General features: G+C 38.5%; 2 protein-coding genes, 2 non-coding genes and 2 pseudogenes across 7 annotated transcripts; 3 read left to right on the top strand and 3 right to left on the bottom strand.

Annotated features, from left to right (window-relative positions):
- Positions 1-27,729: 27,729 nt before the first annotated feature.
- Positions 27,730-60,987, bottom strand: DDIAS (DNA damage induced apoptosis suppressor). 2 transcript variants are annotated; one of them, XM_064365586.1, is made up of 6 exons: positions 60,902-60,987; positions 47,038-47,161; positions 45,597-45,725; positions 34,141-34,302; positions 33,119-33,236; positions 27,730-30,962 (listed from the first exon to the last, which is right to left on the bottom strand). In XM_064365586.1, exons 3-6 carry the CDS (start codon positions 45,707-45,709, stop codon positions 28,353-28,355), a joined length of 3,003 nt encoding a protein of 1,000 aa, XP_064221656.1. In that variant the 5' UTR covers positions 45,710-45,725; positions 47,038-47,161; positions 60,902-60,987; the 3' UTR covers positions 27,730-28,352. The 2 variants fall into 2 exon arrangements, with proteins under 2 accessions (XP_064221656.1, XP_012324992.2); XM_012469569.2 differs by having other exon boundaries at positions 60,764-60,909.
- Positions 60,988-62,265: 1,278 nt separating this feature from the next.
- On the top strand, positions 62,266-138,750 carry PRCP (prolylcarboxypeptidase). Of its 3 annotated transcripts, XM_021671830.2 has the most exons (10): positions 94,379-94,450; positions 95,200-95,363; positions 102,523-102,663; positions 109,303-109,404; positions 112,127-112,308; positions 112,577-112,734; positions 113,421-113,590; positions 123,024-123,188; positions 123,881-124,068; positions 137,995-138,750. In XM_021671830.2, exons 2-10 carry the CDS (start codon positions 95,337-95,339, stop codon positions 138,209-138,211), a joined length of 1,350 nt encoding a protein of 449 aa, XP_021527505.2. In that variant the 5' UTR covers positions 94,379-94,450; positions 95,200-95,336; the 3' UTR covers positions 138,212-138,750. The 3 variants fall into 3 exon arrangements, with proteins under 3 accessions (XP_012324993.3, XP_021527505.2, XP_012324994.3); XM_012469570.3 differs by lacking the exons at positions 94,379-94,450; positions 95,200-95,363 and adding an exon at positions 62,266-62,459; XM_012469571.3 differs by lacking the exon at positions 94,379-94,450 and having other exon boundaries at positions 94,509-95,363.
- On the top strand, positions 68,047-68,153 carry LOC135270255 (U6 spliceosomal RNA). Its single transcript, XR_010338423.1, has one exon. It is a non-coding gene; the product is annotated as a U6 spliceosomal RNA (small nuclear RNA).
- LOC135270139 (cytochrome c1, heme protein, mitochondrial-like) lies at positions 87,193-94,618 on the top strand (annotated as a pseudogene).
- Positions 118,285-118,385, bottom strand: LOC135270345 (small nucleolar RNA U13). Its single transcript, XR_010338501.1, has one exon. It is a non-coding gene; the product is annotated as a small nucleolar RNA U13 (small nucleolar RNA).
- On the bottom strand, positions 124,723-126,637 carry LOC105729026 (eukaryotic translation initiation factor 2 subunit 2-like; annotated as a pseudogene).
- Positions 138,751-142,625: the final 3,875 nt, after the last annotated feature.

The raw sequence follows: 142,625 nt of genomic DNA, 5'->3' as shown, positions 1-142,625 counted from the left end.
TCACAAACAGACCAACATGAAGTTTTGCAGTTCCCAAGAGAGACGGGCTGGTGAGTCACTGAGGTAAAGCAGTCCACAAGATCTATTTTAGAAAAGTCTCAATGACATTTCCTTAATTTCTTTGATTTTCTTGAAAATACATGAGTTTATCTCATCGATAGGCTGAGAAAAAAAATTTTTTTTTAAAAAGAATACATGAGTTTAAAAGAACTGCTTTATGTAGAAAGCAATAAAAACAAGTATTTTTGACTTGAAAATCAGAGGTAACTATAAGCAATTTTTGCTAATAAAGACTATGGCCCAAATTATTCCACCTGCTAAATAACTTTCACACTTGCTAGGCTGATAGATGGCTTTTCATTGGTCTTTTTTTTTTTTTTCTTTTTTTAAGTCATGGTCTTAAATCAGTATGCTGAGAAATCTGTTTGTGTTTGGGTGAGACTTCTTTGACTCCTTTGGACAAGAGGTCAGAGCACAAGAGCTAGTCACCACTTTGACTTCTTGAGGTATGAGCCAAAATTTTACTTTCCTATTGTTTTAAAGCAGAATTTTTGAAGATGCTGTGTTCTAGTTCCTGATGGAATCTTTGGTGGGTGGTGACTTTGACAGTTCAGAGTGATGTGGGGAGTTAAATAGAAGGGAAAACACTGGTTTAGGTGTGAGGAGACCTAGTATGCCACAAATTAGCTGCGACTTTAGGCAAAGCACAATATTTTGAGCATCAATTTTTTTCATCTATGAGATAGACCTATCAGGATTGTTGTGAAAATTAGATTAGATAAATTGAAAGTACAATGCTTGGTAAATAGTAAGCACTCAAATATTAGTTCTTTTTCTCCTTAATTAAGAGAAGACATTGAATGGTCTGATGCCAAGTGAGATCCTGAAGAGACAAAACAAAGAAACTTTCCTGGCTTCAAAGAAAAGAACTCCATTTCTGAAAGGATGCCTTAAAAGGAAGTCATTAATTTGATCCATCCTTTTGCCTTTGGGCATTACTGTCACCCTCCATTTCTTTACATACTTCAGGAAAGGTGGTCTCTCTCTCTCCCAAAAGGCAATTCCAGGGTTGTAAACTCATTATCAGGAAACTTAATCTTAGAACTGAAATACCTCACAGTGCAATTTAAACCTCTTTCTTCTTGATCCCATTTCTTCATGGGAAGAAAACTGGGTTGATCCCTATCTTCTTTTCAAGGAGCCACATTTGCCATTTATCATTGCTCTTTTGCCTATTAAAAAAAAAAAAGTCAAAAAAGCTCATTAAAATGATAATATTTATTTAATGTATGTCAGGATAGGTATTTATTACTCTTAGCTGCTTCTTGGTATCAGATGTAGATCACAGTCTTACTGTTAACTCTTCAGTTATATATATACTTTCTTTAGTTATATAATTGATAACAAAATGTGCTTCTGAAGAATTATTCTGGTTGTATGGCTCTTGTTTCCTCCCCTTCGTTAAAAATGGAGTCATGAATCTCAGTTTTGTGATCTGCTTTTAATTTCATATATGACATTTTTTGATGTCCATAATTACTAACTAAAGGGTTTCTTCCCCTTTCTACATGTGCACTAAGTTCTAAAACAAAAATTGGAATACAAAATGCCTAATAAAGCAAAAATTCATGTACAGAAAAGCAAAAGATAATCTAGTTTGTTAAGATAAATTTGTCACTAACTGGTTGACTAACGCACAGTTTTTGTTTAAAGTTACATAGTTAAGCCTGGATTAAATAACAATAGTAAAACTTGACAAGTCTTTGGAAAAACAGCTGCTAAACATAGTGCTTTCTGGAATGTAATCATTAGCAACAAATACTCTCTTATCCTATACAATTGCCGAATGCTAGTGGAACTTTCTTGTAGGCTATTTGACAATGAATGTTAATTGAATTATTTTTTAAAAATGTAAAATCCTTTGGTTCAATTCATTCAGAGGACAGTAAAAATTAAAAAAAAAAAAAAAAAGTAAAATCCTCTTATCCCTTTAAAGCCTGTTTACGCCTTCATGTCCCTGTTGTAGAAAATTTCAAATGCTGGCTTCTAATTTCTACTCACTGAAGTGTCTTCCAGACACACCAGATGGTTGGAGCTCCTTTGATAGTATATAAGGGAGCTATATAAATGTATTTGAACTAACTCATGAGCAAAATTTCTGTTTTCAGAAAAAAATAAAAAAGAAACTGCTCAAAATTTTGATAATACAGGAGTAAAAAGAGTTTTTTGATAATCTGAAGGGAAAAAGTGTGCCCCATATATCTTGTACACACTTTTAATGCATGAATTTTAGTATAGAGATGAAATAAAATGCAAAATATATAATTCTGAAGATCTTAGCAGCTAGTTAAAATATTTAGAAAAGCTGCTTTATGAAGACTTAGAGAATCCTTGATCTCCCCACCTTTCCTATCACTCCATTAAAACATGGATCTTTAATATTAATAAACACATAGTTTTAACTAATAAACAGGTTAATTACTGAGTTTTATGAACTCGATTCTTCATATTTGCCTATTGGTTTTAAGCATAGGATATCAGTATTATTTGTATACAGCAGCATATAAAATTTAACCAACTTCAATATAAGAATAGTACTTGATTTTAAATGTTAATATGCAAATATTAACAGTATACTACATCATATTTTATGTGTTCATATACTGATTCTTTTACTTAACAAAAAGCCTGTTAGAAATATAACCCACTGATGACCTGAGTCCAATTAGCTGAAAACATTCTATAGAAAGATGACTGTATGAAAAATTCAATCAACATTAAAAAAGGGAAGTGTGAACAGAAACTTGAACAAAATATTCTTAAATGAAGTTGCATCTCTTTTTAAAATTAAGATATAATTTGTGCGCCATACAGTTCACCCTATTAAAGTGTAAACTTCAATGTTTTTAATCATATTCACTAAGTTGTGCAACATCACCACTGCCTAACTTCAGAACATTTTCATCACCTCCAGAAGAAACCCCATACCATTCGCAATCACTCTTTCTCCTCCTTCCCCCAGCATCTTGCAACCACTAATCTACTTTCTGTCTCTATAAATTTGCCTATCCTGGACATTTCATATAGTCAAACAATATTGTGGCCTTTTTGTGTCTGGCTTCTCTAAATAAGTATAATGTTTTCAAGGCTCATCCATGTTGTAGCATAAATCAGTACACTGTTTTCATGGTTAAATAATATTTCATTATATGTATATGCCATATTTTATTTGTCCATTTATCATTTGCTGGACATTTGGGTTGTTTCCACCTTTTTATTATAATAATGCTGCTATGAACATTTATGTAAAAGATTTTTGTATGGGTTGTTTTCACATCTCTCTTAAAAACAATTAGTCTAACAAATCAAATCATTTATGTTTGTTTATTTAAGTAGAATCTCTTGCAATTCTATTTGGAGAGTGCAACTTATGATCTTGGTTTAATTGATCAATTAGGAGACCCCTGAATAAAGACTAACTCCCCAATATATCCATAAGAATTTTTCTATGAGCCTATCATTTAGACATGATAATCAATTTCATGAAGACTGTTTTAGTCTTGCAGAAATTGAGTTGTCATCACACGGAGGATTTCTTGTCCTCTGCATTGTTTTAAAGGACAACTACAAATCATGCTGGAGAAGAGTACTTATTAAATCTTTCAGGATTCAATGAAGTAGCATTTTAAATATGGAAGTTATTTTATATATTGTCTGTCTTTTAAAGTTTGGACTTTGCTTCTTGAAAAAAAGTTTGTCAGATTGCCAATCCACATGACTGTCCATTCATTGTAGCTTATGTTTTTATTATTAAGGAATAATTCATACTGAAAGTAAAAGAAAAAGAATGTATTTTGTGTGCAAAGGATGAATGTATTAAAAACTTTTTATTTGTAACAATTTTTTTAAAAAAGCTAAATGGAAATTGCTTTCCCATGTACTTGTATATAAATAAACATTTCCTCTTGCCCACATTCAGAGAATTATATGCCATCAAAGTATGTAAAAAGCAAACTTTAAGTGTACTAATGGCTTTCAGCATGGTGCAAAGTGTGCCCTGGATCTGGGGGATCTGGAGACCTGAATTTAAATGTTGATTTTCTAATTGGCTAACTTTGGACAAGTCATTTAACATTTTGCACTATGGTTTTTTCTTTTATAAAACAAGGAGCTACTTTAGATCATCTTTAAGGCCTCCTCTGATGATAAACACTAAAAGAGACTACTCTGCTATATTCAGGATGTGAAAATTATATGCTAATTATATCTATTGGTGAGTAAGATCCTTTATCCTATCATATATATTGGAAGGAGTATTACACTGAAAACTAGGAATCACAAATTCTAGTGCCAGTTCTGACATTGAGAAGCGATAAATTCTAGTCCCAGTCAGAATGATGTTGGATTAATCACTTCAAACTTTATTTTTCCCAACTACAAAATATGGACACTAGATTAGATAGCTTCAAGGTCCCTTCCAGCTAAAACACATTATATGATATCACTTGAGATTTTTTACATAATTATTAATGAGATTTCTCATCACTAGTAGGACATTCATTCCTTCACCCATTCATTTATTCACCATTTATTGAACATACAGCATAGGGTGGGCACAGGAATCTTTTAGATGCCCCCATCTCCACTGCAGAAGTCATAGATTTGCATGTTTTCTTGAAATTCATTTCCACCCCAATCCTGGCCTCTCACCCTCTGTCTTGAGCATGCATTTCAGAGCTGAATGTCCTGGATTAAGAGTATAGTAGGTCATGGAACATGATAGAGCTAACATGATGACAAAGGGGTCAAACCTTTGACCTTGGGCTCTCTGCATAGTGTTCTTTAGTTAATTGAACATGGGCAATCTGTAACACTTTCTGCCATTATTAGTTAATATTTATAAAGTATTGGGCTTTGAAAATCATTTGCTATAATTTTATGTTATTGTCCTATGGCAGCTTATGAGGCTCTTAATTTTGCTGTTTTAGCACCTGCACTAAAAGGATGTGTTTGCAGAAATTTCTATTCTAAATATGCACGTTATGGTTTTTTTTTGTTTTTTTTTTTTTAGTTTAAACCACATGGAATTTGTGTTCTTATAAGTCAAAAACCTCCAGATAGTGGCAATTTTATATCATTCTCATATGATCTTGTAAGTCATAGCAGCAAAGACTGGCAGGCAAATGCCACTAGCTGTAGAAAAATCTTAAAACTCTTAAGTTTTTTCTTTCTGTTTTGTTTTTGCCACTAAGGGAATTTGGACAAGTTAGTTCACCTTGTACATTGGTTTTTCCACTAGTTAAATGAAACAAATTGCAAACTTGCATAGAATTTTAAAATGCTCATTCATATAAAAATCATTACAGATCACTGAAGAAAAGCATAAATACAGTTTATTCCTAAAATATCAAAATGTTTAGATCATTGTGCTTCTCACGCAGACAGTGTAATGCTATAGATACACAATTCTTTGGCAAATTGGAAATCAGTATTTTGAAAAACATTGAGGATCACTATTATTATTATTATTTTAGGACGAAGTCTTGCACTGTTGCCTAGGCTGGAGTGCAGAGGTGCGATCTCGGCTCACTGCAACCTCTGCCTCCTGGGTTCAAGCAACTCTCCTGCCTCAGCCTCCCGAGTAGCTGGGACTACAGGTGTGTGCTACCTAACATGCCCAGCTAATTTTTTGTATTTTTAGTAGAGTTGGGGTTTCACTATGTTGGCCAGACTGGTGTCGAACTCCTGACCTTGAAGATCACTATTATTAATTGACTCAATTATTCCATGCCTGCTAACTGGCAGACTATCACTGATATATAGTATCTATATGCCTCAAAACGTATTTGCAACTAAGAGGTGCAAACTGGAGCTATAGTTAAACCACAATCACAAGGGTGTACTTTCGACCAGGTGTTCACATCTGGATATTTCAAGACCTATACTACATTTCAGGAACTGAAATATCTTATTTCCATTGCTGGCAAGAAACCACATGTTAATAATATAAGACTTCTTATCTGTATTTTAACGCCTGGAATTTATTCAGGCCATAAAATGGTTGCATTTTCACATTTAGATCAAAATAAGCTTGGAGAAACAGTCTGACTTTGATCTTGGAGATGAACCCACAAGAATTAACAACTGTATGAGGCCTAACACTCTACAAAGTTTACTGATGCTCATATTTATACTTAATCTTTATTGTAATTCTGTGAAGTACTTTCAACTCCTGAAGTACAATGTATACAGATTTTGAGGAAAGGCAAAGATTAAGACACGGCTTTGAACATGGGAATATTCTGGGCAAAGGGGATGAAGAGTACAAAGACTTTAGGCCTAAGTACCTATAATCCTCTGACAAGTTATTTAACCTGTTTTCACCTTGGTTTCCTCATTTCTTAAATTAGAATCTCAATGCTTGTCTTCATTTGTTTGTCAGTTACCTGTTACATGCCGGGTGGTGTTTTAGTCACTGGAACTATAGCCGTGAATAAAATAGTAAAAGGCACTTTTTTGGAATTTACATCATAGCATGGGAGGGGTAGAAAATAAAGAAACGTATAGTACATCAAGTGGTGCTAATTACTATGAAGAAAATAAGGGCAGGCATGGTGGCTCACACCTGTAATCCCAGCACTTTTGGAGGCCAAGGTGGGCAGATTGCTTGAGTCCAGGAGTTTGACACCAGCCTGGTCAACATGGTGAAATTCCTTCTCTACAAAATACAAAAAATTAGTTGGCATGCTAGTGCACACCTGTAGTCCCAGCTACTCAGGAGGCTGAGGTGAAATGATCTCTTGAGCAGGAGGTCAAGGCTGCAGTGTCATTGTGCCATGGGCACCCCAGCTTGAATGAGGGTGAGAAAGAAAAAATAAACGAGGGAAAGGTCATGATGGCGGAATGTTGCTAATTTATGTAGGGTGGTCAAGGGAAGACTTCATTGATAATGTGTCATTTGAAAATAGACCTGAGTCGGGTGTTGTGGCATATGCCTGTAATCCTAGCTACTTGGGAGGCTGAGGAAGGAGAATTGCTTGAACCCGGGAGGCAGAGGTTGAATTGAGCTGAGATCACACCATTGCATCCAACCTGGGTGACAGAGTGATAATCCATCATCGCCAAAAAAAAAAAAAAAAAGAAAAGAAAATAGACCTGAAAGAAGGGAGGGAGGGAAGAGGATACAACTCTTAGTGAAATGTGCTCTAGGCAGAGGGAACAGAATGTGCAAAGGCATTAGGGCAAAAGAATTCCTGGTGCTCCAGGAGCATCAGGGATTCCGGTACTGGTGAAACAAAATCAATGAGTGAGGGGCTAGGATAGATGACGTTTGAGGGGGATACTGGCATAGATCACAGCACCTTGGAGGCCATTGCAAGGACTTTGGTTTTCACTTAGAGTAAAATGGCAGCCCTTGGAGGGTTCTGAGTAGAGGAGCTATCTCAATTTGTATTTTAGTATGGTCGCTCTGCTGCCCTGTGAGGATAGATTATAAAGGGGCAAAGGCAGAAGAAATGAAACCATCTAGGGAGACTACTGCTACAATGCAGGTGAGAAAAGGTGACTTTACCATAGGAGTAAGTGTGGAGATTGTGGGAAGTGCTCATGATTCTGGCTATATCTTATTTAACTTTGTATTATTTCATAGAAAATGTCAACAAAGATAAAAGCAGAATAATGTAATGATACTTTATGTACACATAATATCAACTCATGGTCAATAATTGCAATAATTATCAATTCATGGTCATTTTTATTTTATCTATATTCCCCCCATTTTCTCCACTCTGTATTATTTTGAAGCAAGGCCCATACATCATACAATTTGTTTCTTAATTTTTAAATTTCAACTTAATCATTTTTTTAAAGTGATGGGGGTCTTGCGTTGTTGCCCAGCTGGTCTTGAACTCCAGACCTCAAGCAATCCTCCCAACTTGGCCTCCCAAAGTGCTGGGATTACAAATGTGAGCTTCTGCACCTGCCCCATCATACAACTTCATCCAGAAATATTCGGTCTGTATCATTAAAAGACAAGAGTTTTAAAAACAACCAGCCGGGCGCAGTGGCTCATGCCTGTAATCCCAGCACTTTGGGAGGCCGAGGCGGGTGGATCACGAGGTCAAGAGATCGAGACCATCCTGGTCAACATGGTGAAACCCCGTCTCTACTAAAAATACAAAAAATTAGCTGGGCATGGTGGCGCGTGCCTGTAATCCCAGCTACTCAAGAGACTGAGGCAGGAGAATTGCCTGAACCCAGGAGGCGGAGGTTGCAGTGAGCCGAGATCACGCCATTGCATTCCAGTCTGGGTAACAAGAGCGAAACTCTGTCTCAAAAAAAAAAAAACAACAAAAAAAAACCATAATATATTGTATCTGAAAAGTTTTAAATAAATCTTTGATATCTTCAAACATGGATTCTGTATTTTATTTATTTATTTAATTTTCTTTTGAGACAGAGTCTCGCTCTGTGGCCAGGCTTGAATGCAGTGGCATGATCTTGGCTCACTGCAACCTCTGCCTCCCAGGTTCAAGTGATTCTCCTGCCTCAGCCTCCCAAGTAGCTAGGACTACAGGCATGTGCCACTATGCCCAGCTAATTTTTATATTTTTAGTAGAGACAGGTTTTCATGATGTTGACCAGGATGATTTCCATCTCTTGACCTCGTGATCTGCCCGCCTCGGCCTCCCAAAGTGCCGAGATTATAGGAGTGAGCCACTGCACCTGGTGGATCCTGTATTTTTTTAAATGATAGAACCTATAGGTCTATTTATTTTTTTTTTTAGAGACAGGATGTCTCTCTGTTGCCCAGAGTGGAGTGCAGTGGCACGATCACAGCTCACTACTGCCCTGAACTCCTAGGCTCAAGCAATCCTGCTACCTCAGCTTCCCAAAGTGCTGGGATTACAACACGAGCCACTATGCTAGGCCTGGTTGTTGGTTTTTTTTCCTAAGATAATGCTAATAATTTGGACACTGACAGCTGTTTTACTAATCAGTGGGTCATTAAGAGCAGAATTATTTCCCTTTAGAAAACTGTTTGAGGCAAAAACAAAAACCCATCCATGTGGTGGATGGGCACAGTGGCAAATGCCTATAATTTCAGCATTTTGAAAGGCCAAGGCAGGCAGATTGCTTGAGCCCAGGAGTTTGCCTGGGTAGCATGTTAGAACCTTATTTCTACAAAAAATATAAAACAAACAAACAAAAAATAGCCTGGCATGGTGGTGTGCACCTGTTGTCCCAGCTACTCAAGAGGCTGTGGTGGGAGGATCACTTGAGCCCAGGAAGTTGAGGCTGCAGTGAACTGTGATTGCACTACTGCACTCCAGCCTGGGTAACACAGTGAGAGACTGTCTCAACAACAACAAGACAACAATAAAAAAGAAATAACACACATAGTGAGGGCTGGGCATAGTGGCTCACACCTATAATCCCAGCACTTTGGGAGGCCGAGGTGGGAGGGTCACTTGAGACCAAGAGTTCAAGACCAGACAGGGTTACATAGTGAAGCCCCATCTCTACCAAAAGACCCCACAACTTTTTAATTAACTAAGTGTGGCAGCATGTGCCTGTACTCCCAGCTACTTGGGAGGCTGAGGTAGGAGGATCACTTGAAGTTTGCCCAGAAGTTTGTGCCTGTAGTGAGCTACAATTGTGCTATTGTACTTCAGTTCGGGCAACAGAGCAAGGCCCTATCACAAAAACAAAATGTGGTGGAATACCGACATATGTGGCATATTGGTTAGGATTATTTGGCTATATGTAATTTTTGAAAGCTGCTAAAACAAAATCAGGTTTTGTTTGTTTGTTTGCTTGTTTTTTGTTGTCATGTGAAAGTCTAGAGGTTGATGGCCTGGGACTAGTATTGTGGTTTCATGATATTGTCCATGCAACATTTCCATTTTTATCTCTCTGGTCAGGACTTGGCCTGCAAGGTAGCATGGAAAACATATTCTTTCAATAGGGAATAATGCTACTCTAAATAAAATAGGTGTTTTGTTACAGAGAAGGAAGCAGAGAATGGATATTTGGGTAGGTAGTTAGCAATTTTTGCCTTAACATTTGTGGGAAGAACATGGTTTTATAGACAAAAGACTGAATTCTAATTCTACCATATACTGATTGTGACCTTGAACAAGTCATTTTGCCTCTGTGCCTCAGTTTTTTCTTCTCTAAGAATTGAGCTAAAACCACTGACCACACAGTGTTTCGAAGACTAACTGAAAGAATACAGGGCATTCCCAGGTGTTTGCAGTGGAAGTGGGAAAACTGTAGGGTATGGTCCAGCTGTGTCACATGGAGACAAGCCAGACCAGGGAACAGTTCTGAAGTAAATCTTACTTAAACTTCAGCTATGCATCCAAATTGATATTTAAAATGAGAGAATTTCTGCCCAGTCACTGGGTATCAATATTTGTACATGCAAAGTCATCTTTAGGGGTGGGCAAGATAGCCGACTAGACACAGCTAAGTGGAACAGCTCCCACAGAGGGACTGAGATGACTGGCATGCTCTTAACAGATCTTCAGAGGGAAGGCACCAAGAGTGAACAGAGGGAAGACACAGAAGATGGACTGAAGGAGGAGAAAACTGGGAACCCTGCATGGGGCTACTGTGCACTGGAACTTGTTCCTGGCCCACAATGGGTCCAGGGGAATGGGTGAGTTGAATCTGCAAGGACCAACCTATTCTCACCACAGGCCTCTGGAACCCTGGCAGGAGGAGACGCCTCAACCACCACGGAAACTTGAGTTGGCAGAAAGAGCTGCTTAGAGAAGTGGTAGGGGCAGTAAGCCAGCTGATGTGGAGCCCAGAGAGTTTAGTCCCAGAGTGTCTGTAGCAGAGCACAGCCAGGGACACCCTTTCCCCTAGGCTAAACTTATTCTCACAGGAGACTTTAGCCCTAGGGAAAATGTTGAACCTGATCTCTGCCAGGTGATCTCGCCTATCAGCTGTGGCTGGTCTGACCTGAGCACCCCTTGGACTGTTGGCCTTTCCTGAGGCCTCAGCCCTGGCCATACCTGCTTATAGCGCACTCTCAGGTGCCCTGGGGGCCCGCACCATAGCTTCTACACTGACAGACTGTGCCTGATCAGTGGAGAGCTCCAACAGGGCAGCCCCTATGGCCATACACCATCTGGCATGAAAATTCAGGTAGGTCACATTCAAATTCAGGAAATGCAGAGAACCCTAGTAAGATACATCACAAGAAGAGCATCCCCAAGATACATAATCATCAGATTCTTCAGGGTCAAAATAAAAGAAAATAATGTTAAAGGCAGATAGAGGGAAAGGCAGGGTCACCTATAAAGGGAAGCCCGTCAGACTAACAGCAGAAAACTCAGCAGAAACCCTAAAAACCAGAAGAGATTAGGGGCCAATATTTAACAATCTTAAAAGAAATTCTAATCCAGAATTTCCTATCTGGCCAAACTAAGCTTCATAAGCAAAGGAGAAAGAAGACCCTTTTCAGTCAAGCAAATGCTGAGGGAATTTGTTACTACTAGACTTGCCTTGCAAGAGCTCTTGAAGGAGGCACTAGTTATGGAAAGGAAAGAACCTTACCAGCCACTACAAAACAAAAATGAAATACACAGACCAGTGACCCTATAAAGCAACCTCATAAACAAGTCTGCAAAATAACCAGCTAGTATCATGATGACAAGATCAGATTCACATATATCAGTACTAACTTTGAATGTAAATGGGCTAAATGCCCCAATTAAAAGGCACAGAGTTTCAAGCTGGATAATGAACCAAGACCCATTGCTGTGCTGTCTTCGAGAGACGCATCTCACATGCAATGACACACATAGGCTCAAAATATAGGGATGGAGAAAAATCTACTAAGCAAATGAAAAATAGAAAAAAGCAGGGGTTGCAATCCTAGTTTATGGCAAAATAGACTTTAAACCAACAAAGATCAAAAAAGACAAAAAGGACATTACATAATGGTAAATGGTTCAATTCAACAAGAAAGTGCAACTATCCTAAATATATATGTATCCAACACAGGAGTACCTAGATTCATAAAGCTAGTTCTTAGAGACCTTCAAAGAGATTTAGATTTCCACGCAATAATAGTGGGAGCTTTAACACCCCACTGACAATATTAGACAGATCAATGAGACAGAAAATTAACAAAGATATTCAGGACCAGAACTCAGTTCTGGATCAAATGAACCTCGTAGACAACTATAGAACTCTCCATCCAAAAGACAACAGAATATACATTCTTCTCATCACCACATGACACATACTCTAAAATCAATAACATAATTGGAAATAAAACACTGATGTGATCCTCATCAAATGCAAAAGAATTGAAATCATAACAAACAATCTCTCAGACCATAGCACAATCAAATTAGAAACCAAGACTAAGAAATTTACTCAAAACCATCCAATTACATGGAAATTGAATAACCGCTCCTAAAATGACTTTTGGGTAAATAATAAAATGAAGGCAGAAATCAAGAAGTTATTCAAAATTAATGAGAACAAAGATACAACATACCAAAATCTCTGGGACTCAGCTAAGGCAGTGCTAAAAAGGAAATTTATAGCATTAAATGCCCATGTCAAAAACTGAGAAAGATCTCAAGTTAACAACCTAACATTACAACTAAAAGAATTAGAGAAACAAGAGCAAACAAATCCCAAAGCTAGCAAAAGAAAAGAAATAACCAAAATCAGAGCTGAATTGAAGGAGATTGAAACATGAAAAACCATTCAAAAGATCAATGAATCCAGTAGTTGTTTTTTTTGAAAAAAATAATAAAACAGAGCACTAGCTAGACTAATAAAGAAGAAAAGAGAGAAGATACAACTAAACACAATCGGAAATGACAAGGGGGATGTTACCATTGACTCCACAGAAATACAAATAATCATCAGATAATATTGTGAACACCTCTATGCACATAAACTAGAAAATCTAGAAGAAATGTAGAAGAAACTCCTGGGCATATACACCTTACCAAGACTGAACCAGGAAGCAATTAAATTCCTGAACAGATCAATAATGAGCTCTGAAATTGAGTCAGTAATAAATAGCCTACCAACCAAAAAAAGCCCAGGACCAGATGGAGTCACAGCTGAAATCTACCAGATGTACAAAGAAGAGCTGGTACCATTCCCGCTGAAACTACTCCAAAAAATTAAGGAGAAGGGACTCCTCTTTAACTCATTATATGAGGCCAGCATCATCCAGATACTAAAACCTGGCAGAGACACAACAACAAAAAAGAAAGCTTCAGGCCAATATCTTTGATGAACATTGATGCAAAATCCTCAACAAAATACTAGCAAATTGAATCCAGCAGCACATCAAAAACCTTATCCAGCACCATCAAGTTGGCTTTATCCCTTGATGGAAGTTTGGGTTAACATACACAAATTAGTAAATATGATTCATCACATAAACAGACCTAAAGACAAAAGCCGCATGACTACCTCAATAAACTAGGTATTCAAGGAAAATTCCTCAAAATAATAAGAGCCACCTATGAAAAACCCACAGCCAATATCATACTGAATGGCAAAACCTAGAAGCATTCTCCTTGAAAACCGGCCCAAGGCAAGGATGCCCTCTCTCATCACTCTTATTCAACATAGTATTGTAAGTTCTGGCCAGGGCAATCAGGCAAGAGACAGAAACAAAGAGCATCCAAACAGGAAGAGAGGAAGTCAAACTATCCTTGTTTGCAGATGACATGATCCTAATCTAGAAAACCCCACAGTCTCAGCCCAAAAGCTCCATAACTTCAACAAAGTCTCAGGATACAAAATGAATGTGTAAAAATCACTTAAATTCCTATATACCAAAAACAGTCAAGCCAAGAGCCAAATCAGGAATGCAATCTCATTCACAACTGCCACAAAAATAAAATAAAATAAAAACCTAGGAATACAGCTAACCAGGGAGGTGAAAGATCTCTACAAGGAGAGCTACAAAACACTGCTCAAAGAAATCAGAGATGGCACAAACAAATGGAAAAACATTCCATGCTCATGGATAGGAAGAATCAATATTGTTAAAATGGCCATACTACTTGAAGCAATTTATAGACTCAGTGCTATTCCTATTAAACTATCACTGATATTCTTCACAGAATTAGAAAAAAATTATTTTAAAATTCATATAGAATTTTAAAAATAGTCCAAATTGCCAAGGCAATACTAAGCAAAAAGAACAAAGCTGGAGACATCATGATATTAACACCTGACTTCAAACTAAACTACAGGGCTACAGTAACCAAAACAGCATGGTACTGGTACAAAAACAGACAGATAAACCAATGAAACAGAATAGAGAACCCAGAAGGCTGCCCACCTACAACTATCTGATCTTTGACAAAGCTGACAAAAACAAGCACTGGGGAAAGGGTTCCCTATTCAATAAGCGGTGCTGGATAAATGGCCAGGCATATGCAGATGATTGAAACTGGACCCCCTCCTTACACCATGTACAAAAACTAATTCAAGATGGATTAAAGAATTAAATGTAAAACCCAAAACTATAAAAACCCTGGAAGACAGTCTAAGCAATAGCATTTTGAACATAGGAATGGGCAAAGATCTCATGGTGAAGATACCAAAAGCAATTGCAACAAAAGCAAAACCTGACAAATGGGATCTAATTAAACTAAAGAGCTTCTGCACAGCAAACAAAACTATCAATAGAGTGAGCAGACAACCTACCGAATGACAGAAAATTTTTGCAAACTATCCAACAAAGGCCTAATTTCTAGGATCTATGAGGAACGTAAACAAATTTACAGGAAAAAGACAACTCCATGAAAAAGTAGGCAAAGGACATGAACAGACACGTTTCAAAAGTAGACATACATGCAGCCAATGATCATATGAAAAAAGCTCAACATCACTGATCATTAGAGAAATGCAAATCAAGACCACAATGAGATACCATCTCACATCAGTCAGAATGGTGATTAAAAAGTCAAAAAACTAATGCTGGTGAGGGTGCAGAGAAAAAGGAACACTTATACACTGTTGGTGGGAGTGTAAATTAGTTGAATGATTGTGGAAGACAGTGTGGCAAGTTCTCAAAGACCTAAAGACAGAATTATTATTCAACTCAGCAATCCCATTACTAGGTATATACCCAAAGGAATATAAATCATTCTATTATAAAGACACATGCCTATATTCACTGCAACACTATTTACAATACCAAAGACATGGAATCAACCTAAATGCCCATCAATGATGGATGAATTTAGGTTGACATGGAATCAACCTAAATGCCCATCAATGCCCACAATGATGCCCATCAATGATGGATGAAAAAAAAATGTGATACATATATACCATGGAATACTATGCAGCCATAAAAAAGAATGAGCTCAACTAGCTGGGCATGGTGGTATGCACCTGTAGTCTCAGCTACTTGGGACGCTGAGGCAGGAGGATGGTTTGAGCCCAGGAGATAGAGGTTGCAGTGAGCAGAGATTGCACCATTACACTCCAGTCTGGGTGACAGAGCCAGATCCTGTCTCAAAAAAAAAAAAAAAAAAGTGAGACTGTGTCATGTCCTTTGCAGGAACATGGATAGAGCTAGAGGCCAATATCCTTAACAAACTAACACAGGAACAGAAAACCAAATATGGCATGTTCCCACTTATAAGTGGGAGCTAAATGGTAAGAACACATGGACACACAGAGGGAAATAACACACACTGGGGCCTATGGAGGGTGGAAGGTAGGAGGATCAGAAAAAATAACTAATGGGTACTAGGCTTAATATCTGGGTGATAAAATAATCTGTACAACAAACCCCCATGACACAAGCTTACCTATGTAAAGAATCTGCCCATATGTCCCTCAACTTAAAAGTTAAATAAATAAAAAAAGAAAAAATACAGTTAAAATGCCATAGTGTCTGGTACATAATAGGCATACAGTAAATGGTGAGTAATATTATGTGTATAAAATAAAAGATTAATTATCTAGCAGGCCATTGAAAGATGGTGTCTAGTTAATTAGGCTGAATGGCACTCAGTTACAGGTTTAATATCAGAGTCGCCATATTCACTTTCTTGTGTTATATAAGAAAGAAATACTCCAAGATAGAGTTATATTGTCAACGGCATTTATTGACTTCACTTAACTTAATCATGTCCATTCAGCTTGTTCAAATTAATAGCTGTTCAAATGCTTTCGATCAATCTGCCTTCATCTGTTACCAGCCAAACTGAAAGCCTTGAGACAAGCAATCTCTTTAAGGCTGCTGAAATACAGCTATTTTGCCAAACATACAATACCCTAAGCTTAGATCTTAAAAAGGGTGATAAATGCTTCTCCAGCAACTGCTGGTTTTGCGGCCTCTGTTTCGACATCTTGCATAATATTTTTTTCATGATTCTTTTGGTTGGTTGATTTTGCAATTATTGAAGTCATAGCCTATAGCAAGTATATACAACACTTGGATCCAATTCCAGGTGCTGTTGAATCTATTAACCCAGCTCTGAGCCCTTGCAGTTACTTTCACAAAATGAAAGGCTGCTGGTCAGACCTGGGTTTTATCATTTTTCATTCAAAGCAGGCAAGGGGTGGACAAACACTTGACTTTTGGCACAGCTGGTGCCTCTAGTTAGCAGAAAATGCTGCAAGACTGTGAAGGAGCTGTATGGAAGGGCCAAGTGGTCATGCACTTCTGCTTGGCACATTAAGGGAACTACAGGAAATAGACTGGATCCTACTAGAGGAAAGGTGTGAGTTTTTACAGGTGAATTTATGTTTCTCCCTTGGAGGCAATTTTCTCTAATCACAACACAAATTACTTTAGGCTGAAAAGTAAGTGATGGATCAGAGAAAACCACTGCAGAATACCTAACCTATGTTTGACCTTAAGTTATTCAAGTACTTGCAGACATTGAACAGGAAGGAAGGTGATTCACAGAGAAATGCCTAGTTTGAGAGATGGGGGTTCATGTAGCATTCTCTTTTAGCTTCATGAGTGGCAGTGCAGGATACTGGAAAAGTTAGAGCTCTGGTTCTGCCACTTATTAGTGACATGGCCTTAGCCTTGAGGAAGTTACTTGATCTCTGTAAACTCAGTTTACAGACTTTACAAAGATATTTTCCTCAATCCTCATAGGTTACTTATAAGGAATAAATGAGCAAGTATGTAAAACATCTAAGAGATGGCTCAGAGGGAGAGGCTCCACGTGTAGTGTCTTTTGCTTCCCTCCGTATAAAGCACGTATTCCATTTTTTTAAAAAAGTGATCTTTAAACATCTTTAACATGAACTAAAACATGAATACAGAAAAAATATATTCTGTAATGAACTATTATAAAGTAAACACCCTTGTATTTGTGTCAGGAAATAGAATTTTGCCAGTCACCACTTAATCTCTTCTTTCCACCTCAAAGTAACTGCTATTTTGACTTTCACAGTCATCAAGGAAGTGATGCACCCAAATGTGTATCTCAAGGCACTTAAGTTTAATTTTGCCCATTAAAAACAAAAACAACTATTATACATTTTTAAATCATTTTAGTATAAAGGTTCTTCCTTTATCCATTTCTTTCCCTTACAATCATCCGTGGAAGAACGTGAACTGTTTGACTCACAGTTTCTCACAGTCTGGTTTTTCCTGATTTTATATTTATTGTGGAGGTCTGCATGTTCTGCCAGTTGTATATTTTTCATATTGACAGCTGGATGCCTAAGATATATAATTTTATATATAAAATAAAAAATACAAGAAAATATTTAAAACAAAAAATTACTGGATAGGTAGAAAAGTAAATTGGACACACCTGAAGAGATGAAAAGAAATCATATAGAAGCATAAACAGATACAAAGATGAAAAATATCAAGAAAATGTTAAAGAGACATGGAAGATACAGTGAAAACGTATAACATTTACTTGAAATTCTAGAATTGGAGAAAAAAGAAAATGGGTAGATGCAATATTTTAAAAGATTACAGCTAAGAATTTTTCAGAATTGATGAAAGGAGCTAATCTACAAATTCAGTAAACAATGAATTTCAAGAGGGATGAATAAAAAGAAATCCGCATCTCAACACATCATTAGTAGAACTAAGGAACACTGAAGACAAAGAGAATAAACACATTCAGAAAGAAAAAAATTCAGTTTACTTTCAAAAGCAAAAGGCAGTTAGATAGAAAGCTGGCTTCCTAACAGCAATGAGAGCCAGAGGATAGAGGACTGGCATTGTGGTTGGAAAAAAAAGTAACTCCCAACCTAGATTTCTACATTTAGCTAAAGTATCTTTTAAGATTGAATGCCAAATAAAAACATTTTCATACAAATGAACAAGCAAGCAAGCAAGCAAGCAAAGAAACAAAAACTGAGTTTGTCATTAAGAGAACTTAACAAAAGAAATTCTAAAAGATCTATTTCAGGTCAAAGAAAAATTATATAAGGTCTGAGATGAAAGATACATCAAAATATGGAAAATAGTAAATATGTGGGTAAATCTTAAAAAAAGAAAGAAAAAGGAAAATGGCAGAAATTAGTATTCATTGGAGTCAAAAAATGTAGAATTACATGACAAACATAATTCAAGAGAAGAGTAAATGGAATAAAATAATTTAAGGTCTTTGGGAAAAGACTGTAAATACTGATTAGCTTTATACTTTGATTAGCCAAGTTTGCATGTTGTAATTCCTAAAGTAAAAACAAAAGAAACAGCATTTAACTTTCAAACCTAGGAGAAAAAATAACAAATAATAAAAGTAACGGAAAAAGAAAAGAAAGGAGAAGAAACATTAAATAAGCAGGACAAATTGAAAATATGAAATAAGATAATAAACATAAACACAAATATATCTTAATTGTTGCATTGTTAGTGAACCAAATGTTCCAGTTAGAGGACAAAGATTGTCAGACTGGACAATAAAACAAAGCCCAACTATAGGTTTACAAAATGAACATCAAAGACATAAGGATACAGAAGGATTGAGAAAAGAGTGGTGGGATCTCTCACAAACACTAACTAAAATAAAGCTAATGTAGTATAGTCATAATAATTAGATTTTAGGACAAAAAGCATTCGTAGTGATATAAAGGAACTTCTATGATGAAATCAGGAAGACACAAGATTGAATTTGTGTCTAATAACATAACCTCAAAATAAATTAAAATTGACAGGACTAAAAGGAGAAATAAACACATTTACAGTCATAGAGTTTATTTGGGGTGTGTGTGTGTGTGTGTGTGTGTGTGTGTGTGTATGTGTGTTTGCAGAATAATTGTTGCCCAGAGACGGAGATTTTAACATCTCTTTCAGTAATTGATAGAACAAGGGGAAAAATCAGTACAGATATAGATGATTTGAACAATATAATTCATAAATCTAATATATACACATCAAATACTTTGACCATAATGTAATTTAGGTAGAAAGCATTCCCAAAGACCTAACTAGAAAAAAAATCCTTTCTGTTTAGAAATTAAGAAACGTATTTTTAAATAATTCATGCATCAAAAAAACCACATGGAAATTATACAACATTTTGAACTGAATTAAAATAAACAAATTAACATACAAGTTTGGTCTCAGAAAAAAATTTAGATAGAAGATGGACTTTGGATTAAACAACGTATTATTCCTGGGCACAGGACAAGAACTCAGGACCCACCAAATGGCGGGGATGAAAGAGCTATAATACAAACAGGGCTGATACATGCCTCTTGCTCACCGTATTGAAGGCAACAAAAAGGAAAGAAGAGCTGTGGCCCTTTGGGGAGCCAAGACTTAGTAGCTCCTCCAGCCAGGGCTGTGACACCCTCTTTGGGCCTCTGTGGTTCCTGGCATCTCCAAGCTTCTGGGCATCACCACATTCCCCAATGTCAGCTGTGGAAGTAGCCTGTGGGATGCTTGGTCTAGCTGCAGCCTTACAGGGAGCTGATGCACATGCTGGTGTGGAGCTGCCCATCCTGCTGCAGCCAACATACCTGGCTGTGCACAGTGGCTGGACCTCATGCTCGCTCACTCATTCACACACCCCTTGCTGCTCCTCTCATCCTTGACAGGCATGGGATTCAAACTGGCAGTGTGAGCTGAGTGCAGGAGGTCAAGCTGAGTGGGCCCAGTGGGCCTGAGAAAAACTCTGGCAAAGGTGCCACTGGCTAGAGGTTTCTGGCTGGCAAAGCAACACCCCAAGGATCCCATAAGAGTACCATGTTGATTTGGTTACTATAGCTTTGCAGTAAATTTTGAAGGAAGTAAGATGAGCTGAAAGGTTTTTTGTTGTTGTTGTTGTTCAGGATTGCTTTGGCTGTTTGGAGTTTTCCATGGTTCCATATAATCTTTAGGAGTTACTCTTCAATTTCTCCAAAGAATGTCATTGCTATTTTGACAGGGATTGCATTGAATCTATAAATTGCATTGTGTAGTATTGTCAGTTTAACAACATTAATTCTTCCAATCCATGAGCATGGAGTATCTTTCCTTTTTTTACAGTCTCTTCAGTTTTTTTCATCAATGTTTTATTTTTCCTTGCATGGATTATTAGCTTGTTTAAATTGATTCCTAGTTATTTTCTAGACTTTGTAGCTATTGTAAAAGGAATTGCTTTCTTGATTTCTTTTTCATATTGTTTGGCATATATATATATATATATATATATCTCGGCATATATAAATCCTATTGATTTTTGCATGATAATTTTGGATCCTGCAACTTTACTGAATGTTGACCAGTTCTAACAGTTTTTTAAAAAAAGTCTTTAGGTTTTCTTTCTTTCTCTTGCCTTAGTGTTGTGGTCAGGACTTCTATTACTATATTGAGTGGAAATGGGTATCCTTTTCTTGTCACAGACTTTAGAGGAAAGGATTTCTTTAATTTTCCCCCAAGTAGTACAATGTTAGTAGCGGGTTTGTCATATATGGCCTTTATTTTGAGGTATGTTCCTTTTACACTCAGTTTGATGAGGATTTTTATCATAAAGGACATGAATTTTATCAAATGCTTTTTGGCATCTGCTGAAATACTCATATGGTTTTTGTTCTTGATTTTATTAATGTGATGTGTGGCGTTTATTGATTTGTATATATTGAGCCATCTTTCAATCCCTGTGATAAATTCTACTTGATTGGTGAATGATCTTTTAAATGTGTTCTTAAACTAGGTTTGCTAGTATTTCATTGAGGATTTTTGCATCTATGTTCATCAGTGATATTGGCCTGGAGTTTTAACTCTGTGTCCTTATCTGGTTTGGTATCAGGGTAACACTGGCCTTGTAGAATAAGTTTGGAAGTATTCCCTCTTCTTCAATTTTTTTAAGAGTTTGAGTAGAATTTGTGTTTGTTCTTTTAAAAATGCTTGGTAGACAAACAAACAAACAAACAAATAAAAAAACACACACACACAAAATAAAAAATAAAAATACTTGGTAGAATTCAGCAATGAAGCTCTTGGTTCTGGGCTTTTGATGGTAGACTTTTTATTACAGCTTTGATACCATTACTTTTTATTGTTTTATTGAGGTTTTCTATTTTTTCATGGTTCAATCTTGGTAGGTTGTATATGTCCAGGAATTTACCCATTTCTTCTTGGTTTTCCAGTTTGTTGGTGTGTAGTTGTTCGTAGTAGTCTGATTCTCTGTATTTCTGTGCTCTCCGTTGTCTTCTGTTTCTAATATTATTTGTCTGGGTCTTCTTTCTCTCTCTTTTTTGTTGTTAGTGATATGGTTTTGATCTGTGTCTCCATCAAATCTCATGCTGAATTGTAATCTCCAGTATTGGAGGCAGGGCCTGGTGGGAGATGATTGGATCATGGGGGTGCATCCTTCATGAATGGTTTAGCACTATCTGCTTGGTGCTGTTCTCATGATGGTGAGTTATCATGAGATCTGGTTGTTTAAAAGTGTGCAGCACCTCTGCCCACTACTCTTGTGCCTGCTCCCACCAAGTTTGCCTTCTGCCATAAGTAAAAGCTCCCTGAAGCCTCCCTGGAAGCAGATGCTGCCATGCTTCCTGTACAGCCTGAGAACTGTGAGCCAATTAAACCTCTTTTCTTACAAATTGCCCAGTCTCAGGTATTTCTTTAAGCTGTGTAAGAATGGATTAATATAATTAGTCTAGCTAAAGGTTTGTTGGTTTTGTTTCTTTTCAAAAAACCATTTTGTTTCATTGATCTTTTGGGTTTTCTTTTTTTTTTCTTTCATGACTACTTTTGTGCCATCTTTTGGGTTTTCTTTAAATCTCTATTTCATTTGTTTCTGCTCTGATTTTTATTATTTCTTTCCTTCTACTTATTTTGGGTTTGTTATTGCTTTACCCGTTCCTTGAGGTACATCATTAGGTCATTTATTTGAAATCTTTCTACTTTTTGTCATACAAGTGTTTATTGCTATAAACTTCTTAGTATTGCTTTTGCTATATATCATAGATTTTCATATATTGTATACTCATTTTCATTTGTTTCAAAACATTTTAAAGTTTCTTCCTCTTTTTTTTTTTTTTGAGACGAAGTCTCACTCTATTGCCCAGGCTGGAGGGCAACAGTGCGATCTCAGCTCACTGCAACCTCTGCCTCCTGGGTTCAAGCAATTCTCCTGCCTCAGCCTCCTGAGTAGCTGGGATTACAGGTGTGCACCACCATACCCGGCTAATTTTTCTATTTTTAGTAGAGACAGGGTTTCACCCTGTTGGCCAGGCTGGTCTTGAACTCCTGACCTCGTGATCTATTGCGCCCAGACTGAAGTTTCTTTCTTAATTTCTTTATTGACCCGTTGGTTGTTCAGGAGAATGTTGTTTAATTTGCATGGAAATTAATTTTGTAAAGTTTCTGAGGTTCCTTTTGATATTGATTTCTTGTTTTATTCCATTGTGGTCAGAAAAGATACTTAATGTGATTCTTACTTTTTTTTTGAATTTGTTCAAGCTTGTTTTGTGACTTAAGATATGGTCTATTCTTGAGAATGTTTTATGTGATGTTCAAAAGTATGTGTATTCTGTAGCACCTGGGTGAAATGTTCAGTATGTGTCAGATAGGCCTTATTAGGTGTTTTCTGTCTGTGTAATTTGTTCATTCCTGAGGAAAGTCTTCTATTATTTTTAGAGACAGAGTCTCACTCTGTTGCCCAGGCTGGAGTGCAGTGGTGTGATCATAATTCATTGTTAACTGTGAACTCCTGGACTCAAGTGATCTTCCCACCTCAGCCTCCCAAGCAGCTGGGACTACAGATGTATACCACCATGCCCAGCTAACTTTTACATTTTTTGTGGTGATGGGGTCTTGTTATGTTGACCAGGCTGGTCATGAACTCCTGACTTCAGGTGATCCTTCTACTTCAGCCTCACAAAGCACTAGATTGTAGGAATAAGCTACTGTGCCCAGCTCTCCACTACTGCATTTCAGTTTATCTTTCCTTTAGCTCTATTAATGTTTGCTTTATATGCTTGAAAGCTCTGGTGTTGGGTGCATAAATATTTTTAAAGGTTATATCCTCTTGCTGAATTGACCTATTCATCACTATACAGTGACTTTTTTTGGGTCTCTTTTCATGTTCCTTGATTTGTATTCTATTTTATCTGATGCAAGTCTAGCTACTTTTGTTCTTTTTTTGGCGTTCAATTGCATAGAATATCTTTTTCCACCCATTCACTTTTAATCTATGTATGTCTTCATAGGTGAAGTGGGTTTCCTGTAGTTAGGCCTTGTTTCTCTATTCATTTAGACACTCTATAAGAGGCACCATCATTGGGCTGGGCATGTCAGCTCACACCTGTAATCCTGGCATGTTGGGAGGCTGAGGTGGGAGGATTACTTGAGCCTAGGAGTTCGAGAACCGTCTAGGCAACATAGAGAAACCCTGTCTCAACAAAATATTTTTAAAAATTGGCCAGGATGGTGGCTCATGCCTGTAATCTCAGCACTTTGGGAGGCCAAGGTGGGCAGATCACTTGAGCTCAGGAGTTCAAGACCAGACTGGCCAACACGGCAAGATTCTGTCTCTACAAATAATAATGATAAAAATTTAGCTGGGCATGGTGGTGCATGGTTGTAGTGCCAGCTACTCTGGAGGCTGAGGTGGGAGGATTGCTTGAGCCCGGGAAGTGGAGGTTGCAGTAAGCCAGGATTTTGCCACTGCACTCCAAGATCTGCCTAAAAAAATAAAAGAGGCACTATCTTTTTAGAATAGGCAAATAAAGAGGCACAAAAGGACAATATGGAGAGAAGATCATAAAGTACCTCTGAGACCTGGGTGAGTGGATATCCTGTCACAGCCCCTATGCTTCAGGGAGACTGAGGCTTTGGAATGTCTTCCTCAAGGTTCCTCCTAAATTCTCTTCTAGTGTCTGGTACTAAGCAAAAGGTCCACCCTGAGCCTGGACCTGGTCCTATGTGGGAGCTAGTTGCCAGAAGCGCCTCCCTTGAAATTTTCTAAGTCTCACTTTTGTGCCTGGGATAGTGCCATTTATCCCATTTGAGGCATTCTCCAACCTTCTATATCATGTTTGGTGTGTACCAAATGTTCTCAGGAACTTGGGACTTACACCTATGAAATCAACCTGGGTCTTGAGAATGGGGTCATTCCCATTGGCTGAGGCAATAGTTCTTTCATATGACAGTACAAGACTGGGCTGCCAGAATGGTGCTGACATATTTTTTAGGTGACTCTCACAAGTTCAGGGTTGTGGCTACCAAAGGTCACCACTGTTCCTTGGGATTGAGTTGTGTGTGTAGGCCTGTGCATTGGCCTTCCCAGGTCTGTGAGGGTAGTGGCAGCTGCTATTTACCCTGTCTGTCTCCTACCACTGACACCAGGAAGGTTACCCTTCCCCCTTCTGCTGGCCATGCCTATCTCCTTTGAGGCCTTTTAAGACTGTTGGTCCACAATGCCAGTGGGCACTTCCAATCAATATCCTCTCATTTCCAATTGATAGTGACACTGTATTTCCAGATTAGGCGTTAAGCCATGCTGATGGAGGAACAGACACTCTTTGCACAAACGAAACCACTCTTCTTGCTCTAACCACAGGCCTCTTGCCTATGCTTCCAGAGTGCAGCCAACATTGAAAGAGATCACAGTCTAGGAATGTAGGAATTGCAGACTAGAATGTTCAAGAGACTGCATGGTTGGAAAGCATGTTAATGTTTAGTCCAAGTGGTAAATGTGATCAGAAAATTGATTATTATTAATTTTCCTGCACACTCTGGGTGTGACTTGGTTTTTTGGTAATCACTAGCGAAGTACAGTAACAACCTTTGAGAGATCACTGGAAACGAGTATTCACAGTAGCACAACGGATGCCACATCATAAGGGAGGAACTAGCATTAAACAAATGACATTTTGGAACTGCTGAGGCAAGATCTATATAGTTCAACACAGTTTCTGAAGTCATGACATTGTAAATACTAACAGCATTGTTACTCTTTTATCACAGAGGGAGATATGAAATTAGCCAGGAATAGCATATCTGACAAAAAGAACACAGAAACTACTTCCTAGTCCCAAACACTAGGAAACAGTTTAGAAAGAAGAATCTTTGTATGCACTGATTGGACAATAAATATGCACCAGTTTTTTGGAGACAGGGTCACCCAGGCTGGAGGGCAGTGGCGCAATCTCAGCTCACCAGAACCTGCACCTCTTGGGTTCAAGCCATCCTCCTACCTCAGCCTCCCAAGTAGCTGAGACTACAGGCATGTGCCACCATACCTGGCAAATTTTTTGTAGAGATAAGGTCTTGCCATGTTGCCCAGGCTGGTCTTGAATTCTTGGACTCAAGCAATCTTCCTGCTTCGGCCTCCCAAAGTGCTGGGATTACAGGCATAAGCAACGGGGCTTGGTTTATTGTTCTTCTCACTGGAAAAACAAATTGAGTCTGTAGTGATAGAAGGAAAAGCAAACTCATTTACCACCACTGACTCTTTACTCTTAAAAAAGGATTTAAAAAAACTGGATCCCATCTCGTCTTTAGGCCTAATTTTCAGGAAATTTGGGGACTGGGCTAGGGTAGAGGAACAACGTACTGTTAGTATAAGGAAAGAAACACACAAGTCAAGAATTGGGGCATTCTACAAAACAGTGGTTTGGTTTTTTTTTCATAAATCTAATATTATGTGAAATAAGAGGTGAGGTTGTAGAAAAACAGATGGATGAACCTTGATGAAATTCTGGTTAAATAACTTCAATAATTATACTTTGGGGACAAATAGAAAAATTTGATTATGGGCTGAATATTTGATGATATTAGGGAATTACTGTTATTTTTCCTTGGTGTGATGATGATACTGTGGCTATGTAGAAAAAAGCCTTTAAAAAAATTTACACTGAAGAATTTAGGGGTGAAATGTCCTGTCTGTGGCTGACCTTTAAATGGTTTAGCAAAGCCAAACTGTATCTGTATACACACACACAAACCAAACACACACATAATGCAAAAGGCAAGATGTTAAAAATTATTGAATCTAGATGGTACATAAAGATACCGTATCACTGTGGTAGTCTTTCAACTTTTTTCATTTTTTTTTTGAGACAGAGTCTTGCTCTGTCACCCAGGCTAGAGTGCAGTGGCACAATCTTGACTCACTGGAACCTCTGCCTCCTGGGTTCAAGCAATTCTTGTGCCTCGGCCTCCCAAGTTTCTGGGATTACAGGCATGCGCCACCATGCCTAGCTAATTTTTGTATTTTTAGTAGAGACAAGGTTTCACTGTCTTGGCCAGGCTGGTCTCAAACTCCTGACCTCAAGTGATCTGCCCGCCTTGGCCTCTCAAATTGTTGGGATTACAGGTGTGAGCCACCGCGTCCAGCCTCTTTCAACTTTTCTGTTTGCAAATTTTCAAAATAAAAAATGTGGGGAGGGAGAGATACAGTAGAGCAAGAAGGTAAAAACATAGGGGGAATATTTGGTACAAGACCTCAAAGATAGGTGTATTAGATCAATAGTCTAAATGGAAAGATTAGCACTTAGACGGTGAGTACCATTTTCTATGACTAGAGGAAAGCAGCTATGGGTGAGTACAGATACAGACATGTGGGTAGGTACGGTAGTGGGAAGTTGAGAAAATATCAGGTGATCTCAATATTCTCCATGAAGTAGGAGGCAGGGAGAGTGGCAGTTGGTTTGTGGCATGAAGAGTGTTGTTTTGGAATGGTTGTTGTAGGGAATGGCAAAGAAAGCTGACCAGGGATATGTGAAAGATTTCACAGGGTACAGTAGAGCTGTTGCTAAGACTTGAGTGTCTGAAAATTGCTTCTCATTTTTGTTCCTATTAGCACCCCAAGCTTATCTCCTATCATAGAACTTAACCAGATTCTAATTACCTCATTATTCCAACTGATTATGAGTTTGAGGGAAGGGGCTTTTTATCTTGTTTCCAGCACTAAGCACGGTGCTTGGCATGTAGAGTAGACATTCAATGTATAGGTATTAAATAAAATAGTAACAGTTTCACATATAACTTCTAAATAGTAAATTTTTTTTAACCTTTCTTCTTACCCTCAGCTCTCTAATGGGTTAACTGCTTTTCTTCCATGCTCCCATAGCAACGTAAACGTTTGTCATGCCCATTACAAACCCATATCATTGCATTTTCTCCACTGTATTGAAATTATCTTTTTATATATCTGTCTTATCCAGCAGATTAAACTATTTTGAGAGCAGTGATCTTGTAGCTTTCTATCCCAAACTCAGCACACTCATTGGCCTATAATATAGCAGGCATTTTCTGGTCTGAGCTGAACTAAGAAAGACTAAGTTTTGGTTTGCAATGGCTTTATTTCTGGATGTAGATGTGATTTTAACAAATATTAATACTTACAAAAAACAATCTTAACAATATTATTATTATTATTATTTTTTGAGACGGAGTTTCACTCTTGTTACCCAGGCTGGAGTGCAATGGCGCGATCTCGGCTCACCGCAACCTCCGCCTCCTGGGTTCAGGCAATTCTCCTGCCTCAGCCTCCTGAGTAGCTGGGATTACAGGCACGCGCCACCATGCCCAGCTAATTTTTTTGTATTAGTAGAGACGGGGTTTCACAATGTTGACCAGGATGGTCTCGATCTCTTGACCTTGTGATCCACCCGCCTCGGCCTCCCAAAGTGCTGGGATTACAGGCTTGAGCCACCGCGCCCGGCCCAACAATATTATTAAAGTACAATAAACAGTATAAAATAAAGCACTCAATTACATAATCATAGTATACTAAATAAAACCCTGGGGAAAATAATAGCATTATATTTTAAAAGGCACAGTAGCACTCAGCACAGTCCCCTTTTCAATTTGCTTCTCTTCAAGTGTTCAAAATGTAAAGAATGCTTTCCATACCACCAAAGGCAAACATTTCCAAAAAGATCTAAAAGTTCAGGAATTGGGTTCAGGTGACTTTTTATGAAAACAATTCAGGCGACCAAGCACTTTTAGTTTCACACACTGAAGGGCCTTTTTCTGAAAATGGAAGGCAACATTTGACTTCTGAACAAGGATCAAGTCCAAGAATAGGGTGCAGCTGAGGTGTTTCTAAGACTTGAACATCTGGACATTTAGAAATCCAGCTTGAACTTTTACAGTTATATTTAGGAGTATTCTCTTTCATAACTATTGCTGCAAGCACATTCTTTAATTTCTTCTTAATTAAACCTCTTTTGGTTCCCTGTCTAATATGTTTCAGTTTCTTTCTTGCTAAGTCTTGTTGATCAGGGAAATGGGCAGCAAGGGATTTCCTTAGACCTATGAATTGGAATCCAAGCATATCTGAAGGAAATATTTTTTGTGTGGTAGGAGGGACCCATTCGTCACTATCAGTTTCATGGCACTTAGCTAAAGGATGGTGGTTGAAAACTTCTGTTTGTGATATACCAGATATAACAGGGCTTCTGATTTTCTGGCTAGGTGTTTTTATATATTTTGGACAGCTTGGGCTGGCTTGCTGTTTGTCATTTTCAGGGAAAATCCTTATTTTTTCATAGTTAGCATCAAGATCTGAATAAAATACAGGTATTTTTTTGAAAGCTCTGTTTATCCCATGAATTCTGGTTTGGTGGAAGCCTGAAATTGGAGTTGACTGTGAACACGGAACAAAGTCTTGACTATTTTCAAAGTTATATTCTGAATCTGATTGAAAATGAGGTGTTGGAGAGCTTGTTCTTGAATGCCTAGAGTCAGATGGGTTTTGCAAGGAAAACTTCTGTGAAGGCTGGATGAAGTCTTCAGAAAGTGACCTCAGTGAAAAATCAGACTCTGAAGGATGTCTTTCTGGCAAAGACATTCCCCACTGTAACAAACTATCCTGTGACTTTTTGGTAATCTCTGTTGCAATGTCCATTTCTTTAGCAATATCATCAAAGAGGTCAGCAGAGGCATCATAGCTACCTTCACGGCCAATAGAATTGCTCTGTGTTAAGTTGTTAGTGATATGTCCACACGGCATGTCTTTCAACGTATTTGTATTTCTATTTGTATTACTACAAAGAGTTTCTGAAGGATATGTAAGTTTCCTGCAAATTGTAAAACTGTCATCTTGGTTCTTTGGCCACCTATAATGTTGCTTATTTTCTAATTTGCAAAGATCAGACGCATCATTATACTTCCCACAACACAGAGTTGTCAACTTTTCATTCATTTCTGAAAGTAACTTTTCTCCACATCCATTCAAATATTTGTTATTTAGACTAGAATTGTCACTCTCCAAAGTAATGGGCCTAAATAGAATTTCATCACTGTGTGGTGAGATTCTTATAGTCTTCTTAAGAGTAACTGTTGTTTCTAAATCTTTTGAAGATGAAAACTGAACTGACAGTTTTGGTAGAAAATATTCTGACATATCTCTTCCATTATGATTTACAGAGACAGCTTCTACTTTGCTATCTGGTTGTGACTCCTTTTCAACACTGGGACTTAGATTTACTTTACAGTTGAAAAAGAAGTTATCTTTGCCAGAGTTTGCTTTGACTATTGCTTGTGATGATCTTAAAACTATAGGTGGTGTATGCAGGGCTCCAGTAGTTCTCTGGGGAGTCACCGATAACGTGCTGTGGTCTGCATGAAATTTATCGATGTCATTATCTACATGATGGTTCCTACTACTGACATCTGTCTGGGTTATAGAAATCTCACTTTCAAGAACTGCCAGAAACTTGTTCAGGCTTTCAGAGAATGGTAGATCATCCCATATTTCAGAGTCACAATCCTCGGAACTGCTGGCTGTCTCTTCAAGTCTGAGTAATGAAGGTGAATAACATGCAGATCTCTTTTGAAGGTTAGTGGGGGTATCTATACCGTGATGCTGGAAATATGGTGGCTCATGCTGGGACCTATTTTTAATTTCCACTGTACTGTGGGAGGAATTTGCATTACTTGACTCAAGAGGCTCTTGCATTTTCAAAGAGTCATTAACTCCAGTTTCATGATGACTGCTGTGAACTGTACTCAGCTCCTTAGCTTGTAAGCCAAGTTCTTTACCCAACTTTTCTGCTGTACTCTTTTTATCCATATATGAAACAAGGCTCCATGAATTCTGAATGGGATCATGGCAGCTATTGGAACCAGTGGCCCCTGCAATGGAGATGGATTTTCTGTTCTGATGAAGGGTACCAAAGGCCTTATCTTGTTCTGAAGCTGAAAAATCATCATCTGTTAGTTGTGAAACAATGGAACTGAATTCAAGTGATGGCGGCCAGAATTTTGAAAAAGTATCCTTGCTGCAGGACTTGAAAAAATAAGAAGTGCTGTCAGGAGTATATATGCTGCTGAGATCACTACTTGAGTGATCTAAAGCAAGTAAGTTACTATTAGGTGCCTGAGAGTCACAATGAAGTTTCCTGAAATTAAAAGTCTGCAAAAGTTGATGGAAGTAGTCAAAGACAGTAAAGCCTGCAACACCTGGGTCTGGTAGAACAATCTGGCAAGCGACTAGTGCTTTGGCTTTTCTTTTGTAGACAGAGCATTGCTGTAAGTACTTATTGGCTTCTGAACCTTGTCCAGATTGGTTTTCAAAATTCTGTAAAGAAGTAAAGAAATTTAAATAAGAATAAAATTTTCTTCCTTTTACTTAAATATGAAACAAAGATTTAGCGAGGTGCAGTGGCTCATGCCTGTAATCCCAGCACTTTGAGAGGCTGAGGCAGGCAGATCACTTGAGCCTCAGCAAACTGCACAACATGGTGAAACCCCATCTCTACAAAAAAACCCACAAAAATTAGCTGGGCATGGTGGCCTGCACCTGTAGTCTCAGCTACTCAGGGGGTTGAGGTGGGAGGATCACCAGAGCCTAGGGAGGTCAAGGCTACAGTGAGCCATGATCTTGCCACTGCACTCTAGCCATGGTGACAGAGTGAGATGCTGTCTCAAAACTAAACTAAAATAAAATTAACAGATTTAAAAGGTTAAAACAGATACAACTATTACTCCCATCCTTCAATTCCAATTTCAATTCTGTTAGTGTTATAGGCAAAGTACCATATTTAAGAGACTATAAACCTTAAAGAGCTTTAAACTGATTTGAAGAAATTCTAGTTCCAGCATTTACTAGTAGTGTTGAGACACTGGACAATTTATTTAACCTCTCTGAGTCTTAGTTTTCTCATTTATAAAATAAAAATAAAAATAAAAATGCAGGATTACTGTTTAGCAATAAAATGGAAAACTGCACAATGCTTAGAAAATAGTAGTGGCTCAATAAATGGCAACTTACAATATTTCTCATTAGTTAAGAAAGAGAGGAGGGGAGGGGAAAAAGGGGGAGGGCAAAAGAAGAGAGGAGAGAAAAGAACTGCTTACGATTTTAACAAAGTAAAGCTCTGTAGCTGTTGATTCTACCTTCCCTTTGGATTTTTTTTACTCTTCTACTATAGAGTGCTTTATTTCCTCTTTTAAAACCCTGATTCCAGTGTGGAAAAAATGTCTCTGTGTTCCCTTTAGCAAAGATGAGACAGAAAACTATTACTCCTTCTGTCAGGCCTCCATGTGCAAGCCCGGACCCAGAAAGTCTAAAGTCCTGCCTGCCTTGGCAGATCACCACCCCCCTACCCTGTGTTCGCCATTATCCCTGATCACCCACAGAGGAGCTTCCCCCGACATAAGCTTCCCCTCACCCCACCCTGCCATCTTAACTACTCTTATCCCACCAGCCATTGTAACTGAACTTATGTTAATGTATACTCTTTGCCCCTACTCCCACCACTGAAATTTATCTTACTCTGTAACTTCCCACTGCCCACCCCAAACCTATAAAACCAACTCCTATCCCACTGCCCTTCGCTAACGCCCTTTTCGGCCTTAGCCCACCTGCACCCAGGTGAATAAACAGCCATGTTGCTCACACAAAGCCTGTTTGGGGGTCTCTTCATTCAAAGCGCGTGTTTTTAACACTTCAAAGTCAATACATTCTTTTAACTTCTTCTACAGTCATTTTTATAATTAAAGAGCATCCTTCTTTTTTTTTTTTGAGACGGAGTTTCGCTCTTGTTACCCAGGCTGGAGTGCAATGGCACGATCTCGGCTCACCGCAACCTCCGCCTCCTGGGTTCAGGCAATTCTCCTGCCTCAGCCTCCTGAGTAGCTGGGATTACAGGCACGCGCCACCGTGCCCAGTTAATTTTTGTATTTTTAGTAGAGACGGGGTTTCACCATGTTGACCAGGATGGTCTCTACCTCTTGACCTTGTGATCCACCCGCCTCGGCCTCCCAAAGTGCTGGGATTACAGGCGTGAGCCACCGCGCCCGGCCCAAGAGCATCCTTCTTAATATAGTTTTAAGATACTTTGCCTTCAGTGTTCCATTATTCTCTTTTTATAGATGACAGAATTAAAAAGTTAGAGAACTGATGCAAGTTTTACTACAGAATTTGAATAAAATCTGGAGGGCAAAATAAATACTAAATACCAAAAATCAAATATCTAACATTTCTAAATATATAATAAATTTATATTTTTTAAGCTCTGAAAGCATTTGAAGTAGGCTTCCCTGACTTTTGAAAGAGGAAGTTGCTACCCATGGTGTTTTAACAGACCACCTATAGGCTATTTTTACATAGTTTAAAGTGTTTCTACAGGCCTTCACATTTATATAACTCCTAACAGCTATTTATAAAATTCACATAATTCATTACAATGGAAATATTAACAAATTATTAAAAAGAAAGCTAGTCTCAATTACCGTCACTCCAAAAATAAAGCTTTGTCCAACAAAGCAAGTTTCAACTGCTTTAGTTAATAGATCCTGAGTTGTATCATTGTCCAGTGTTTCTGGAATTTTATTAGGATCCTGAATGTACCTTGATTGAAAAAAAAAATGTGAATAAACTTTGAAATTTAATCATGCTATAAAGTCAGACACACAATTAGTTTGAAAATGCAGCATGAACCTTTTATAGAGAAAAAAAGTCACTTTAAGAGCTATGCAGTTTGTTCTCTCTAGTTTCTCATAGCACAGAAAACTCAACAAAACCAATTAATCAAGAGTGAGTAAAGTAGGTATCTGCCTAACCATCAGATCTGGCAATGATTACAGGGAAAAATAAAAGTGGCAGAGGGAATAGTGATGGGCTCTCTAGCCCTTTATTTCAAAGCAGGAAAAAGTCTTCCCTTTTCTCTGATAATCCTGGTTGTAGTCCTTTTATTGTCACAACCACAAAAAAGTGGACATAGATTTCTTGCAAGTGATTAGGGGAGCAGGGCAGAAGACTGAGGGGGAAGAAAAGCTTTAATTGCTTATTCTTATATTCTCAGGACAATGTCTTAAAGGTCAAACTATGCAAATAAAGTTATAATACAGATAAAAAAATAACAAGATTTCAATTTCTGATATGCAAATATTCCCTCAAATAGCTTCTTCTGCCTCAGGGGAACCTAACCATTTGAATGCCAACCTCAATTTGGATAATTCTTCAATTTGAAATGATGTTACTTTCTTACCCTCTATTTCTCTAACTTGGATTAGAGATTTATAATTTAATATTCAAATTACAGATTAGTTACCCTAAATAAAAGGAGACTGTTTTAACGTAATCACAATATGTATTCAGGAAACAAACATCTTTCTTATTTGCTAGTCTTTTTAAAAGACTGATCATCTGAGGTTGAATGATCATCTTTTTTAAAAAAAGTATATTGCCTTATCAACTTGTATCTTCAAATTCTAAGGGCAGCTAGGAAAAAGAATGTTTTAAGTATTCTTACCTGTGCAAACCAGTGGCAGTAAGACCAAAAAATGTATCTAAGCAACTTCCAAATACAGTAATAACATACAATTTGTTTGATTCTGCAACTTTTAAGGAAAGTTTGTATCTGTAATTGGCATTTCCAGATTCACCAGCAGAGCCACATTTTGGACAATAAGACCTAAAAAAGTGGTGGAAAAAAGTGTGGAGATAATCATTAAGTGTTTTTTTCATATGATGAAAAATCCAGAACAGTAAAAATGTAAAATAACATTTTCTGTACAAATGCTCCCATAGGACTCACATTCTTCTTAAACTCTTTCAGATCAATTTCCTTTAAATTTCTCTATTCAGAATAGTTAGCTTTACTGATTTAAATTAAATAGTTCCAAGTTGACAGAAATACATACTAAATTGATAGAAAATGAAAAGAAAACTGTGCATGAAGGAGAGGATGAAAAGTAAATAATTTCAAAATATTTAATACATATTTATACGCAAAGCACTTAATTGCATTTTTCTCACAATAATGAAAATTAATTTATTGGAATATGTTGATAACTTATCAGATTGTAAAATTAGATATGAAAGCCATGCAATTTAACTTGTTTTTAAGACAATCTGTAATGATAGCCAAAGGCTTTCCAGTGAAAAAGTATACATCCACATGACAGTGTAACTCTATTGTCATGTACTCATTGTCTGACAGTTACTAAATTCTTGAGTTCTTCATCTATAAAGTCCAGAGCTGAAGGAGGATTAAAATAGACAAAATAAATAAAGGGTGTAGTGCAAATATTGTGAAATTAGTGTTAGTCTGCTTCTCCCTCATAACTATATGAAGCATTGTGATGATTATTGTCACTTATACTGTTTCCTTCTTTTCTAGTTTGCAATGTATTGTAACTCTGATTTCCATCTTTCATGTTCTTAATTCCCCCCCAAGTTATGTTAACTTTATTTAATAGACAGAATAGTATCAAAATTTTTTTGAAATAGAACAAGAACCTAAAAACATCTTATGGTAATGGCTAATACTAGAACTTTGCTTTTTCTTCAGGTTGCTAAAGATTTTAAAAAAGAGTGGCAAAATGCAAACAGAAAGCAATGTGAAAGATGGTTGGATAAATCTGATTGTTGCCAGATAGCCACTAGGGGGAGTCCAAAATCTGTAGCTCTCAAAAGTGACTCACCTTTATTACATCTGTGTTATCATTTTTCTGCCATACTGAGGATGAATCTGTACCAACTCATTCATAGAATCCTACACAAATCTGCTGGAGTTTGTGCTGTAGGTTAGCCATATAATAAATTAAAGGTAACTGACTTACTAGGGTATAAAACCCCATTAGTACCAAATTGTAGTGAAATGAACTGTTTAAAATATTTATTGGAAGTTCTTTAAAGGCTATGCAATAACAATGCATACAGGTTTAATGTAAAATTCCTAGCAAAACTTAGACTAATTAATATGCATTAGCATTAAATTTAAAAATGTTTTCAACATACATTATTTCATTTTTATAGGTAAAATTTACACATAGGGAAATTTGAATTTTTATCTGAGAAGACAAAGTTGGTAAATTTATGACCCAAACCCAAGGCTGTGAACTCCTATCATGAAGTTCTGATATTATGATATGATATTATGATATGATAACTATGAGACCAAATGGTTAAAATAAAGAACTGCTTGCAAAGACAGTATCAATAATAGCCTCAAAAAACTATGTCTATTAGTGTTAATACATTTACATATTAAACTATATACACTTTTACAAAGTACATTTGTATAATGAAGATATTTATTTATATAGCTTCCTCTAACCCTTTTAGGAATGATGGTGGACTGAAATAAATGTTAGTATGGTGTAATACAGATTAAAGCTTCTTAAACATTAATGCGTATACAAATCACCCGGAGATCTTGTCAAAATGAAGATTCTGATTCAGGAAAGCTGGGATGAGGCCCAAGATCCTGCATTTTTAATACACTCCTAGGTGATGCTGATGCAGATGTACCTTAGGCCATACTTTGAGGAACAAGGGTATAGACAACACATTCACATCACCATCCCCTGATTTAACTTCTAGAGGCACCCCTATTTCTAAAATGTAATTTGTTACAGAATAACAGTTTTCAAACTTTTTGGTTTTGCACTCCTTTATACTCTTAAAAAAATTATTGAGAATACCAAAGAGCTTCTGTTTATGTGAATAATATCTATATATTTTTCAATTTAAAAATATTTACTTGGGCCGGGTGTGGTGGCTCACACTTGTAATCCCAGCACTTTGGAAGGGTGTGGCAGGCAGATCGCTCAAGCTCAGAAGTTCGAGACCAGCCTGGGAAACATGGCAAAACTGCATCTCTACAAAAAATACAAAAATTAACCAGCACAGTGGCACGTGCCTACAGTCCTAGTTACTTGGGAGACTGAGGTGGGAGGAATGCTTGAGCCCAGGAGGCAGAGGTTATGGTGAGCTACGATAGTGCCACTGAACTCCAGTCTGGGTGACAGAGCTGGACCATGTCTCAAAAAAAAAAAAAAAAAGTCCTCGCCAAATATTGTATATATTCAAGGTATACAACATGATCACTTGAAATACATATTCACTGTGTAATGATTACCATGGTCAAATTATTTAACACATCATCCGTTACCACTCATGCTGTACTTTAGATCCACAGAATTTACTTGTTCATCTTATATTTGTCTATATATATATTTTTGGTTTGTTTTGAGACAGGGTCTCACCTCACTCTGCTGCCCAGGCTGGAGTGCAGTGGTGTTATCATAGCTTACTGTAACCTCAAAGTCCTGGGCTCAAGAGATCCTCCTCCCTCAGCCTTCTGAGCAGCTGGGACCACAGGCACGTGCCACCATGTTGGCTAATTTTCAATTTTTTTTGTATAAATGGGGGGTCTCATTATGTTGCCCAGACTAGTCTTGAACTCCAAGGCTTAAGTGATTCTCTTGTCTCAGCCTCCCAAAGTGTTGAGATTACAGGCGTGAGTCACCACACCTGGCCTCTATCTCTATTTCTCATGAAACGAGAAATTAAACGAAAGTGAGAAATTAAAACTGAGAAATCTAAAAAATATTTATTAATTAATTAAAAAAACAGACCCATTACATGGTTAACATAAAAACATATTTTTATGAAAAATAATTGTTTTTCAAATTTTAAAAATTAGTAAGAAGAGACCAACATTGTTTTACATTTTGCAAATCTCTTTAGCGTCTGATTTCATAAAAAGACAGCTGGATTCTCGTATCTGCTTCTCTGTTCAATCTGTTGTGATATTACATGTCATGTAGCCTCTGGGAAACTCCATTATGCACTCATGAGAGGCTCAGAGTGAAAAGGCAAACAATGCCTTAGAATTATGAAAACAGATTTGAGCTCAAGGAGCCTCTGAAAGTATCTATCTGAAATAATAGCTGTAATTTGCTATCTTTTTTGTTTGATACCAGTTAAAATACCAAGTTTCATTTGTTTATTTTAAAATTTTTATTTATTTGTTTTTTTGAGATAGGGTCTTGCTTTGTTGCCCAGGCTGGAGTACGATGGTATGATCTCAGCTCACTGCAGCCTTGACCTCTTGGGCCCAAGCGATCCTCCCACCTCAGCCTCCTGAGCAGCTGGGACTACAGGCATATGCCATGCTGCCTGGCTAATTTTGTTTATTTTTGGTAGAGGATAGGTCTCACTATGTTTTCCAGGCTGGTCTCAAACTTTTGACTCAAGCATTCCTCCTATCTTGGCCTCCCAAAGTGCTGGGATTATAGGTGTGAGCTACTGAGCCCAGCCTAATTTTTTATTTTTGTAGAAATGGGGTCTCACTACATTGCCCAGGCTGGTCTCAAACTCCTGGACTCGAGCAATCCTCCCATCTTGGCCTCCTAAAGTGCTGAGATTACAGGCGTGAGCTGCCATGTCCAGCCTTATTTGTTTATTTTTCTAGAGTACTTATATATAGCCCAGATGTGGAAGAATTAGTGAGATAAGTAATCCTTAATGTTTTCTTGGTCTTAAAAACATTTAAAAATCTGATGAAAGAAATGGAGTCATTTTCTTTCCCCAGAAAACATATATGAACACAATATTCTACATATTTTGGGGACTGGAGGATTCATACATACCTGTAATGTAACCACAGATTCCAGTTTAAGGATATTCTGACTATATGATTATATAACATCCCTTTCCAAGTTTATAGACCCAGATTAAATATACACAAAGTAATCAGACATATTTTAAAAAACATATCTCTTAACACTTCCATATATCACTTTTCTCACAAAAGAAGAAAACTGATCTATTTGTGTGAAATTAAATTTGACTTGCTTAAGTACATGATATAAGCTTTTTGGGTAGTTGGGAATAGGGGAGTGGATAGGGAGTCTCTGATTGATGAGTCCTATTTTAACTAGGAAAAGAAAGTTATCAGAGATGGATTTCTAGGCTAAAAGGGATTATGGGTCCCATTAGTCACCAAGAAGGGCAATTTCTATCTGTTTGGGCTGGATGGATAGCTTGTCTGTGTAACTAAATCCTTTCTCTTGTTTATAATTTTTGGGAGTGTACAGATATATACTATTGTGTGTGTATGTGTAGTTATTGCTTCATATGAAGGATCAAACTAACTCTGCACACATATATTTTTATAGATGTATATCTATGTCTGTATATTTATATAATGAAATCCGCTTTCAAATGAAATTTAACCTGGAACACTAATATAAGGATGAGAACAGAGATCTTGTTGAAACTAATGTGGGGGCCCTGGAGTTCTACCTACTACTCAGTACTATGCATTATTATTACTCTAATCCCATCTCCCTCCAGAAGCACTTCCATGGAGCCCCAAGGCTCTGCAGAATACCTATGGATTGAAAACGACCACTGATCTTATCTTGGAGGTTAAGAAAATAAAAAAGTTAATTCCATAAAGCACAAAATACTTATTATAATTATAGTCACTAAGGATTTCAGGTTCAAAGAAAATATTTAGGGAGTGGCTTCTTTGTTCTTCAGCATCTCTAAGATCTTTTGCAAAGGTAAAGAGCATGGAACTCCTCTGTCATAAACTTGCTGTGCTATAGCAATGGGGAAATGAACATGAGCAATTTCTGTTTCCTATGTTGGCTTACAACTGATTCCAAGTATGAAAAAGGGAAAGCAAAAACAACACAAGAAAAGATAAGCACCAGGATTTAGATCATCATGGCGGATGGGAGGCAGAACTAGATTGCAGCCCCGACTCAAATGGACAGAGCAGCATGTGGAGGCTCATGTCATGGATATTAGCTCCAGAACAACTGCAAGAACAAGCCAGGAATCCCAAGAAGACCCACAGACCCTTTTAAGGAAGTGGACTGCTCCTGTAGGACCGAGGAGACACCCCAAATACCATGCTGATATCCATGGCTGAGAGACCCATAGACGGTTCACATCACAGGATTCTGTGCAGACAACCCCCCAGCACTAGCCCTGAGCCAGCTAGAGTTGCTGGATGGCTAAACCCAGAAAAGAGATAACAATCACTGCAGCTCGGCTCACAGGAAGCCACATCCATAGGAAAAGGGGGAGAGTATTACATCAAGGCAATGTCCCATGGGACAAAAGAATCTGAACAACAGCCTTCAGCCCTAGACCTTGCCTCTGACAGAGCCTACCCAAATGAGAAGGAACCAGAAAATCAACTCTGGTAATACGACAAAACAAGGCTCTTTAACATCTCCAAAAAAAATCACACTAGCTCACCGCAATCGATCCAAACCAGTAAGAAATCCCTGATATTACCTGAAAAGAATTCAGAAGGCTAGTTATTAAACTAAGTAGAGAGTTACCAAAGAAAGGCAAAGCCCAATGCAAGGAAATCCAAAAAATGATACAAGAAGCGAAGGGAGAAGTATTCAAGGAAATAGCATCAAGAAAAACAATCACTTCAGGAAACATTGGACACACTTATAGAAATGCAAAATGCTCTGGAAAGTCTCAGCAATATAATTGAACAAGTAGAAGAAAGAAATTCAGACCTCGAAGACAAGATCTTGGAATTAACCCAATCCAGCAAACACAAAAAAGAAAGAATAAGAAAATAAAATGAACAAAGCCTCCAAGAAGTCTGAGATTATGTTAAATGGCCAAACCTAAGAATAATCGATGTTTCTGAGGAACAAGATAAATCTAAAAGTTTGTAAAACATATTTGGGGGAATAACTGAGGAAAACTTCCTTGGCCTTGCTAGAGACCTAGACATCCAAATACAGGAACACAAAAAACATTCGGGAAATTCATCACAAAAAGATCATCACGTAGCAACATTGTCATCAGGTTATCTAAAGTTAAGATGAAGGAAAGAATCTTAGGAGTTGTGAGACAAAAGCACTAGGTAACCTATAAAGGAAAACCTATGAGATTAACAGCAAGATTGCTCAGCAGAAACCCTACAAGGTAGAAGGGATTAGGGCCCTATCAGCCTCCTCAAAAAAACAATTATCAGCCAAGAAATTTGTATCCAGTGAAACTAAGCATCATGTAAGAGGAAAGATAGTTTTTTTCAGACAGACAAATGCTGAGAGAATTTGCCACTACCAAGCCACCACTATAATAACTGCTAGGCCAGGTACAGTGGCTCACGCCTGTAATTCTAGCACTTTGGGAGGCTGAGGCAGGTGGATCACCTGAGGTCAGGAGTTCGAGATCAGTCTGGCCAACATGGTGAAACCCCATCTCTACTAAAAATACAAAAATTAGCTGGATGTGATGGCAGACACCTGTAATCCCAGCTACTCAGGAGGCTGAGGCAGGAGAATCGCTTGAACCCAGGGGTGGAGGTTGCAGTGAGCCGACATTGCACCACTTCACCCCAGCCTGGGCGAAAAAGAGAAACTCCATAAAAAAACAAACAAACAAAAACATTAAAAGGAGTTCTAAATCTTGAAACAAATCCTGAAAACACATCAAAAATAGAATCTCTTTAAGGCATAAATCACACAAGACCTATAAAACAAAAATACAATTTAAAAAGCAAAAACAAAACAAAAAAATCCAAGGTACACAGGCAACAAATAGCACCATGAATGCAATGGTACCTCAAATCTCAATACTAACATTGAATGTAAATGGCACAGATGCTCCACTTAAAAGATACAGAACAGCAGAATGGGTAAGAACTCACCAACCAACTATCTGGTGCCTTTCAGGGGACTCACCTAACACATAAGGATTCACATAATCTTCAAGTAAAGTAAAGGAGTGGGAAAAGGCATTTCACGCAAATGGATACCAAAAGCAAGCAGGGGTAGCTATTCTAATATCAGACAAAACAAACTTTAAAGCAACAGCAGTTAAAGGAGACAAAGGACATTATATAATGATAAAAGGCCTTGTGCAACAGGAAAATATCACAATCCTAAACATATATGCACCTAACACTGGGGCTCCCAAATTTATAAAACAATTACTAATAGACCTAAGAAATGAGATAGACAGCAACATAATAATAGTGGGGGACTTCAATACTACACTGACAGCACTAGACAGGTCATCACGACAGAAAGTCAACAAAGAAAAAATGGATTTAAACTATGCCTTGGAACAAATGAACTTAACATATATACCAGAAATTTCATCCAACGACTGCAGATACACATTCTAGTCAACAGTGCATGGAACTTTCTCCAAGACAGACCATATGGAAGGCCATAAAACGAGCCTCAATAAATTTAAGAAAACTGAAATTATATCAAGCATTTTCTCAGACCACAGCGAAATAAAACTGGAAGTCAACTCCAAAAGGAGCCTTCAAAAACATGCATATACATGGAAATTAAATAACGTGCTCCTGAATGATCATTGGGTCAAAAATGAAATCAAGATGGAAATTAGAAAATTCTTCGAACTGAACGACAATAATGACACAACCTATCAGAACCTCTGGGATACAGCAAGGGTAGTGCTAAGAGGAAAATTCACAGCCCTAAATACCTACATCAAAAAGACTGAAGGAGCACAAACTGACATTCTAAGGTCACACCTCAAGGAACTAGTGGAACAAGAACAAACCAAACCCAAATCCAGCAGAAGAAAGGAAATAACCAAGATCAAAGCAGCACTAAATGGAATTGAAACAAACAAACAAACAATAAAAAAATGCAAAAGATAAATGAAAACAAAAACCTGGCTCTTTGAAAAGATAAAATTGATACACCATTAGCAAGATTAATCAAGAAAAGAAGAGAGAAAATCCAAAAACCTCATAAAGAAACAAAATGGAAGATATTACAACTGACACCACTGAGATACAAAAGATCATTCAAGGTCACTATGAACACTTTTACACAAACTAGAAAACCTAGAAGAGATGGATTAATTCCTGGAAAAATACAATCCTCCTAGCTTAAATCAGGAAGAACTGAATACCCTGAACAGATCAATAACAAGCAGCAAGATTGAAATGGCAATTAAAAAATTACCACCAAGAGCAAAAAAGTCCAGGACTATATGGATTCACAGCAGAATTCCACCAGACATTCAAAGAAGAATTGGTACCAATCCTTTCGACACTATTACACAAGATAATGAAAGAGAGAACCCTCTCTAATTCATTCCATGAAGCCAGCATCACTTTAATACCAAAATCAGGAAACGACATAACCAAAAAAGACAACTACAGCCTGATATCCCTAATAAACACAGATGCTAAAATCCTTAACAAAATACTGCCTAACTTAATCCAACAACATATCAAAAAGATAATCTACTATGATTAAGTCGGTTTCATACCAGGGATGCAGGGACAGTTTAACATACACAAGTCAATAACCATGATATACCACATAAACAGAATTTTAAAAACAAAAATCACATAATCATCTCAGTAGATGCAGAAAAAGCATTTGACAAAATCCAGCATCCCTTTATGATTAAAACTCTCAGCAAAATTGGCATACAAGGGACAAACCTCAATGTAATAACAGCCATCTATGATAAGCCCACAGCCAACATAACACTGAGTGGGGAAAAGTTGAAAGCAGTCCCTCTGAGAACTGGAACAAGATAAGGATGCCCACTCTCACCACTCCTCTTCAACATAGTACTGGAAGTCCTAGCCAATGCCATCAGACAAGGGAAAGAAAGAAAGGGCATCTAAATTGATAAAGAGGAAGTCAAACTGTCACTGTTAGCTGATGATATGATTGTTTACCTCGAAAATCCTAAACACATTCCCTCAGTAGTATATGCAGAAAACAGGTTATATTCTCACAGACTATGTTTCCACAGGCAAGGACTATGTGCCATGGGTTTTATATTCTGAAAACGTCCAGTCACAAGTCCTTTCCCAGGGCATTTTAAGCTCTAAGAAAGAGAGGGGAAGGTATCATTCTGAATACACATTCCACTGCTAATTTGGAAGTAATATGGTGATTATGAAGGTAAACAGAATTCCGATTGTTTAGGCTTGAATATGTTTCTGCTCCTAACTAGCTGGCTGTGTGATGATTTGTGGTAAGCTTCAGTTGTCTCCTTTAAAGGTTGGCATTAACAATAGCATTCACTTCATAGGACTGTTGTATTAAAAGACAGAATGTCCAAAAAGCTCCTAGCACAGTGCCTACTGTACAGTAAACACTCACTAATGTTATCTGTTGATAATACCAGTCTAAATAAGTAACAATGGCATTATTGTTCAACCTAAATTTTTGTTGCAGATTATCTTTAAAATAAATGACTGAAGAGTTTAAAAAAGATTTTATATTTATATATTATTGATGATGTATCAGACAATGTTCTAGGCATGTTATGTATATTAATTCATTTAATCCTTACAAGAACCCTATGAAGCAGATATCACTTTCTGAGCCATTTTGAGGCTCAGATAATTAAAATGACTTGCCTGAGGCCACACAGCTATAATAGGCAGGGTTGTGATTTGAACCAGGCAATCTTTTCCAGAGAATTATGCTTTTAATCATGATAATATACTGTAATAAGGTAAAGTATACTTATAATAGACTATAATAATAATAGCTACCATTTTGGAAATCCTAATATATGTTATATATTAGAATATTTTGGTGCATTATGTTTAACTTTACAATAATCCCATATTGTGGGTACCATTATCCCATTTTACAAATGAGTAATTAGACTCACAGAAGTTAAATATCTTGCCCTAAGTCACATAATGAGTGCCAGAGCCTACATGCAAGTCTGTTGTGTTCTCTGAAGCTTGAAATTGTTCCATTACAGTAAGTCCTCACTTAATGTCAGTGATAGGTTCTTGGATACTGTGACTTAAAGCAAAACTACTTATAGCAGGTTCTCAAATAATGTTATTATAACGTTGATGAGAAAAAAATTAGTTTAATTATACATCATTCTGCTTAAAGTTGGGGTGTCTAAGAATCCGACAACATTAATTAAGGACAGTATACCACACTGCTTCTAAGTATAGATCCTGATGAAAGGCAAGTAGCTCATCAGTTTTAGTTGTTTGAAATGACAGGCAGGAAAGTGAAAACGGGTGAGCCTAAGGCAATCTAAACACTATAATACCATCACTTATTCATTCATTTAACGAACATTTGTTGAATATTTTCTATGAACCAAGCCCTAGGAGGGATGCCAAGGATTTAATGATGAATAACACAAACAGGGTCTTTCTCTTAGAGCTTATAAATGAGTACTTGAAAGAGTGACTTAATAAAGGAACAGTGTAATAACTACTTCAAGGATTACTTAGAGTCTAGATGTGAGTTAGAACTGCCAATCCCTTTCTGCCTCCCCATTCAATGCTAACTAGACAAAAAAACTAGTTAGGAATATTGCTGGCACACTACTATTTCCTAAATACTTCTAGCTACTTATTAGGTATTCTTATCTTCTCTTCCATGCAGAGAGACAGTGTTCTGGAGAAACTTCAAATCTAACCTCTCACTTCTACTCTATAAAGATCAGAGGAAGATTTTAGGCTCTCAGATATAGTTGACTTGTATCTGAGCATGATAATAAAGAATTGTATGTCAAATACCTTTCTAGTTGCTAAAGGATAGATATTACTATAACATAGTCCCTGGTCTCAAGGAGTTTATTTATTTATACTAAAAACTATTCTGTGGATCATGCAAAAATAAACAAACAATAAACAAAAGCCTCCTATATTATTCCCAGGGATATCCCAGAAATGGATGATGTTTTGTACCAATATTGGGACTTACTCTCTGATAAGTTATTTTTCTTCCTTGAGCCAGGTATTTATCAAAGGACTTGACAGTAACTTAAAACTTTTCTCTAATAATAGAGGATTAGCAGTGAAATCTGTTCTGGGATTTACAGAAGAACCAACCCATGAGAGAATCTGATGTCCTGGTTTGGTAAATTTGGTCGTTGCCCTTGAGCCACAGGAAATCTACAGTGTGCACTTATTTTTCCTCTCTCACTTACAGACTTTATTTTTACCTTTTGGAGACTACAATTATCCTAGACAAGCACTTGTGACATGATGGATATATAAAACTCGAGTTCTGGAGAGCAAGTACTGAGGCAAGAAGAAATTTTCTTCTTCTATTCATGTGTTCACACTGTGGCCTGCAAAACAAAATAGCCATTGAGATGACTGGCAAATCGTTCATTGTAGTGCATATTCATTTCTTAGAAAAACCACTTAACCTCCATGGCTAAGCTAACAGATGTCATTTGTTTCACTTTCAAAGTAAAGGTGGTGCTAATGTATTAGATAATTTTTTTCTGCTTAAAATATTAATAGGAAGAAAATCAGATTTAAAACAGAGTGGCTTAAGCAAATTCTTATATCCTGTTTCTTAATAAATGCTCCACTCCAGAAATTCAGGAAAGATGTCATTTAACTTGTTTCACACCTTTACAAAAAGATACAAAACTTGTGCCTACCATCAATATGAAGGAAATTACAGGTTGAACATCTTCAATCAAGTCCAAAACTCAGAATCTGAAATATTTTGAGTGCTGCCATGATGGCACAAAGCAAAATTCCACACATAAGTACTTAACGCAAACTTTGTTTCATGCACTAAATTATTAAAAGTATTGTGGCCAGGTACGGGGGCTCATGCCTGTAATCCCAGCACTGTGGGAGGCTGAAGTGGGCAGATCACCTGAGGTCAGGAGTTCGAGACCAGCCTGGCCAACATGGTGAAACCCCCATGTCTACCAAAAATACAAAAATTAGCCAGGCACGGTGGTAAGCACCTGTAATACCAGCTACTTGGGAGGCTGAGGCAGGAGAATTGCTTGAAACTGGGAGGCAGAGGTTGCAGTGAGCCAAGATTGCACCACAGCACTCCAGCCTCGGGAACAAGAACAAAACTGTCTCAAAAAAAAAAAAAAAAAAAGAGTATTGTATAAAATTACCTTCAGGTTATGTATATAAGATGTACATGAAATAGACAAAATTTATGTTTAGACTTGGGTCCCATTCCTAAGATATCTCATTAATTATATGCAAATATTCCAAAATCCAAAATTCACAACACTTCTGGACCCAGAAATTTCAGATAAGGTATATTCAATCGGTACATGAACTTACATGAAACCTTTAAAGAACTAAATTGGTGGAAATGGTTTTTTTTTAGCTGAAATATTGCTTTATTAGATTTCAATGTGCTCATTTTATAAATCTTGAGAAAAAACAGAAAAAGCAAAATGTTACATGTCAAAGGATAACTCAGAGTGTTTTAATATTCTTGTATAAAACACATCAAGAAGGCCAGGTGTGGTGCTCATGTCTGTAATCTCAGCACTCTGGGAGACTGAGGTGGGAGGATCACTTCAGCCCAGGAGTCCGAGACGAGCCTGGGAAACATAGGGAGACACTGTCTCTACAAAAAATATAAGAGAATTAGCTGAGTGTGGTGGCACATACCTGTAGTACCAGCTACTCTGGAGGCTAAGGCAGGAAGATCACTTGATCCCAGGGGGATCAAGGCCACAGTGAGCTATGATTCATCATGGCACTCTAGCCTGTGTAACAGAGCAAGATTCTATCTCTAAAAAACAAACAGACAAAAAAAAATCAGAGAAGTAAAATAATAAAATACAGACATATCTCCTTTTATTATACTTCACTTTATTATGCTTCACAAATATTGCATTTTTTTACAAATGGAAGGTTTATGGCAATCCTGTGCCAAGCGAACCCATTTTTCCAACAGCATGTGCTCACTTTCCATCTGTCACATTTTGGTAATTCTCACAATATTTCAAAAGTTTTCATTTTTATTATATCTGACGGTGACTTATGATCAGTGATCTTTGATGTTACTATTGTAATTGTTTTGGGGTGCCACAGACTGCACCTGTATAAGACGAATGTAATCTATAAATATATGTTCTGACTGCCCCACCATCTCTCACCCTCTTGTTGGGTCTCCCTATTCTGAGATGGAACAATATTGAAATTAGGCCAGTTATTAACCCTCCGATGACTAAGTGTTCAGGTAAAAGGAAGAGTCACATGTCTTTCGTTTTAAAACAAAATAAAAGTTAAGGTTAGTGAGGAAAGCATGTTGAAAGCTGAGATAGGCCAAAAATTAGGTTTCTTGTGCCAAACAGCAAAGTTGTGAATGCAAAGAAAATGTTATTGAAGGAAATTAAAAGTGCTACTCCAGTGAACACATAAATAAGAGTGTAAAAGAGCCTTATTGTTGATACGGAGAAAGTTTTAGTGGTCTCGCTAGAGGATCAAACCAGCCACAACATTCCCTTAAATCAAAACCTAATCCAGAGTAAGACCCTAACGCTCTTCGATTCTATGAGGGCTGAGAGAGATGAGGAAGCTGCAGAAAAAATGCTTGAAGATAGCAGAGGTTAGTTCTTGAAGTTCAGGAAAAGAAGCCGTCTCCAAAACATAATCCCTAACTTGCTGCAAGGTAAAGCAGCAAGTACCGATGCAGAAGCTGCAGCAAGTTATCCAAAGATCTAGTTAAGATAACTGATGAAGGTGGCTACACTGAACAATAGATTTTAAATGTAGACAAAATCGCCTTATATGGGAGGAAGATGACATCTAGGACTTTCATAGCTAGAGAAGTCAGTGCCTGGTTTCAAGGCTTCAAAGAACAGGCTAACTTTCTTGTTAGAGGCAAATGCAGCTGGTGACTCTATATTGAAGCCGGTGCTCATTTGCCATTCCAATAATCCTCTGGCCCTTAAGGATTACACTAATTCTACTCTGCCTGTGCTCTAGAAATGGAAGAATAAAGCCTAGATGACAGCACATCTGTTTATAGCATGATTTACTAAATATTTTAAGCCCACAATTGGGACCTATTGCTCAGAAAAAAAGATTTATTTCAAAATATTACTGCTCATTGACAACACACCCGGTTACCCAAGAGTGCCGATGGAGATTACACAAGGAGACTGATGTTGTTTTCATGCCTGTTAACACATCCGTTCTATACACATGGATCAAGGAGTCATTTTGACTTTCAAGTCTTACTATTGCAGAAACACATTTCTTAAAGCCATAGCTACCATTTATGCTGCTTCTAATGGATCTGGGCAAAGTAAGTTGAAAATCTTCTGGAAAATTTCCAGATGCTAATAAGAACATTCATGATTTATGGGAGGAAGTCAAAATATCAACACTAATTGGAGTTTGGAAGAAGTTGATTCCAGTCCTCATGGATGACTTTGAGGGGTTCAGGCCTTTAGTGGAGGAAGTGACTGCTGATTTAGTGGAAATAGCAAGAGACCTAGCATTAGAAGTGGAGCCTGAAGATGTGACTCAATTGCTGCAATCTCAAGATAAGGCATGAACTTATGAGGAGTTGCTTTTTTGGATAAATAGAGTAGTTTCTTGATATGGAATCCACTCCTGGTGAGGATGCTGTGAACACTGTTGAAATGACAACAAAGGATTTAGAATATTCCATAAGCTTAGCTGATAAGCAGTGGCAGGGTCTGAGAAGATTGACTCCAATTCTGAAAGACATTCCACTGTGCGTAAAATGCTATCAAACAGCATTACATGGTATAGAAAATCTTTTGTGAAAGGAAGAGTCAATCAATGCAGCAAACTTCATTGTTGTCTTATTTTAAGAAATTGCCTCAGTTACCCCAACCTTCAGCAACCACCACTCCGAGCAGTCAGCAACCATCAACACTGAGGCAAGACCCTCCACTACAAAAAATTGACGCATTGAAGGCTCAGATAATTATTAACATTTTTAAATAATAAAGTATTTTTAATTAAAATATGTATTTTTTAGACATAATGCTATTGCATACTTAGTAGACTATAGTGTAAATATAACTTTTATTAATATATGCACTGGGAAACCAAAAATTTGTGTGACTTGCTTTACCGCAATATTTGCCTTATTGCAGTGGTCAGAAACCCAATCTACAATATCTCCGAGGTATGCCTGTAGCAATGTTCCCTCTTTATTTTCTTTGTAAAAATTCAGCTTAAGCAACATGGTGAGACCTCATTTCTCTAAAAAAAAAACCAAAAAACAATTATGCAGGCATGATGGTATGAGCTTGTGGTCCCAGCTACTTGGGAGGCTGAGGTGGGAGGATCGCTTGAACCCAGGAGGTGAAGACTGCAGTGAGCCATGTTTATGCCACTGCACTCCAGTCTGGGTGACAGAGTGAGACTTTTTCTTAAAAAACAAAAAAACTCAAAATTAAAAGATTGGTCTGTGGCTGGGTGCAGTAGGTAGCTCATGTCTATAATCCCAGCACTTTGGGAGGCCCAGATCACCTGAGGTCAGGAGTTTGAGACCAGCCTCGCCAAAATGGTGAAATCCTGTCTCTCCCAAAAATATAAAAAACTAGCCAGGTGTGATGGCACGGGCCTGTAATCCCAGCTGCTCAGGAGGCTGAGGCAGGACAATCACTTGAACCCGGGAGGTGGAGGTTGCGGTGAGCTGAGATCATGCCACACTGCACTCCAGCCTGGGTGACACAGTAAGACTCTGTCTCAAAAAAATAAGGTTGGTTTGTTTACTAATTTTTTAAATGGATTAGGTTATTTATAGCATAAAATACTTGCTTTAAAACAAAGGTCTTTGTAATTGTTTGAGATAAAGCTGTATCAAGAAACTTTCATTTGTAAACACATGGCAAAAGTTTTCAATTTCTGAAAATGAGTGATACTGTTTTTGATACTGGCATGAGCAAATTCTGACAGACTTGAGGTCACTGGTTTTAAAATAATAGAATCTTTTCAGTATAGTACTCCATAAAGATGATCAGAAATGTAGAAATGTGGTGACTATGGAAGGGAGATGTTAAAGTGATACTAATCCTGATAGTCAACCAAAACAACATTTCTATAAAAATAAAATCTTTGCACCTAAGGTAATAAGAAAAAAATTTGCAAAGATGAAAGATAAATAATTTACATAAATCACTGATCTGTGCTATTAAAAGGAGCACAGAAAAGAAAAAGCTAATCCTAATTTTTTGCTATTCCTGTTGGGACTCTTATGTATACATTAGTAAGGTTCTGCCACAAGCAGATCACATATTCCTAGATTTGGTTGTCACCTTAGGCTACATGGCAATCTCTAAGGACACGGTAGGATAGGTAATATAGATACAAAGGAAAGGCAGAAAGAAGGATAAAAGAAAACTGCCATTATGAGTGCTAAAACCTCAAATTCCTTGCCATTGCAACTGTCAAAAGACAAAATTACAACAATTTTGTGAAAGATCTTAATCGGCTTTATTTATGATTCTATCAGAGAAGTTTGAACAAAAGCAACTCCGTCTTGTCTACAGGCTGGGTAAAATGAAGCTGAGATTTACTGGGCTGCATTCCCAGATGGTTAAGGCATTTGAAGTCACCAGATGAGACATGAGGTTGGCATAAGATACAGGTCATAAAGACCTTGTTGATAAAACAGGTTGCAGTAAAGAAGCTGGCTAAAACCCACCAAAACCAAGATGGTGACACAGAGGGACCTCTGGTTGTCCTCAATGCTACACTCCCACCAGTGCCATGACAGTTTACAAATGCCAGCTGTCAGGTCAGGAAGTTACCCTATATGGTCTAAAAAGGGAAAGCATGAGTAATCCAACCCTTGTTTAAAATATTATCAAGAAATAACCATAAAAATGGGCAACCAGCAGCCCTTGAGGCTGCTCTATATCTTTTATCCCTTTACTTTCCTAATAAACTTGCTCTCACTTCATAGACTTGCCCTGAATTCTTTCTTGTGCAAGATCCAAGAACCCTTTCGGGGGGGTCTGGATTGGGGCCTCTTTCCGGTAACAATTCTAGAACTGGGAAATACTTTATTCTGTAAAATAGAATAAATGTCCCAGGGGGCTGAGCAGAGAAGTTTGGTTTTATAGACAGAGAAGAGCTGAAGAAAGTAGAAACAAAGAACGAAAAGCAGTTTGGTCATTTCAAAGTTACTTTCTTCCTAAAGTAGGAACAGAGAAACAGAAAAATATAGGAATAACTGGTTAACATAAGGCTACTTTTTGTTATAAGCATCAAAGTTTATTTCTCTCTCCTAAGTTCTAGGAAGGTCAGATAACAATGTAGTTTTGATTTGGTGAGGTGGAACTTTGAAGCATAAATGACTCCATTTTGATTTTTAGTCTGGTCCACTGGGGTGTAGTGCAGGAGCTTAGTACAAAACAAAGACCTCTAATCCAAGATGGCCGATCACTAGCAGCTCGGGATTGTAGCTCCCAGAGAAAGCGCAGAGAACGAGAGGACACCACACTTTCAGACGAATTTTTGTTGCCCATGGACTGGAAGATTCCCAGTGGAGGAGCCCCATGGGTCACCAGGGCAACTCTTGTGGCCGGTGTGGTGGTTTTGCCGGCTCCCCGGCGTGGCGGTTCTTGGTGCAGAATAAACGGGACTGGGTTCCCTTTTGGCTGATGTTTGGAGCTCTGGGAAGGCAGAGTCGCCCATTTACCTGATTGAAGAAGGGACTCAAGAGGGAAGCCAGACTGGAGATTCCCGGGCAGAAAAGCACCACGAATCTTAATGCTGCTGTTTTGGCCGGCGCAGTGCAACAAGTTGGACGTCCACTCAGAGACCTAATTTGGAAGTAGGCAATTATAAAGACAACAGGTGGATGAACTCACAATGATGGGAAGAAACCAGCGTAAAAAGGCTGAGAATACCCAAGATCAGAATGCCTTTCTACAGGGGATCACAGTTCCTCATCAACAAGAGAACAAGGCCTGATGGAGAACGAGTGCGTTCCATGAACAGATTCAGGCTTCAGAAAGTGGATAATAAGGAACTTTAGTGAGCTAAAAGAACATGTTCTAGCCCAATGTAAAGAAACTAAGAACTTTGAAAAAAGGTTTGACGAAATGCTAATGAGAATAGACAACTTAGGAATATAAGTGAATTAATGGAACTGAAGAACACAATACGAGAACTTCACGAAGTATGCACAGGTTTTAACAGTCAAACTGATCAAGCAGAAGAAAGGATATCAGAGGTCGAAGACCAACTTAAGGAAATGAAACGAGAAGACAAGATTAGAGAAGAAAGAGTAAAAAGGAATGAGCAAAGTCTCCAAGAAATATGGGACTATGTGAAAAGACCTAATTTACGATTGATAGGTATACCTGAATGTCATGAAGAGAATGAATCCAAGTTGGAAAATATTCTTCAGGATATTATTCAGGAAAACTTGCCTAATCTAGTAAGGCAGGACAATACTCAACTCCAGCTAATCCAGAGAACACCACAAAGATATTCCTCAAGTAGAGCAACTCCAAGAGAGACCTAGGCTCCCGCACAATAATAGTGGGAGATTTTGACACCACATTGTTAATATTCGACGGATCAATGACATAGAAAATTAATAGGAACATCTATGATTTAAACTTAGACCTGGAATAAGTAAACTTAGTGAATATTTATAGAATTCTCCACCCTAGGTCCACAGAACATACATTTTTCTCAGTATTATATTACACCTATTTTGAAAGTGACTACATAATTGGAAGTAAATCACTCTTCAGCATTTGCATAGCATTTCACAGACTTAAATGAAATATTGGTTGGCTGTTTGTTTGATATTTTCTTCCTTTATTCCTTCCTGTCTCTGTTGTTAAGCACAATTATTGGCATAAAAGAGGTTTTTAATACCTATTTTTAGATTGCATTCCAGCCCGGGCAATAGAGCAAGAATCCTGTTCTCTCTCCCCCTTTTTCTTTCTCTTTCTTTCTTTCTCTCATTAAAAAAAACAAAACAAAACAAAACAAAACAAACAAACAAACAAAACAAAGACCTCCTATAACTTTTAGTTAACACAACAAATGATGTTATGTCAAAAAATGTACCTTCCTTCCACATCTCTAAAACCTAATTTAGGGTGGGGTATAGTATGGTGGTACATCCACCTGTGATTTAGGGGAGCTAAAAGAACATAAAGCTCACTCCCGAAGATGCTGTCTCTTACCTGCTTAAAATCCTGCTGTTTAGAATGAAGTCTCAATATCTCATAATGATCTGTGCAGCCCTGGGTCATCTAGATCTTGCCAATCCCTGATCTCACTTTGTACTACTCTCCTCCTTAATTACTGTATTTTAAGCCATGCTGGCCTTCTTTTCTGCTCCTCAAGCATACCAAACAATTTTCCTTCTTAGGGTTTTGTGCTTACTGTTCTCTTTACCTAGGATATTCTTCCCTTAGGTCTTGGAATAGTTGGTTCTTTACCATCCTTCAATCTTTAAAGTTATCCCCTCAGAGAGTCCCACTTTAGTCCAAGAAGACTCCTCCTTTCTCTTAGTTTCTATGGCACCACCTGTTTTATCCTTTGTGGTACTATTCATGCTGGAGAGTCATCCTATATATGTCTTTGCTTACTTATTTTTGTTTATTCTACCCACCATTAGCCTGAGTTTCATAAAGACAGGGACCTAGTCCATCCTGTTCTCTACAGTGCTCAGCACATACTAAGTTTACAATAAATAGTTATTGAATGGGGCCAGGTGTAATGGATCAGGCCTGCAACCCCAACACTTTGGGAGGCTGAAGTGGGATTGCTTGAGCCCAGGAGATTGAGACCAGCCAGGGCAACACAGCGAGACCTCATCTCTACAAATAAGAATAAAAAAAATTAGCTGGCCATGGTGGTGCATGCTTGTAGTTCCAGCTACTCAGGAGGCTGAGATGGGAGGGTTGCTTGAGCCTGGGAGATTGAGGCTGTCACGTGCAGTGATTGCGCCACTGCACTCCAGCCTGGGCAACAGAGACTTATCTCAAAACAAAATTTATTGAATGAATGAACAACTATAAGCAGAATCTTGCAATTTAAGAAAATTTTTATAACAGATTAGGCATATGCCATATGATATCAGAATTTTCTTCCTGTTTCATTTGAAGTTCCCTAAAAAGTCTTTCTTTGTTAACAAATAGAATGGCTTTTCTTTTTTTTTCTACACCATATACTATTGTACCTTTGTAGTCCTACCATTTGTTTTGTCTATTGTAGTGTATCGTCTATTTGGTTTTATTCTCCCTAATGCCTATTCTCTTAACTTTCTTTCTTGCTCTTTATGTGCCAGTAATTTATGCTAAGGGAAACAATCTGAGTTGTGTTCCTTGCTTCCCCACCCCCACAGTATGTTTCACATTTCTATGCCTTTGCTTTTTTCCAATTCTTCTCTCTAAAATGCTCTTTCATTCTCCTGGTAATGCTTATTCTTCTTTAAAATCCTTCCTAGAAGTCTTCTTTTCTACGACATTTTCCCAGAAGTTAAATTACTCTTTAATTCATCACATGCCACATTATATTAAATGTATCTGTTAATACATTTTTTTTTTTCTTCCTGGACCCAGACTAAGATCTTAGAAGGACTATCTGCTTATATTTTCAGTGCAAAGCTCAGAAATTGTCAATCTGAACTTCAGATATTAATCTTCTTCATGACTTGCAATTCCTCTTCCTAAGTCACAATTTTGCCACATAGCATTAAATATAAAACAGAATTTTATCAAATCATAAGATTATCTTATATTCGTATACAAAATACACAAACTAGTTTCATACACAGTACCTTATTTTAATCATTACTTACATCTTATCCTCACTTCTAACTTTTTAACTTGTGGTCATATTGTGAGCAGAGACTATTTTCTTTAGGGCTCTAAAACAGAATTTTACACTGTACCACAACAATATGGCCATTCATCAAATCATATTCTTTACACAATTGCTATTCAAACTTTAAGAAATTGAATAAATTTGTAACATGACTAGTAAACTGGGCTAAGTAAAAATAAGATACTGTCTATCCTAAAAAAATGTACTAATTGGGCAGATAACTCACGAATAAATGAAAAACTTAAATAAGCAGGACATTTTGGATTTATTTCTAAATTAATTGTGCCAGCACTTACCACTATGCTTTTAAAGGTTGCTTACACTGTCTTTAAGGGTTTATTGCCCTCTAGTGGATCAAATAAATAAGTCTAAAAAAATCTATTAAAAATAGCAAATTTGAGAACTGTAATGAAAGGGATCATTAGTATTTTTACTATTTGTATTTCACCTGCTGAACCCCAGAAAATGGCAAAAAGGCCTCCCGTTTATTGTCTGTTGGACAATAGCAGAATAAGATCCTTTCAGATAGTTACTGTTAACTATTTTCTTTGGTGTTTTCATAGTATTTCCTTCATATTTTTCATCTAGTTTATTCATTTATTTTTGTATTTATTTATTTTTTAACCTAGGCTCTGGGGTGTTTTATAGTTTGTTTTATTTCTCTGTCTCTCTCTACTGCTTGACTTGCAGTATAGTGACTGCATGTCTGATGAATAATTAAATTAAACATCAGAAATAAGTAAACACTAAAATTATGAAGACATGATGATATACTCAGGAACAATTTCATACATCGTATCTTTGCAATTTCTCTTTCTTCTCAGATTTATTGAGAAGAATGATGATATAGTATTACATTTCTTTCAGCTCCATCACAGAAAATCATATTCCAATTTAATACGCTAACACATTTATTTATTCATCAGTTATTAATTGTGCAGCTGCTAAATGCCAAGTGGGGATAGTGTGATTGATGGACAAACAGACAAGGTCTCTATCTAGTCACTAGACTTACAGTCTAGTATAAGAGACAGACATTACATAAACAAACACAAAAAATTTAACTGCAATTCTGGCAAATTCTACACATGAAATGCATACAGTGCCGTGAGAAAATATAACAAGGGGACTAATTTGATGGGAGGGATGGGGAAAGAGAAGAGGATAGTTAGGAAAATATATAATCTGATTTTTAAAAAGTATTTTCTCAGTGTGGTAATGTTAAGGGTGATTTTTATTTCCTTTATATATCTAAAATAGTTTCTAAGTGTATCACTTTTATAATGAGAAAAAAATTAATAAATATAAAAATACTGGATATTCATATACAAAGTAAATCTTGATTCCTTTAAATTTCTCACACATAAGAGTAGAAATAAGGAGGGTACAAAGAGAGACAAAAGTATAAATGTTGGGGCAGAACTAATTAAGGCCTCAGTTGGCCTTTGTTTTGAAAGCCCAGGGATTACCTAGGTCAATGTCCAGGAATGAAGGCTCCGATAGACTTATGCTTATCAAAATATGTGGGGTCCATGTGGACACAGTATACTACATATCTAATTTACCATGGAATATTCTGGAATACTTGCTTTCTCTCCTTTTAGACAAGCCATATGGGGAGCTAAACCATAATCCAAAGATGTTTTAGTAATTTAACATGGAAAATTACCATCACAGGGAAGGGACATATCAGAATCCCATATACGTATATTTGGTACTAGTATATATTATACTTAAATTATAAACAGAAAGTTGCTTGAAGAAGAGCTGTGTGGTGAATCAACTATTTAATGGAATCAAGCTAATGCCTGATGCATCTTTTTCATTCTAGAGATGGTTTTGTCAGTGGTATCAGTTACATAAACTCATTGATTACAACCTCTGCATCTCATTTTCATACTAGACAAGTATTTCTCAAACTTTATATCAACATCACCCAGGAGGCTTGATAAAACAGATTGCTGGGCTCTAACTCCAGAATTTGATTCAGTAAGTCCAGGATAAGGGCCTGAGAATCTGCATTTTCATAAGTTCCCAGGTAATGGACAAACTGTTCACACTTGAAAACCAATAGCCTCAGTTACTCACTGAGACTATCTGACAGTGAGTAACACTTGTGATAAACATGGTTACAGTTAAATCCCAGAGGCCTGACAGCATCTCAGTCTCATTTAGATTATTTTGCAATGCTTTGCTCTAATCCATTATTTGGTGACCTTTCAGTTTAACTACCTTATAATCAAGTTCTCAGAAGGCATCTTAATCGTTTATGAAAAAAAATGTGCCCATACATGCACATACCAACATATTTTTTTTCCTTCTTTGGGCTAGACTAGAAGATCTAGAATAACTGGGTTAGGTTAGAAAATCTAGACTAATTCTTATTATATATTAGATCCTAGAGAAAAAGTTCAATTAAGTATTTAGTGTAAATTGGCATCTGGGGATGGGGCTGAAAAGTGTAAGCTGTGGATTCTGTCTTAAAGTTCATAATCCAGTTTGAGTTCATTTGACTGCTTTACATTTTGCAAAGTGCTTTTCATCATTATCTGATCCACTAAGAGAAATTAAATAACTAATTAAAGGTCAGGAATTAGGAGGAATCAGGTCTGAAACTCATGCCTTCTGATGAGTAGCTTATTAGTCTTTCTGGTCCATTACATTCTTTGCTCAAGCTTTACACTTGAAAGAAACTATGTGTGTATTTGCTTCAAGACTGCCCAAAGGATGAAATTACTCCTTTAAAAAACTTCTAATGGCATAAAGCAAAGAAAGTATAACTAACTTTTCCCCTTTTCTTCATTTCTCTCCAAACTGCTCTTGCCTTGCAAGAAAACCTTTGTCACCCTGTTATTCTCCAATTTTCTATTTTATATTTTACAGACCAAGAGGCCTCAGCTATGGGAAGGGTTGCTATTTTGAATTGTATTCTTAACACTATCTAATGGTCTCCTCCAAGGGCACATACTCGTTTAATTTTTCTAAAGGCAGTCACAATCAGTCCCTAAAAAATAATTTCGTGATATGAACACGAAAATTCTAGAAAAGTAAGACAGGCAGGCAAGAGAGTGAAAATTAAGTAAGCAAAAAACAGGCCGGGTGTGGTGGCTCATGACTGTAATCCCAGCAATTTGGGAGGCCGAGGCGGGTGGGAGGAGATTGAGACCCTACTGGCTAACACAGTAAAACCCCGTCTCTACTAAAAATACAAAAAAATTAGCCAGGCGTGGCAGCATGTGCCTGTAATCCCAGCTACTCAGGAGGCTGAGGCAGGAGAATCGCTTGAACCCGGGAGGCGGAGGTTGCAGTGAGCTGAGATTGGGACACTGCACTCCAGCCTGGATGACAGAGTGAGACTCTGTCTCAAAAAAAAAAAAAAAAAAAAAAAGAGAAAAAAGAAAAAACAAAGAGAGAAAACCTCCAAAGGTGAACTACTTATGAAAAATACTTTAAAAACACGAACCAGGAAAATCTTAGTACAGTTTTTCCATTGACTATCATTTATGGGACATTTATTATAGGATTGTAGAAGGTAACAGGGTTTAAGAGATAGAAAAAACAGGCTCTTATGTTCAAGGAATTTATAGTCTATTGGCTAAGACAAACAATATATGACTATCAATGAAATAATAATACATGCAAGCTCTAGACTTCCATATCTTTTTTTTTTTTTTTTTTTGAGATAGAGTTTCGCTCGTTACCCAGGCTGGAGTGCAATGGCGCGATCTCGGCTCACCGCAACCTCCGCCTCCCGGGTTCAGGCAATTCTCCTGCCTCAGCCTCCTGAGTAGCTGGGATTACAGGCACGCGCCACCATGCCCAGCTAATTTTTTGTATTAGTAGAGACGGGGTTTCACCATGTTGACCAGGATGGTCTCGATCTCTTGACCTAGTGATCCACTCACCTCGGCCTCCCAAAGTGCTGGGATTACAGGCTTGAGCCACCGTGCCCGGCCTTAGACTTCCATATCTTAACTGCTTACCTGAGAGCCAACTCTATTTGATGTCTCATAGGGATATCAAGCTTTAATAGTTAAAAAACCTGAATTCTTAGTTTCCTCTCAAACCTCTTTGCCTGCAATTTTCCTCCATCTCAGTAAATGGTACTACTCACTAACCAGTAACTCAGGTCAGATATCTAGGAGTCATTTGTCATTCCTCCCTTTCCTTCATGTCCCACATCACACTCATCAGAAGGTACCTGAGTCTACTTCCATACCTAGAAACCATCATTGACTTTTCCCTCATATATTCTGCCATCACGTTAATCCAAACCACCATTATCTCCTGCTTATTGTGCTGGATTAACATCCTAATCATGATCTGGCCCCTGTCCATCTCTCCAGACTCCTCTCATACAACTGTCCTTTCTGAATATATTCCAGCAATACTGGTTTTTCCTTAGATTCTTGAACATTAACATGCCAAGCTCTTTCCTGTCTCAGGACCTTTGCACAACCCGTTCACTCTGTTTAGAATGTTTTTCCTTCCCTCTCTTGCATGGTTGGATCATGCTCATCTTTTCGGCATCAATTTAAATATCAACTCCTTAGAAAGGCCTTCTTAGACCAGTCTAATTCATAGTTTCCTCGTTAATTCTCCTTAATTCCATCCATAAAAGGTAAGTTCCATGAGAACAGGAATCTACCTTGTTCATCATTGGATCCCAGTATCTAGCAGTTCTTGGCACAGAGGAAAGAAGTACTTAAGTATCTGCAGAACAATTTCTTGGTGCTCTATGATCCAGTCTTGAGAGGTCAGGAAAGGGTTTCTGATTTAAAAGGCTTTGCGAACTGAGTAAGAATTAGCCAGGTCAGGGACAGGATCAGAAGACGGTTTGGGGTGAGAGAGAGGACAGTATCCCTCAGGAACACAAAAGACATTCTATATGGCTGGAGTGGTGGAAAACCACCGGGGCTGAAAAGGCAGGCAAAAGTTAGACGGGAAAGAGCCTGTAAGTCATGTTAAAGAGTTTGGGCTTAAACCTGAGGGCAAACAGGAGCGACTGAAAGGTCTTTAATGGGGGGTGTCTCAGTCAAATAAGAACTTTATCAGCCCGGCAATGTGGAGACTGGACTGGAAGGTAGCAAGATTGAAAGCAGGTGAACCAGGCGGGAGGGGAGGGGGGGTACTGTCACAGCTATGTAGCAGTCATAGGGTCGAACCAAAATAATGTCAGTGAAAAATGGAGAAAAGTAAACAGATCTGAGATATTTAAGAGGCTGGTAGGGACTGGCTAGGTGTGAAGAGGAAGAAAATTTTCAAGTTCTGGCTTAAGCACATGGCTTAATTAAGTATGGTCCCTCTAAGCCATCACAGGAGTTGGGAAGACCCCCCTTCAGCACGTACTACTCTGCACAGCGGCCAGCTGAATAAGTACTTGAACATCACAGAAGCAAGAGTCGCGCCTTTTTCCCCTCTGTATTTCCGATTCTAAAAGCTCACTCCGCGACTAGCTCGATGGCACAGTAAGTGTTCAATAAACGTTCGTTGGGTGATAGCCACAGCACTGAGTCTAAAATAAAATTACTGACGTTTATACCCTTACCCTCATGGCTGCCGGTTTACGGAGAATGACTTGTGAAAAAACAGGGGCGCGCTCTGGGTTTCATTCAAAATGAAGTTAAGAGCCACCTTGAGAGTCTCCAACCCTTGGGCTTCCCGAGAACCACTTTACCCAGTTCACCTGAAGCAGAAGACCAGGAGCGGGGCCAGGCGACGCACAGTGACGCACACCCGCCGGACTCGGCAGCTCGCCGGGGGCCTTCCAATCGAATCTCCCGCGTCCTTTTCCGCCGGAAGTAACTCCTGGGCCGGGATTATTCAGAGCCAATCAGAAAAAGGCGCCGCAGAGGGTGGAGCTTAGCCAAGAAATCCTGCAAGCGTCTGGGAACGACCATTTTCGTCAAACTGCGGGTAGAATATTTCTCCCCGACAGGTGGAGCAGTAGTACAGTCTGTAAAGTTGGTTTTGGAGCAGCGCTGAGCCTCCTGGGGCTAGGGATCCCCGGAAAGTGTGGAGCGGGCGAGGGCTCCCTGAGGTCTGGCGGAGTGACTGAAAGAGGGAATGGAAGCTGGATGAAGAGGGCTGAGGGAGCTGTGGAGGCCAGACTCGGCGCCGTCCTAGGCGCTAGCACTACTCAGGGGCGAGGGGAGGAAGGGAGCGGTGGCAGGAGGGTGGTGGGGCGCGGAGTTGTTTTTCGGGTGCCAGAGAAGAAAGGACCGGGACCCGGCGGGATTTAAGGGCGATGAGGACCCGGGGAGAACTTTGTAATGGATGGGTTGTGCGAGCAACAAGGGTTTGGGGTGACCCAAGAACGGAGTATCATAGGGAGTGGTTAGGCTCCATGATGGAGGTGGGTGCAAAGAGCACAGTCTTTGGAGCTGGACCCAGCGGTCTGCGACGACGTGCTCCGCTTTCTGCTATCTGAGTGATCTAGTGCAAGTTTCCGCACCTCTCTGAGCCTCAGTTTCCTCATCTGTAGGTGGGAAAACAATCATATACGACGCACAAGTTGCTGTGATGGTTGAGTTATAGGAGATGATGCCTATGCCACCCTGCCTCGTGATATACTGGCCTGTAGTAAACCTTCAATAAATAGTCATGGTAGCTGTTATTGCCATTATGTGGGATTTGCGGAAGGCAGGAGGTGTCGCAATGGAATTGAGGCAGCCAGGGCAGGGTTTGGCTGTGATGATAATGGTAGGGATATAGGGTGACCTGAAGGACAGGTAGGCTTTGGGGGCGCTATAGATAAAGCGTGGGATACAGCGATGAGGTAGGAGAGGCCCTAGCACGATAAGGGCAGACTTGGCGGGGGGCGACCGCAATGAAGGTGAGTGCTACGGAGCAGATGGCGCGAGAGGAAAGTGGAATGGAGGCGGTGCCCTCGGGGATCGGGGCAGAGTGGCTGGGGTGACCTGGTTTGGGCGGTGACTGAGGAGCTGGCTGGCTTTGGGTTTCCCCCGGGAGGAGTTTGCGGCGGGCGGAGCTGCAGGCTGGGCAGGGCTTAGGCTGTGTGCTTCTGCCGGCCTCCTTTTCGCCCTCCCACCGCACTGCAGCCGCCAGCCTGAGCCATGGGCCGCCCAGCCCTCCGGTTCTTGCTCCTGTCGTTTCTGGCGCCCTGGGCCACCATAGCCCTACGGCCGGCCTTAAGGGCCCTCGGCAGCCTACACTTGCCAACCAACCCCACATCCCTCCCGGCTGTAGCCAAGAACTATTCGGTTCTCTACTTCCAACAGAAGGTAAGGGAGAACGGGGGATTTGCTGTCCCAGACCCAACCGCCAGGAACCCCGACCCGCAGAGCCCGGGCAACGGAGCCCACCTCGAAATTCACACCCCTTGATGCCTAGGATCTGTTCGGTTTTTGGCTTACATTTTCCAGAGGGTGGCCCGAAGTCCCAGTTCTGTTTAAATTTTCTCCTCCCGTCACCAATAATTTAATAGTAGTTCTGGCCCTATACTCTTGATTCCGGCTGTTCTGTAATTGGCCACGACAGTCACTTCAACTCCCCCTGCTCCCAGAGGGTTCCCCAATCCGAACTCCCTTGACCTTCCCTCAAATTCAAATTATTAAATGTCAGCTCTGGTACCTAGTCTGCGGTGATAGTCATCCTTTGCCCTAAGGCAGCCCTAAATACAAAGTCTAATATCTTTACCTATGGATAATATCTGACAGTTATGCAACCTAAAAGTCAGCCTCTCATAAGGGGTCAACTCAGAGCTGATTTTGTAGGCCTATTAATTGTTGACAGTCCCTGTTCCCCATAAGAGTGAATGTATGTAGCCTGTGCTTGTAAAAGGAGTGGTAGGAGTTTGTGGTGGGGGTGGGGATTAGCCTTTCTATGGTCGTGAGTTTAGAGGTTTAAATAGGCTTGATGCCTTTGTGCTTGGCTGCAGCATGAGGGATTCCCCCACAGGGTTGGATGCAAAAGTACATCCTCTGTGAAATGACAAGAAATTCTGACAGTTCTGCATTTCTGAAAGTCTGTGTAAAAATAGGAAAATATTTGGAAAACGCTGGGATTAGAAAGAGTGCAAGGGTCCGAAGAGCTTGGCTTTAGAAGTCAGTCAAATAGAACCAGATTCCACCTTGCTAGCTCTGTGACCTTGGGCAGATTACAGTGCTTCTCTGAGCTTAATTCCTTGATCTCTTGGGGTTTGTGGTGATGGTTAAATGAGAGCAGATAACGTGTTCCTAGCAGAGTATCTGGCCTCAAGTAGGCACTCATATAATATGTGGTTATAGACCTATGTGAATTTTTGTGGTTGTTGATTGTGTAGAGACAAGGTCTCATTATGTTGCCTAGGCTAGTCTTGAACTCGTGGGCTCAATAATCCTTCTGTGTTAGCCTCCCAAAGTGTTGGGATTACAGGCATGAGCCACTGAGCCCAGTGCTTATGTGAATTTTGGATGGGAATTTGTGGTAGAGGGATGTCATAGACTTCCAGAATAACTTAGAAATAATTGAATTAAAAAAAAATTTTTTTTTTTAAATAGAGACAGGGTTTTGCCATGTTGCCTAGGCTGGTCTTGAGCTGCTGGGCTCAAGTGATCCCCCTGCCTCGGCTTTCCAAAGTGCTGATATTACAGTTGTGTGCCACTGTGTCTGGCCAAGAAACAATTTTTTTTTCTCTCTCTCTTTTTTTGAGACGGAGTTTCTCTCTTGTTACCCAGGCTGGAGTGCAATGGCGCGATCTCGGCTCACCGCAACCTCCGCTGCCTGTGTTCAGGCAATTCTCCTGCCTCAGCCTCCTGAGTAGCTGGGATTACAGGCACGCGCCACCGTGCCCAGCTAATTTTTTGTATTTTTAGTAGAGACGGGGTTTCACCATGTTGACCGGGATGGTCTCGATCTCTTGACCTCGTGATCCACCTGCCTCAGCCTCCCAAAGTGCTGGGATTACAGGCATGAGCCACCGCGCCCGGCCCCAAGAAACAATTTTTAACCCAGACATTTGAGTTCAAGTTTATGAGGAAGAGGAAACATTTTAATTTTAGCAGAGGTACCAGGAGATTTTTTTTTTTTTTTTCCCCCTCAGGGAACTCCCTTAAATTAATTCTCTAGGGCATAATTCCCTCATTTGTAAATTAGGAAGGTTGGGACAAGGTCCAATGTGTTTTACACTTTACTGAGGAAAATTAAGGGCTCTTTGGGGAGATGTTTCAGAGGAAAAGTGGATGAAGGCTGAAGTGAAGGCCAAATTAGGTGCTCCAGTACCCCCTCTCTCCTTGACCGCTTTCAGGTGGCTCTCTATGCTTCTATCTGTTTTGTATGCTGGGATTTTATATACAACTATTTGCAGAGCTCAGTTCCTAAAGTAAAACCCGGGGGAGGCTATTGGAATGGAAGATCTCTAAAATCCCATTGGGATTGATGAAAAAGAGAACTATCAGCAGAAAAGGAGAGAGTGAAAGGGTGAAAGGGTAGAAGGGAATGAATGATTAGTTAGTACCTTAGTTCCTAATTTATATTCCTTTATTGTAGATTCCTTTTTTGGCCACTGTACTCTTTAGAAATATAATTCAACACTGTTTCTTTTTCCATTTTTGATGATTTGCAAAGTCCAGCTTTACTCAGCCACCTTTTGCCCACTGGCTTATATTTAATTTATATTTTAGGATACAGATTCCATGTATGCATTTAATAACATAATAATTTTTCTTACATCAATTCCAATTGAGTTTTATTTCATTTTCTGAGGAAAAATTTTACATATGTATTTATTGCATAATTATAATTATACTAGTTGACAATTTCTGAAGCATTGATTTTTAGTTGGGACTATGCGTAAACTCAACTTTAGTTTTTTTAGTTAGAGCACATGAAATACTTTGATGCCTTCTAATAATAAACCTATTATTAAGACTGTAAGGCTTAGTTTTTATTGAAAGTTTAATTTTTATCAAACTTTATAATTATTTATCTGTGGTTATGTCTGCCCTAGTGACCAAGCTGGACCTATCTGTCCTTCTATGTATGTAAAGGATGTGGTTTTATGGAATGGTCTCTAAAAAGGCTTAGCCCATGGCCTTGTCCCTCCCCTGCTTAGAAATTCCTTCATAAGTCTGGTTGCAGGATAAAGCTCAAACTCCTTGGCATGGGAATTCATTGTTCCTTACTATGTAACCCTAGCTGGTTGTTCCAACTTTATAGTCTGCCCTAACCCCCCATCCCAGCTTGCACTTTTAGCAACCTAACAGACTCAAGTGACTTACACTATGTCAGAAATTCTGTCTGGAATACCATCTCTCTTCTCCACTATTTAAACTCATACTTCTATTCCAACAGAAATGTCACCTCTTCTGTGAATCCTTGACTTCTTTAAGGCAATTTAGTTGGTCTTTTTTCATCCTGCATATTTACTATATTATGTATGTCCCTCCAGCTAGTTAGTACTCTACAATATCTAGAAGAGCCTATAAAAAATATAAAGCACAAAATAAATAGTTGTTGAGAGTGAATGCAAGATTATCCTACAAGAACCTAAACAAAGCAAAAGCTACCATCATTTAATTGTCAAATCATTTTTCTTTTTATCTTTTACTTTAATTCTTTACTAATTATTTTTTCTTCGTTTTTCAAAGTCTTCAAATACTTATTTAGGTAGGAATATTTGTTTAATTTTTACCTGAAATAACTGAATTCATAGACCAGAGAAAGGATAGTACATCACTTGGGCACATAGAGGCTCTGGGTACATGTGTGGTATGTGTGGTATTAGTGTCATAAAGGGCTCCCTGGAAAGTGTGGCTTATGGTTACAATGTTGCATGCTTACTACCTTGTACCTCCCACCTGAGCCCCTCAGGCTAGAATGTGAGTACCAAGTCACACATTTTAGTGTGTGATGTAGTGGAAAGGGAGAATGGGTCCTGGCAGGCCATCATTTTTCTCATTGGTTAAGTTGGGAGCAATACCTATTTTATTGTCAGTGTGTGTGTCTGTGTGTCTCTCTCTCTACAAGAGAGATTTTTATTAAGGAATTGGCTCATGCAATTGTGAAGGCTTAGTAAGTCCAAAATCATCAGGGTAGGTTGGCAGGCTACCCAGGGAAGAGTTGCAGGAAACCCAGGGAAGAGTTGGCAGGAAACCCAGGGAAGAGTTGGCAGGAAACCCAGGGAGGAGTTGCACTTTGGATGCACAGACATTTCACTGGCAGAATTTCTTCTTGCTTAGGGGAAGTCAGTCTTTTTTTATTTTTATTTTTTGAGATGGAGTCTTGCTCTGTGGCCCAGGCTGGAGTGTAGTGGTGCAATCTTGGCTCACTGCAACTTCTACCTCCCGGGTTCAAGCAATTCTCCTGCCTCAGCCTCCTGAGTACCTAGGATTACAGGTGCCTGCCACCATGCCTGGCTAATTTTTGCAGTTTTAAAAATACAGACAGTCAGCAAGAACCAGGGCAAAAAAAAAGAAAAAAGAAAAATGCAGATGGGGTTTTACTATGTGGGCCAGGCTGGTCTTGAACTCCTGACCTCAAGTGATCCACCTGCCTTGTCCTCCCAAAGTGAGGGAAAATCAACTTTTTTTCTATTAAGGCCTTAAACTGATTAGATAAGGCCCACCAAAATTATGGAGGGTAATCTACTTAACGTCCACTAATTTAAATGTTAATCTCACCCAAAAAATACCTTCACAAAACATCTAGAATGATGTTTGACCAAATAGCTGGGCACCATGGCCTATAAAGTCGGCATATAAAATTAATCATCACATCCACCAAGGTTGTCTTCAGAGTTCAGTGTGGCAACACATGAAAGCCACATGGACGGTGCCTAGAACATGGTAGGAATTTAAACAACTTAATGGAACAAATGCTAGTTCCTTTACAACTCTGTCCTGAAAATTCACTCTCATCCAAATGTATGACAGTAGTGGTAATGCTTCCTCTGAAAACTTAGTACCCCACTATTCCTATTTAACACCTGATCATTGTTTCTGTTAGAAGTCTGTGTTTTAGCCCAGCATTGAGCTCATGGTCAGTGACTCCTGCAAGGCTTTCCTATAGCTCCTTCCTCATGTGCTGTGAGGGGAATCACATCAGTGGGCTAAGCTATATTTAAATTTATGTACATCCTTTATAGTTCTGCTTTCAGTTCCTGTTCTAGGTTCCCCTTGACCACTTTTGTCACAGAGGCCCTGATGTCTGGTAAAATGTTATGTCTAGCTATGTTAGGCCCCTTGGAAGGGCATGATGATAATGATCTTTCTCCTCCTCCTTTAAATTTTTCTTCCCCTTTCTCTTCTTCTTATCTGTTCATTTACTGATGGCCTTCCCCTCAGGCCTGGAGTATCCTGTCAGAAATATTGTATGAATTCAGAACTGATTTCTGTGTTTTGTGACACAGACTCATTTTTAGAAGGGGCCTTAGAGATCATGCAGCCTCCCCCTTAGATGTGATGGATTGACCTTGATCTAAAAGAAGGTCAGAAACTTGATAGAGCTTGAATAGGATGGTGGTTAAAGGCATAGCTTTTAGTCCTGGGTGTGGTGGCTTCTAGCATTTTGAGAGGTCAGAAGGTTCACTTGAGGCCAGGAGCTAGAGACTAGGTTGGGCACAATGTGAGAGGCTGTCTCTACAAAAAAAAAAAACAACAACTAACCCCAAAGCGTATCTTTTAAAGGCAAACAGATTTGAGAGAAAATTCTGTTTCTGCCACTACCTGAGTAAGTTACTCAGAGGCAGCCCCTGTTTTCATAATCAGCAAAATGGGGATAATTGTATTACCTATCCCGTAAGTTTGTTGTCAAAAAAGGTGGTATGTGTAAAGTGCTTATTTAGCACAGTGCATTACACTTAGTAAACAATAAACGATATACATTTTTATTGTGCTCGCTTCGGCAGCACATATACTAAAATTGGAACAATACGGAGATGATTAGCATGGCCCCTGCGTAAGGATGACACACACATTTGTGAAGCGTTCCATATTTTTTTATAAGTTAAATATTAAAAAAACACAAAAAACATTTTAATCTTGCAGTTTCCTAATGTACATGGCTTTAATTAACCCCTTCACTTTTTTTTTAAATCAATAAGATTAATGTTATCAATAATAAACTTGTGGCATAGGAATTAACCTTTTTTCTTGCTTGAAATTATTCTTTTCACACAAGATTCTGTACATAAAAAGAAACATATGAAACTATTTCTATTTTTCTTTCTGTGCTATTTTAAGTGTTGATAAAGTGTTGATGGGAAATATGGTAATGAATTTACCCTTTTAGGTTTTTGGAAGTACCTTCTCTTTATAATAATAGTAAATCTAACACTGTCTTTCTGATGGCCGAGTTTTTAATTTCTTACTAGCTAATGCTAAAATCTAATTTCAGTAAAAATTAACTTTAGGTTTTTCACTGTCTTGTTTATATTCCTCTGTCAGCATGTTGCAGGGACTTTGTGCTTTAGAGAATTTAGACTTTTAAAACATTTTCAAAGTTTGGGTTCTTGGATCAGCCCTGCCACTAACTCACATCATACTCTTGGGCAAGTTGCTTAACCCTCTAGTAACTGTACTAATTTGTAACATAGATGGATTGGATCTACTAATCTCTGATATACCTATAATTCTGTTCACTGAGTGCCTCCTGTTTATAGGGCACTACATTACAGTGGCAATGTGGGTACAAGTTCTGTTTTTTGCCATAACATTAATTGCCTTTGGTGAATTGGACCTAAACAACTTTTCCATCTTGACTTTGAATAAGATACAGACCCATAACATATAAAGTGTTTTTAAATTAAAAAGTAATCACCTCTTCAATTGATACAATATTTATAACATTGCATAGTTGATATATATTATAATATAATAGAACATTGTGTTTGTGATTTGAAAGTTTGCTTGGTTGTGGGTCTATTGGAGAAGAAAGGAGAATCATAGGCAAGGAAAAAAATACCTCGATGGTAGATCTTATTTGTCTTCATTCCTAGTGCCTTGCTTGGTACTTGGCTTTTTTTTTTTTTTTTCTTGTGGTTCTGAGAGGATATGGTACTTCTTAATAAAGATATTTTGAATTGATAAAATTGACCATAAATTAAAATGAATAGGGAGTAAGAGATGAGAGTAAAATGACATATATAATGTAAATGTGTCTAGTGCATTATTAATAATAATATACTACCATTTATTGAAAGCTTCAAATACCCTAAATATTATCCTAAGTACTAATAGACATTCATTTATTTGATCCCTATTACTGTCCTGTGAGGTAGATGCTATTATTCCATTTTGTAGGCAAGAGAACTATCTTTTTTGTTTGTTTTTAGATAGGATCTTGCTCTGTCACCCAGGCTGGAGTGCAGTGGTGTGATCATAGTTCACGAAAACCTTGAACCTCTGGGCTCAAGTGATCCTCCCACTTCAACCTCCTGGGTAGCTGGGACTACATGGGTACATCACAATGCCTGGCTAATTTTTAAAATCTTTTTGTAGAGACGGGATCTCATTATGTTGCCCAGGCTGGCCTTTAACTCTTGTTCTCGAGCAATCCTCCTGCCTTGGTCTCCCAAAGTGCTAGGATTACAGGCATGAGCCATCAAACTTGGCAAGCAAGAGAACTATCATACAGAGAGGTTAAATTATTATACTGAGCTATACTGCTTATCTGTACCATTTTGGTTTTTTATTTGAAATTAAACTCTGATAAATTTCTAGTTCTGAAATGAATGTCATTAACTTGCTTGTATTATCCAGGATAGGTTAGGTTTTGCTGCTGCAGTAAAATTTATGAATTTTAGTCACTTAACCTAACAACATGTATGGCTCTTACTGTCATAAACTTCCAGTTGAATAAGCAAGGAGCTGTGCTCATTATGTTCACTCAGAGACTGAGTGGTTGATGGGTTTTCCTTTTTAGCATATCCTTTCATAATCACTTTTCTGTGGAAAAAGAACATGGAAGGTCTCATATAAATGCTCCAAAATGAAAATTACTTATGTCACTTCCTCTCATAGTTCCTTAGCCAGAACTGGTTAAATGACTGTACCCAATCACAGGATAGGGAGACAAAAAGTATTGGCTTTGTAGTGCCTAGACAGAGAGACAGCACTAATGACTACCATACTTAATCAGTCACTTAGCCACCCACCCACCCACCTACCTACTCAATGCTGATCCAGTACCTTTTATATGTCAGGCACTGAGCTAAGTCCTGGCCAGGAAGAGATGACTATATCCTGAAGGAGCTCAAATTGTACTTGCTGACCATTCCAATTGCATATACTCAAACTTGTATCTAAACAAATGGAAAAGCATTGAAAATTGTGTAATGTCTTGGCATTCATCTGACTCCAACTCATGGATTTGGAGTCTCATGATGCCTCTAATCTAAGCAGTGGTAACAAAACTGATGACCCTGTGTCCACTTATTAGTTCATATTCAGCCTTTGCAACAATCCTGTGAGGTACATATCCTCATTTTTAGAAGTGAAACTAATGAAGTTCAGAAATATTGAAGGAACATCCAAAATATCCCATTTATAAATATCCTGTTTTTTTAGTTCCAAATTGTAAATAATTTGAGGTATGTCTATAAAATGGAATTTTATTGGCCCTAAAAATTATGGTCTTGAAGTATTCTGACAATGTGAGAAAATGTTTATGCATTAATAATAATTAAAGTAGGCAAGATAGCAAATGAATGTTCAATGTGTGTCTAAATTCATTTACCTAATTTTTTATTAGGTGAATACTATATTTGAGGCAATGGGGAAAAAGCATTCTAGGCATGGGGAAAAACATTCTAGGCACAGGGAATGTCTAAGCAGGGAAGATCAAGTGCAGAAACCCTGAGGTAGGTGTGTGCCCAGTGACAGGAACTGTAAGGAGGACGGTATGTCTGGAGGGACATGCCCAAGGGAGAGAGTAATAAAGGAGGACAGAAAGGAGGTTCAGGGAGCCAGATAATGTGGGGACATCTGGGCCATTAAGAATTTGACCGTAAATCAGAATGAGATGAGAAGGCTTTGGAGCTTTAGGGGCAGAAGAGTGACATACTCTGATTAATAAGTCTTAAACACTTTGACTATTGTATTGAGAATAGACTATGGAAGGGAAAGGGGGAACACAGAAAGACCAGGTTGTTGCAAAAGTTCACATTAGAGACGATGGTAGCTTGGATTAGTATGGTAGTGGTGGAGGTTGAGAAGTACTCAGATACTGGATATTTTTGAAGGTGTAGCTGAGAGGTGTAGTTGATGAATTAGATGTAGATGCGAGATAAATAGTTGAGGATGACAATAACACTTTCTTGTGCTTGGATGGAAGAAAGAAAAAGGAAGAAGGAAAAAAAGAAATAAAAAGAAAAGAAAAAGAGTTGAGGATGACTGCAAGATTTTTGGCCTGAGCAGTTAGAAGGTTGGAGTTGTCATTTACTAAGATAGGGAAAGCTGCTGAAGAAGTAGGTTTGGGGAAGGAAGGAGATGAGGAACTTGGAACTTGGTTTCTTCAGTAATGGTATTGAATCAAGAATTTAGAAGAAGGGTGGGGCAAGTAATACAGATTTGAAGCTGACAGTGTACCGATGGTATGTAAAACCATGAGATTGAAAGAGCAACAAAGGAGTTAGTAAAGATGGTCTTTTCTTTTAAAGATGATCTCAACACCGCATATTTAGAAGTCAGGGAAATGAGGAACCAGTTAAGGAGACTGAGAAGGAACACCTGGAGGTGGAAAACCAGGAGGGTGTGATGGCCTGATCACTTAATGAAGAAAGCATTTCAAGAAGATAAGCAACAGTGCCTAAAAAATGACTAGGAATTGACCACTTGATTTAGCAATGTGGAGGTTATGGTGACCTTGACAGCAATTTCTGTGGAGGGCGGGTGGAGGCAAAAGCCTCATTGGAGTGGATACAAGAGAATGGGAGAAGCTGAACTGAGACCACAAATGTGGTAATCTGAGCAATTTTGCTGTGAAGGGGAGCAGAAATAATGGTATGGTAGAGGGAGAGGAAGAGGGTTCCCATTTTTAAGATGGGAGAAATAATTGTATGCTAAGGGAAATGAGTCAAGAGAATGAGAAAGTAATGGAACAAGAAAGAAGTAGGATTGCTAGTGGGATATCTTAGGCAAGAGGGAATGGTATCTAGTGAAAAAACAAGAGCATGAACACTTTGACCATAGTAATTAGGGGTAGGCACATCATACAGGCACAGATGAAGGTAAGAGGTGGTATGGTAGTGAGAGGTTGTGTGCTGTTTTTCAGAATGCTTCTTTTTTCTCAGTGAAGTAAGATGGATGGTCTTCAGCCGAGAATGAGAAAGGGAGAGAATAGAAATGTTCCTCTAGCAGAGAAGGAAAGTAAATGCACTAGGGATATAGAGTTTCATTGCAGGGCAGCTTTTAAATCTCATATAAGTTAGTAAGCCATTTGATGTGGCTGTTTCTCTAGCTACATTCAGTTCCTTGGGTATGGTTGTGGAGTTGGTGGATTGCTCTTTTGCCAAGTGAGAACAACAAGGTGAGAGAGGTCTGGGTAGTGAGAATTGTATGCAGTGGAGTTATTACAGCCCCTTGTTGCAGCCCCTATTACTGCCTCCCCTGACTATTAGAAGAGTAGACCAGTTGGTCCTCCAAGCTTTCTGCAGTCCCTCCTCCAGTGCAGCTCCCATGGGTTGTCACACAAATCACCTCTTCTCTAGTTGAATCACTGTTCTGTTCAGAAACTGCAACAACTCTTTATTGTTTGCTTTATTGAGAACAAAATCCTGTAACATTTAAGGCCTTTCAGTCTATAGCCCTTACTGCCTTTCCATTTTGCTAATCTATTCAGCACATATGCCCATTCCTTTCCTGTCTCTATGCGTTAGTCCACATTGTTCCCTTTGCCTGGAACCTCTCTCTCCCACGGGCCTTACCTCTTTGATCAATCCCACCCAATTTTTTAACCCCCATCTCTAACACTGCCTCCTCAAGGAGCTGTTTTTTTTCTGCTGCTTCTGCAGCTTCCTCTGCTGCTTCTGCCTCTGCCTCTGCTTCTGTCTCTGCCTCCTCCAGGAGCTGTCCCCCTCCTCCTTCTTCTCTCTTCCTCTTCATTTCTTTCTTTTCCTCCTCTTCTTCTCTCTCCACCTTTCTCCTTTCTCCTTCCCTCCTATGCTTCCTTTTCCTCTTCCTCCTCCTTCTTCTTCCTTTTTTTTTTTTTTTTTTTGAGACAGAGTCTTGCTCTGTCACTCTGGCTGGAGTGCAGTGGTGTGATCATAGCTCACTGCAGCCTTGGCCTCAAACTCCTGGGTTTGGGTGACCCTCCTGCCTCAGGCTCTTGAGTAGCTGAGACTATAGGCATGTGCCACCATGCCTGGCTAATTTTTTTTTTTTAAAGAAATGAGGTCTTTGCTGTGTTGCCCAGGCTGGTCTTAAACTTTGGCCTCAAGTGATCTTTCCACCTCTACCTCACAAAGTGTTGGGATTACAAGTGGGAGCCACTGCACCCAGCCCATTTTTAAATCTCCTGGACAGTATATGATTTGTCAAATCTTTTTTTGTATAAAAAAGATTTTATGGCATATGTCTTATTCTAGTCTTATGTTATATATAATCTTTTACACTCCTCTCTTATTCTACATTTAAAGCAGGAATCCTGTCTTATAAACATCCATACTTTTCTATAGCACACGTGACATTGTTTTTCCTAGAGTATTGTTTTCACAAATCTGATGAATCTATGTCTTTTCCCCTCTTTCTCTCCCATTTTTCTACACCCTGAGGTAAGGAAGGAGTGTGTATATGGAGGAGGGGAAGGGTAAGGAAACTTGGATTCCAGCTGTCTCACATTCTTTGGCGAGCATGATAGAATATCAGATAAAGACTGACCTGCCTGTTTTAATTTTCTTATTTTGGTGGCCTGGAAGCTGTGGCTAGAAGTTTGTCCCTTTCCTTCTTTCAGCATATCTACAGAGAAAGGATTATGGGAGGGAATGCTGCATTTCTTGTTTTTTCTTTGTTTTGTTTATGGGCGAGGGCTGAGATGAAGAATGAACACAAGGAAAATGTCTCCTTAAAGGCTACTTCTGTGGTAATTGTGTACCACCTGTATTTATTATTAGAGTGCTAAAGTAAACTTTTCATGATATTGGTTTTTCATTTGCAAATGGAAGCCAGTTAACTATGTATATTTGTAAATCCTTCCTTTCTATGGCATGCATGTCAGTTCAAGTTGCCCTGCGTTGCTGCGGCTGGAGAGAAGCAGCAGCTGTGACTCTGTCAAGCCTGTGATGTTATCTTTCCTGCTGCTCATATTGTGCAGATTGCCTACACGGGTTAGGAAAAAACAGATTTGTTAAAGTCAGACTTCCTTAGAAGGTTTCTCTGAGTAGCCCCGCAATTTGGTTGTATGTTAGGTAGGGGCACAAAGGTGCAATGCGTTTTCTCACCCATCATAAGGGTCATAGTCAACACTCCTATAATAAAATATAGGTTAACAAGAGAAAAGCATAACAAGTTTATTTAAGCACAGTTTTACGTGACATGGGAGTCTTCAGAAATGAAGACCCCAAAAGCTCAGGGAAAACTCTTCATTTTTAGGCTTAAGTTTGATGAAGAAGGGACAGTCCTGTAGAAATGTGATAGAACAAAAAGGGAATGATCTTAGTAGTAATAGTCTGAGTGGGGAAGCTCAGCAAGGTCTGTCTGTTCTGATTCTTCTTGGTCCCTCTGTGTGGCATTCTTTCCTTCTGGATATAGTGTCAGATTTAATATTTCTAGGCTTCATGGCTGGCTTTCAAGAAGAAGGGTCCTAGTTTTTTTTTTTTTTGAGATAGAGTCTTGCTCTTGTCACCCAGGCTGGAATGCAGTGGCACGATTTTGGCTCACTGCAACCTTTGCCTACTGGGTTAAGCGATTCTCTTGCCTCAGCCTCCTGAGTAGCTGGGATTATAGGCATGTGCCACCATGCCTGGCTAATTTTTGTATTTTCAGTAGAGTTGGGGTTTCACCATGTTGGTCAGGCTGGTCTTAAACTCCTGACCTAGTGATCTGCCTGCCTACGCCTCCCATAGTGCTGGGATTACAGGCGTGAGCCACCACACCTGGCCAAGGGTCCTAGTTTCTATGACCCACCTTGGGGGAGAAAGAGAAGCAGGAGAGAGAAAGACAGAAGAGGGCCAGAAAGAGACTTTGCTTCTGAGACTCTTCCAGTATTCTTCAGTTCAGAGTACTCCCAAGGAACAATTCTTTGGCATATTGTTTTCTGAGCTCCAACAGATAACAATGAGGGATCACTCTGATAGTTGATATAATATTAATACTTTGGGGTGTTGTTTTCTGAGCCCCAATGGATAACAATGAAGTATCACTGTATGATAATTGATAAAATATCTTACAGTTACATAGTAAAACAAACAGCACAGTCATACATTTATTTAACAAATATTTGTTGAACTCTTCCTTTGTGCCATATTCTGAGTTAATAGCTAGGGATAAGTGGAAAGCAAACATAGGCCTCACGTAGCTTACAGTTTAGTGAGAAAGAAGATAGTCACAAGTAATTACAAGTGTGATGTATGCTTTAAGGAAGTATGGGATGTCTAAAATGGGGTCTAAGTCTGAAGTATTAGGGAATTCTATAGATGGCAATGATGTTAAAGCAGAGACCAGAAAGATGATTAGGGATGAACTAGGAGAAGAGAGATGATAAAAATTTCTGTCAAGGTAGAAGGTATATCATGTACAAGATCCTAAGGTAGGAAAGACCAGGCTGTGTTGGAGGAACTGAAAAGACGTCAGTAAGACTGAGATGGAGGGACAAAGATGATGACCTTGGAGGTTGGCTTCCAACACTGTGAGGTCAGTACTGTCATAATTTCCATTTACATGCACATGGTGTGGATACTCCTTCCCTGTAGCTTTCATTGACTTTAAGAGCATAGCTTGGTGTTGAAATGGTGTGGGACAGAACACAGTTGATCAGAGTATAGTGGTTTTGTTTTCATCTTCTGATGGCACTGAATAAATGCCTATTTATTTTTTACCCTGTGGGGAGTTAGTCCTCCAACTTTATAGAGGAAAAAGAGCACAGAAGCTGAAGTGATTTATGCATGATTGCATAGCTGATAAGTGATAGAGTTAGGATTTAAACCTGGCTCTGTCGACATCACAGCCTTTGTACCATGTTGCTTCTATATTTCAGAAATAGGTTTTATAATTCATGGCTTATATTTAATTCATGAAGTTCAATCAAGCATGGTGGCTCACACCTGTAATTCCAGCACTTTGAAAGGCTGAGGTAGGAGGATCACTTGAGACCAGGAGTTTGAGACTAGCATGAGCAACAAAGCAAGACCCTGTCTTTAAAAAAATATAAAAATTAGCCAGGCATGGTGGTATGCACCTATGGTCTCAGCTACTTGAGAGGCTGACAGAGGTGGATCACTTGAGCCTAGGAGGTCAAGGCTGCAGTGAGCTATGATAGCACCACTATACTCCAGCATGGGTGACAGAATGAGACCCTGTCAAAAAAATTAAAAATGAAAAAAATTCATGTAGTTCATGGCTGATTTAGAGATATTAACCCACATTAAATAGCAGTAAAGTTGAGGAATAAGCAGAATTTTAATTCTCCTAATATCAGGTTGGATAATTTTGGACAGCAAAAATATGATGGAGGTTTCAGTTATACAGAACTTTCTTCTGACTTTGACTTTGTGTGACAGAAAGAAGAGTTTTAAATTAATGGAAACTATGTTAGCATCAGAAGGGGACTATGAAAACTTCTGAGATAAAACTATGAGTTCTTTTGGGTAGCTCTATATATTGAGTAAAGGATGTTAAGAGACCTCCATTGACTATCACAAAAAGATCCTATCCAAGGGAATAAAGGAGGATATATTGGTGAGGCAGGAGTGAAGTCGCTACTATAGAACTTTGTCCCTGGAAGCTTGGTGCTCAGTCCATGAGCAAATTATCCATTTTAAGCTTTCCCAATAGTCTGTGTATAAAATTTGACTTGGAATAAGTTACAGAGTTTGTGTAAAAGTCACTAATCCATGCTGCATGGACTAGTCACTGCCACGTATTTAACTTTCACTCTTAGAAGAGTGGAAGGTCCTTGCATGTCCCTCTCTTGTATTCTGCTGTTGAAAGTCTACCAGCTCTTAGATTAGGGAGTCAAATCCGGTTAACTGTACCAAAGTATTTTGTTTTCTTTAAAAGCCTGGAGACTAGTCTTATTTTTAGCATGTTGTTTAGAATAAAAATACTATTCTTCTTATTTAATAAAGTATATAATTTAAAAGGATATTAGACTGAAAATTTAAGCTAGTCTCCTTAACCACATTTATGAAAAGCCTGGCTGTTTGGACCATGATTGTAGTTGTATTATTCTGTCATCTAAGGGGAAATAAATAGTCCTTTGAGATGTGGATTTATAATCTTCAGCATATGGAACAATGAAAGTGATATCACAGATTATTTTAAAAATAAAATATCCAAAGCACTCATGTTATATTTCTGCAATATATACTATTCCTCATAGCTGTTATTTATACGATGATGAATATATATTACACATGTCATAGCATTGGTGACTGTAACTGAACAGAAAGGGAAAAGAAAAGCATGTCATATACCAGGCCACATGATATTTGGTGTATAAGAGGCTCTCACTGTCACCAAGACACTGTCCTGTTTCTGTTATCTGTTCCAAGATAGCTGTCATTAAAAAAATTTTACTTTGCAAGCCATCGTTTTTTAAGTGACCACTCAGAACAAATTGCCGAAGTTTTAAATTATATTTTTTTCTCTCACATGACAATATTAAGCACTGATGGCGTTTATTGTGTATATTTATGCACGTGTTTGAACTGGGAGGTGTGTGCTAGTAACACCTTGCAAAATATATTAGTAATAAATCAAGCCATTACTTCCTGCTGGCCCTTTCTGGGTACTTGCACACATGTATCATCCAACTAAATCATTACAAGACCCCTCTGGTAGGTGTTATTTTTTTCATTCTGCATTTGAGAAAACAAGCCCAGAACCATGAACTTGGTAAAGTAGCTAATAAATGGCCAAGTTGGCACCAAAAGTCAGGTCTGTCTGCAAATTCCGTTATCTTTCCACTACATCAGAACATTTGTGGTCTTCAGAAGGAGGAAAAAAGGTTTTAAAAGGTACCCTTGGTACAGATTAAATTTTATTAGTGCAAAAGTATGTGTGTTTATGTGTTTAAGACCTGACACAACTGGATTTTTTGTAGTTGTTGAGACAGGGTCTCACTCTGTCTCCCGGGTTGGAGTACAGTGGCGTGATCATGGCTCACTGCAGCCTTGATGTCCCAAGCTCAATCGATCCTCCCATCTCAGCTTCCTGAGTAGCCTGACTACAGGTATACCTATCATGCCCAGCTAATTTTTGTAATTTTTTGTAGAGATGGGGTTTCTACAGTTTGCCCGGGTAGGTCTTGAACTCCTAGGCTCAAGTGATCCTCCTACCTTGGCCTCCCAAAGTTCTGGGATTACAGGCCCGAGCCACCATGCCCAGCGCAAATGGCATTTTTGATAAGTTTTCCTGATGGCATATGACTAGCATGTTTGGCCAACATCATTGTGATTGAATAACCTAATTTAAACCAGGAACTACAACCCAAACAATGGCTGTGATTCAGCAGATAGGAAAGTAAGGAAGTACTTCATTTGTCAGTGAATTTATATTTTTATGCAGTTTGAACTATGGGTCATGCTGCAGACACTGTCCTTTAAAACTGTCGGAAATCTCTGCCTCTTCCTGAGCACTGATGGCCTCTTCCTTTGAGGGAGCAGCTCATACACCAATTTTGGAAAGCAGCTGCGATGACTCCCTTCTCTTTGGCGTTGAGTGCTTCCTTCCTCTTGAACAACTGGCTCTAGATGACAGTGACCAGTGCAGACTAAAACAGCCTATTGGTTTGCCTTTTTATGTAGTCTAATTTCTAAAAAACAAAACCCTTTAAAAGAGATGGGAATTTATACTTACCAACCACCTGTGATTTCATTAAGCAACCTTGGGTCACACTCATCTGTGCATTTGAGAGGCCTGTAAGCAGCACTAAGTCTCATCTTTGCTTACACATATCTAAAAAGTGCAGGCAACACTACTTGATGTTTTGAATTCATTTTTACATGCTTCCTTTTTAAATTCTAAACTTACTGACCCCTTCTTTCCAGGATATCTTGAATGCCCATCCCTTGCTTAGCTAGTGTAGGCTTAGACAATGCAAATATATTTTAGAATCAACCTTTAAAAATATAATTAGAGAAATAAATCTGCTAGAAAACTCTAATATTTATTATTTATTGTTATTTATTATTGACACTGTGTGTCAGACATTACACATTAGTCATCTCATTTTGTACACAGTATATTGGGATGTGGCTTACATAGTGCTGCTGTCAGCTTGGAATGGTTTATCTTCCTTTTTCCTTCCCTGGCAAACTCCTGTTCATCTTTTGCTGCTTAAGTCTTGTATCACCTTCTCTTGTTAGGAACTGCTTTGCCTCCCTCCCATGGGCTGGGTAACTGACTACTATCCTTTGTGCCTCTTACTGCACTTTATAGACTCTTTGATGCTGCTACTCTGGATTGCATTGCTTTATTTATATGTTGGTGTCCCATTGGACTGTGAGCAGCCTGAATTACACCCATCAATGTATCTCAGTGTGTGCCCTCATTAGCCCTTCAAATAACTAGCTCAAGCGGAAGTTATTCTTACTACCATTAGTACTTGGTTTAGTCAACAGTCTGCCAGTATTATACTACCAATATGGCTTAGACACTGTCCAGTCAGAACAGAAGCTAGTCATGGAGCTAAGGCTTTTTGAAGTACCATGGTTCTTTAGGTATGGAGATCTAAAAAGGGACTGTGGCATTAGGGAAGGGTGTGTGTGTCTGTGTCTGTGTCTGTGTGTGTGTGTGTGTATGTGTATGGTGGTGTTGTACAGGTAGTTTTTCACCAACTAGTATGGAAGTATTTCAGTATTTTAAGAACTGGCTCAGCATCAGCTTTGGTCCTCCCAGGTGTGGGTACCTAAAGAATAGGATTCTGCTTGTACCGCTTCGTGTCCCTAATATGGATATCTCAGTGTAAGTCAGGTGTCCAAAACAGGTTAAACTTCTACAGTAAATGTTAATGTTATTACATAACACTTCTTTTTAAAACTCCTCTGAATTTTTCACATTACTGTTAATGGTACTGCAGTTGATCCTGGAACAACATGGGTTTGAACTGCACAGTTTCACTTACATGTATTTTTTTTTCCAATACATCTCTCTGTCTCCCCTTTTACCTCCTCCACTTCTGCCTCTGCCATCCCTGAAACAGTAAGACCAACTCCTTCTCTTCCTCCTCCTCCTGTTCAGCCTTCTTAAAGTGAAGATGAGGATAAAACCTTTATGATGATCCACTTCCACTTAATGAATAATAATTATATTTTCTCTTCCTTAAGATTTTCTCTATTTTCTCTTCTTTTTTTTGAGACGGAGTTTCGCTCTTGTTACCCAGGCTGGAGTGCAATGGCGCGATCTCGGCTCACCGCAACCTCCGCCTCCTGGGTTCAGGCAATTCTCCTGCCTCAGCCTCCGGAGTAACTGGGATTACAGGCACGCGCCACTATGTCCAGCTAATTTTTTGTATTTTTAGTAGAGACGGGGTTTCACCATGTTGACCAGGATGGTCTCAATCTCTTGACCTCGTGATCCACCCACCTCGGCCTCCCAAAGTGCTGGGATTACAGGCTTGAACCACCGTGCCCGGCCAAGATTTTCTTAATAACATTTTTCTCTAGCTTATTTTGATAAGAGTATGGAATATAATACATTACAAAATATGTGTTAATTGACTTTATGTTATCAGTAAGGCTTCTGGTCAAGGCTATTCTCTTAAGTTTCTGTGAGTCAAAGATTATAGGAGGATTTTTGACTGTGTGGGTTGTGAAGGATGGGTAGGTGCCTCTAATCCCCCTGTTGTTCAAGGGTCAGTTGTACTCTCCTCTTTACATGGGATAGAAAACTTTGGAATTCGGGTTCTCTCACCTTCACATCCAAACCCAAATCCAGTCAATCACCAAGACCTTTCCCAGATTCCTTCCTAGTTTCTGCTCCTTCTTCGCTTTCCCAGGGTTACCAGTTTGTACCATATAATTCCAGGCTAACTTATGATAGCCTGGGGACCCCTTCAGTCCCTCTGTTTAAAAGAACAGAGCTTCAGTCCGGGCCAGCCGGCACCATGGTTTTTTCTCCTCTCCTTTTTTCCACTCCAGGCTTTACAGGGCCCTGCTTAAACCCTACATCTTCAGAGAAACCTTCCCGTGCTAACTCAGCCCAGCAGGGGCTGTCCTTCCCCGAGGTTCCCTAGTACTTACTGTCTGTAGCATGCACTGGATGTTAACAGTGCTTCACTTTGTGAGACTGCCTGAACTGTAATTACATCTTCAAATGACACTGAACAGGTGGTTGTTCCTCAAGTAGAGAGCACACATGCCCATTAAGTGAGAATTAATACACTCACAGGGGCATAAAGGTTCAGGCCACTCAGTTTTGTTTTGTTTTGTTTTTTTTTTTTGAGACAGAGTCTCACTCTGTTGCCCAGGCTGGGGTGCAGTGGCACAATCTTGGCTCGCTGCAACCTTCACCTCCTGGGTTCAAACGATTCTCCTGCCTCAGCCTCCCGAGTAGCTGGGAATACAGGCGCATGCTACCACGCCCAGCTAATTATTTGTATTTTTAGTAGAGTCGGGGTTTCACCGGGCTAGCCAGGATGGTCTTGATCTCCTGACCTTGTGATTCGCCTGCCTTGGCCTCCCAAAGTGCTGGGATTACAGGTTACAGGCATGAGCCACTGTGCCCAGACAGGATTTTTAGAATTTCTTAATAAAAATAAGTTCATATTCTGTAGCTTGGTTGCTGAATAGCATGAAATTTTGTCAAAGAAAAATACTGACCATGATCCGCTAAATGGATTCCTAACCTGCTAATGGATCACAACCTCCATTTTATAAAACCCTGATCTAGACCACAAAGGCCTTAAAAAGAAGAGTGTTTCTCTCATAATGGAAAAGTAAGACCTGGAAGCAAAAGCTTTTACTATGAGTATAAATTATTGCAAGAGAGGTATAAAGCATGCAAGTTTAGAGGAGGGAAAATTGCACAGTGAAAATGACTTCCTATTGTAGGAAGATGGTTCTGTTTGTGGGAGAAGGTACTTGGCAGTGGCTTAGCAATTTATAGATTTTTTTCCCTTGAAAATTAAGTCATTCCTTGCAGAGGGTTTTTTTTCCTCCATAAGGGCAGGTGGGAAAAACATGCATTAATTCCTGCTCTCTAATTTTCCTTAGCCTTTTATTTATTCACCATCTTGTTTTCCTTCTCACTATTTTCGCTCTTGCATAATAGCAGGGCTCGTTGCGGTTTTCTGATTTGGACTGTGTTTCTAAACACTAAAATGAGCAAAGCGGTATAACATAAAGGAGATTTGTCTTTTGAGATGATCAAAAAAGAACAATTTAAAAATGGGGAGTTCTAGGAGGTACTACGCCATGGGATGAAAACATCATCACTTGCAAATGGTTATAATTATCTTTTAATTGTAGGCTGCTAGTATTATGGTTTTAAAGGGAAGGAATGTCCTATAGTAAATAGTAGTGACAGATTATAATTATTACCCGAGTCAGTTTCTTTCCAAATATGCTGTTTGGTTTTCCATTGATTCCTTAGTGTAATGAGTCTTTGTGGTAAAGCTTTTCTTGGTTATATTCTTTGTGGCAATTTTCCATTGTAGGAGATCCTTTATTTAAAGACTGTCTAAAATTATTTTTATTGCCTAAATTAGGACGGAATTGTACCTGGAGAAAATGAATCATCAAACAGCTTTTACGTTCTTCAGGGTCACATGCTGTATTAGTCTATTTTCATACAGCTGATAAAGACATACCCGAGACTGGGAAGAAAAAGAGGTTTAATTGTTCTTGTAGTTCCACATGGCTGGGGAGGCCTCAGAATCATGGTGGGAGGCAAAAGGCACTTCTAACATGGTAGCAGCAAGAGAAAATAGGGAAGAAGCAAAAGCAAAACCTCTGATAATCCCATCAGATCTCGTGAGACTTATTCACTATCATGAGAATAGCATGGGAACCAACCCCCATGATTCATTTACCTCCCCCGGGTCCCTCCCACAACATGTGGGAATTCTGGGAGATACAATTCAAGTTGAGATTTGGGTAGGGACACAGCCAAACCATATCGTATCACCCCTGGCCCCTCCAAATCTCATGTCCTCACATTTCAAAACCAATCATGCCTTCCCAGTGGCCCCCCAAAGTCTTAACACATTTCAGGAGTGACCCAAATATCCACAGTCCAAAGTCTCATCTGAGAGAAGGCAAATCCCTTCCACCTATGAGCCTGTAAAATCAAAATAAGCTAGTTACTTTCTAGATACAATGGGGGTACAGGTATTGGGTAAATACACCTTTCCAAATGGGAGAAATTGGCCAAAACAAAGAGGTTATAAGCCCCATGCGAGTCCGAAATCCAGTGGGCAGTCAAATTTTAAAGCTCCAAAATGATCTCCTTTGATTTCTAGTCTAACATCCAGGTCACACTGATGTAAGAGGTGGGTTCCCATGGTCTTGGACAGCTATGCCCCTGTAGCTTTGCAGAATACAGCCTCCCTCCCAGCTGCTTTCACTGGCTGGCATTGAGTGTCTGCGGCTTTTCCAGGCTCATGGTGCAAGCTGTCAGTGGGTCTATCATTTTGGGGTCTGGAGGACAGTGGCCCTCTTCTGACAGCTCCACTAGGCAGTGCCCCAGTAGGGGGCTCTGACCCCACATTCCCTTCCACACTGTCCTAGCAGAGGTTCTCCACGAGAGCTCCACCCCTGCAGCAAACTTTTGCCTAGGCATCCAGGTGTTTCTATACATCTTCTGAAATCTAGGTGGAGGTTCTCAAACCTCAATTCTGTGCACCTGCAGGCTCAACACTATGTGGAAGCTGCTGAGGCTTGGGACTTCCACCCTCTGAAGCCACAGCCTGAGCTCTGTGTTGGCCCCTTTCAGCCATGGCTGTAGTGGCTGGGACACAGGGCACCCAGTACCTAGGCTGCACACAGCATGGGGACCCTGGGCCCAGCTCACAAAACCACTTTTTTCTCCTGGGGCTCTGGGCCTGTGATGGGAGGGGCTGCCGTGAAAGTCTCTGACATGGCCTGGAGACATTTTCCCCCATGCTCTTGGGGATTAACATTAGGCTCCTTGCTACTTATGCAGATTTCTGTAGCCAGCTCAAATTTGTCCTCAGAAAATGGGTTTCTCTTTTCTACTGCATTGTCAGGCTCCACATTTTCTGAACTTTTATGCTCTATTTCCCTTTTAAAATGGAATGCTTTTAACAGCACCTAAGTCACATTTTGAATTCTTCACTCCTTAGAAATTTCTTCTGCCAGATACCCTAAATCATGTCTCTCAAGTTCAAAGTTTCACAAATCTCTAGGGCAGGGCAAAATGCCACCAGTCTCTGCTAAAACATAACAAGAGTCACCTTTGATCCAGTTTCCAACAAGTTCCTTATCTCTGTCTGAGACCACCTTAGCCTGGACCTTATTGTTTGTATCACTATCAGCATTTTTGTCAAAGCCATTCAACAAGTCTCTAGGAGGTTCCAAACTTTCCCACATTTTCCTGTTTTATTCTCAGCCCTCCAAACTGTTCCAACCTCTGCCTGTTATGCATTTCCAAAATCACTTCCACGTTTTCAGGTATCTTTTCAGCAATGCCCCACTCTACTGGTACCAATTTACTCTGTTAGTCCATTTCAACACGGCTGATAAAGACATACCTGAGACTGGGAAGAAAAAGAGGTTTAATTGGACTTACAGTTCCATGTGACTGGGGAGGCCTCAGAATCATAGCAGGAGGCAAAAGATGCTTCTTATATGGGGCAGCAAGAGAAAATGAGGAGGAAGCAAAAGTAGAAACCCCTGATAAACCTGTCAGATTTTGTGAGACTTACTCACTATCATGAGACAAAAAAGACTGGCCCCCATATTTCAATAACCTCCTTCTGGGTCCCTCCCACAATATGTGGGAATTCTGGGAGATAGAATTCAAGTTGAGATTTGGGTTGGGACACAGCAAAACTATATCATGTGCCATATGTAAAAATACACATATGGTTGTAATGTACTTTTGTGTGTGTTTTGTTTAATATCACAATATAAAGTTACTTATGGCTATCAGTCATTGGGAGTATTTGTTGAGCCTTTGATGTGGTCAGAAACTTGTACATACGCCACCTTGAATACTTGCAACCTTGTAAGGTAGTTATTAGTTTTCCCTTTTGTAAATGAAGCAATTGAGTACTGAGATGTGAAATAGTTTTCTGAAAATCACCTAGCTGGAAAGCGGCACAGTCAGCATTTCAATGTGGGACTTTTAGGCTACAGAGCTAGGCTATTTTCACTGTACTGAGCTAAACTTCAAAACAGTGACAGCACAGTATGGCGGCAACTGTGCTGGAAGCTGTTAGAGGATCAGAGAAGGAGCATTCTCCTTTGGGTCTGGGGTTGTCCTAGAAAACTTTGCAGAGGGGACAGCACTTGAGTGGGCATTTTGAGGATGAGGTAGTAATTTTTTTGCAATGATGCGAGAGAGGAAGGCATTCTAGGCAGGAGGAAATCCATGTACAGAAGCCTGGAAACTTGAGAAAGCATATGTCCAGAAACTTTCTGGAATATGAAGTGGTAGAGGGCCATGTGGTAGAAGATGAGGCTGGAAACGAGGTGAGCAGGGTGCCAGGACAGATGTTATCAGCTTTTCCGAGTTTGCCTTCCCTAAGGCCTTCTGTACCAATGGTTGGTTGAGTTGTGTCTCCTCCTTGCTGCCATATCAATCACCCTGTTCTCACCCACATTTATAATGTGCATTTCTTGTATAGAAATAATTTCTCTGCTTGCTTGTGGACCTGTGGCCTCCTTGAGAGCAAAAAATAAGGCTTTTATCCTTGTATCCAGTGTAGCCAGGCACATAGAGAAAGCACTCAGGAAATGGTGGACGATGGAAGGGCCTTGTCTTTGCTGAAGAGGCTCAGTATTAATTATAGTCAACTGTGTGTTTACTGCTTTTCTACCTTTCAAGGTTGAGTTGGATTTTAACTGGGTAATCGTAGGATCTGCTCACATTTCCTGAGACTAACCCACCTCTGATAGAAAGACAACAGTCTTACTGCTGGCCTCATGGGCATAGAGCAGAGTTAACTGGTGTAGTCTTAAGTTCAGGTGAGGTCACTTGGTCTTCAGGTGTCACATCATACTTCTCACTTCTCCCAGTTCAACTCAGGAGTCATTGATGTAGCAAGGCCTGTGCATATTGTGTTTTGCACTGTGTGCACTGGAAAGCGGCACAATCATCATTTCAACGTGGGACTTTAAGGCTACAGAGCTGGGCTCTTTTCACTGTACTAAGCCAACCTGAGTACAGAGATGAGCCAGAAAGGGAGAGGCAGTAGGGCATGGTGGGGAAAACACAGCCTCTCTATTCCATAAGGTTTCTCTGAAGAACAAAGGAGATTATTTACATAGAGTCCTAGTTCAGCCTTTACACTATTCACAGGGGCAGGAGGAAATAACACACATGGTATGATAAATTGATTCTAAGTTTTTAAATATGGTTTTTTGACAGTTTTGAAGTTTGTAATAGCATGGCAGTTACAAGACATGTATGTATAAATAACTATAGTGTAAGGCTACATTTGAAAAGAATACAATATAGCTAAAATACCATGAAAACACAAAGAAGGCAGGAATGCTTCATGAAGGGAGTGGTGTTGAATAGAACCCCCAAGACCTTTCACAGGATAGATGGCTAGATGGCTGTGGGGATTAAAGGCGTAACTATTGCCTGCTCGAAGACTTCTTTTCTGACTATCCTATTAAAAGTCGATCTGCCTCTGTTATTCTCTATCAGAATAAAGCCTGTACCATTAATTTCCTTGGTTTTTTTTTTTTTTTTTTTGAGACAGGTTCTCACTCTGTTGCCCAGGCTGGAGTCCAGCGTTGCAATCACAGCTCACTGCAGCCTTGACTTCCTGGGCTCAGGTGATCCTCTCACTTCATCCTCCTGAGTGGCTGGTACCACAGGTGCATGCCATCATGCCATGCTAATTTTTGTGTTTTTTGAAGAGAAGGAGTTTTGCCATGTTGCCCACGCTGGTCTCGAACTCCGTGGCTCAAGTGATCTGCCCGCCTTGGCCTCCCAAAGTCCTTGGATCACAGGTTGAGCCACTGCACCCAGGTAAAACCTGTACGATTAGTTTCTAAGTTCTTATTTGTGTGTTTGCTTGTTTGTTTTCTGTTTCTTGTTGTCTGTTGCCAGACTATAAGTCCTGTGAGGGCATGGACCGTATCTAGCTTGTTCGCTCTTGTAACTCTAGTACTTATCCCATGGTAGGCACTCAAGAAATACACATCCTACTAGCTCTGGGAAGATGTTGATTATCTGGTGATGTTGTGGCAAAAGCACCTGAAAGTAATCAAAGGAAGCCACTTAGTTACATTTGAACTTGCTGTTATTGTTCTGAGCTTTTTGGTTTCTGCTGAGGATATCCTTTTCCCTTCCTTTATCTTTTTTACAGCACCATTATCATTTAGACCGGATGAATGTGCAAAACAATGAGTAGTCTGTAGTGTGTATCTTTAAGATAATGATAAAAAGGTCCCTGGAGAACATTTTATAGTGAAATCAGGACTGCAAATTTGATGTTGGAGTTTCCAGGGAGGAAAAAACTTAGACGTTACTTTCCTCAGCTGCTTCCTTTTGTGGATGCTATTCATGTGGGGATTTTGTAAAGTTTAATTTTCCAGAGTGTTTTAACATCATGTATTTTTCAATGTGATAAAAATAATTTAATTTAAAGCAGTCTCTGAAAAGAGGTTGTAGGTTTTCTGTTACAGTGGTTCTCACAAAATGATTCACAGAAGATTCGAGGAAGAGTTGTATTTTAGCATTATGTTGTAATATTATGTTTGTATGTGCTTTTTCTTTTTAAAAAATGCAGTTTAATAGTTCATCAGAGGTAACCAGTGAAGATTGTGGCCACTGATGTCTTTTATCTTATTAGGGTGGAACAGGACCAAAACGTTTGAGAACAATTAGTTTATTACCTTCTATCAATTTCTTTAACAGGTTTTGGAGAAAAAGGGTAGCAATAGAATATGCTTTATTGACTTCTGTTAAATGCTGGGGGGAACCGGATGGCCTTGAAACTCTTTTGCCAATTTAGTGGGGCATTTAGTGTTTAGAATGCCTACTGTCAGGGCCAGTGCAGAATCTGTTATAAATGGGCTATAGTGGTGACTACAACTGTTCAAAAGACTTCCTTTTGTTGATTGTTAAACAAATACTGCTGGTGTCATATATTTGGTCCTTCATTGAGATCTTTCTTGGGTGTATTATGATATGGAAATTAAACATTGTTATATATGTAAAATATGTAGCAATTTAAGAGAGACCAACCTTGGCTTGAAGCCTGGCTTGTTCGCATAATCATGTGCCATGTGGACCTTTCGACAGGTTTCTACTTATTCTCTTTCTTTCTTTTTTTTCTTTAAAAAATTTTCCTCTAGGCCATCTTCCACAGGACAGGTAAACTGATCTTTTTTTTCTTTTCTTTTTTTTTCAGAATGAGTTTTAAAACTCTTGAAGGCTTCCTATTGCCCTTAAATTAAATTCAGACTCCCTGTCATAGCCCACTTAGCTCTAAGCCTCATCCAGTGCCATTCTCTCTGGTCTTACCTCTGTTTCTACATTAAGCTCTTTCTGGTCTCTGGCTCTTTGTTTTTTCTGTTTCTTTTTTCTAGAGTTCTTTCCTTGTCTGGCTCCTTCAGGCTTCAGTTCCAGTGCCACTTCCATAGAGAGGCCTTCTGTATTAGTCTCTTAGGGCTGCAGAGTATCACAAACTGGGAGGCTTCAAACAAAAGAAATTCATCTTCTGATTTCCAGAGGCCAGAAGTCCAAACTCAGGGTGTCAGCAGGACTGGTTACTTCTAGGGGACTCTGAGGGAGAGTCTGGTCTGTGCCCCTCGCTAAGCTTCTGCTGGCTGTTGGCAGTCTTTGGTGTTCTTTTGCTGGCAGCTGCATGACTCCAATCACTGCTTCCATTGTCACATGGCCGTCTTGCTTCTGTGCATCTGTGTCTTCACATGGCATTCTTCTCTCTGTGCCTGTCTCTTTGTCTCTTCTTTTAAGAACATCAGTCATATTGGATTAAGGGCCTACCCTTCTCCGGCATGACCTCATCTTAATTAATGACATCTGCAGTGATCCTATTTTTAAATAAAGTCACATTCTGAAGTTCCAGGAAGGACATGAATTTTGGGGGGATGCTATTCAACCCAGTATACCTACCTGACTTTCAATTTAAAGTAGGCTGTGTTGTTGGAGCTATACAGTAGTCCTCCCTTCTTTATGGTGGATAAGTTCCAAGACCCCCAGTGGATGCCAGAGATGTGGGTTAGTACCAAACCCTATATATACTATGTTTTTTCCTACACATACATTCCTGTGATAAAGTTTTATTTATAAATTAGGCACAATAAGAGATTAACAACAATTATGACACATTATGTGAATGAATAGTAAACAATTATGACACATTATGTGAATGAATAGTAAACAATTATGACACATTATGTGAATGAAGAGTAAACAATTATGACACATTATGTGAATGCATAGTCTCTCTCTCTCAAAATATCTTGTACTGTACTCACCTATTTTCTGACCATGGTTGACCATGGGTACCTGAAACTGCAGAAAGTAAAACCATGGATAAGGTCTGTAAACTTACTCACCGATTATTTATTCCTGGCCGGTGATGAGCAAGGCACTTCATTAGGCCACATGTTACATATTGTACTCAGCTCTGGGCACACCATCTGTAAGAGAGAATGTTGATTGATCCAGAGTGTGAGCAGGGTTAGGAGGACTTTAGAATATAGTATTATATGGGAAGTAGTAAGAACTGGGGTTGCTCAGTTGGAGAACAGAAGATTTGTGAAGTCATCACAGCTCTCTGCAGGAGGAGGGCTAGTATGCAAGATTGGATTGTAAGTTACATAGATCACAGGTCTGAACTCATGTATGTGAGAAACATGGTTTTGCCTTTTTTGGGGTTTGAGGAGTCTTTGTCCTTTTATATTATACCACCAGATACCAGCTTCAGTCTCTCAGAAGATGTGATGTAGTTATAACAGTGGTATCTTGAGAACATTTTGCATGTATAGAAACATTCAGAATAGTCCAGGTGTGGTGGCTCTTGTCTATAATCCTAGCACTTTGGGAGGCTGAGGCAGGTGGATCACTTGAGGTCAGGAGTTTGTGAGCAGCCTGGGCAACATGGCAAAACCCCATCTCTATTAACAGTATAAAAATTAGCTGGGCATGGTGGGGTGTGCCTATAGTCCCACTACTTGGGAGGCTGAGGCATGAGAATCAGTTGAACCCAGGAGGTGAAGGTTGCACGAGCCAAGGTTGTGCCACTGCACTCCACCTGGGTGACAGAGCAAGAGTCTGTCTCAAAAAAAAAAAAAAAAAAAAGAAACATTCAAAACAATAGATTATAAAGGAAGGAAAACAATAGTAATCATCATCTTATGTTTAACAAAACAGAAGAATATAAATTTATAAGGCTTTGATGATATGTAACCTTATTTTTATAAGATTATCATTGAGATGTCTATATATCATATATATGAGTTCTGGCAAGATTATTTACTCCTTAAAATAGAATAAATACAACATGGTTTAGATTGCCTTGCAAATCAGCAAACAGATTATGGCAGCATTTGTCTGTGGTGGACAGGACCTCATAGCTCTGGGTATATTCAGGGCTGCATGGAGATAGGAATGACCTTACTTCTCTTGCCCCCTGTCCTCTGTCACAACCCCTTTATGGAATTCTCATATTAGAAACTTCTCTGCTCCTGCTCCTGGGTTGTGAATCCGTGCTAAGCAAGCTCATATGTAGGCAGGTGGTTGTGCCTACAAATTCAGTTTCCAGCCTCAGGAACTTCATGGAGGCCTAGGCATCGGGTTTTCCTTCCATGCTGCACTTTTACCTTTGTCTTTAAATCATTGCCATCCTGGGCTCTCTTTTACTCTCTCTTTTAATAGATTACCTTGTCCCTCTACTTCATTGACTAGAGACTAAGGTGTTTTATGAGAGACATTTTAACTAGAACCCTTTCTAATTAGTTTTCCTCCCTTGCTAGTTAGGGATAACTCCTGCAGCCATCTGTTTTCCAGTGGAGAAGGGGTTCCTTGTCCTCCTCAAGTCAGATCCTTCTGTTGGTGCTATTGACCCCATTCCCTCCTTCCTCCCCAGGATCTGGCTGCATCACATATCCCTCACTTACCTATTGTCTCAACTATTCCCTCCCATTACTTTTTGTCCTAGGGCATTATACCTCTCCCCTGTTTCTTCCTTCTTAGAACCCTGTTGTTGGAAAAACATATTTTACACTTTGATCAAATCAACATTTTGCAGCACATGTGGGTTCACCAAACACTAGTATGCTGCTGAATGAGCTGCTATGTTGTATATTAGCTGCTATGTTACTCAGGTAAAGTTATTGTGTCCTGGCTGACAGCCATGACTTTAAAGTCCTTTCCAGTCTTAAAAACTTTGACTTATAACTCTATCATAAGATCAAGTATATTTTAGGTAATAAACTTTGGGAAAATGCTGATTAGTCCTTCACCTGCAGCCCCTGCAATGCTGGCCTTCTGTCCATATTATTCGTAGTTATTTATTACTGTTTCTCCACCCAGCAGAAAGCATGCATTTCCTGCTTCCTCAGCAGGACAAACTGTTATGGGTTGGCCTTAGATTTTAGGCTTGGATTCTCCCTAAGGCATGTGATTTGTCAGTGGGCAAAAGGCACATCCAACTACAGTGTTGTGCAACTCTTCCAAAGCTAGGAACAGATCCACTTTGGGTCTGCGCAATAAATGAACCTGCACAAACTTGACCTTCTTGGGAAGTTTGCTTTCCATTCTCAGTTCTGTTTTTATACCAACTGCAGAGCCACGATGCATGCATGCATTTATTCTCAATATATTCATTGGTCTTCTACTATACACCAGGCCTTATTCCAGTCACTGTGGACTCAGCAGTGGACAAAACAGACAAAAGTCCCTGCCTAGTTGAGTTTATTTCCAGTGGATGTTTTTCATTCACTATTGGTTTAGAGAAATAATCTTGGATTTCAGCTAAGTTTCTTCCTTCTCTTTCTCTCTCCCTTCCTTCCTTTCTTCCTTCTTATTTTCCTTGTTTCTCTTCTCTTCCTTTCCTTTCTTCTCTCTACCTTTTTCTTTCTTTCTTTCTTTCCTTTCTTTTTTCTTTCTTTTTTTTTGAGACAGAGTCTTGCTCTGTTGCCCAGACTGGAGTGCGGTGGCATGATCATAGTTCCTTGAACTCCTGGGTTCAAGGGATACTACCTTGATACTAGGATACTACCTCCTGTCTCAGCCTCCTGAGTAGTTAGGACTACGGGCATGCACCACCACACCCAACTTTTATATATATATATATATATATATATATGTAGTTTGTTTGTTTGTTGTAGAGATAGAGTCTTGTTACGTTTCCCAGGCTGGTCTTGAACTCCTGGGCTCAAGTGATACTACCACCTTGGCCTCCCAAAGTGTTGGAATTACAGGTGTGAGCCACTGTGCCTGGCCTAGGTTTTTCTTTTTCTTTTTCTTTTTTTTTTGAGACAGAGTCTTGCTCTGTCACCCAGGTGGGAGTGCAGTGGTATGATCTCAGCTTACTGCAACCTCCGCCTCCCAGGTTCAAGGGATTCTCCAGCCTCAGCCTCCAGAGTAGCTGGGATTACAGGCATGTAGCACCATGCCCAGCTAATTTTTTGTATTTTTTAGAGATGAGGTTTTGTCATGTTGGCCAGGCTGGTCTTGAACTCCTGGCCTCAACTTGCTCCTCCCACTTTAGCTTCCTAAAGTGCTGGGATTACAGGCGTGAGCCACCGTGGCAGCCCAGTGAGTCTAATCTCATCTCCCATGTCTTCCCCTCATAAACCTCTTGCCGTAAAACAACATTTCCTGAATTTATGCTCATTCTGTATAGTTAATCATAGCTTTGCACATGTTTTTCTCCCTTTGCTTGAAATGCTCTTCTGTTTCTTCTGTACCTGAAAAAAAAAATTCTTCTCTGTGTCGAAGTTCAGCTCAGACATTACTTCCTTGGTGCAGCCCTCTGTAACTTCCTCAGGCAGGATCATGTCTTTGGCTTGTGAGCTCCCACAGTGCTTTGCAAACGGAACTTAACCACACCACTGTCTGGTTGTTTACTAGGACATTCATCACTCCTGTTAGATTCAGAACTTGAGAAATGGAATTGTATCTAAGTTTTTTTCTTAATACCTGTCTTTTAGTGAGTACTCAATATAATATTTTTAAATGAAAGAAAAATTTAATATTAATGTGATTTAGTGCAATATAATTTACATATGAAATATGTGCTGGGCCCGCAGGCTGCAGGGCTCCCGGGCGCGCGTGCCCGGGGTCTGCTGTGCAGAGCGCTCCCAGGTAGCTCCTGCTGCGGACACCTCAGGTCCTTGTGGTAGAGGCCGGAAGGTGATGCTGTCAGCACTGGGCATGCTGGCGGCAGGGAGTGCGGGGCTGACCGTGGCTCCATTCTGCTGTGAGTGCCAGTGACCTGGAGCTGCATGCCCCAAGTTATCCGTGGTCTCACTGTGGCCTCCTTTCTTCCTTGGACCACACCAGCATCCGTAGGGGTTTTCAGGTTTATAAACAGGTGTGCTTCTCCTGCCACAGCATTGACTAAGTGGCTTACCGCCACCTGGTAGGCGTGTACTACACTGAGGCTGAAGCTAAGGTGCTGGCTGAGGAGGTGGAGGTTCAAGATGGCCCCAATGAAAATGAGATGTTCCTGCGGCCAGGAAAGCTGTATGACTATTTCCCAAAACCATACCCCAACCCTGAGGCTGCTCGAGCTGCCAGTAATGGAGCATTGGCCCTGGCCTCAGCTACACCATGCAAGCTAGGGATTGTGGTGAGGACTACATCTTCTTCCTGCTCATGGGCTACACTGCGAGCCACCCACCAGGGTGTCACTGCGGAGAGGTCTCTACTTCAACCCCTGTTTTCCTGGCCAGGCCATCGGCATGACCCCTCCCAACTACACAGATGTCCTGGAGTTTGACGATGGCACCCCAGCTGCCATGTCCCAGGTAACCAAGGACGTGTGTACTTTCCTGCACTGGGCATCTGAGCCAGAGCACGACCAATGAAAACGCATGGGGCTCAAGATGTTGATGACGAGGAGGCTGCTGGTTCCACTCATCTACACCATGAAGCGGCCTAAGTGATCAGTCCTGAAGAATTGGAAGCTGACATAGTATAGTGAAATAGAAATGTAAACATGTACCTTATAAAATATATATCTAAAATGAGATTTTAAATGTTTACCAATCTGTTTTTGAATTATCTTATTATACATATAGAATAATGCATTATCCTAACTCCAGAATCCCCTCATTCTCTTTTACAGTCTCTTTTCCCCTGCAATGGTAACCAATATCCTGGTTTCTGACAGCATAAATTTTCTTTTCTTTTTCTTTTTTTTTTCTAATTTAAGATGGGGTTTCACCATGATGGCCAGGCTGGTCTTGAACTCCTGACCTCAGGTGATCCACCCACCTCGGCCTCCCAAAGTGCTAGGATTACAGGCATGAGCCACCGTACCCGGCCGACAGCACAAAATTTTTAACCATGACTTTAAAAAGAAGGGGGATGATTGCTCTGTTTCAATTTTGGGAATATATTTATTTAGAAAAGAAAGATTTAAAATAATTGGCATCCTTGTGTCTGTTTTTTATACAAGAATTTGGACTTGAGATCTAAGTTTCCTTTCTATCCTAAGAGTTTATGAAACTTAGTTAAAACTTAACGAACTGGGTGTTGTGGTGTGTGCCTTTAGTTCCAGCTACTCTCAGTCCTGGGAGAGAAGATCGTCTGAGCCCAGGAGTTCGAGGCCGCAGTGAGCTATGATCGGACCACTCTACTTTGCCTGGACCACAGAAGGATACCTCCATCTTCTAAAAAACAAAAAACTTAATGGAGCTTTCCGACATTACTACTTATGTAAGAGCGCCCTCTAGTGGTGTAACATTTCCTAAAATTTATATGCCATAGTTTATTACAGCAGAACTTTAGCTCTAATTTGGAAGCTTGAGCTGTGGCCAGGTAATTCTCTTAGTACAAAGCTTCCTGAAGCCATGGGAAGGCATTGATTATGTGGTGCTTTCACAGAGCAATTCGGCCAACAGATAGAATCTCCCTCTAATGAAACACTTAACACTGTTATTTGACAAAACATGTTATTTCTTGATTTACTGGGGCATTTTAGGTATTCTCAAGGGCAGGATAGTTTCACCTTTGTTTTAGCAGTAAAGCAAAGAGTGTTTTGATTTCACAGCATTTTGATAACTTAGTGATTTTTCCTCTGGGGCCCAGAGTTCTTGGTTAGAGGAAAGGAAGGTTATTAAGCACTGCAGAATTTTTGGAGAGGGTGTTTTCCCTCCCCATTTGGTTACTAAGCACATTTTTTTTTCACATGTAGATAGATGCCGTTTTGATATTTATATATACCATTATTGAATTTATAATAGCTTCTTATATATTTTCTCAAGCACTGGCTACTATTATATAACATATCTGTGATAATTTTAACATTAACAAGGGAACCTCATACTCAGAAACACAAGAATCACTTACTTAGAAGATTTGAACTGCTTCACAGTTTAACAGTTATCTATAAAGGATCTGCCATGTGCAAGGGCACTGTGGTAGCTATTGTGTTCTTGCCTTTCAAATTATCTGAGTATAGGAGACTGAGGCACCAAATTTTCCCTATGATGGACTCTCCCATTATCACTTTTTTTCTTCTCTTCCTCATTTATCATTTTCTTTTTAATTAAATTTACTTCTAAGAGTCTCATTTTTAAGATTGGGGCATGTTAGGACAAAAAAAAAAGCGTAGGAGTCAGGGAATGCCGTTCTCTGTCCTGGTTAACACTTACAGAAGGTGTGTAAAGAGGAGCAGTGTCTTATTACATACAAAGCTGATTGTCTTTGAAGGATCTCTCTGAGAGGACTTCCATCTTTTTTGTTAAGATAGACACTCGACCCTCTAAGGTTGGCAATGAAGAGAGCATCTTTGTGAGAAGAGAGGACAGTTCTTTTCTGGACTCACCTTCCTCTTGGAGGGACTTGTAAACATTTCCTTTGCCACCACCACACTGTCACTGGGGGATACTATTTCCCCTTTAATTCCTTAAGTCAAATTTAGTCTCCAATACTTTATGGTAACCTCAATGTACAGATGAGTAAAGGTAGAATATTTAAGCAGGATTTTTGAAAGTCTGACATAATAAAGAAGAAATAAACCAGGAGTCATCCAAGAGCCAGAGAGCTGACCCATAAGATGTGGCTTTGCTCTCTGATCTTGTCCTAGCTCTAGGGTGCCCATGTGTGAGGGACAGCTTAGCCATATTTCTCCAACTGTAGATCTACGGCTTGTCTAAACTCGACCTTTCTTCCACATTTTAGTCCTTCTTTGGGAACCTGTGTTCTTCTAACAGAAAGGTGTTCATCCTTTCAGGGGATGTCAAGCTTGCCCAGAAAGTTGTCAGTCTCCATTTAAGAACTCTAGTGGAATGTAATGCCACAATCCCCAAATTAACATAGGACACACACATCAAATGGGAGAAAGAGGGTCTTATTTTATTTTAGCATCTCTGCATTAGAGTTGGAAATCAGAGCACATGCAAAACTCCTTTAAGATGCTTTGATTTATTGGAGGCATTAATATTTTTGGTCATGTATATCTCTGGGTAAACTTTTTGTAACTTTAGTAAAATTTCAGTTAACTGTTATTAGATATCTAGGTGCCTGAATAAATCCAACTGCATACTGAGTTTTCTAAAACCAAAGGCTGCCGAGAAGGAGTCAATGTGATTTTGGGTTTTATCAGTGTCTTAATGGAGTTAGGAATAGTAGTGTAGTAACAATTACTGTCAGGTCAGTGAAGAGACCCACATTCCACATATTCTGCAATGTAACTGTTAGTAAATGGCTGGGATATTTGTCCTTCATTTTGCAAATTTAGGAGAAAGATACTCAGAGTGTCCCTTACCGAGGGTTGAAGCTTATAGTCAGCTTTATCTGCATGAGCCTGTTATAATGCAAAGAGCAGAAAGATTTGGGTTTTCTTGGAGGTGGGATTGGGTAGGGGTTAAAAGCACATGAAAAGAATTACATTTGATTCCTAATTATTAGTTACCTTACCTTGGCAAGCTATCTGGTCTCTCTGGGCATCAGCCTTCTTATTTTAAAACTGGTTGATGAAAGTGCCCCCAGAGGGTAACTGCTGAGATGGGGAAGGGATCTGTGTAAAGCAGCAGCACAGTGGCAGACACGTGTAGGTGCTCTGCATTCTTCCCTCCCATTCCCACCCCCACTGCCCCCAACTTGCCAGCAAAACTAACAGATGTAATGTTGCTACTGATTTTTTCTGGATGCGAACTTTATTCTTGAGTGGTTTTAAGTCCAAATAATTACTTTGTACAATAAACATCATTTAAAGGATGTTCTCTTTTCTTCTTGCCTACCCATTCTCACAGATCTATTTCTTCTCCACATGGTAAAGTGGAGAAGCATGTTTTAAAATTTCTTGGATCATAAAAAAAATTAAAAAAAAATTTATTGGACTATGTGCTAGAGAGAACTGCTGGGCATGACTAGAGAGGTTCATTTCTGAGGTCATGCTGTGTTGCCTTTACAGTGCTATTATTTATTTTAACTGGTTCAATAAACCAAACTGCGAAAATAAAGTTCTAGCTTTGCCTCAGCCCTGTGACCCTGGCCAAGTCATCTGACCTCTTCGAGCTGAATTTCTTCAGTTGAGCAACACAGATGGCATGATTTCTAAGGCCCTTGTCACCTTTTCGTGTTGTGATTCAAAAATCTTTATTTGGGAGCCCAGAACAGGAGGTGGCATGTGGGTGCCACTTCTCAACAGCAGAGGGCATACTGCCCCTAGTGTGCATGGCCATTCAGTTTTGAAATCTAGCCAGAAGTTGATATCCTTCATGATAGGAAGGAGCCAAGGAAATTCTGTTAATTCATGTTATGCAAAGGACGCTTCACTACATATTTCCGATTGTTTAGTACTTAGGTGAAGCACTAATAGGAGATTTGAAACACTCTAAGGTGCTGTAATTCTGTGAAGAACTTAATCTGCCTTCCATCCAAGTAGTACTCCATGCTTAGAATTGGTGTGCAAATGGGATAGAGAAGAGAACTAACATCTTTTAAGCACATATATATCAGGAACTATGCCTGGTACTTTAGGTACATTTTTCGTATCCTCACAGCAATCCTCTGAATTATATGTTGTTATCCTTATCTTATACAGGAAGATACTAAGGTTCAGAGAGGTTGAGTGATTTGCCCAAGGCTTCACAGAAGAGATTCAAGTTCAGGTCTCTTAACTCTGAAGTCTACTTTCTTGCCAGGGTTCCTCTCTCTTTTCCCCAATCTTAATAATCAAGGATGATTGCTAGGAGCAGGAGTACCTTGGGCATGGCCACACAAGGGAATTTGGCTTTCTCTGGTTCTGAAGTTCTTGTGGCCTTTGTAATTCTAGATGGAAGTGTTTCTCTGGCAAGAACTTTTTATCAGTTATATTCAACATGACATATACAAATACCCATGTTTTCAAATTTGAAAATTTTAGACTGGATTATTAGTGTTTTTCTTTGTGGGCTGCTTTTAAAGGCCACAGCAATATCTCATTTTACATGAAGACTCAGTTCTGTAGGCAGTGGGTGAGGTGAAAATCATTAGAGCAAAATTATCTGCAAGAATCTCGTGGGAAGGCATCTTGCTCAAGAGCCACGAGCTTCCTTTCTTTAAGTTCTCCCTTGTTGAAACCTGCTGAGCTTCAACAGGTGTTCCTGTGGTGCTTTCTCACGTTGAGTGTCAAATGATACAGTTAGCTTCTATTTGGGGGTATATTCAGTGGTAATTCAAATCTTTAGACACCAGAGTCTCATTCAGCATAGTGAGATGCTTACAGTATTAGGTATTCTGAAACCTAGAACAAGAGAAGGAATAGCAAATTAGTGTCTTATTTTGATGCTTATTCTAACGCAGTGGTTTTCACAACTTAACAGAATCAGCTGTAGGGCTTGTTAATAACAGTTTACTGGGTTTTACCCCACAGTTTCTGATTCAGTAGGTCTGGGATTCAGCCAGAGGGATTGCATTTCTAACAAGTTCCCAGGTGATGCTGATACTGCTGGTCCGGGGACCGCACATGGAGAACCACTGTACTAATTGAATGGAAGCAGGTGGAATCACTTGTCCATCTTTCTTTCACTGTCTGCTTCTCTTGCCCTTTTATTTTTAGGCTGAGTGGATGTAGTTGAATTAGTTTAAGTTAAATGCAGGGATTGTAGCTCAGCCAACTCTTTATCCCATTGCTCAGCTTAGTACTTGGCCCAGAATAGGAGTTCAATAGATGCTTGTTGAGTGAATGATTGAGTAACATGTATAATGGAAGAGTTTATAGCACATGACATCATTATAACATACCTAGTCCATACAAACTGCTTATTTTCCTGAAAAATAGACAGTCTTTAGTTTAGAATATATTTTAGGACTACATATGGTGATGATTGTAGATACCAGGAAGTATACAGTTAGGTACAGTTTTGAGACACTTGTATTTTGGGAACTGTGGTATAAATGGGAACTGTGTGTGTAGATAGAGCTGGGTGTAGGAAGTCTCATCTGTTTTCTAATGACCTAGGCAAGTCTTACAGGGTCTGGTTTAAGTCAGAACTAAGGGTTGCTCCCGGGAGACTGGAGCAGCACTTAAACAGCCTAGGTCTGATCCAGACTGAGTGCTGCATTCTCACTTCTGTCCTTCCAAAGCACTGAGGAATTCAGCTCCCATGATGCCAAAGACTCAGTGAGACTCCGTACTGTGGGATAACTGTAAATTCAGATAGTTGTACATGAATCTTACCATGTTATAGTATTTGATAAGTATATTTTGAATAGTAAATTTAAAAAACTCAAAGGGTAAAAAAAAATCTCAAAAATATATTTAAAGTTCAGTTTAAGAAATCATTTTCTTATGTAGCCAAAACAATATGATCATTTTTAACAAAATGAATGAGGCTTTAGTACAAGTTGAGTATTCCTTCTCTGAAATGCTTGGGACCAGAAGCATTTCAGATTTTGGATTTTTTTTATTATTATTATTTTGTAATAGTCACATTATAGTTACTGATTTAATATCCCTAATCTGAAAATCTAAAATTCAAAATGCTCTAATGAGCATTTCCCTTGAGTATCATGTTGGTGCTCAAAAGTTTCAGATTTGGAGAATTTGAATTTTGGATTTTTGGATTAGGAATGCTCAACCTGTATCATTTAGTACCCAGTCCATATTAAAATTACACATTTGTTCCTACATCATCGTTTGTATCTTGTTTGTTCAAACTAGGATCCAATCTAGGGTCATGTATTATGTCTGGTTATTATGTTCCTTAAAATTCATTTAATCTAAAATAGTCCTTTCTCATGATATTGCCTTGTTAATTGTCTTATAAAATGTTCTACCTTCAGATTTATCTGTTGTCCCTTTAAAGTATCTTCAACTTGCTCTTTTACCTTTATATTTCCTGGAACCTGGAAATTAGATCTAAAGGCTGGATTAAGATAAAATGGAACATTTTTGGCAGGAATACATCATAGGGGATATGTGCTTCATGTTTTGCCACATGAGGAGATACATAATCCCTGCCTGCTCTACCATTCATGATACTAACAAAATTGATTACTAGATTAAAGTGATGACAGCCTGATCCTTCCATTGTAGTTATGTTTTCCCCTTGTGACAAGAGAGTATTCTCTATGGTATTACTTTGACACTAGATGAATGTTAATTTTCATATTATCCATTTTCCTAATGCTTTTAGCACCAATTGATAATTCTTGCCTGAATCGGTAACTTCACAGAACTGTCATTATTCTAATTCTGTCATTCCTTCTACATTAGCTGACATTTGACTAAACACAGCTCTTCTTTATTAACTGGGACTATTCAGTGCCATCAAATACAGTTCTGTTGGACAGGCAGGTTAAATGTTTACTTTTTTACTTTTTAATTCCGAATTTTAAAGTAAGGATTTGATTTAATAGATAAATGATGGCAAATGAACCTTTTTCTTGCTTTCCTTTTTAAAAATATTTTTGTGGACTAATGGAGTTTCATGAATTGCATGCTTCAATTAACTACAGTCATTATTCTTTTTATGTTTAATTTGTTTTTGTTTTATGTTCAATTTGTTAAAATGATTGCCAGTGATAGTCCCTTGTAGTTCTGCCTATGTTCATTAAATACAACTCTCCATTAATTTTGAGCACTTTCTTGCTTCCTTGCATAGCAAGATACGTAGGCTTATCTTGCAGCTTCCTTGTCCCAAATGTCAATCAGCCGCTTCACTAATAAGCCCTAGTTTCTTTTGGTGGAAATGGTACAGACACAAAAATCTTGGAACTTAGAATGTCTATGGTGTGCTGGGGTGACAAAGTTTAGGGTAGTAAACCTTTTCAGTAGTCTATTTAATTCATGAATTTTCAATATTGAAAGTTTGTATAGTGAAAATTCAGATAGTAAGGGATATTTGTATTTTGAAAAATAATGGGATGTATTACATACTTAAAAATTGCTCTAGGAGTAGATTTAAGTGGTCTTACCACAAAATATATAAATATGTGAGGCAATGCTTATGTTAATTTGCTCAATTTAGCCATTCTACAGTGTATATATATTTCAGAGCATCGTGTTATATGCACCATTTGTAAAATTTTATTTACCAATTAAAAAATACATTTAAAAACTAAAAAAACGGGTTCACACTCTATCAGCAATTTAATTTTAACATTATATTTTTAAGTAGCTACTTGATTTTATAGTTGTATTTTTTCTTTTACATTGAAAATCTTGACCACCAATAGCAAACATTGCTTTATTTTGTAATATAAAGAAAATGATTTCAAAATAATAATATCCTTATTGCTATTAATAATAAAACAATGAAGTTTAAAATTTCTTGTGATTATTTTTGTAGTATAGGTTGATTTTAATGGAAGAATTAATTTTATGTTGATCTCATTTAATTACTTTCCTTTGAAATATGTTTTGTTTGTTTTGTTTTTATCACAGGTTGATCATTTTGGATTTAATACTGTGAAAACCTTTAATCAGCGGTACCTAGTAGCTGATAAATACTGGAAGAAAAATGGTGGATCGATACTTTTCTACACTGGTAATGAAGGGGACATTATCTGGTTTTGTAATAACACGGTATGTGCATATCTGTGAAATTCCAGCACTCAATTTGCCTTTTATTATAATAACCTGGAAGAAATGTTTTACAGTATATATGACCAAGCATTACTGTTGTTAATTGTAAAGTTCTGTAAAAAATAACAAAAAAATTAACTCACTAATAATAGAAAAATAGCAAAAGTACCTGAATAGGAAGTTCATAAAAGAATTAAATACAGATATCTAATAAGTCTGTATATTCAGCCTTAAAGAATTACAAATGAAAAGAATAATGTACTATTTTTGGATAATAGAATTATTTTATTTTATTTTTCATAGACTGCCTGAACATCCCAGAGAACTGAATTTTGCAAATTTTTTGTTTTCTTTTGTTTTGTTTTTAAAATCTCAGCTTATTTCTAGAGTGAACAAGGTTATAAGGGAAACAGGCATAAAATGTTACTGTGTATAGTTTATTTTGATTATGGTCTCTAGAAGGTAAAAACAAGGGCAGGAATTTCTGTATGTTTGTTTAGTGTTGTATTGTCAGTGTCCAGGACTGTATTAGGCATATAGAAGGTCATAAATAAACACCTGTTGAATGAATGAATGAATATAATCTAAACCAGGCCAGTACAAATGAGAAAAGATACATGAATAAGAACTGGAAAAGGTTAAATTGTAGCTACATTTTAGTTTAGCTTTCCTGTTCTACCATTTTTCTTTTATTTGTGAGGGTTAGGAATAGTATATAGCCTGTTAGTTTGCTTCCCGGACTATATTTTCTATCACTTTTTATAATGCTGAAATCCATTAACAAAACTTAATTTAGAAAGACATGTGAAAGGAAGAAATGCTCCTTTTCAATGTGTCACTGCTGAGACTAGAAAATGCCAACTTCCTACAAAAAAGCTAGTTGTGAACTACCTTAAAGTGAGGAATGAATTCTCTATTATCTCCAATGCCAATATCTGGCATGGTGCCTGGTAGTCAGGAGGTCTCAGTAAATGTTTGTTGAACTGGTATATGAATTGAAAGTAAAGATATGAATCCAATTACATTGTTACTGTATTTCTCATTTCTCATTTGGAATGTTAAGAATCTAAGTAAGTTAGTTGAAATAAAATACTTCCCTGAGAAATGAGATCCTAGGAGGCCTATTGCTTTTAGGTCAGTGACGAATGAAATCAGGACCTCCTTACTATCAGATTCCTGTTCTGTTATTCTGTGAAACAACAGAGTCTGCCTTGTTTATTTTCTCCTTTTTGTATGACTTCCTTTTATGTGAAGGCCACAAGGCAACTTCTCCTGTCCAGTGATTTTTCCAGTTCCCATTCTCTTTTATTATAGGCAGGGAGCTGTTCCTGCCTCCACTAGGCACTACTTTGGCAGGCACTGTGGCAGAACTTAAGACTTGCTGGGGAATCTCCATTCTCAAAAGTAGTGGAAAGGAAGAGATACTCAGTGTAGGAACAGTTCCAAAGAACTACTAGAGGCAGATCCTAGAAGGGCAGATCCTGGCCTGTCCTCAGCCCCAGAGACCTTCCTTTACATACTAAAATGTTCCAATGCACATTCACTTCTGGACATTAATTTACTGAGAGGCAGCATCGTACAGTGGTCAAGAGTGAAGGCTTCAGCTAGACTGACAAGGTTTGAATGCTGATTTTGTCACTTTACTGTGTGACTTTGGGTTAGTTTCTTGTTCTGTGCCTCAGTCTTCTCATATGCTAAATGGATACAGCAATAATAGCTAGTTCATAGAGTTGTGTCAAGACTTAAAGAAGATTAAGGGACTTGCAAACCCATAATGTTAAAAGATGTTAATATATTACACAGACCTCTTTTGCAAAATAAGAATACTCCTGAAATAGGTCACTTATTACATTGTGAACTAGTTTAATGAAATTGTCTCCTCTCAAAGTCTGAAGTCAACTGCACAGAGGTCTGGACATTTTAATGGATGATCTTTACTCTTAAGATACTCAGGGTCGGCCGGGCGCGGTGGCTCAAGCCTGTAATCCCAGCACTTTGGGAGGCCGAGGCGGGTGGATCACGAGGTCAAGAGATCGAGACCATCCTGGTCAACATGGTGAAACCCCGTCTCTACTAATACAAAAAATTAGCTGGGCATGGTGGCGCGTGCCTGTAATCCCAGCTACTCAGGAGGCTGAGGCAGGAGAATTGCCTGAACCCAGGAGGCGGAGGTTGTGGTGAGCCGAGATCGCGCCATTGCACTCCAGCCTGGGTAACGAGCGAAACTCCGTCTCAAAAAAAAAAAAAAAAAACTCAGGGTCTGGTGTGTGTGACATATATGTAAGCAAATTTTGCAGCACAGTATCCAGGATCTATACCTAGCACAGTGGTATTGAGAAGCGGGAGTGATCAGCACTGCCAGAGTAGGGCAGGCAGAGGCGGGCATGCTTGAACTGGATGCTTGCAGGGTCTGTAAATAAATGGCAGCGAATGAGTAGGTCCTGAAGAGAGAAAGTGGAGTTACTGAAACCGTCACAAATAAATAGTTAAATTCTCTATCCTTACATGCGTACAACTCTTCTAATTGTTCATTCATTGATGAAAACAAACAAAAACACTTGAGATTCTTAGTCTTTGTTAGGGAGCAGCAGCACACTAAAAAGCAACAATGTGTACTGGAATGACAGTTTTAATCTGTGCTAAATCTAAATCTAATTGATTGACGTAGACTGCCTAGAATGCTTTGTTGAGAAAAGATTCTGAGGCCACAACAGAATAAGTGAAAAAAATGAAGTGATTGGCTAATGACCAGATATAGATGTTGTAGCAAGGAGATCTAACAGCTCTTGATGTTGGTGCCCTGGAACTAGATGCATATGTTTGAATCTTGGCTCTGCTGCTTACTAGCTGTGTGAATGTTGAAGGTTATTTGTGCCTCAGTGTTCTTGTCTATAAAATGGGGGTAATCAAAGTGCTTGTTTCATAGATTGCTGTGATAATTAAGTGAGTTAATACATATAAAATGCTTAGAACAGTGCCTGACACATTATAAACACTCAGTTAATATTAGCCTTTGTGAGCTATTATTTATTTTCCAATAAATAAGATAAATTGAGTTTAGTATGCCTGTTTGTTTTCTCTTTTATATTATCAGTGTCTATGAGTAGACAGCTTCTTTAGATACCTTTAGCTCTTTGCAATTTGAAGACCATTTTTTTTTAAAGTTAAAATTACGTTTTATTTTTAATTTGTTTTCTCTCCATTATGTGTATGTTTTATTTTTTTCCCTTGACTTTTATTTTAGGTTCAGGGTATATGTGCAGGTTTGTTAACTTGGGTAAATTATGTGTTGCTGAGATTTGGTGTATGAATGATCCCATCACCTAGGTAATAAGCATAGTACCTGATAGGCAATTGTGAACTGATACCCTACACTCATACTCCCTGCTCTGTTAGTCCTCAGCCCCTCTAGTACTCACTCAGTGTCTGTTGTTCCCATCTTAGTGTCCAGGTACATTCAGTGTTTAGCTCCTGCTTATAAGTGAGAACATGCAGTGTTTGGTTTTCTGTTGCTCTCCTGGGTCACTTAGGATAATGGCCTCCAGCTACATCCATGTTACTGCAAAGGATGGGATTTTGTTCTTTTTAATGGCTATTTAGTATTCCGTGGTATGTATAGACCACATTTTCTTTAACCAGTCCACTGTTGAATGGTATTTAGGTTGATTCTTTGTCTTTGGTATTGCAAACAGTGCTAAGATGAACATACAAGTGCATGTGTCTTTTTGGTAGAATGGTTTATTTTTATTTTAATTTTTAATTTACTTTTTAATTTTATTTTTTGTAGAGATGGGGTTTCACTATGTTGCCAAGGCTGGTCTTGAACTCCTGGACTAAAGTGATCCACCTGTCTTGGCCTCCCAAATTGCTGGGATTACAGGGAGGAGCCACCACACCTAGCCCATTTTTCTTTAGGCATATACCCAGTAGTGAGGATTGGTGGTTTGAGTGATAGTTCTATTTTAAGTTCTTTGGGAAATCTCCAAACTTCTTTCCATAGTGGCTGAACTAATTTAGTATCCCACTAACAGTTTATAAGCATTCATTTTTCTCCACAACCTCACCAACGTCTGTTATTTTTTAACTTTTTAGTAATAGCCATTCCGACTGGTATGAGATGATGTCTCATTGTGGTTTTGATTTGCATTTCTCTGGTTATTAATGATGTTGAGCATTTTTTCATGTTTGTTGGGCTTGTGCATGACTTCTTTTGAAAAGTGTCTGTCCATGTCTTTTGCCCACTCTTTAATGGGGTTGTTTGTTTTTTTCTTGTAAATTTGTTTAAGTTCCTTACAGATTCTGGATATTAGACTTTTGTCAGATGCATAGTTTGCAAATATTTTCTCTCATTCTGTAGGTTTTCTGTTTACCCTGTTGAAAGTTTCTTTTGCTATACAGAAGTTCTTTAGTTTAGGTCCCACTTGTCAGTTTTTGTTTTTGTTGCAATTGCTTTTTAGAACTTAATCATAAATTCTTTGCCAAAGCTGATTTCCAGAATGGTATTTTATAGTTTTTGTTCTAGAGCTTTTTATAGTTTTCAGTTTTACATTTAAGTCTTTTTTCCATCTTGAGTTGAATTTTGTATATGGTGAAAGGAAAGGGTCCAGTTTCAGTCTTCTGCCTATGGCTAGCCAGTTATCCCAGCACCATTTATTGAATGGGGAGTCCTTTTCTCATTGCTTGTTATTGTTGACTTTATTTAAGATCAGGTGGTTGTAGGTGTGTAGCTTTATTTCTGGATTCTCTATCCTGTCACATTGGTCTGCATGCCTATTTTTGTACCATTATCTGATGTTTTGGTAATTGTAGCCTTGCAGTGTATAGTTTGAAATTGGGTAGTGTGATGCCACTGGCTTTGTTTTTCTTGCTTGGGATTGATTTAGCGATTCGGGTTTTATTTTTGTTGTTGTTGTACTATATGAGTTACAAAAGTGTTTTTTTCTAACCCTGTGAAAAATGATGTCAGTAGTTTGATAGGAGTAGTATTGAATCTGCAAACTGTTTTGGGCACTATGGCTATTTTAACAATATTGATTCTTCATATGTATGAACATGAAATGTCTTTTCATTTGTTTGAGTTGTCTCTGATGCCCTTCAGTAGTGGTTTGTAATTCTGATTGTAGAGATGTTTCACTTCCTTGGTTAGCTGTATCCCTGGGTATTTCATTCCTTTTGTGGCTATTGTAAATGGCATTATGTTTTTGATTTGGCTGTTAGCTTGATTGTTATTGGTGTATAGACATGCTACTGATTTTTGTATTTTGAATTTGATCCTGAAACTTTACTGAAGTTGTTTTGTTAGTGCTGGAGGCCTTTTGGTGGAGTCTGTGGGGTTTTCTAGGTATAGCATATATATTATCTGTAAAAAGAGATAGTTTGACATCCTCTCTTCCTATTTGGATGCCTTTTATTTTTTTCTCTTGCCTGACTGCACTGGCTCCAACTTCCAGTGCTATGTTGAATGGGAGTGCTGAGACAGAGCATCCTTGCCTTGTCTTAGTTCTCAAGAGAAATGCTTTCAGCTCTCACCCATTCAGTGTGATGTTGGCTATGGGTTTGTCATAGATGTCTCTTATTATGTTGTGGTATGTTCCTAGTTTATTGAGAATTTTTACCATGAAGGGATTTTGAATTTTATCAAAGGCCCTTTCTGCATCTGTTGAGAAGATCATGTGGTTTTTATTTTTTAATTATGTTTATGTGGTGAATTCCATTTTGTGTATGGATTTGTGTATGTTGAGCCAACCTTGCATCCAGGAATAAAGCCTGTATGATTCTGGTAAATTAACTTCTTGATGCTGCTGGATTGGTTTGCTAGTTTTTTGTTGAGGGTTTTTGCATCTATTTTCATCAGAGATATTGGCCTGAAGTTTTCTTTTTTTATTGTGTCCCTGCCAGGTTTTGTATCATAATGATGCTAGCTTTATAGAATGAGTTAGGGAAAAGTCCCTCCTCCTTGATTATTTTTTTTTTTTGAGATGGAGTCTTGCTCTGTTGCCCAGGCTGGAGTGCAGTGGTACGATCTGAGCTCACTGCAACCTCTGCCTCTTCGGTTCAAGTGATTTTCTTGCCTCAGCCTCCCAAGTAGCTGGGATGACAGGCACATGCCACCATACCTGGCTGATTTTTGTATTTTTAGTAGAGATGGGATTTCACCATGCTGGCCATGAACTCCTGACTTCGTGATCTGCCTGCTGGTCTTGAACTGCTGACCTTGTGATCTGCCTGCCTCGGCCTCCCAAAATGCTAGGATTACAGGCATGAGCCACTCCGCCCAGCCTCCTCCTTGATTTTTAAAAGTAATTTCAGTAGGATTTGTACTGGCTCTTTGTACGTACAGACCATTTTAGACATAATGTTGATTCTAGGGCTGGAGTGTCAGGTTAAAAAGATGTGGATGACTAGTGGATGAGCAGCCTGGGATTATTTTTAATTGTTTCACTCATAAAGTGTGAGACTGATACGCAACAATAAGACAGCAATTATATCATTTATTTGTAGAACAAACATAAATTGTGCAACTTTTCAGAGTGCTCTTTTTGGTCTGGCTTAACATCTATTTCATATGGTTTGCCAAAAGTTTCAGTGACTTTTTTTCACCTTCTGATTTTATCCTGTGAATTTGTAAACTCTCCTTAGGGGTTCATGTGGGATGTGGCTGAGGAACTGAAAGCTATGTTGGTGTTTGCTGAACATCGATACTATGGAGAGTCTCTCCCCTTTGGTGACAGCTCATTCAAGGTAAATATACTTTTTACTTTTAAGTTACAAGTTTTTTTCTTTTCAGTTTAGAATAGTTTCTAAATTACATGCCCCACTGTGAGATAATTTTAATTTGAAATGCCTAAAAGCTCAATAGTTTATATTTAGTCATTGCCTTTTAGGTACAATTTGAACAGATTGAAGGTTTCCTTAGCCATTTTATTATAATTCTTAATGTTAATCAGTTTTTAACTCAGTGTGCCTCAGGCAGTTAAATCTTACTCTGTGGCTGCAGAGGCAGTACAGGGAACTTTTTATTATTTCAAAACTATCAGTAAACAATTCTGCTTTATAAATTGTACACTTAAATTATTGAGCCTTCCACTGGAAAAAATCTAATGAGCATAACAAATTTATGTGGTGTTTTAAATAAAATAAAATCAATAAAATAAGGACAAATAAGCTGTATGATGCATTAAGGCCCACTGACCCCTTGGATTCCCTTTCAGCCATTCCTGTTCTCACAGGAGCTTTGGCCTTTGTCACAGACTCTGCACCTAATAAACCAGGACACTTTTTCTTCAACTGAGTCATTCATGTACTACTGCCCTTGTGACTCTGGCTATAGTAATTTGGCACTAGTACTATTATTTACTTAATATTTTTCTTTAATCAACTCACTTTTAAACTTAGCATTATCTTAACCAAGGGCTCTAGGTATTGGTAATTCTTTCCAAATTACACTAAAACGAAACAATAAATGTTCCATTAAAAATGTTTGTGTGCTCCCTAAGACCACCAGTATATACATATGCTTTGGGGAACTCAGCTAGAAGGACTTGGCGCCAGTCCTTTACTAGGCTGCCTGTTTTGAAAGGAGTTTTTATTTTTAAAAAGGAGGTTTTACTATCGCAAATTACAAATAAATACATGAGTAAAAATAAGTAAAAAATGTTGTGTTATAAATAGAAAGTGGGACAATTTGCTGATATTTGTTGGGCTGTATGGGAAATTCTATTCTTTAGCTTGGTATTTTGCATAAATACCTGATTAAGGGACTTGACAGATCCTGAAACCATTATGAAGCAGTGAGCTTGTTGCAGATAGAAATATAACTTCCTCTCCTAGGTTCCTGTGATTGATACTGTGTTAGCAAAATGAAGCCAGGAGTTCTTTTTGATATACTTCTTTCCCTTTGTGTGCTCACAGAATCTGTCAGTAGCATGAGGGACATTACAGATATTATGCAAGGATTAGGAAAAAATGCACTCAACTGTACAGAGTGCCATAAAAACTGGAAGTAAAAGATAGTGACAGACAGGGAGAGAGGAGGTAAGAAGTTAGAAAGCATACATCTTGGAAGAGGGGGAAAGCTAAAGGAGTAGGTGGCATATATAAGAGAGAGGAAAGATGAGATCTATGTGATTCAGTAATATACAAGATGATGGAAGGAATCAGAATGGTCAGACCAAAGCATGAAAGTCAAACAGGGTAGCCTAATAGAGGTATGTAGCCATATTAGCTATCTATTGCTATGTAAAGATGTACCTCAGACCTTATAGCTTAAAACAGTAATAAACATCTATTACTTTATAGTTTACATGGGTGAAAAATTAGGAGTGGTTTAGCTAGGTGGTTCTGTTTCAGGAGGTATCATGAGGTTAGGATGTCAGCTGGAGTTGCAGTCATCTGAAGGCTTAACTGGGGCTGGAGAGCCTTTCTGCTCTGGAGGATCACTCACATGAGAGATAAAAGTGCTGGATGTTGACAAGAGGCTGCAATTAAGGACCTACTTGAGTTCATTACAAGGCAGTTAATTTCCCTCAAAGTTGGCAGTGCAAGAGAGCAAGGTGGAAGCTGTAGTGTTTTTTTAATGACCTAAGCTTGGTAGTCATATATCATTATTTCTGCCCCATTCTATTCATTAGAACCAAGTCACTAAGTCTCATTTAAGTTCAAAGGGAGTGGAATTAGACTTCACATTTTAAAGGCAGGAGTGTCAAGAATTTGCAGACATATTTTAAAAGACCTTAGCCTCCTCAGCTCAGCTGCACTGAGCTTCACCTTCTTATACTATAGTAGGTAAATTGTCCTCATGTAGAGAGCAGGATGATTATGAAACTTAACATTATGAGTTTTCCTTTTCTCAAAGATCAGTGTCTCTTGTTGCCTGTTTTCCAATACCTGAAAATAGTTTTTTTTTTCCTTTCCAATTTTATGGTTGTTTACAATAGGCAGGCTACTTCATTTTAGTTGTTTATAAGGCCAAGGTCACATATAATCTTTCTAATGAGGAAGGGTGAGTTTTATTTTTACTGGTGATTCTTACCTCGGTTGTCCACAAGATTGAGTTTATGTTTGCCTATGTGGTAGACATTTTAAATGTGCTAAGATTTGAAACAAAAGTTATAACAGTTATCTATTAAGCTTAGTTTATATTCTATCATATTTGCTATTAAATTTTACTTATAATTTGTTTCTATTGTTTCTACAACCTTAACAAAGTCTTTGGTAAATAGCATTTAATAGAAATTACACTTGCATGCAAAATACATCTCGTTTTTCCACAAACTTAAAATCATTTTCATGAGTTATTTAAATCTGCACAGCTATTGCTTTGACTAGGCGTTTTAGCTCAATTGCCTAGAAATTCTATTTGGAGAAAAGCTTATCTGACACTGGCTCTCTTCTGGATCCATGCTATTCCTAAGCTGCTATTCTGTGCACATTTATACCCATGTTCTTTGTTATTTTTCTTTAGGATTCCAGACACTTGAATTTTCTGACATCAGAACAAGCTCTGGCTGATTTTGCAGAGTTAATCAAACACTTGAAAAGAACAATCCCAGGAGCTGAAAATCAACCTGTCATTGCCATAGGAGGCTCCTATGGTGGCATGCTCGCAGCCTGGTTTAGGATGAAATATCCTCATATGGTAGTTGGGTAAGTGCATTTATGTTGGACATGAGAGCTTCTTAATGATTATCAAGGCAAACTTCGAGATCCATTTTGGGTAAAACATGTTCTATTCTATTACACTGAGATTTCTAGCTCTGTCTCATTAACAACTGTGTTATTTTTCTCACCATTTTTGTTTATTATAAGTTTCAACTTTAAAACTTGATATAGATGACATATATACATGTGTGTGTATATATATATATATATATATGTTTTTCTTTTTTCCTTCTTTGATTTTCTTGCCGTTTAGAGCTCTTGCAGCTTCTGCCCCTATCTGGCAGTTTGAGGATTTAGTACCTTGTGGCGTATTTATGAAGATTGTAACTACAGATTTTAGGAAAAGTGGTCCACATTGTTCAGAGAGCATCCACAGGTCCTGGGATGCCATTAATCGATTATCAAGTACTGGTAAGATCTAATTAAGAGAATGGAATTGTGTGCTTTTTTAACCTTTTATTTGTTAAATTCAGTAGTTGTCACTTTTTAAGTAAACAGTTTATTAAAGTATAAGGTACATACAGAAAAGTATACAAATTAAAATGCATAGCTTAATGAATTTTCACAAAGCAAGGACATAATGTAATTAGAATTTAAATCAATAAAGGACATTGTCAGCATCGCAGAAATCTCCTCATGCCTTTTCAGTCACTACCTCCATACTTACGCAGCAAAACCAAGTCCTCACTTCTAGAACCATAGATTAATTTTTACTTGTTCACAAATGTTTTAGTAATTGGAATTACATAGTATGTCTTTTTTGTGTCTACTGTCATTTGCTTGGCACTGTTTGTTAGATACATCCATTTGTTTTATTTAGTTTTAGTGTATGTATTCTTGTTGTTCTATGGTGTTCCTATTTATTCATTTTAATGGTATCTTAAAAAGTGGGAATAATTCTGAATACTAATTCCAGTAAACTCTATGAGGATAGGCAACTTGTCTATCATGGGATTCTCCAGTTGCTCTAAAAATATTCTGGGAAAGCAGGTGTAAAAGATTGTTTTTTCTAAAATACTATGTGAAGAATAAATGATCCGTAAAGCCATCTGTTGACCAGTACTTTTTAGATTCCAACAATGTGATTCTATTCCTAGGCAGTGGTTTGCAGTGGCTTTCTGAAGCCCTTCACTTATGCAGTCCATTAACTTCTGAGGACATCCAACATTTGAAAGACTGGATCTCTGAAACCTGGGTGAATCTGGCAATGGTGGACTATCCTTATGCATCTAACTTTTTACAGCCTTTGCCTGCTTGGCCCATCAAGGTAATAGGAAAATGTCGTCTCATCATTTTTAATAACCCACTTCTCATTTTTTTTTTAACGTGAATTCTCTGGCTTTCTGCATCAGAGAAAGTCCCAGTGACAAAAGGGCTCTGGAGTTAGTCCAACCTGAGCCGGAATCCTGGGTTCTGCTACTTTCTGGTTATGTGGGCTTGAACATGTTACCTAGCTTTTTTGAGCCTCAGTTTCCTAATTTGAAAAATGGAGGTAAAATTTATTGATTATAGAGTTGCATGAATTAGAAATAATACCAGAAGTTGCTGTTAATGGAATAATTACCATGTGTCAAATCCTGGGCTGTACACTTTGTGTGTATAATTTATTTAATCTTTGTGATATATGTGTAACCTGGGTCTGTGTAATACATGATTGGTGCTTAAAAATAGCAGTCATTATCATAGTTCTGTGATCTAGTCAGCTGTGAAAGCATTCTAAGTGCTACACTCAGTGTGAAGAGTGACCCCATGCAGCACAGTAGAGTTGAAACAACATCAAATTCGATTTTGAAAGTGAAAGTTTGGTCCAGAACTGCTGCTTCACTTACCAACTATGTGATCTTGGGCCAGGTGCTTTTCTTTCCCCATCCTCTGTCTTCCCTCTGTTTGTGCTGAGAATCAGATAAAATGTTGGATATGAAACACTTTAGAAAGTATAAAAACACATTACAATATAAATTTTAAGGTTCTTTTCATGTCAAAATTCTTTATTGTGTATGATCATTTTAAGCATTTCTTTGTAAAGAATTTTTCCTTTTAGTTTTAAGAACAAAGGCTGGCCAACTTGATGGTTAAATTTAGAGAATATAGCCAACTCTTCAGCTAGAATGAGTGTTGGCAGTGAAAATAGTATTGGTGATATGAGAGCCGGGTTTCTAATGGGCTTTAACCACCCCTTTGAATTATTACATGTATACCTTGCTTAAAAATTTGTAACTAAAAAAGTTCATTTGCTATTATTTTTCTTCATTTAAAAAGTAGAATGACTAATGAGTGTCTTGCATATAGCAGGCTGGAGGTAAATAGGTATTGAATTAGATTGAATTTTGACAATACAAAGTTGTTAAAAAGAGCAGATCACTTTTATGTTAGAAAACCTAAATCAATAGGCCTGGTGTGGTGGCTCATGCCTGTAATCCCAGCACTTTGGGAGTCTGAGGTGGGACAATTGCTTGAGATTAGGAGTTTGAGACCCACCTGAGCAACATAGTGAGAACTCATCTCTACTAAAAATAAAAAAAATTAGCAGAGCATAGTGATGCATGCCTGTAGTTCCAGCTACTTGGGAGGCTGACACGGGATGATTGCTTGGGGCTACAGTGAGCCATGATTATGCCACTGTACGCCAGCCTGGGCGACAGAGCTAGACCCTGCCTCAAAAAAAGAAAAGAAAGGAAAAGAGAAGAAAACCTGGATCAAAATGATAAGGAAAAAATAAATCTAAACCAGTTCATTTCCATAAACATCTATGTGCTAATAATGCCTTATCTGTCTATATTATTTTACTATTTACAAAGCACTTTCATGTATGCTGTCTCACTTAATTCTTATAAAATTACTGTGTGGAAAAAGAGGTATAATTCAAGATATATGGAGAAGAAATTAAAGCTCAACTAAGAGTTGGTAGAAGTAGGATTTGAACTTGGGTCTTCATTGTTCAGAGCCTATATCTACTGCATTACACTGGATTAGGAGGAAGCTTGACTGAAGGCTGAGTGGACCATTGCTCACAGTGTGACATCTATCAGATTTAACTCTGTGTCTGTCTGTGCACAAGGTGAGAATTGTATTTGCATTTTTATTCTTACTTGAAGAATGAATGTGCTGTCAGATGATAAAAACATATGGAGAATTCTCTTATTATTTAGAACAGAGATTGACAAACTTTCTCCATTTAAAGGGCTATATTTTAGGCTTTGCAAGCCATATGGTTTCTGTCACAATTACTCAACTCTGCAGCTGTAGCATGAAAGTAGCCATAGATAATATGTAAACAAATGAGGATGACTGTCTCCAATAATACCTTATTTGTGAAAATAGGCAGTGGGCTGGATTTGGCTTGGGGGGTTGTACTTTGCTGACAACTGATCTAGAAAAAGGCTGGAGAAATATAGCTGTTTAATGTTAGTTGGTGTACCACAATTTGGAATAGTGAGCAGTCTAACTGGTTTTCTCCCTACCTCTTTAATGTACCTTTTGGGATATTTTGCTGTTCAGTCTTACATGTAAATCAATATTTTATCCTTTGCTCTTCTAAATAATTACTCAAAACCAGCAGAGTATACCTCAAATATTTTGTCGTCTACTTTTGATTTAATGCAATCCTTTTATCCTTTATATATATATGCATTATAAAAGTTTATTTTTAAGGTAAGATATCTTTATGTCTTTCCCTCACAATCACCTTTTACTTTTATCCAGGATTAATTCTTGTAATTCTCTTCAGTTATTTCTTACTGACATTATCCTTTCTCTTGACAAACCATGGAATTCTTGATTGCTTGCATTTATGATTTTGTTTCCAGCCTGCACCCCACCAGAAGTAATCTTATCTCTTGCCTCTTGCTTTGAGAAATTCCATTTGCTCTGTTTTCCAATTTCATCCTATAGTTAGTTACCCATTTGATTTTCAGAATTTTTCCATTGTGTCTTCCTTCGAAACTTGTAGCTTCAGATCACTTTCTTTCACTGTTCATTCTATTTCTCCTTTTTTGACCCCCTCTCTGTTCTCCCAACCCACTAATCCCTGGAACACTACCCAGTTGGGGACCGCTCTTTCACATGGATAGTTCCATTTAACCAGAACTCCTCCTCCCTCTGATACACTTCCTCCTTTTTAAAGGGCTGACTAACAGCCATCCTTTTCTGAGTCTGTAACTCAGGCTTAGGATGGTGAGATAATATGTAACAGTTGGGTTATGAAAAAAAGCAGGTGATTTCCAATTCTGTCTGGGACCTTGTACAGTTCTGAAGGATCCGTGGGCAGCGACTAAATGCCATTTTCCGTGTCAATTCAAGTATCGTTCTTTTTAATTTGTCTTTGGGCTTTGCACGCTCAGACTCCATTTGCTTTTGTTTACTGTTAACAGAAGCTGCAACATTCATGCAGAAATAATCATGGACTTGGCTGATAGAACACAAGGAAGAAGAGAAAAGGGAAACAGAAAACCCCTCTGTCATTTGACTGTTCTGTCAGCATGAAAACTATTAGGTCTCTTCTTAGCTTAAAGATACTTTTAAAGGATGAAGTAATTTGTTCATTTTGGAATCATATTTTAGCTGATAACTTCTCAAATATTTTAGCATAGGCTTCTGTGCATGTAGATAGATATAGTGAAATAATGACATAAGATGGAAAAATCTCTTCCGTTTGTCTTGCTGTTTGGTAATGTATGCGACCTCTCTGGGTGGTTTAAGCGGTTTAGGTGCATTCTGTGAAAAGGGAGCTTTTAATGACAAAACTAATGTGATTATCTGAGTGAGTGTGAGAGGGGTATTGAAGCCTTAGAGAAAGAAAATCTGTTAGAAAAGCTGAATGTATCTGCTTAATCCTTTCTCTAATGTGGATGGACCACGCTCTGAGAGGAGATTGGTCTTTTTTTTTTTTTCCCCCAAACTATCTTCTTTCCTTCCTCTGTTAAAAAATTCTCTTTGACCCCTTTTTCTTTCTCTTATTTAAATGTGTAGTCTCATAGGTAGGAACACTTAAAGCTTTTAAACAAATCATCATCTTTACTTTGTCTGGTGTATGTGGGATCAAAGGGCAGAACCGAAATATTTGGTTGCAGATCTGATTAGTTTGGTACTAAGATTGCATGAATGTTCTACTTTCTCAACTATTTCTATAATCTTTAAAACTGGAATGAGTAAAATGACTTTCTAATACTCTTTCTGTTTGCTGAATGTTCATCTTTATTCTAGGAAATGCCTCATATTACTCTACTATTTTGCAGGTTTTTTTTAACTATCATATGCTTTTAAGGTTTTATGATTTCATATTGCCACAAAATTCCTTCTAAGTTTTTGCCAAAACAAATAAACATAGAAAAATAAAAGATGATCTAAGAATTAGAAAAATTGTTTTAAAAAGGTAAGCATGAGACAGCACATATACTTAAGCATTGTTTTTGTTAGGGTTATTTTTCTTTTAGCTTTTAGTTGAATACGTGTTGTATAGTTACAGTGATTGTAAGCTCCAGAGAGTCTGCATTTGTGTTTTTTTCTTTTCTTTTCTTTATTTATTTATAAGATAGAAGGTCTCATTCTGTCACCCAGGCTGGAGTGCAGTGGCATGATCATAGCTCACTGCAGCCTCGAGCCCCTGGGCTCAAGAGATCCTCCTGCTTAAGCCTTCTGAGTAACCGGGATTACTGGAGTCTGTATTGGAATCCCAGTTCTGCCATTTCCTTGCTGTGTGGTTTTGGGCAAGTTTCTTAACTTCTCTGTGTTTTAGTTTTCTCATTTGCAAAATGTGTATAATAACAATTGTAATGCTTATTAGGGTTTTTATGAGTATTTCATAGGATCTAGTATAAAGTAAAAGGACTAAATTGATACTAGTTATAAATAATAACAATAGTTATTATTATTATGTAATATTGGGAAACTAGATGATTATACCAGAACTTTGTGGTCAACGTCTGGGTTGAGACCTATATTCATAGTGCTTTTTCTTTTCCACATCAGATAGGTAATGTGCTGATAGCATAACCGGGTTTGAGGGAAGTTCATTTTACATGTGAGCATGAAAACCCCATCATACGCTTCCTACATTAATAGTTTTTAAATTGTGTATCTGTAGCCAGACCTCTGAGCCTGTTTCTCTTCTGTAAAATGGGAATGATTGTCATATGGTGCTCTCTGGGTTATTGTAAGGAAAGTACCTGCCCTCAAAGAATATTCAGTAGTTGTACTAACAACCTCAGTCCCAGCTGTTCACATTTTAGCACATTTATGGCATTTGTAGGAATGATGGGCCTTATGTAGAAATTGTTTAGAAGAAGCCATTTGCTAGGACTCGCAAAATAAATAGAAAGTATACTCCAGGGCTACCTGGATGTTGAGTATTTTGGATAGAAATGGTGGGCTAAGACTCTTGTTGTCTGACTATATCACAGCCTGTATGTAAAAAATCAACAGGCCAAGTGCTTGCTTTCATCATGTGGTTAATATCTGTAAATTATCAGGGGTAAGCTAAAGTATTATATGAGGTTGAGCCAAAATTGCTGATATTTGACTGTTTTTGACTTACAAATATGAGAATTTCATATGGTTCAGTTTAATATTGATGTATTTTATGTAATCCTACAGTTCTTTGATAAAAGTATGTGAGTATCTCCTTTTAAACTACTCTAGCCTTTTTTTTTTTTTTTTTTTTTTTAAGAGATGGAGTCTCACTCTATCACCCAGGCTAGAGTGCAGTGGTGTGATCATAGCACTGGAGCCTAGAACTCCTGACTGAAACAGTCATCCTACATCAGCTTCCTAAGTAGCTGGGATACAGACACGTGCCTTCACACCTGGCTAATTTTTTAACGTTTTGTAAAGATGAGGTCTTGATATATTCCCAGGCTGGTCTTGAACTCCTGGCCTCAAGTGATCCTACTGCCTGGGGCTCCCAAAGTGCTGGGATTACAGACTGAACCACTGTGCCTGGCCTTGGGTTACTATAGTCTTTGAATAAGCATGAGAATAGTGCCAAGGTCTTGCTAATATTTTTTTTGAAACTTCATTCACTATGCTACCAAAATTGTTAAGAAAGTGCAAAGAGATATTAGGGATTCTTTTTTTTAATGCTAGAGGATGATGCTTGGACTCATAGAATCTTTGAGTTAGAAAGGAACTTCAGAATTACCTAAAATAAAGTTTCCCTAGTAAATTTGCAAATATTTTGCAAAAAAAAATTTAAGTGACATTTTTCAGGCCTTTTATTTAGCATACGAATAGAATTATAAATCAGTACTTCCTTTATATAAGGCAGTTTGACAGGATGTACCAAGGGCCTTAAAAATATTGATCTCCTTTGAGCCAGTAATTTGTTTAAGAATTTATCTCAAGAAAACAGTTAAGGATATGTGTAAAGATTTAGCCCCAAGGATATTTATCGTAGCCTTATTTGTAATGATGAAAGGCTGGGAATGACCCAATTTTAGGGTTGCTTCAGCTGTTTTTCAGCTCCCCACCCCGATTCCTGCTTTCTAGATTTTCTAATGTTGGTTGGTGCCCTTCATAAGTTGTCATACTCCACTTCTCCAAGGGTGATCTGACCTCACAGAGCACAGTGGCTGGGTGCCCTTATTCTGGACTTGGAATCCCATCCATACAGAGGCCAAGTCTCTGACCATGATGTTCTTTCTGTGTAACTGGGGCTGCTGAAACCCAAGTATTGTCAGCCAGTGCCGGTCTCCAACCATGCTTGTGTCTTTTAAGAAGTGACAGTAACTGCTATTTGTGGAGATGGCTATTCATAGGGACTCCTTTTCTTTGCCTGACAGAAGCCCAGTGTTCTAAGCTCTAAGAGGGGCTCTGATGCCAGCATGTGAGTCACACTCACTTGCTACTGTTCTTTTCCAGAGTTTTGGGCCACTTGTTGCTTCACATCAGTACCTTCTCTCCCCGTGCCCAGCTTGCATTGTCACCCTGCCCCATCTACCACGCTGTGCTTGAACACAAGGCTCTTCTCTGCATTCCGTGTGTCTACTGTGTAGTTTTGTGCTGCATTTTGAAAGAGCTGAATCGGCTGTTGGTATCCAGATTCAGGAAAGAATGCTGATCAACTCTTGGCAATAGATGGTTTAATATATCTTAGATTGTTTCTCGATTTCAATATTGTCTTGAGTTATTTCTTATTGGCATATTTCCTAGGAAGATTTCTGAAAAAAATGCCATGTAAATGTTAGGTATTTTTTGACTACCATGAAAAATCGAGAGTTGTTAAAATGATAAAACACTGTTTTGACTCTTAATTTTTCTTCAATTGTCATTTCCTTATTGCTTTAGGCTTTTGATAGGTTTGTGAAGCTCTTAGTTTAGCTCAATTCTGTCTCTTCATGTACTTCCTAAAGCCTGGTATTCCTTATTCTTATGACCTCACAGTTACTTTTAAAGGTATATCCCATTATTTGGACATCTTAATTTCTGACTTTTCTCACACTCAGCAGTTCTAAAAACCTTTTGGGAATGATGGACACTCCAGCTTCCTTTGGAAAGTCATATTACTTTTGAGCATGCTAAAGGTTCTCAGAAATCCTCTGAAATTATATAATAATAATAACAGTCAGGAAAACTGTTCACCTTTGCTAGTATACAATTTCTCAAAACTATTGACTAGGAAACATTTTTTTCCACAAAGTACCAATTAACGTTCCTTGGAAATATTGTGCAGAATATATTTGGGGAAAGGCATTGAATTTTTCTGAAAATTCATTTTCTGTTTTACAGTTTTCTTTTCTTTTTTCTTTTTTTCTTTTTTTCCCCAGGAAGGTATTGCTGGCAGCTGGTGCCAGGCAGAACTGTGATGAAGGGCTGGGTTTGGTTGGATCCTTTCTCAATACCCTTTTTTCTTGGTCGGGAGCATACCCCCAGCCCAGGCCTTGTTATTCCTGCTGCCCAAAATCTCTCTCTGAGGTTGGGTAACTGGGCTCCTTTCCCGGCTCCTTCTCTGGACTGGTCTCTTTTTTGTCAGGACTAGTCTATTTCATGTATATATATAGTCTTTTCCACATGAAATGGGAAAGGATCAGATTACTGAATTCACGTCAATGTCAACAGACATGGATTTTCCTTGCTACTCGGGCTATTTATAGTTTTACAGGTGGATACTTCCTATGCTGAGTGTCATAATGGGTAAGATGTATATTTCATAACCAGAGACAACTGGGGATGAATCTAGGCCCTATTATTTACTAACTGAGTGATCTTGAAGATGACTTAACCTAAGAATCAGGTTTTTTTTTTTTCATGTATAATAATGGACAATCACCTATCTGACGAATCTAGGCCCTATTATTTGCTAACTGAGTGACGTTGAAGATGACTTAACCTAAGAATCAGGTTTCTTTTTTCATGTAAAATGATTGACAATCATCTGTCAACGGTGTAATTGTTGGAAACCCAGAACTTAATAATCACTAGCTGTTGTTGTTGTTAGTATAATTCAGCTATGATTCAATTGCCTGTGATTTTTCTCTAACATTTTATTATGGAAAATTTTAAACATATGGAAAATTTTAAACATATGGAAAAGGTAAAATAATTGGGCAATGAACACTCATAAACCTAACATCTAAATTCTATAAATAGTATTTTGTTGTATTTATTTATCACATATATATTCATCTATCCATCACTTCATCTATCCTTTAATTCATCTTATTTTTAAATGCATTTAAAAGTAAATTGCAGACATTTCCCCCCTAAATACTTCAGCTTTATTATTAACTAGAGTTCAATATTTGTGTATGGTTCTTCTTGTAGTGGTGGAGGGATAAAATCTAGGTACCATGGAATGTACGAATTATAAAATTTTTCATGTGACACAACCCCTATGAAGATATAGAACATTTCTGTACCCTAGAAGGTTTGCAATGGCACTGTCTAGTCAGTTCCCACCTTTACTCCTAACCCTGAATATTGTCTGATTTTTATAGCTAGAATTTCAGGCATTTATTATAGGTTAGTGAAAGGAATATTTTAGAGCTGGGAGTTATAGCATATGCTTTTTATCACACCATGGATTCTAGAACTTGGTGTAGTTTTTCCATATAAAATTGTATAAATTTTGCATTTTTATAAAAGTATAGTAATTCATTCAGCAAACATTTAGTTACCAGATATCTTGCTAAGTACTGAGGGAGACATTCTGAAATCAAGTCAGTGAAGTAGAGCATTACAGAGGCTCTGATAATAATAGGTACAGGGTATAGTGGCAGCACCAAGAAGGGAGAGGTTTAGTTCTTCCCGACTTGGAAACATAGGCAAGGATGCCCTTGAAGAGGAGGTGATATGAGCTGAGTGTTGTAAAAGTTGAGTTGGTGTTTGAAGGCATTAGTGGAGTGGGAGAGAAGATAGAAAACAGTGTTTCAGGGTGAACAAGGGGAAAGAAGAAGGAGCCTGGTGTGGTGGGGAATGGTTTTCCTAGGCTGGAACAAAGGCAGCAAAGAGGAAGCTAGAATGGTAGGTAGAAAGGATTTTGCATACCATGCAACTGACTTTGGTTTGTTTTTATAGTCTAGGGAGTAATTGAAGAGGTTTATTCATTTGTGAAGGGGATTAAACCCAAGAAAGAAATTATTAAACAATGCAGTTAGATGCTTAAGAATATTTTATGATCAGATTAAAATAATATTTCTTCGTGTTATTAAACTGTCATTTTATATCATATTCTGACTCTTTCCCCATTTGTCTTTCTAAAATGACAGGTAGTGTGCCAATATTTGAAAAATCCCAATGTATCTGATTTACTGCTGCTGCAGAATATTTTCCAAGCTCTTAATGTGTATTACAATTATTCGGGCCAGGCGAAATGCCTGAATATTTCAGAGACAGCAACTGGCAGTCTGGGAACCCTGGGTTGGAGCTATCAGGTAAATGTCTATAATTTTCCAAGAGGAATTTACCTTTCACTGATACAGTTGTGCTATAAGAAAATCAGAGTACACAAGATTTTGTCAGCTAACCAGGATCCAGTTTTGGGCCCTGTTACCTTACGCTGTAATACTATGGACAAGTTTCTTTGTTTATTCATTCGTTCATTTAATAATCACCAAATAGATAATGAGTTCTTATCGTGTGTCAGGCACTCCTCTAAGTTTCAAAGATACAAAGATAAATAGTACATGATCAAATGTAGTATAGTGAAAATGTAAGTAATTAGTATTTCAATAGATCCTGATAAGTCCTACAAAGGAAGCATTTTATGGACATATAAAAGAAGGGGAGTCTAATTTGTCCTTCATCTGTACAATGAGACTAACAACAATAATAATAAGACTTTCCTTCCAGAGTTGTTTTGAGGGTTAAATATGATAATAAATGTGAAATCAATCAGTTTGCATTGAAGGGATATAATCTTAACTTTTGTAACTTCTTGGCCAAGACTTTTTAGGAATAATGAGAGATTATGTGTCATAGAAATAAAGAACAGGGGCTTCAAAACTGCCTTGCCTGAGTTAAAACCCTGCCTTCGCTACTTACCAGCATTATGACTTTGTATAATTTATTTAACTTCTTTTTGCGTTATTTTTCTAATTGGATTCTCTCTTGGTTTGCTGTTTAGGCCTGCACAGAAGTAGTCATGCCCTTTTGTACTAATGGTGTTGACGACATGTTTGAACCTCACTCATGGAACTTAAAGGAATTTTCTGATGACTGTTTTCAACAGTGGGGTGTGAGACCAAGGCCCTCCTGGATCACTACTATGTATGGAGGCAAAAACATTAGTTCACACACAAACATTGTTTTCAGGTGAGTTTTTGCTGGTCCAAAGAGAAACTTCAGTTGATGGAGATATTTGTGGAATATTTGAAAAAATAGAACCAGGAAAATGCTGGACAGTAGAACAATGTAGAATACAACAGTGGTACTCATCATTGTTTTCCTATGCCTTGAAAGACAGGTTGCTGAGAAGAGATAGGATTTTTTGCTCTATTAACAATGTGCTTTATTAAAGGCTTAAAAATCAACAGCAACAAAATTAAAAAAAAAAACAAAACTCTCCAGTACAAAATAAAGCATCATCTGTCGTTCTCAATTTCTTATTATTGTTACTGTTGTTGCTGATGAAGTAAATTTTCAGCGTTCAACATTTTTGAAGTGCCTGCTTCATTCTGTTCCAAGTACTAAATGAGGCACTTTAAATAAATTACCTGGTTAAATCCTCACAACAACCCCGTGGAGTAGTTCTTATAGCCTCTTTTTTACTTCGAACGAAACTGAAGGTCACTGTGTTTAATCCTTGCCAAAGCTCGCCCAGCTTTGTTTTAGTTACTAAGTGATAAAGCCAGCTCTCTAGTTTGGCCCCTCTGACTACAAATCCTGTGTTTGCTTTTCTGTGTTATGCTGCTCCTTAAGAAGTCACATAGTTGCTACTGGTTCACATTAGAGTTAATTGAGTAGACTCTATGTGTATCTGACTGTGACTTCAAAATTTTCAAGTTTTGACTGGAACATTAGGTTGTCAGCTATTAAAACAGCAACAAGTTAATCAAGAATTTCCCCAAATCGATATAGAAATAGGAGATACCACTACTTACCTCTTAACCAGAGCTACTGTTTAAATTGTAAATGTCATTCTTTTACAAGCTCTTTTATTTGTCTTAATTTTTATTTTTTGAAAGAAAATCTTAAACTTTATCTTGCGTTTTACAAAAGTCTGTGAATGGTTTTTAAAAGGCACCTCCTTACCCCATATCACATTTCTCTGACAGTTGTTAAAGTATGCAATGTGTATATCACCAGCTTGAGCATTGGCATCTTGCAAGGATTTCAGACCAACCAACCACTCGCCAAATAACTTGGCAGCTTTTTAATTTTGTTTTTAATACAATGGTAGATCCACTCTGATGGCAAACTTATCCAGCTAAATCTCCACAACATGCTTTGCAAAGTCAGTGATTAGCAAATTGGTTAGCTTTGGCATGGAACTGTGCTTATTTGCGTGTTACAGCCTGATGTTGATACTGGCAAACAAACAGTGAGAAGGACAACTTTCGCACTGTAAGAAATAGGTGCCCTTCTGCAGGACTGTGTCTGGGGATCGGTATGTGTGACATCACCTTGAAAATTCCTTGATATATCAAGGGCTAGTTTTCTCCAGACCTTTTATGAGGCACTACTCTGTTCATAAGGGTAGAGCCCCATAACTTAAGTGACATATTCCTGGATACATCTCCTCAAGACATTTTCTGTTTCTGTTGGAATCTTCCTTTGATTACAAGTTGGTTATTACCAACTATAGAACCACTTGTACCCAATTCAGCCAACAAAAATGCAAGGAGCCTGGTTGTGGTAGCTCACTCCTGTAATCCCAGCACTTTGGGAGGCCAAGGCAGATGGCTCGCTTGAGCCCAGGAGTTTGAGACCAGTCTGGGTAACCTGGTGAAACCCCATCTCTACAAAAAATACAAATGTTGGCATGGTGGCATATGCCTTCATTCTCAGCTACTCGGGAGGCTGAGGTGAGAGGATGGCTTGAGCTCAGGAGGTGGAGGTTACAGTGAGCTGAGATTGCACCACTACACTTTGGCCTGGGCAACAGAGCCAGATGTTGTCTCAAAAAAAAAAAAATCACACACACACCCACCCACCTCCCCCCACCACACGCACACCAACCCACAAAAAAACAAACAAATCCCAAAAATGCAAGGAGATGTTTGGGCTGATGATATAATAGTTTACAGATATCCTTAAAGTTGATGAAAGGAATTTTCTTGGTTCCTACTTGTACAACCTGTAGAGGTTTCACTGTGAATTTCATTTTTTCTCAAGCAACCGTATCTGGATTCTTTTCCCTTATGAAGTTGAACACATGATCCAGTAGCTCCTCATATGTGCAGTCTCTTTCTGAGCCTACCTCACAGGGCCTATCTGATTAATGAATGAGATAGCATCATCTTTTTTGCTGTCTTCATCTTCTAGAGCTGTGTCTTTTTTTAGTATTTCATCCTCATCTGGGAACTTGACATTTCTCTTTTTATTGTCAAGTACAATGTTAAGGTCCTCCTCTGGTTCATCTGGTTGTTGAACATCACTTTCAATCTTAAAGATCCTTTACACCTTCTTCAGCTTTATCAATATCAAATATCTTTTATTTCTTCTGATTAAAGAAGTTCACGTCTTCTAGAAGATCAGAAACATGTTTTTGCCTACTGCCCTCTTCATTGGCTTCTACATCTTTGTCTTCAGCTGGCTCTAGCTTCACTTTTTGGGCTGGCTTTTCTCTGTTTTTTGTATCCCCTTCTTCATCTAACATAAAGGGATTCCCCTTTTTCTTCTTGCCCATAGTGGTATCAAAAACTGTCTCATTCCTGGACATGGCTGTGGCTCAAGTGGGCCCAGCACAGATGGGAACTCAGACAGGTCAGCCCCAGGCTCCTGGCAGCATCACTGATCCTGCTAGTATGTCTCCCACCACTGCACTCTACAAGTTCTTTTAAATAAGAGTCAAATTTGGCCTTTGGTACGTAGCCAAAAGCTTTTAGAGGTGAGGAGTGCTGTTTGCCTGGAAGCTCATTCTGAGTTTAGGCTGGTGGTACTACCCACTTTGTAAAGAAGCCCTCTGACTTCTTAGACTCGTTCTATTTTCTTTTTTAATTTTTATTTTAAGTTCTGGGTTACGTGTATAGGATGTGCAGGTCTGTTACATAGTTAAATGTGTGGCATGGTGGTTTGCTGCACCTATCAACCCATCACCTAGGTATTAGGTCCATCATGCATTAGCTATTTTTCTTTTTCTTTTGAAGCAGAGTTTTGCTCTTGTCACTCAGGCTGGAGTGCAATGACACGATCTCGGCTCACTGCAACCTCCACCTCCCAGGTTCAAGCCATTCTTCTGCCTCGGCCTCCGGAGTAGCTGGGACTACAGGTGCCCACCACCACACCTGGCTAATTTTTGTATTTAGTAGAGATGGGGTTTGACCATGTTGGCTAGGCTGGTCCTGAACTCCTGACTTCAGGTGATCTGCCCACCTCAGCCTCCTCAAGTGTTGGGATTACAGGCGTGAGCCACTGTGTTTGGCCTTAGCTATTTTTCCTAATGCTCTATTTCCCCCAACTCCACTCCCTGACTGGCCCCAGTGTGTGTTGTTCCTCTCCCTGTATCCATGTGTTCTTATTGTTCAGCTCCCACTTATAAACAAGAATATGCAGTCTCTGGTTTTCTGATCCTGCGTTAGTTTGCTGAGTATAATGGCTTCGAGCTCCATCCATGTCCCTGCAAAGGATGTGATCTCATTCCTTTTTATGGCTACATAGTATTCCACCCAGCAGGTTACCTGTTCCCAAATAAAAGGCTAGATGCTTTAATGGAAAACTTAAAACTGCTTTTAAAAAATTTCCTTAAGTTGTGTTCCTTGTTCTCAATTGGATTCTTCAAAACTGTACTCTTCAGCTCAGTCTTTAAAAGTTAAGCAAATAAGTCTGCTTAGGATGTTTAAGGAAACTGTGCCAAATTTAGAGTATTTGAAATCAGGAAAACTTGAAAGAACTGAGAGGGTTGAAAGAGACCTAAGTATAAGCCTTTGGGTTTGTCTTAGTCCACTAGTGCTGCTATAGCAAAACACCTGAGACTGGGTAATATCTAAACAGCACAAATGCATTGCTTACAGTTATGGAGGCTGGGAAGCCCAAGATGAGGATGCTGGCAGGTTTGGTGTCTGGTGAGGGCCCAGTCTGTGCTTTCAAGACGGCGTCTTAAGGCAGCATCCTCACATGACAGGAGGTGGAAGGGCAAAAGGGGCCTAAGCTAGTTTTCTCCAGTCCTTTTATGAGGCACTACTCTGTTCATAAGGGTGGCCTTATAACTTAATCACTTTCTTAAAGGCCCCACTTCTTAATACCACCACAATGGGGATTAGGTTTTAAAACATGAATTTTGGGGGGTAGTCGGACCATAGCAGTCTCCAAGCTCATCTTTGTTCCATCAGAGGAAGAAGTACTCTATCAGTTTCTTAGTTTTCTTTAGGTGCTTGTCTCCGTAGAGTGTTTATATACATTGCTCCAGCTTATTGAACTTTAAGCTCATCCATCCTTGCTTTGACCCTGCAAAGCTGAAGATCAAGTTGAATTTTTTTTTTTTTTTTTTTTTTTTTGAGACAAGGTCTTGCTCTGTTGCTCAGGCTAGAATGCAGTGATATGATCTTGGCTCACTGTAGCCTCAACATCCCAAGGTTCAGGTGATTCTCCCACCTCAGTCCCCTGAGTAGCTGGGACTAAAGGTGTGTAATTTTTGTATTTTTAATAGAGATGGGATTCCATCATTTTACCCAAGCTGCTCTTGAACTTCTGGGCTCAAGTGATCCACCTGCCTTAGTCACCTAAAGTGCTGAGCAAACAAGTTGAAAATGCATTGCCCTTCTTAAATTGTATTGAAATATTATATACAACTATTTTAGTTATCCATTTGGTTTTTTATGTTATCTTTCTCATACTATCAAAGTGATTATAATCATCATCATCACCATCATCATCATCACTGGAAGAGGGAGCGTATTTTGTGAGAAAAGTCAGTAGGTAAGAATTAGAGCTCCATGTAAGAAACTTTTAGCTCAGTGTAAGAAAGGACTTTCAAGAAGAGCTATACAAAGTTAGAATGAGCTGTCTTAAATAAAATAACTTAAGCTTTTTTGATAATCAGTTTTATCCTCTGTGAAATGAGGATAATAATACCACTCACTCCATAAAGTTGTTGTGATGCATTAAAAGAGTTAGCCCATCAAAGTACTTGGCCCAGACGTGGCAAATATCTATGCTCAAAAAATATTTGTTAAATGAATAAATGAAGGTACACTTTCACCTTGCCCTTTATGTTCTAGCCACAGGGAACTGTATACTTGTCCCTGAATGTCCTTTCCCTTTCTCTTTTTCCTTAAGACTCATACCTCCTCCAAGAAATATTCCCTAAGGGAGGATAGTTTTCCACTTCCCCCTTACTTCTCTAGTAGCACCTGTAACAACAGCTTATCACTCCGTGTGGTAGTTATCTGTTTGTGTTTTTGTCTGCCCCATGAGATTGTGAATTTATCACTGGCAGGGACTTCATCTTAACCATCTCTGTATCTTTAGCACCTGCTACAGTGACTGGCACATAATGAATGCCCAGTAATGTGCCTATTGTTGATAAGGACAATGAATGAAATACACAGCTCAGGAAGGCTTCGGAAGCATGTGAAAGTTTAAAGGCAGGACTGTTTGAAGATGCTGCTTTATCTTTTTGCAGTGGCAGGTCTACTTTTTTTTTTTTTTTTTTTTTTTTTTTGAGACGGAGTTTTGCTCTTGTTACTCAGGCTGGAGTGCAATGGCGCGATCTCGGCTCACCGCAACCTCCGCCTCCTGGGTTCAGGCAATTCTCCTGCCTCAGCCTCCTGAGTAGCTGGGATTACAGGCGCGCGCCACCTTGCCCAGCTAATTTTTTGTATTAGTAGAGACGGGGTTTCACCATGTTGACCAGGATGGTCTCGATCTCTTGACCTCGTGATCCACCCGCCTCGGCCTCCCAAAGTGCTGGGATTACAGACTTGAGCCACCGCTTGCTAGCTATGAGAAATCCAATGTAAAAAGTTTTAAATTATTAAAAAATTCAAAATTCTTTTACTTTTCTGAATAAAGAGCACTCCCAAAGTAAAGGAACAGCCACAGGTGTGTCTATTCTGTGTACTTTACGGCCACTAGCTATAAAACATTTCTGGTTGCTGAGTAAGAAAGTGTCCAAGTATAGGCAAGGGGAAAGACTTCATGACTAAAACACCAAAAGCAATGGCAACAAAAGCCAAAATAGACAAATGGGATCTAAGTAAACTAAAGAGCTTCTGCACAGCAAAAGAAACTATCATCAGAGTGAACCAGCAACCTTCAGAATGGGAGAAAATTTTTGCAATCTATCCTTCTGACAAAAGGCTAATATCCAGAATCTACAAGAAACTTAAACAAATTTACAAGAAAAAAACAAATAACCCTATCAAAAAGTGGGCAAAGGATATGAACAGACACTTCTCAAAAGAAGACATTTATGTGGCCAACAAACATATGAAAAACAGTTCATCATCATTGGTCACTAGAGAAATGCAAATCAAAGCCACAATGAGATACCATCTCATGTCAGTTAGAATGGCAATCATTAAAAAGTCTGGAAACAACAGATGCTGGAGAGGATGTGGAGAAATAGGAATGCTTTTACACTGTTGGTGGAGTGTGAATTAGTTCAACCATTATGGAAGACAGTGTGGCGATTCCTCAAGGATCTAGAACCAGAAATACCATTTGACCCAGCAATCCTATTACTGGGTATATACCCAAAGGATTATAAATCATTCTATTATAAAGACACATGCACATGTATGTTTATTGCAGCACTATTCACAATATCAAAGACTTGGAACCAATCCAAATGCCCATCAGTGATAGACTGGATAAAGAAAATGTGGCATGTATATACCATGGAATACTATGCAGCCATAAAAAGGATGAGTTCATGTCCTTTGCAGGGACATGGATGAAGCTGGAAACCATCATTCTCAGCAAACTAACACAGGAACAGAAAATCAAACACCACATATTCTCACTTGTAAGTGGGAGTTGAACAATGAGAACACATGGACACAGGGAGGGGAACGTCATACACCGGGGCCTGTCAAGGGATGGGGACCAGGGGGAGGGTTAGGGTTAAAAGAAATACCTAATGTAGATGATGGGTTGATGGATGCATTAAACCACCATGGCACATGTATACCTATGTAACAAACCTGCATGTTCTGCCCATGTATACCAGAATTTAAAGTATAGTAATAATAATAATAATAAAGAAGGTGTCCAAGGAGGCCTGTGGAACGCATCTTGATCTTTTTGTCTAGGCTTCTCTCCCTAGGCTGCCTCACACGAATCCAAATTTGACTGCTTTTCTGGTTGGGAAGTTTAATCTTTAAGTGTTGGATTGGAGATTTTTCAGTTAAAGCTTTGAAGTCAGGTAGACCTTGATGCCATTCTTCTTCTTCCCTGAATTAGCTGCATGACCTTGGGCAAATTGCCAATTCATATTAGTTAGGAATAATAATGAGTACCTAATAGGGTTATTTCAAGGAATAAATTATTGTGGAAGTAAGCAACAGATATTGTCTGTTTTGTTCACTGTGGAGGCCCAATCAGTGCCTGATATATAGTAGGTACTCAGTAGACATTTGTTTACCTGTTAATAGTCTTATTACAGCAATTCTTTTTTTATTCCACAATTGTTTTTTGGGGAGAAGATTTGTTTTCTTTCCCAACTCGTAGACATTATTTTGCCAACTGTCATTCTCAGTTATTTTAGTATAGATCCAAAAGGGAGTCCCTGAGGAGCTGGTTAGTTTAACATCATTTCTCAGGCCAATTAATTGTTGCCAGCGACTAAGTGAAGCTCCCTGTTGGGGGAATTTTATCCAGGCATCTAGATCCTCTCATGAGAGCTAGCATTTTTTTTTTTTTTTGTTGTAGATTTCCCAGTGATCGGTTTAGCTTTCATAGGTCTAGGACCAAGAAATTCAAGTCCATGTGCATCTTAGGTCTCTCAGCAACTCCAAACACTGTTGCTAAGCCACTAGGCTATTTCAGATGACCTTTTAAATCAAATGCAGTTTGCTTATTATGTGGCTGTTGGGATAGCTTTTTTGTTTTGCAAATAATGGAGAGTTTCCTATCTGGGTTGGGCTTGTCAAATTGGAATAATGATAAAGGCGATTTGTTTATTTAAGAGATTCCAACTCCTTGTGTAGTTTACTTTAAAAGTTTATCTGGTAGTTGAAAACTAAGGCTTCTATTTTATATGAGTTTTCTTTTTGTTTTTAATAAAACCACAAAAAAGTTAACTTCTGGAGTGTAGTTTTTTTTTTTTTTTTTTTTTTTTTTTTTTTTTTTTTTTTTTAAAGAATGATGTTAAGTTGCAATTGAACAGAGGATAGGCAATTTTTTTTTTTTTTTTGGGGACGGAGTCTTGCTCTGTCATTCAGGCTAGAGTGCAGTGGCATGATCTTGGCTCACTGCAACTTCTACCTCCTGGGTCCGAGCCATTCTCCTGCCTTAACCTCCCAAGTAGCTGGAACTATAGGCATGTGCCACCATGCCCATTTTTGTATTTTTAGTAGAAGTGGGGTTTCACCATGTTGGGCAGACTGGTCTCGAACTCCTGATCTCAAGTGATCCGTCCACCTTGGCCCCCCAAAGTGCTGGGATTACAGGCGTGAGCCACCGTGCCTGGCCAGGACAGGCAATTTTAAATTGTATTTCAAACACACAAAAACTTATTGTGCCTAAATGTTTTTTTCTCATATAATTTGTACATTTATATTTTCATTTTATATTATAATAATATAAAAAATACTTATTATGCTTACAGAATATGGTAATAACTATAATGACATCATACATTTGTGTAGTATTTATAGTTTATTTATTTCCACATATATTATTTGACTTGGGCCTCACAATAGTTCTCTGAGAGAAGGATATTATCTTTCTTAAAAAACATTTTTTTCGATAATCCACATGAGAACTGAGGTTCACAAGAGTCAGTAACTTACCCAACGTCATGCAGCTAGTAAGGATGTACAGCTTAGATCTGCTGAAGTAATTCATTGTTCTTTCCACTATTAACACACAGCTGAAGGTCAGTCTCTTTATATTTGTATTAATCATTTATATAAACTTTTCTTTCCCATGTAAAAAGTACTGAAGTGATTTACAACGTGTTTATGAACTTGCATATGTATATTTATAGATGTCTAGGATGGGCATCCAATATAAGGCCACAGACAACTAGATACTTTTTAAGTTCATTCAGTAATTTTTTGGGGGGGCTCCTACTGTGAGCCAGGTCTGCTTCTAGGAACTGAGTGATATAGAAATAAACAAAATGGACAAAAATCTCTGCCCTCATGGAGTTCTAGTTTGAGAGATAGATAATGAAACAAGATAGAACTTATAAATATGTTAAAAGGATATAAGTGACAAAAAGAAAAAAATGAACTGGGGAAAGGGTCTATAAAATGTCATAGGGAGGGAAAACAATTGAAATATTTTATTAGCGTGACCAGGAAGATGTCAACAAGGGGTAACTTGTAAAAAATGATATAGAGGAATTAAAGGAGCTAACCACGAAGTTGGTGGGGTAAGAGGATTAACCAAAGGCAAAGGTCTTGAAAGAGAAGTGTCCCCAGCATGTTCTTCTTCAGGTGAAGTAAGGTCAGTGTGGCTGGAGTGGAGTTAGTGAGAGAGTAATAGATGAAATCAGGGAGGGAGCAGAGGCCCCGCATCATGTAGAAACTTGTTGGTTCTAGTAAGGACTCAGGTTTTTATGATGAATGAGATAGGAAAACTTGGAACATTTTGAGAAAAGGAATGACATAATCTGCTTCAGGTTTTAGCAGGATCCAGTTGGCTGCTCTATGGATATTAAATTGTAGGGAGACAAGAGTAGAAGCAGGAAGATCAGTTAAAAGGCTATTGTCGTAACTCAGGCTAGTGATAATGGTGACTTGGATCAGGGTGGTGCAGTGGAGGTAGTGGAAAATGGTTGGATTATGGATATATTTGAAGATACAGATGACAGGATTTGTTGACAGATTGTGTGTTAAACAATGAGAAGATTAAAGAGTAAAAACAAAACGATTAAAGAGTGACACCAAACTTTTTGGCCTGAGCAACTGAAAGGATAGACTTTCCACTAACTGAGATTGGGAAGATGGCAGAAGGGACTGGTTGGCATTTGGGGAGTATCTGGAACTGCTAAGTGTCTAATTTGACTTCCATGTAAAAATGTCAAATAGACAGTTGAACTTTGGTTCTGAAGTTTAGGGGAATAATCCTGGCTAGATATATTATTTGGCAGTCCTATGTGTATAGGTTGTACTTATAGCTGAGAAGTTTTTTGATGATTATGCAAATTATGGGAATAATTTCATGTATTTGATAATGTGAGCTTAAAGATTTTTTATTTCAGGCTTTGAAAATAATATTAGCAAAATGGAGTTTGCATTAAACAAATATCAGGATACATATAAACGTTCTATAAGTGATTCCAAGTGGTAGGTAGGTAGGTAAAGATACGCCAAGAGGTACCATAGAAGGGGAAAGTAATCTAATACTTGCCATGGGTGGAACACTCAGATCCAGGTATTTCAGTGACAGTTTTTTTTCCTAAGGAATGTGTTTCCATGAGATCAGGTAGATGAGAGGCAGACCTGAGACTGGAACCAGTGTGTCTGATCCCAAAGCTCATGTTCTTCTTACTCTGCAGCACACAAGTTAAGAGACTGTGAACTGTCGACTTCCAACAGCAGTCATGTTTCTGTGAAATGCAATGTCGTATAAATTTAAGCGTTGGACTAGGGTTTTTAGAGCTGTGTTTGAATCTCAGATTTGCTAAGTCAAATGATTTTGGCAAGCCTTTTAACCTCTTGGGTATTAGTTTTCTCATCTATTAAAGAATTGTAATTAAACCTACTTCATAGGGTTGTTACAATGAAAAAATGTGAAAGGCTTTGTAAACACTAATGCAATCTATGCATAATATGTTATACTAGGGAAAAATTTGATTTAAATAGCATCAAGAATAAAATACTTTGGCAAAAGTATTAATTTAGCAAAAGAAGTGCAAGATGTATACATTGGAGACAAAGAAATTAAAAATTGCTGCCTTTAAATGGAAAGACAGCTCACGTTAAGTGTTAATACTACTAAGTGTTAATGCTATTAGTATTATGCTATTATTAATAGCATTAACACTTATTAACAATATTAAGTATTAATAGTATTAGCATTAATACTATTAAGTATTATTAATAGTATTAATATATTATTAACAGTATTAATACAATTGTGTTATTATTAACACTATTAATATTAATATTAATATTATTATACCATTAAGATGACTTAATAGTATTGTGTTAATACTTAAGTGTTAATACTATCAAGATGTATTAATACTACTAAGTGTTAATACTATTAAGATGACTATGCTCCTCAGGTTGATCCACAGATTCAATGTGATCTCTATCAAATTTCCAGCTGGCCTTTTTTTTAAAAAATAGAAATTAACAAGCTGCTCCTGAAATTTATATGGGAATATAAGGAATCCAGAATAGCCGAAACAATCTTGAAAAGGAAGAACAAACTTGAAGAACTCACACTTCCTGATTGCAAACTTATTACAAAGCTACAGTCAATATAGTGTGATACTGGCATAAGGATATATATAGATATATAGATAAGTGGAAGAGAATTGAGTGTCCAGAAGTCAAACCTTATATGTATGGCCTATTGATTTTCAACAAAAGTAGCAAGACTATTCATTGAGAAAAGAATAGTTTTTTCAACAAATGATGCTGGGAAAACTGGAGATCTGCATACAGAAGAATGAGGGTCGCTCCCTATTTCATACCATAACAAAAAAATCAACTCAGAATAGATCAAAGGCTTAAATGTAAGAGCTAAAGTGATAAATCTCATAGAGGAAAACTTAGAAATAAATCTTCATCACCATGGGTTAGACAGCAGTTTGTTGGATACAATACCAAATACACAAAGAGAAAAAATAGATAAATTTGACTTCATGAAAATGAAAAACATGTGCTGCAAATGATACTATCAAGAAAGTTAGAAGATAGTCTGCAGAATGGGAGAAAATATTTGCAATTCATACTTGTATCCAGAATAGATAAGGCTTTGTAAACAATACCAGCAAAATGGAGTTTGTGTTAAACAAGTATCAGGACACACATAAAAATGTTCTATAAGTGATTTCAAGTGGTATGCAAGTAAAGATATGGCAAGAGGTGCCATACAAGGGCTTGCCATGGGCTGAGTACTTAGATCCAGGTATTTCAATGACAGTTTTTTCCCTAAGTAATCTGTTTCCGTGAGATTAGGTAGATGAGAGGCAGGCCTGAGACTGGAACAAAAGTGTTTGATCCCAAGCCTCATGCTTTTCTTACTCTGCAGTACACAACAGAGTATGAGCTCTCACTCAAGAATAAAAAGACATATAACCCTCATTAAAAAATGAGTAAAGATAAAGATGTGACTAGGCATTTTTCCAAAGAAGATATACAAATGGCCAGTCAGCACATAAGATCTTTAAATCCCATCAGTCTCTTGGGAAATGCAAATTAAAACCACAGTGAAATACCATTTAATACTTACTAGCCTAGGATGTCTAAAATAGATAACAATAAGTGTTGAAGAAAGTGGAACCCTCAACAATTGCTACTCAGAGTATAAAATGGTGCAGTCCCTTTGGAAAGTAGTCCGGCAGTTAATAGATTGTTACCATATGTCCTAGAAATTCCTAAGTATATGCCTAAGAGAAGTGAAATCATACATCCACACAAAAACTTGTATGTGAATGTTCAAAGGAGCAATACTAATAGCTAAAAAGTGAAAACAACACAAATGTGCATCAAATGATGAAGAGAGAAATGAAATATGATGTATCCATACAATGAAATATTATTTGGCAATAAAAAGGAACATGTACTGATTCATGCCACGACATGGATAAAACTTGAAAACATTAAGCAAAGTGAAAGAGGCCAGTTCCAAAAGACCACCTATTATTTAATTCCATTTGTATGAAATGTCCAGAATAGGCAAATATATAGATTCAGAAAATAGATTCATGGTTTCCTGGGGTTGAGAGCAAGATAGGAAGATGGGTAGTGACTGCTAATGAGTATGGGTTTGTATTTGGGGTGATGAAAATGTTCTCAAATGGTGTGTGGTGCTGGTTGCACAATTCTAAGTATACAAAAAACCATTGAATTGTGTATTTTAAATGAATGAATTCTGTGGTAGATGAATTATGTCTCAACAAAACTGTCCAGAAATATTATTAGGGATGCTGTCTGTGGTTATATTGGGTTTTTTACTCAGTTAAATTAAATAGTTTCAATGACTGATCCTGTTTACATTATTCTAAATTGTGTTGTGTGAACCAGCTGAGACTAATAACCTGGTAGAATTTCCTTAACTTTAAAGCTAATGTAAAATGAGGATTTTTGAGTAATACCCAAATTTTCTGATTCTAGTTCCTGGCGTCATTTTTCAGATCTACCATCCTGTTTTCCAAAGTACTGTACTGTATTGGACAAAAAATGCAGCTTCTTCCTTTCCTCCCTTCCTCCCTCCCTTTCTTCCTTCTTCCCTCCATCAAGAAGACGGGGTTTCACCATGTTGCCCAGGCTAGTCTCAAACTCCCGGGCTTAAGTGATTCACCATCTCAGCCTTCCAAAGAGCTGAAATTATAAGCATGAGCCACTGGGCCTGGCCTGTTATCTCTGTTGTACAGATTAGGAAACTGAGTCAGGAAACGTGCATTATATAACTTTTGAATGATGAAATGAGGATTGAAATTCAGGTTTCTAAATTTCATATCCCAGTACAGTCTAGGATGATTTATGGGAACACTTCCTTCAATAATCTCTGGTTCTGTTTTTTTTTTTTTTTGCAGTTGGTTGCAGGAATATTGCAAAACTCCAGTATGAAGCATCTTTCCATATGATAAATTAGATCCTCAGATCAAATCCACCAGGCTATAAGTTTATAATTTTAGGTGTTAAGCATATAATAGGTTTCTCTTAGCTTTATCTGAGTGTCAATATGAAAAACTAACAACTTTATTTTTTCTTCTTTTTTTTCCACTTGCAGCAATGGTGAACTAGACCCCTGGTCAGGAGGTGGAGTAACTAAGGATATCACAGACACTCTGGTTGCAGTCACCATCTCAGAGGGGGCCCACCACTTAGATCTCCGTGCCAAAAATGCCTTAGATCCCACGTCTGTGCTGTTAGCCCGCTCCTTGGAAGTTAGACATATGAAGAATTGGATCAGAGATTTCTATGACAATACGGGAAAACGGCACTGAGAAACTTTTGATATTTTTCAGTTTCTTCTTTTATGTTCATACCACCACATTCCCATTTACTTTGATTTTCTACATGCAATTACTTTCTCTTGTTTATCATTAGATTTGATGGGGCCACGGTTGAGATAGAATAGAGGGTGATGATGGTAAGAGCAGCTGTCCCATGCGTGTGATTTCCTGGGTTCTCACTGTCTTTGCACCATATCTAGGAAGAATCTTCTTGATAGCTCTCCCACACCATCAGTGGCCCTCACAACTGGAGCAGAGTTCCTAACTGCCTTTCATAAGAGGGAGAGTTAATTCCTTTGTATCTCTGCAAGCAGAGATTTCTCCTTGGTTTTGTGATTGAAGTCTCTTTGGCGCATTTGTAAGTCCCCATCCCTACCCTACAAAAAGTAAAAGCAGAAGATAGATAAAAAATGATGTAATTGCAGCTGGTAGGATGTCTGGTGCCAATCCAGGAAATGAGAGCCATTTCTTTTGTACTGGATTTAATGACTTTGAACTGTGCTGTAAATAAAAAATACAGCTGGACCTTATACCTATGTGTTGCTTCTGAAACTCACTCTGACTCCGGCTGTTGGGAATGCTGTGTGCACTGGGCTTAGCTGTTTTTGGAGAGTCCTTTAATTTTTTTCTCTTTCACTTGGCAGCTTTTCCTAGTTCTGGGATGTTGGCCACTGTGGTACTGCCAGTAAGAAATCTGGCCTTTTTCTGCTCCATTTCTCTTTGTTTCTAAGGTCAGTTTTGTGGTAATTTGGTTAAATTCTGCCAGTTTAGGAAAATGACTCTGTTTTGTCTTTTTAAATCTAAGCAAGCTTTATGTCATAGTCACTAATTATATTTCAGTAAGAATCCTTTAAAATGGATTATATTATATTCTACTATTCCAAAAGCAGAATATAATATTTAGCTTTTAAATTTTTTAAATTTTATTTTCTGATAGTTGTTACTGCTATCATTAAAACCAGAAGTATCAGACAAACAGGCAGGTGCACAAGAACTTTTCTGTATGACTTCCAAAAGACAAGCTGACTAACTCATGCAGGCAGCATATTTGACATTAATAAATGGCCAAGCCATTCCTATTTCCAAGGGGTTGGCTTCTTTCAAGCAGTTCTTACACTGAGACCTTTCTTCAGAAGAGCTTTTCTAGGATAACAAATAGGGTTGGATCAAAACCTTTCAGGGACACAGAGAGAGAGAGAGAGTGAGAAAGAGAGAGACTAACAGTTTCTACTCTGTTGAAACATTTCTTCCTTGTTTCTTTTCATTTTCTTTCAATAATTTTTTTTTCTTCAACCTGCCTTGGGAACATTTTGCTTGGTCATTTCTAAGGCACTTATTATTTTTTTTTAAAGTGCAGATATAGAGTTCATTCTTGGGGCAGAAGGCTGAAATATTTTTTTTACATCCCCTGGCATCTGGGAGATACAGGAAAATCTTTGTCTTGTTTTAGAAGCCTTCAGTTCTCATTGTAATGAGTTGTCTATCAAAGCATTTGGTCACTATTTTTGTTTCAGCATCAGAGAACAATCTATTGGGGTGGGAATTTAAGGGTCAAAACAATACTAGTTTTTATGTCTTGTCAACTAAGAAATTATATAATGCAGGGTTTATGGGCTTAATAGAGGATATTCTTACAATTTATTTTACAGGTTTAGAGTTTTTTTCCTTGTTTAGAATCTTTAAAATACTTTGCCATTTTATTTAATATTGATTGTTTGGATGAGTTGCATCATTCTGAAGAAACTGCAAAAATATAGATTTTTTTGGCAAGCATAATTTTATCCTATTACTGTATGCATTTTATGAATATAGATAGCAGCCTTAATTGAAGTGAGTATAATTATAATATGCTAAAGTTTAATTTTAAAATGAAAATGAATTGGAGTGTCAGATAAGCCTTATTATTTAAAGCATCCCTCTAATAAAACTGCACTTTTTACTCACAGGGAAAGAGAGACATGGAGACTTGAGTGCTTTTTATTTTTATTTTTTTCAAATCCCAAGAGCTTAGAAAGAATTGGGTGCTTTTTATTTTCTGTTTTTGTTACTTTAACTGCCTGGATTCAATGAGTAAAACTAAAGAAATTTAGGGGGACTTTCTTAGGGAATCTGTAGTGCCAAGAGGTTATCCAGAAGAGCTGGTGTCTAAGGCAGCATATTAGAGGGCGAAGGCCCCTGAGATATCCAGTTCAACTCTTATCATTTTGTAATAGAGAGAATTGTGGCCTAGAGAGAAGGAACTTGTCTAAGGCCTCACAGCTCCTCTGTGGGAAAGCTGGTGCAGAACTGGGGCTCATTTTTGGCAGATTTTGTTTGCTTCATTTTACTGGTACAGTTTAATTTTTGTTTGGATTCAAGCAACAAAAGCCTACAAAACCAGCTTAAGGAAAAGAAACGTTTTAAAACAGCAAGATCAGTGCCAGGACTTGGGTTACTAGGAATCATGGGGAACTAGAACTAGGGTCTGGAAAGTCGTTGAAAATTAGTACTACTGTGTACTATTTCACTTTCAACAGCGGTGACCTGTTGTCAGACTGTGGTTTGGAATTGTTTGTCAGATGTCTACAATTCAGTAGGCAGTGTAAAGCATGCATCAGAATTACCCAAAAGGGCTTGTAAAAATGCTGATTGCTGAGCCCCATCCCAGAGTTTCTAACACGTCTTGGGACAGATCTTGGGAAGGTGCTTTTCTAACAAGTTCACAGGTGATGCTGGAGCATCACACTTTGAGAGTCACTAGTTGAAAGAATCTGAAATTTGAATTTGAATTTAGTTCACCTTACTTCCGTCACCCTGCGTCACTCAACTGAGTGTGGGAGCCCTGCCTAATTCATCTTAGAATTAGGCTTTATTCTCCCTCTACAGACCAGCTTACTTTTCTCTATTTGCACAAGGCGCACCATGACTTCTTAGAATGGTGTCCTCAGCCCTCTGAGGGAGCAATGCCTCACAAATTCACAACTCTCAGGTAGTTAGGGAAGGACAGGGCCATGAAAACATGGTTACAGAGATGTACTTCTTAGGATGGGGGAAGCAGTTCAGGCAACTCAATCACACGGCATCTATCACACAGTTTCTTGGAGCACAGGTATCCAACAAAATGCCAGTAACTTGTGTAGTAGAAAGACCTATACTTATTGTTGAGCAAGTGTGGAAAATAAGGGGACAAATGAAGTTAAATAGTTGTTTTGTATATCTATAGATAGTATGTGACTCTCCTAAATGGTGATTGAGAATACAACTTTTTATGTTCTTAACAGAGGCATAAGGAATTGGTCTAGAACCTGAAAAATGCAATGGTGAAAAAGCAAACACAGCACCTAATTTAATAAAGTTTGTGTTCTGCTAAGAGAAAGACATGACATGTCAAGTTATATGTTACAATGATAAGTGTTATGAAGAGTTGAGGCTATTAGGACATTAATTGCAATCTAATAGGAAAATAGAAAGAGATTAATTGCTAAATGTCCTACTCTAATGGCCCCAACTCTTGATAACACTAAATGTTAAATGTTTAGCATTTAGACAATGTGAGGTAGTCTGGGGGAATAGCAGTGCCTTTTTGAGGTGTCACATTTTAGCTGTGATCTAAATGATGAATGGGAGGTATACTAGGAAGAGGAGTGGAGAAAATGACATGAGCAAAAACCCTGAGTGTAGCATATTCAAGGAACTGAAAGAAAGCCACTGCAATGGGAAACAACCACAGAGAATGTGACATAAGATGAATATGAAGACATGGGCAGTGGGAATGCTCATTCAAGTAGAATTATATGGATGAAAAACCTTTGATGGGTTTTAATCAGGGGTGTGACATGAATAGATTTTCATTGAAAAGGACTGCTCTGGCTATAGAGTATGCATTGTAGGGACAAGCAAATAATGTAGGAGACCCCAGTTGCAGTTGTCAAGTTAAGAGAAGAAGGTAGTTTTAACTAGAGTGGTAGAGATGGAGATAAGGAGAAGTGGAAAAATTGGAGACAGATATTGTAAAGAAAGTCAACAGGATTTGGTAATAGGTTCTATGTGAGATATGAGTTGGGCAGGTGTCAAAGATGATGATGTCTGGTTTGTGCACTTGGATAGATGATGGTGCCATATACAGGAGAAGGAGCCCTGGAGGGTGGCCTGGTTTGACAGGAAGACTTGAGTTCAGTTTTGTCATGCTGAGTTGTATGAACTTTTGAAATAACCAAGTGGAGCTAGCTGTCAAGTAGGGTTGTTGGACATAGAGATGTGGAACTCAGTGTGTGCTGGAGAGTCATGGTGAGTAGATGGCAATCAAAGCATGGGCTCAAGGCACTAGTGTTTGAGAAACATATTTCAGGAGCTCATACTGTACTTTCCTTACCCTGATACTTGTTAAAGAAATATCCAAACACCCTAATTCACCTACATATGACTC

The sequence above is a fragment of the Aotus nancymaae genome, unplaced genomic scaffold (genome assembly GCF_030222135.1).
Source record: "Aotus nancymaae isolate 86718 unplaced genomic scaffold, 86718_ANA_hifiasm-v0.15.2.pri h1tg000059l, whole genome shotgun sequence".
NCBI classification, from domain to species: domain Eukaryota; kingdom Metazoa; phylum Chordata; class Mammalia; order Primates; family Aotidae; genus Aotus; species Aotus nancymaae.
The sequence above is the reverse complement of the archived record's forward strand: the minus strand, read 5'-3'. Positions and strand labels throughout refer to the sequence as shown.

What these genes read in the sequence shown, in the direction of transcription:
- DDIAS (XM_064365586.1), bottom strand. Translation starts at nt 45,709, where the DNA reads ATGAATAGAAGAAGAAAATTTCTTCTTGCCTCAGTACTTGCTCTCCAG. An exon ending in ATAATTGTAGTCTCCAAAAG is followed by an intron (nt 34,303 to 45,596) that starts GTAAAAATAAAG and finishes CCACTTTTTTAG; the next exon opens with GTCTTATTGTCCAAAATGTG. An exon ending in ACTGCCACTGGTTTGCACAG is followed by an intron (nt 33,237 to 34,140) that starts GTAAGAATACTT and finishes TTTTCAATCAAG; the next exon opens with GTACATTCAGGATCCTAATA.
- PRCP (XM_012469570.3), top strand. Translation starts at nt 62,292, where the DNA reads ATGGGCCGCCCAGCCCTCCGGTTCTTGCTCCTGTCGTTTCTGGCGCCC. An exon ending in TATCCTCATATGGTAGTTGG is followed by an intron (nt 112,309 to 112,576) that starts GTAAGTGCATTT and finishes CTTGCCGTTTAG; the next exon opens with AGCTCTTGCAGCTTCTGCCC. An exon ending in TGCCTGCTTGGCCCATCAAG is followed by an intron (nt 113,591 to 123,023) that starts GTAATAGGAAAA and finishes CTAAAATGACAG; the next exon opens with GTAGTGTGCCAATATTTGAA.